Source organism: Neolamprologus brichardi, chromosome 15 (assembly GCF_056152115.1).
Source record: "Neolamprologus brichardi isolate AB-2024 chromosome 15, ASM5615211v1, whole genome shotgun sequence".
NCBI classification, from domain to species: Eukaryota; Metazoa; Chordata; class Actinopteri; order Cichliformes; family Cichlidae; genus Neolamprologus; species Neolamprologus brichardi.
The window spans coordinates 11,256,278-11,400,456 of record NC_142118.1 but is presented as its reverse complement, the minus strand read 5'-3'; the positions used below and the strand labels follow the sequence as shown (position 1 = coordinate 11,400,456).

General features: G+C 39.7%; 5 protein-coding genes across 11 annotated transcripts; 3 read left to right on the top strand and 2 right to left on the bottom strand.

Moving 5' to 3' along the window:
* Positions 1-6,541: 6,541 nt before the first annotated feature.
* LOC118453638 (hydroperoxide isomerase ALOXE3-like) lies at positions 6,542-15,378 on the bottom strand. The gene is made up of 15 exons (XM_087852466.1): positions 15,222-15,378; positions 14,855-15,009; positions 12,674-12,878; positions 12,467-12,548; positions 12,228-12,350; positions 12,001-12,104; positions 11,598-11,770; positions 11,378-11,521; positions 11,002-11,205; positions 10,765-10,851; positions 10,493-10,659; positions 10,125-10,246; positions 9,932-10,032; positions 7,858-8,028; positions 6,542-7,751 (listed from the first exon to the last, which is right to left on the bottom strand). The coding sequence occupies exons 2-15, from the start codon at positions 14,999-15,001 to the stop codon at positions 7,572-7,574; spliced, it is 2,010 nt and encodes a 669-aa protein (XP_087708592.1). The 5' UTR covers positions 15,002-15,009; positions 15,222-15,378; the 3' UTR covers positions 6,542-7,571.
* A 20,541-nt stretch (positions 15,379-35,919) lies between these two features.
* On the bottom strand, positions 35,920-41,404 carry fbxo30b (F-box protein 30b). 2 transcript variants are annotated; one of them, XM_006797040.3, is made up of 3 exons: positions 41,261-41,404; positions 36,930-39,059; positions 35,920-36,737 (listed from the first exon to the last, which is right to left on the bottom strand). In XM_006797040.3, exons 2-3 carry the CDS (start codon positions 39,006-39,008, stop codon positions 36,543-36,545), a joined length of 2,274 nt encoding a protein of 757 aa, XP_006797103.2. In that variant the 5' UTR covers positions 39,009-39,059; positions 41,261-41,404; the 3' UTR covers positions 35,920-36,542. The 2 variants fall into 2 exon arrangements, with proteins under 2 accessions (XP_006797103.2, XP_035766334.2); XM_035910441.2 differs by lacking the exon at positions 41,261-41,404 and adding an exon at positions 41,061-41,154.
* A 4,136-nt stretch (positions 41,405-45,540) lies between these two features.
* On the top strand, positions 45,541-79,241 carry grm1a (glutamate receptor, metabotropic 1a). 2 transcript variants are annotated; one of them, XM_035910490.2, is made up of 9 exons: positions 45,541-45,680; positions 46,518-47,358; positions 49,993-50,242; positions 67,185-67,420; positions 68,923-69,169; positions 69,712-69,880; positions 72,518-72,644; positions 74,751-75,687; positions 77,204-79,241. In XM_035910490.2, exons 2-9 carry the CDS (start codon positions 46,629-46,631, stop codon positions 78,015-78,017), a joined length of 3,510 nt encoding a protein of 1,169 aa, XP_035766383.1. In that variant the 5' UTR covers positions 45,541-45,680; positions 46,518-46,628; the 3' UTR covers positions 78,018-79,241. The 2 variants fall into 2 exon arrangements, with proteins under 2 accessions (XP_035766383.1, XP_006797104.1); XM_006797041.2 differs by having other exon boundaries at positions 46,515-47,358.
* Positions 79,242-81,588: 2,347 nt separating this feature from the next.
* On the top strand, positions 81,589-96,473 carry rab32a (RAB32a, member RAS oncogene family). Its single transcript, XM_006797043.3, has 3 exons — positions 81,589-82,017; positions 91,728-92,005; positions 95,208-96,473. The coding sequence occupies exons 1-3, from the start codon at positions 81,804-81,806 to the stop codon at positions 95,355-95,357; spliced, it is 642 nt and encodes a 213-aa protein (XP_006797106.1). The 5' UTR covers positions 81,589-81,803; the 3' UTR covers positions 95,358-96,473.
* A 945-nt stretch (positions 96,474-97,418) lies between these two features.
* adgb (androglobin) lies at positions 97,419-137,720 on the top strand. Of its 5 annotated transcripts, none has more exons than XM_087852340.1 (35): positions 97,419-97,602; positions 97,818-97,977; positions 98,168-98,260; positions 99,305-99,376; positions 99,621-99,797; positions 101,270-101,409; positions 102,915-102,998; positions 107,156-107,292; positions 110,893-110,966; positions 112,641-112,815; positions 113,238-113,331; positions 113,811-113,961; positions 116,336-116,378; positions 117,287-117,401; positions 117,509-117,572; positions 117,686-117,781; positions 118,187-118,298; positions 118,502-118,640; positions 120,360-120,474; positions 121,310-121,477; positions 122,399-122,528; positions 123,338-123,472; positions 125,634-125,727; positions 126,386-126,517; positions 126,811-126,964; positions 127,148-127,335; positions 127,440-127,606; positions 128,470-128,621; positions 129,922-130,033; positions 131,977-132,110; positions 133,548-133,703; positions 133,832-133,916; positions 134,003-134,105; positions 136,752-136,935; positions 137,073-137,720. In XM_087852340.1, exons 1-35 carry the CDS (start codon positions 97,532-97,534, stop codon positions 137,274-137,276), a joined length of 4,410 nt encoding a protein of 1,469 aa, XP_087708466.1. In that variant the 5' UTR covers positions 97,419-97,531; the 3' UTR covers positions 137,277-137,720. The 5 variants fall into 5 exon arrangements, with proteins under 5 accessions (XP_087708466.1, XP_087708468.1, XP_087708469.1 ...); XM_087852342.1 differs by having other exon boundaries at positions 110,890-110,966; positions 118,190-118,298; XM_087852343.1 differs by having other exon boundaries at positions 110,890-110,966; positions 128,470-128,597.
* Positions 137,721-144,179: the final 6,459 nt, after the last annotated feature.

Here is a 144,179-nt window from a genome sequence, read left to right as displayed (position 1 = left end):
CTGCCGGATACATGATGGACGGGTGGCAGACATGGAGGATCGTGTGCCTGGCGGGACTGTCGATCGAGGACGCTGAAGATATCTACCTATTCGGAACCACGATAACAGGGTTCTTGCTGATCGGAGCTGGCTAGGCCCTGGCTTATCGGAGAATTGAGAAAGCGGAACCGGCTGTTCAAATCCCCCCAAGGCTTCCCGCTGGGATTGAAAGGATGCGACGAGGCGCGACTTCTCAGAATGGGCTCACTGAATGCAGCATAGTTAAGATCTTGGAGAAGCTTACAGCTGCCGTGAATACTCAGAATAAGACCTCTGAGCGAAAGTTGGATCACATCTTGGAGCAGCTCACTGCGGTCGTGACGTCTCAGAATCTGCTCTTTGAGCACAAGAATGACAAGACCACGGAGCGTAAGTTTGATAACATCACGGAGAAGCTCGCTGCTCTCCAACGGAAGATTGAGAGTCCACTGTTCCACTTAGCTACTTAGCCTGGCAGGGCGAAGGACACTGTCTCAGCTGAACTATGGACACGCACACACATACATATACACTGATAAGCACTCACTTATCACCCCTCCACATGGACACACACGAAACACGTACACTGATACGCCCCCGCTATCACCCTCCCTACCCCGGATCCAACGCCTCCTCCCATGCTCACCTCCCATCCGATGTGGACACCGGATCAGCTGGAGGCGAAATCGAAGACTGCAGAGGTCCCGGATCAGCTGTACACACTGGAATACTCTCCCATGTTGCTTGTCTGTGTTTATTGTGCTATGGTGTGTTGATATCTGTGCATTCCTGTATTATCCTTTTGTGTTACACATTTAGATGTTTTTTTTTTCCCCTTGCTACTAGCCTGACCTGTCTCCCCAATGTGATGTTTGTGTATTGTATGTACGGTTGGCAAGGTCTGTCATCTCAGTTGTGGGCAACTGCAATTGACAAATAAAGGCTATCTTATCTCTCATCTCATCATCACAGAGACTCCCATATTAGCTTCTACTCATTGGCTTCCAGTTAAATCCAGAATTTATTTGTTTGCCAGAGTTTGCAAAAGAATAATGGCAGGCAGACCTTTTAGCTATTAGATCCCTCTCCTATGGAACCAGCTCTCACTTTGGGTTTGGATGTCTTTTAAGACCAAGCTTTCTTTTTTGATTAAACTTAATATATCAGTTATGCTTCTATGTGCTTGAGCACCTCCCATTTCTTTACTCCCCATGCATTTGTCACAAATTACCTTTTGTCTACTTTCTCTTGTAGCCCATCACCCTATACCACCCCATTTATGGTTCTCTTTATGATCCATTTATTTCTTTCCCTACCAAGTGACATCATATTATTGCCCTTTCTAAATTTAGTCTTTCATCAAGTTCATACTTCTCTACTATATATTCTATATATATATATATATATATATATATATATATATATATATATATATATATATATATATATGTGTGTGTGTGTGTGTGTATATGTATTTATATATGTGTATATGTATATATATATATAAGAAGGGGGCTCTGTTTATGTATGTCAAGTACACATATGGACAGCCATTCCTACAATTCCTAAAACAATATTAAACAAATGTATAATACAGTGTACAATAGATGAGCTCCTTCAACAGTGACTTATTCGACAAGAGTCCAGATGATTAAACTTGAAAGTGTTGTCAAAGTTTAAATGTAAGTTTGGTATTGGAACATCTGTTTCGCATTACTGGAAAACAGTACTAGTCAGGCAAGATGTTTGTTTCGGGTGTGTTTTTCTTCTCTTCCAAGATATCCACCAGGAAAATAATCTGATTCGTGATAAAAGTCAGATAATGATTAATATCTTAAAAAGCTACAGGCTTTAAAGTCACAGTCCTTATTTACACAGAATAACATTTACAGATTGTAGAGGAATTTCTTTTACCTAGATATTAATTACATTATGTTATTGTATTAACATGTCTGACACTCATACTTAAGACAAATGGTAGGGGGTGTAGTCAGGATGTTGGGGGGAAAACAGAAACTCCAGAGGACCAGTCTTTTGTCTCTTGAGGACTCTGGGAAGTAGCAAGGGAGTGTGAACTTTAAGGTGTGAAACAGCTGTGTACTGCCTTTTGTTCCTGGAGAAGGTATTTAACTGAGAGGTTGACTTTGGCTCAGTGAGACTCTGCTGACCGTCGGTCCCGCGGCCATGGGGCTCCACAAGCTTGTTTGTATGTTGTGTGCATGAATTAAAAGAATGCTAGCTACCGCTCACCGCTCGTCTGCAGGCTTTATTTAAGTGGAAAACTTCCACAACAGAATGGCGCTGCGAGCAGGGTGGTCCGTGTGGTCGCTGAACAACGGTTCCGTGGATGGGCTGATCACCCCTGAGGGAAAAGGTACCTTTGTCCTACCAGCTGTTGAAGCGAAGGAAATGGAGGAGTCACGGAGCCGTGTGTTTCAGTCACCACCGAGATCATCGATTTTGAGGGGACTTCTGCAGATGGGTGAGTTGTAGCTAACTTGTATACAGTCATGGAGAGATTTTTGTCTGGCCGAGGGGGGGAACGCTGGCCGACCCCGGAGTTCGAGTCTCCGGGAGGAAAACCTGGTGGTTTGAGGCCCCAGGCTTGTGTTGGGTACGGCTCATCACAAGGACAGTGGCTCGCGCACGTTGTTGGGGAGAAGCCGGCCCAGACCTGTGTTCGGTCCAAGTACGTCACAGGAACGGCGGTTCGGGTACACTGTCGGGATCCATTTCCGTGTACTATAGTGCACGGAGTGGCGGTGTTCGTTCCTTGGTCCGTAGAAGGCAAGGGCCTCACGGGGGACGCCTCGTGTAGTAAAATGGGATCTAGATCCAGTAGATCGGCAGACGTTCCACCAGGCGGCCAGAGACTAAACTCAATACATGACTGTATGGTAAGAATTGAGTAAATGTGTGGTGTGTAAGGTTGCAGAGAATGGTTGTGTGGGAAACGTTGATGTGTGTAAAAACAGTAAAAATTGGGGTACAAAATGTTGAAATGGGGAACAAAAACAAGAAAAAAAAAAAAAAAAAAAAAAAAGAGAGAGGAGTGTAGAAATGTGTGTAAAAGTTGTTTCCAACTAGTGGGAGAAGGTGGTACTGCAGGCCACCAGCTCCCCTAGGGTGGACACACACAAAATTAGCAGAATTGTTGATGAAAATGAGCAATAAAATTAGGGCGAGGGTTTTGTGTTTAATGATCAAAATGTCTCAGTGTGTCACTTGCAGGTGAAGAGCAGACCCGGATCAATTTTCCACATGCAGCAGTCGGAAGAAAATTATAGGTTAACACCATTAGAAACACTCAAGCCAAGTTTTGGCTGAATTGTTTTACAGCTTAACTTCCACGTGTTTGTCACCCTGAGAACACAAGCTCCAAAAATCTCTCCCTGAAGACAAGAAATGCAGTTTCAGAACAACGAGATGGATCTCGAGAGCTCACAGCAGTATCCTGAGCAGTGAAGAAAAGGTCCAGCAGCAACAGCTGTGCAAGACAGCGACAGCAAGGAGAAAAATGACATCATCATGACTGGATGGATGGATGTGCATTTCCAACGAGCTGCACCTTCACTGTGTGAATGGACTTTTGAAAAGACTGCTTGAGTTGGACATTTGCCACTTTCGGCGCAAAAATGGCAAAATGAGACCGTGGAAAACACAGGACAAAGCTGAAAGACAACTGACTCTCACTGGACTGCTGCAAGGGGGGAGATGAGATGAGACCACAGTGAAAGGAGCAGGGGACAACATGGAGGAAGGCTGGTTGTAGTGTGGGAATGAAATTTGGGTTTAGGAAACTGGGAAGAAAACGACTGCCTTGCGTGGAGAATTGAGAAGTGTCTGGAGCACCGCAAAGAGGAGAGGTACACAAAAAAAAAAATAACACAAACAGAAAAATGCATTAATCCTACTAACACATACACACATGCAATGAAGCTCATGAAGACCAAATAGCATTTTAAGCATTTCTGTTACCATCATCTTGTCCGGTTAGCTTAGTAGGTTAAGAAATGATACATAGACTAGTGAACTAGTATTATTTTTGGGGAAGGATGATTGAATCAGCGGCGAACAGAATGCTGCGGGAGGGTCAGATGAGTGGGGACTAATAGATTCTTGAGTTTCTGGTTTCTGATGTGTGAGGGAGGTCTTATCATGACACACATCTGGGTACATGGGGAAAACAAAAACTCATTTTCTAATAGAATATTGCTGTTGTGTGAGGTGTGTGACTGGTGGATGAAAGTTTTGGGGATTTACTTGGCTGATGCATTTTCTTTTGGTACCACTTTGAACCTGCCAATTAGTTGTTTTGATCTATCATTCTAAGGGAGTATGCTTAGACAACTTCTAAACTAGGCCTTCATATTTTTTTGATTTTTAACAGTGCACTGAGGTTTTGTTTGGCAATTTTCTCTTTTTCAAGCAGGCCTGCAAGATCAGAATCGAAAGCGCTACACAACAAGTTGATCAATCGCAAGTGAGCTTCTCCAAAATTAAAATGGGCTTGGGAGAAAGCCACTTATTTGGGACAATCAGAAAACAAGTCCCTGGCAAAAAGGATTCAGCGAGGTAATCCAGTCTAAATTATTTTTTTTTTTCCTTTTTTGAAATGACGTCATTGCTGGCAGTAGAAACTTATTGCGTCACGAGAGGTTCTACTGTCAGCAAATAAAAATGGGGACTGACTGGACTGACAAAAGCTTTGACTAAGTTGACACCAGTATGCAAGATTGCACCTCCACCCAGAGAGACAAAAGGGTGGATGTATATATGTATGTTTCTTTTTACAGGAGCAGAAAGGTGACAGCAACGGGTTGCATGGGCTTTTGAGCCGTGCTGACTTAACCTTTTAATTGCCACTTTCTGTGTCTTTGTGAATTTGCCAGCGGTGTGTTATTCATGACCTTGTATTGTTTACAGTGCAGAGGTCACTGTGAGAAAGTGTGCATACAGACGCGCTGCGCTAACATCTATATCACTTTTTCCACAGCAGAGGGCTAATCATATGATCTAATCACATGATTTACAGCAGGACACACCACTGGCTAATGTTTTTTTCTTACGACAGGGCCTGGAGTAAAGCTACTCTAGGGGAGAAGCCCTGAGAATTTTTAAGAGACAATGCACAATTTTATTGTGTATGTCTAATGGTGATAAGCTGACATAGGACAAAAGAGGGTTTTTTCCGGGGAAGTTTTCATTTTTAAATTGCAGGAACCGTGACATGAGGGATATGGAAGGATTGACTGAGGCGCAGATGCAAACTATGACTAGGAGACAACACTTCAAGTGGACCAGTGAGAAGCAGGGACCATCTGCAGGACAACAGACAAACGACAGTGGGCTTCCAAAGGATTGTCATGAGGAGATTTTGAACAGCAAAATCTTAAAAATAAAATGAAAGAGTTTCGACGTTGACGCTGAGGAAGACAACTAAGGTGTACGACGTGCTCTGCCTTAAATCTACAGCTGCGTTGGAACAGAAATCGAGGGATGGAGAGAGCGTGCTAAGCTCCAAAAGTGACAGCGCAAGGAAGATCAGCGTTGGAATTATGACTCTGTAAATGGCACAGACACCAGGAGCCATGACTGTGACAGAGAATGGACCACCTAATGCTGTTTCACTTTGCCATGCAAAGTACTTTGACACTCTGGAGAAGACCTTTCCTCTGTATCATTGGTGTTTCCATTTGCATGTGAGAGCTTAGATTGTGGGGAAGATTAAAGATGAACAAAGGGTGGTGAGAGAACAGTGAAGTGAGGATACACAGTGTGAAACTCCTTTAAGTGTACAATAATGTTGATGTGATATACAGAATGTCAGGAAAGAAATTCTGGTTTTAATGTGATTCTTGATTTTAGAATCAAAGGGTGGGATTGTAGAGGAATTTCTTTTACCTAGATATTAATTACATTATGTTATTGTATTAACATGTCTGACACTCATACTTAAGACAAATGGTAGGGGGTGTAGTCAGGATGTTGGGGGGAAAACAGAAACTCCAGAGGACCAGTCTTTTGTCTCTTGAGGACTCTGGGAAGTAGCAAGGGAGTGTGAACTTTAAGGTGTGAAACAGCTGTGTACTGTCTTTTGTTCCTGGAGAAGGTATTTAACTGAGAGGTTGACTTTGGCTCAGTGAGACTCTGCTGACTGTCGGTCCCGCGGCCATGGGGCTCCACAAGCTTGTTTGTATGTTGTGTGCATGAATTAAAAGAATGCTAGCTACCGCTCACCGCTCGTCTGCAGGCTTTATTTAAGTGGAAAACTTCCACAACAATATAAAAGTTTATTTTCCAAGATTTATTTTGAGAATCACTGTCTTAATGTTCGGCTAAAATTGTCCACTCCCCTTTCTGTTCCACATAAAGTGATGTACTGTATATGTGGTCTAGTGACAACAGCTCACATGCGTAATGCGTGCGAGCTGTTGTCACCTTTAGCTTTTATTTACCCATGATTGCATTGTGGAAACTACAGAAAAAGAAATCAGAGATGCAAAATGATTTTTAATGCTTGAATTTGCTGAGCCTCATTAGTATTTCTTTATTGGTATTTAATGTCACAGCAAGATGAAAATTAAAACATACAGCTTTACACAAAGAGTGATTGTTCCCACCGTTCTGTCATGAATAAATGTTTTTTTTATTTTTTTGGATAATCTGTTTCCCAGCATTTTTACATTGTTTGTCTGATCCCTTTAAATCAACTCTGAACCACATAAAAAAAGAAAGTGAAAAAATGTATATTGTACATTGCTTAACATATTTGTTAGGTCACCTGTCATGAAAACAAAAGAAATATTTTAGAAATTTGTCAAAAAGTTGTTTAAAATTAAGAATTATATTGTTATTAGCGAAATAAAGTGAGTTCACATTTTTATACCCAAATTTTAGCCAACACATTGGACTTGAACCATGCATAAATATATTTTTCTGTTCAGGAATACAAGTAAATAATAAAATTTGGTATCTTAATTAAAAAATAATGAGCTTTACTATTTCTTCTTCTTTTTTTCTAAAACAGTAAATTTGAAAATTAATGGATAACAATACTTACAATGTAGCTCATGCATACTGCTGCACTAACCATTACAAAAATGTAAAAATGATTTTGGTAATTACCAGTGCTTTTTATTTTAGACAACTGTGCTATAAACCTTACATTGGCTCACAGTCTAAATCTTCAGCATTGTAAAAGAAGAACTAACCTTTACATATCCTTGGTAACATTAGCTATGCGCACACTATGTGTCAATCATGTGCCTCCTACAACCAAAAAAAGGAGTGATAGTCTCAGATATGCATGTTACTTTCATTCGTATAGGAACAAACTATTTTAATTGTATGTATATTCTTTAAAAAGCATGAAATTATGACAAATTAAAAACCATTTATCATTTTATTGTAAAAAAAAAGTTCCCCGATGTCCCCAAACTAATCTCTTAATCTATGTAATACATAGTAGATACAAAAAATGTCCTAGGTGTGTGTGTATGTATATATACCAGAATTATAGACAAAGAAAACAGGATACCATGTATTGTTGACTAAATGGTTACACTGTTCTCTATTTCAGTTGGGTTCAGATATGTGTAGGGTACTTCAAGCCGAGAATTTCTTGCTGTAATTTCTTCACTGAGGTAGGACAGCTCTGCTTGAAACTCTTTAATCATTTGTTTCGGGGTAGTTTCATCGAATCGTTCTTCAGGGTACTGACCCAACAGAACCTGCAGAGGCAAAATTAGTTAGTCAGACTAACAATATTTTATTTGTGATACTCTTTTTTTTTTTTTTTTAAATAAATAAAGCATGAAAAGAAAAAAAGATACATACCACATCTGTATACTTTTGGGAAAGTACCCAAAGCATTGCTAAAAACTTTACTGTCTCCCCAATATTTGGAAGAGTCTCCAATAATGTCGTCATGCTTGACTGCCCCTTTGTGGTTGGAGCAGGTTTGTGAAGCAGGATTGAGCCACAGGGCACCCAGGAACTGTAGTCAAACTAGAATGAAACAGAAGTTTTTATAAATGACTTGCTTTATTTTTCAAACAAAGGACACAGCTATTGTATCTGTGTAAATAAGGGTAGATATCTGTTCTCATGTTAAACATTATCCACCAATATCTTCAGAGCTACAGCAAATTTTATTATTCTTCTATTATGTTTTTCTGATACATAAAGCAAAGGGAATTATAGTCGGAGAGAATAACAGATTTTACTAAATGTTTTATATAGTTATATAAATGATAAATGTGGTCCAAGATGTTGCGTGCCATAATGTGTGTTTTTTGATTTTTGCTTCACCTTATGATTAGGTGAAAGTTGAATATCTGGAAAATGTTGGTTTCAGAATGTCAGAATTTGACAACATTCACATGTTTGCATAAAATCTGATAACTCAGCTTATCCCAGCATGATGGGACAATGATCCAAAGAACTGGGTGCAGTAACTTGGAATGACTTGACTTTAGGGGTGGGCGATATAAACGATATACGATAGAAACTATATAAATTTGGCCAACGATAGAGATTTTGACTATACCGCTCTATCGCGATACCGCATGTTGATGATGTCATCAAGCTGCGCCTGGTTTGGTCGAAAGCGTCGCAGCGGCTACAATCATTATTATCTGCAAATTATGCCTGGCGACAGTCATAGCAAAGAGATGAAGCACTTTTGAAATATGGGGAAAGACAAAAACTGCGCTTCCTCCACGTCCGTAACATTGATTCATTAATGTTGAATTCTCTCGCAGCTGTTCTATTCCCATGTTGTTGCAGTATATTGATAACTAACCTTGTATTGTGGATGAATAATCTCAGTTGTTCTCCTGACTGAAGTTTGGCCCATGTATAGGATCCTGCTATGTGATTGCATTTGTCCCTAACCACCAGAATCCCTCACGTTAACTTTTATCGAGTGGAAAAAAAGTTAGCGTTCATCCTCCAGCTTCACTGTGCTAATGTTATGCTAACATAGCTGTGTCGCTAGCAATCAGGTAGCACAACATCATATACCAGGTAGTCCAACTTCAGTAGCCCTGCAAACGCCACTGCTGTTTAGTTTTCTGTCTTCGTTTATGTTGGAAGTGGTAGCAGAGCTGTACGTTTTAATTAGTTTCAAAAATCTCTCAGTCAGAACATGGTATGTCATGTTTAGGTGGAAAGTAGCGAGCTAACTTCCTGTTAACTTGTAACTCCGTTAAATTTAATAACTTCTATTTTCATGGATGTTAAACTTAATTGTTACACTTGGTAAAGCAGCAACGCTGATGATTTTATTAAAGATGAAAGAATTTAGACCGTCTTTAACTCTGTTCGTTTGACTTTGGGACCTGAAGGGGACGGAGTTTTGGACCCTGATTACTCAGCGAAGCACCTTACTACAGCAGCCGTAATGCTCTGACAATCCATCAACCAGTGCGGCTTACCAAAGTTGTACTAAAACATTTTTTAACAGATTTCTGCACGCCAAAATTGGTTCGAGGTCAGTAAGCACAACCAGAATTCATACATAAGGCACACTCTCGATTTTTGAGAAAATTAAAGGATTTTAAGTGTGCCTTATAGTGTGGAAAATACGTTATACACAAGAAAAGAATATATCGCGATATATACCCTTACTGCACGTGCTTCAAATTATACCGTGATATGGATTTTAGGCCATATCGCCCAGCCCTACTTTACTTACTCAGCCAAATGCTCCTAAATTTCTTGTAAAATTATGAGGTGTTTCTCTGGATCTGCTGCAGTATGTATCCTTTACAAAAATGCAAACCAGGGAAACATGGAATAGAATAGAGACACTTCTCTGTGGCCAAAAGGCAGCTGAATCAATTCCTTATTGGAGATGCAAAGACTCACTGTACTTGATCAAACATAATTACATAGCGTGCTGTCATACCTGTCCATTATTGAGTGCAGCATGTTGAACTGACACTGTGAAGATCACCATGGTGATAAACTTGATCACCTCCTCAACAGTATTAAAGGATGCAGGAAACCCTGTTAACAGAACGCTCGCTGTCAGTCACTATTTTTTTCATTATAACCTAGGCTTTATGTGACAAATATAATTAAGGGTATTTATTATTTACCAGAGAGTTTGTTTCCTAAGACGCCGTGTGTAAATATCTCATTGATCCATTCCTGCAGCTCGGTGTCCTTGCACACATTGCTGTCTGATGGATAATAGTGCTCCACTATATACTTAACAAAGCTGGTAAAAATATGTAATATATGCATGTAAATACAATTTTATATTAAATTTGCCTTGTAAAACCATATTAACACCAAGTTCCATCAATTAATCATTGTTGTAGTTGCAAAAATATAAATGCAATGTGTAGTGTACCAAACTAACAAAATCAGATTAATATTATCTAGTAATGAACATCTTGCAGCTGTATTGCAATGCTGTTGCTTAAAAACTGTATTATTCCCATACATTTAATTTAATCCTGACCTGTTGATGATGTTCCACAGCTTGAGGCCATCATCTCTGTAGTAGAAATTGGGGATTGACTGCAGTCCTCGTGCAGCGATGTTCTCTGGCAGGCAGAGGGAGCTGTAGGTCATTCTGGAGAGACCCCGTCTCATGAGCTCTTTTATCCCCTCATATCCAAGTGAACTCTATTGGTAATTAAATAGTTGTAGTTTGGTAGGTTTCTGGAATTTATAGTTATGGAAATATAAAATACAAGAACTATGAGAGCGTTGGGATGTACATATGCATACAATGGCAAAAGGCCCATCAGGTCCCAAAAGAGTGTTGCGACCCCTGCAGTTTATGTGCAGAGTGTAACGGAAGTGTGGGATCAGAAGCTGTGCAGACAGAGGATAAAATACCAAATACAAGTTAGAATACAAATCAAAGTGAAGTTCTGTTAACAGAAAAGAAATTATTTTTAATGTTGAAATAGGTTTTTCTATAGTATATATTACCACACCTGTTAATTTGTGGTGTCATTTTACCTTGTAGACAGGATGAATCTCAGGGAAGCAGCGGAAAGTAGCAATAGCAAAGGCCTCTGGCAGAAAGTGAGTGCTCATGAGGTGATAGACTGCTTGATGTTCCAGTAGATCTGCACTTTTAATAAACAGCTTGGCTAGCAGCCAGTCTGCCTCAGAGTCACTGGGCAGAAAGATGGGGTTCTGCTTAGAAGGCTTTTGATGCAGCTGGATTTATAAGAAAATAAAGATAATAAATATATTGAAAAAATACAAACAAAAAGAGAGAAAAACTACAACTTAAATGCATAATGATACCAGTGGCTCCACATGCACGTCATCACTGCGCAACACAAAATAACTCATAATATGAATGCCATCTGTTCTCTCAGTAAAATACCTGTATTGCAATTGGCATCAGTTTGTTCTCTGGGTTCATGTAGAACAAACACAAGCCAGCTGTCATATGCAGAGGGTGACCATCATGTATCCTGGTGGGTATTCCATCCACAATCTTCTGGTCACAGATGAAGATATTTCCTTTCTGAACATACAACAGAGAACAGAAGCTCAGAAGTTAACTGGAGACAGCAAATTTTAAAACTACATTTCATTCATACCCCCATTTCCTGCTTCAAGGAGGTCCCATCTCTCAGGAATGGCTTCACCATCTCCTCTGTGACAGCAAAGTTGGAGGGAAGTTCTGAGCACCTCTTGATCACATTTGGGTTTGTAGCATTCAGAAACTGGAATCCAAAAAACTCATCATCCTTCCAGTGTTGCATGACATACTCTGAAACACATTGGCAAAAAAATATTGTTTCCTATCTTGTCAGTAATCATTGAGCTTTTACAAATGAGTACCTGCTCATAATCACTGCTAACAAAGAAAAACAAGATTCAGACTGTCCTTTATAATACGGCCCTATAAAACAGTCTAATTTCTTCAGGTTTAGCTGCTGACAGTTATTGACGCCGTCAACCGTTGATGTAGATGTATTTCACCAAGATGGTGTTTTCTACCTGATATTGTAGTCTTTTTGAACCAAAAGGTCTTCTTTATATCATCTGTGTTTTTCCATTGTTTAGTAGATCCAGCGAGCCCCTTGAACATTAGTTCAGCACCACTAAGTGAGGAGAAGTAAAAAAAATTTTAAACAAGATACATGACCAGTAATTCACAATTCAAAAAAATATTTTGCCCTTTTTTTGGAGCTACTATTAAGATACAGATTGAATTCCTAACTTACATCATCCTTTTGGTATAAAGCAGCTCATCTAATTTGGCTGCAGAGAAACGTAGTTCAGCTGGAAACTCAGACTCATTTTTAAAATGGCTGTGGTGTGGTAGCTTTTCATCTGTGATCTCCCATCTAAAAACAACAACAAAAAAAAAGGAAAGTGTAAAGTCATGTGTATAGCTCAATGTTTAATGTTAAAAGACACAAAAGTAAGAGTACTAGCAGTATAAATATGCATGTAAACTTACTGGTACAATTTCTTTTTATCTAGTAGCTCATTTCTTCTGTGGTCAATCAGCAGAGGATGATCATCCTCAAAAACCTTCATAGCTGTGAGGTATAAAAACGGTTTCAAAAAAAAAAAAAAAAAGTCAAAAGCAAAATACAACAATGTTTGAAAAACATTATTAGCATCATTAACTTATAATGAATTGCCATTTCATTTTTTACAAGACCTCGCCCTCCTCTGAGCTCCACCAGCTCTCCCCTGGAGATCCATCTGTAACAGGGGAAGAGAACGACGTCTCCCTCTGGAGTGGTCACCACTATTTTGGAGCAGTACCACTCATCTTCTGAGATTAGAAAAAATGGATCTTTCTCAGCCTTGACAAGAAGAAGCTTTCCCAGTGACATACTGGTTTTTATGGTGTACGCTCCTGTCTGGAAGTCAGAATATAAAACAAACGTTAAAAAGCAAACTCATTGCATTATTCAACTTTATCATACATGCATGTTGAAAGCAAGCTAGAGACTCCTGCAGTAGTGCAGTCACTCAAGTTAAAGCTTTCAAGTGCTAGGGAAAAAAAAGACAGAATTTAGTGGACTTCAATATACATTCACAGGACACTATATTAGGTACACCTTTTCTGCTGCTCATTAATGCACAAATATGATCAATCAAATGGCAACAACTAGATTCATTTTGGGATATAGACATGGTAAACCCTGCTGAAATTTAAACTGAGCATCAAAAGCCTGGGTCGATATTGGAGTTGTCTTGATTTCTGCTGCAAGGGTCACAATTTGGCATAATGAAAGCATAATACAACATGAAAGCATGGACGTGTTGAAAGCATGGACCAGGCTGCTGGTGGTGTAATGGTGCGGGAATAATTTTCTTGGCACCTTCTAGGCCTCTTAGCACCACTTGAGCATCATTCAAATGATCTAAAACATGCTTCTTGAACATTACAATGAGCTCACTGTACTCAAATGGCCTCCACCGTTACCAGACATCAGAGCTCCTTTGGCATGTTTTGGAACAGAAGATGCACATCATGGATGCACAGCTGGAAAATCTGGTGCAACTGCAAGATGGCTCAAATTCTCGGAGGAATTTTTCTCTATTAAGGCAGTTCTGAAGGAAAATAGTGTTCCCTCCCCAATACTAGCAAGGTGTACTAAACCACTGGCTGGGGAGTATTTGTCATTGTTATACTCCATAAACAATTCAATCCAGTAGTTTTTATTATATTTATTAAAAATAATATTTTTTGCATCATTTCAATCAATCAATCAATCAAGGCTTTATTCGCCACGTGCAGGTTGCCCTGCAGTGAAATAGGACCCCCCAACCTTACACACACAACACAGACATCACATGGGGATACAGGTCGGAGAGCGTTACAGAAAAAAAACCCACTGAAATATGCACTACAATGGGAAAGTACAAGAGTCCTGGGAGGACAGCATGAGAACAGGAAACAAAAAAACTCCTCTGCAGAAAAAAGCACATAAATGTCCACAGCACAACATTATGGAACACGTGACAAGCCACAGGGTCGGATGGGGGGTGAGGAGTAATCCGAAGCAAACACAGCAGCCATCCTGCCCAGCGCTACCATTCCAGCGCGGGCTCAGACCCGCCGTGTTCCCAGGAGGGAACAAGCATCGAAGGATAATTTACAACATTATGAATGAAATGGGCTCTATTTGGAAGCAGCCGGCCCCCTCCCCTTTCGACGGGTTGTGTGTGAGACTTTAAATCATCAAATTGTAAATTATAAATTTTTAAATTGTTATTGATCCCTTTACCCCGAGTCCTAAAGCGTATATTTATTTTCTTACTGTTCTTATATTTATTGTTTGTTTACTTGCACTGCCGTAACTGGAGCCTCGTGGTCTCGTCTTTCTATATACTGGACTGTATATAGCGGAGATAACAATAAAGTTTACTTTGACTTCAGTAGCGAGCAGGCGCACCGAGGGCTCTCGCGCTCACTTTTCGCGTATAGAATTTCAAAAAAACATCGGTGCAAATTATAAGTCTGTATCATGATGTCTGGTGTTTTCGTGTTTGTTGTTTTATTTTTATTTTGTTTTATTTTGCGAGTTATTAGATGCTGCTCCAGGCAGCCAGAGAATCCACCGCCGCCCCGCCCTCTCCTCCCTGTGCCGCAAGCAGCAGGCGCTCCTCGCAAACGGAGGGCGCCCTTACTCCCAGCAAATGGATGATAGAAAACCGATCGGTGCCTGGGGCGCACTGACAGAGACGATATTATGTCATCGGATGCTGGTAGGTTCTCTCCCTAGTCCCTAATAGTGACTCAAAACATGGCTGGACTTTGCCTCTGGAAGAAGGAACAAGCCCCCCCCCCCACTATTTTATAAACATTGTTACTCTGAATATATCTTACCTTGCCGGATTTAAAGTCGATGCCCAAGTTGTCCAACTTAGTTCGGTCACTCTGCCCTTCTGTTCCAAACAGGGTGATGTATATATTGTCCATTGTCCCTGCGTGTTTCATGTCACCAGTTGTCACCTCTAGCTTGTACACCGCCATGGTTATGTCTTTGAAAAAGTGTAGGAGAAGAAAATAAATCTCAAAAATATGATAGCAAACAACAGAAAGACGTTAACTTTTGTAAACTTAAAAATATTCATCAAAGGAAATTCTTGTTTAAGCCCAGCTTCACTGCATCTCGTCCCGGGTACATTATTAAACCTAAAATGCAATGATAATCAGCTATCATAGCAAGCACAAGCGCAGTAAGTACACAAACCTTTGCTTTGGAGCCGTTCTTACTCTCCTCTTAGAGGCTGCACTAGTCGTCGGCTTTATTTGTTGTTTCAAGTAAAGTGGGAGTTTTTCCCTTTTAAAAATTAACTTAACAGGTAGGCCTGGTTAATCAGGTTTGCTTGAAAGCAGCCCCTTAGATGGATGTGTAGTCTATACACTGAAAAAAAGGGATTGGCCAGCTCTTGGATTTACGTAAGCATCTTGCGTGTATTTAACACAATTGCCTCATGCTTTAAAGTTAGGTGTAACTATACACTGAAAAAAAGGGATTGGCCAGCTCTTGGATTTACGTAAGCATCTTGCGTGTATTTAACACAATTGCCTCATGCTTTAAAGTTAGGTGTAACTATATAGTGTAGAAACTACATGATATGCAGAGAGGGTAGATTAAATTGTTCATATCATGTTCAAGTGAAGTAAGTCAATAATATAGCAATGTTAAATCCCGCGACACTGCATGGGTTTCAGTCTCGCACTCTTTTTTGGTATACCAAAAAAAGTAAATGGGGTGGTTGTTACATTAAAAAAGTCTACCTTGTAATTTGAACACAATAATTTCATGTTTCTATGAACGTAATTAAATCATGTAGGATTTGCATGGAATTCAAAAACTTAGTTTGTTCTTGTTGAGATGACAGGATACAATCTAGTAAGAGTGGTTAGTTGCTGAACTCATGAAATTCACAAGATCGCACAAGATTTCAAACTGCAGGAAAATCAGTGGAGTTATAAGAGGCAGAGAACTACACACACACCACATGCATGCTATTGCTATTTATTGTGGATTAACCTGTCAAGGATAAAAACAAAAAAATTCTGCATCAAATACAGGAAATCATAGCTTTCCTGTGTTTCCTAGATTGTTGGCATGGTGGTTAGTGCTGTTGCTTCACAGTAAGAAGGTCCTGGGTTCAAATCCACATTCTGGCTAGTTTGCGGTGGTTTCTCTCTGGGTATTCTGGTTTCCTCCCACAGTTAAAAGTCATGCAGCTATTAGAGCTAGGTTAATTGATGATTCTAAATTATCCGTGAATGTAAGTGTAAATGGTTGTTTGTTTCTATGTGATAGACTGGTGAGCTGTCCAGGGTGTACCCTGCCTCGTAACCTATCACTTCAGGGTTATTTCCCAGCTCTCCTGCAACCCAGAGGATGGTAGTCATTGTAAATCCATTCATTTTTTATGGTAACCAGGATCTAGACTTTGTTGAACATTATGTAATATGAAGACAACATGTAGTATTTAAGTGACCAAGTAGTATTGGGGTAAAAGTTATTGAATAGTGTTGAAATAAAATGACAAAATTGTGAAGGATTAAAATATTCCAAGAGCTCAACTTACTTCATCTGAACATGTTTCAATCGCGTTTTAGAAACACAAAATGCACAGGTTTATTGAATATGAAAAAGTTGTGTTGATTTAACTCAGTTGTTTAAGTTTCTGCCAAAGCAAAACATTTGTGTGCAACAAATGTCCACTATTGAATCAAGTAAATCCAACATGGCCTTTTTTTCAGTGTAATAGTATGTGATTTTATGTATACAAAATAAAGTTTGGAGCATTTACATCTTACCAAAGGAGTTTGTTTTCCAAGAAGCTATGCATGAATATCTTGTGGAGCCATTCCTGAAGCTCTGTGTCTTTTTTGCACACTGCCGTATTAATCCACTATATTCCTCATAAAGCTGGCAAAAACATGACAGTTTGACTTTCAATGAATCTGACATCATTGCAGCATTTTTAAATGAAGAATTAATCACCACAATTCCAACAGTGTGCAAGACTGTTTATTAATAAATTAATTTGTAGACATTTATGTAATGCTTGAATGGATTTCCTGAGTGACATGGCCTCTAGTATTACTGTGAATTGCCAAAATGAAGACATCCTGCCCTTTGAGTGACAAAGTAGTTTATTACTCCTTTGATACTCTATTATAATTCTTCAGACTCAGGCTGTCCTAAAAACGCTCTGAAAAACCTTTAGCTGATCCAAAACACTGCACTGTAAGTACTCACTGAGACTCCCATATTAGCTTCTACTCATTGGCTTCCAGTTAAATCCAGAATTTATTTGTTTGCCAGAGTTTGCAAAAGAATAATGGCAGGCAGACCTTTTAGCTATTAGATCCCTCTCCTATGGAACCAGCTCTCACTTTGGGTTTGGATGTCTTTTAAGACCAAGCTTTCTTTTTTGATTAAACTTAATATATCAGTTATGCTTCTATGTGGTTGAGCACCTCCCATTTCTTTACTCCTCATGCATTTGTCACAAATTACCTTTTGTCTACTTTCTCTTGTAGCCCATCACCCTATACCACCCCACCCCATTTATGGTTCTCTTTATGATCCATTTATTTCTTTCCCTACCAAGTGACACCATATTATTGCCCTTTCTAAATTTAGTCTTTCATCAAGTTCATACTTCTCTACTTCTTCCTCACTACTTTACAATATAAAAGTGCCTAGAGACAACTGTTGTTGTTAACTATATAATGATAGAAGAAAAAGTTCAGACTGTGGCAGTTTTACATACTCTTAACTTAATTCTGACCTGTTGATGATGCTCCACAGCGTAGTAGAAGTTGGGGATCAACAAGTGAATATATACATATATATATATATATATATACATACACACATATATATATATATATATATATATATATATATATATATATATATATATATATATATATATATATATATATATATACATACATACATATATACACATATACACACACACACACACATATATATATATATATATATATATATATATATATATATATATATATATATATATATATATATATATATGTGTGTGCGTTTATATATATATATATATATATATATATATATATATATATATATACATATATATATACAGCCACTCGCCTAGCTTGGGAGTCACCGCACCTAGTGCTCCGATTACCACGGGGACCACCGTTCACCCTCCACATCCTCTCGAGCTCTTCTCTGAGCCCTTGGTATTTCTCCAGCTTCTCGTGTTCCTTCAAGTGTGTGTTAGGGTAATAGGCATTATCCTTTGTGACGTTTGATATGCACACACTATGTGTCTATCATGTGCCTCCTTCAACCAAAAAAAGCAGTGACAGTCAAGTTAATTTAAGGGGGAAAAAATCAAAGTACACATGGTGACAGCCATTCTTACAATTCCTAAAATGATATTAAACAAATGTATGATGCAGTGTACAATAGATAACAATGACTTATTTAACACGAGTTCAGATGATTAAACTTGAAAGTGTTGTCAAAGTTTAAATGTAAGTTTGGTATTGGAACATAAAATCCGTTTCTCATTACTGGAAAACAGTACTAGTCAGGCAAGATGTTTGTTTCGGGTGTGTTTTTCTTCACCTTATAGCATTAGATGAAAGTTGAAAAATGTAGTTGGTTTCAGAATGTCAGAATTTGACAACATTCACATGTTTGCATATAAACTGATAACTCAATTCTGTTTAACTATTCGATTCTTTATCGATTCTCTTATCGATTCTTTTTAAAAAAGGAGAACACTAAGGTTGATTAGCTTAGAACTTTGTTTTATATCTTGTCTTTGAAGAAGATAGAAATTTAGGAGTAACATGGCTTTAGAAACCCAGCAGTGAGATCTTAAGAGATCCACAGCCTACGGCTCTTCAATGGGGTGTCACAGGGTCCCCAGGAAAAAAAAAATTGTAATGTAAAATAATAAAATAAATATTCTGCTGCTGCTGGGTTGAGATTCACGAGTCCGAAGCGCAAGGGCGTAGATTTGGTTTTGGCATTAGTGGGGACGAATGATTCAACCACCGAACCCTGTCCTGTTTCTTTTTTTTCCTTTTTGTTTTTGCTTCTTAATAAAAAAAGGAGATATATACTTGTCTACTTATGCTATTCTACATGCTTTTAAACCATTTAAAAATCTCAATTCATAGCTTTATATGTGAATTATATAATGTTAAATTACTATTAAACAAATGACTGACTAAGTATTTTAGACTTTAGTTTCCTTCAGCCATATTCCATATATATCAGGTATCATACAAAAATAAAAATAGCTTCAAATACAGTCATGACAATAAAAGAATATGACTTTAAGGACTTAACAACATTACTTCAGTTATAGTACACCAACATCTCTGATACATTAGCACTAAGGGAACACTGAATGACCTGGTGGTTTTTGTCCATAAAACTACTCATCTAAGATTAACACAAAGAAAAAGATCTCTCAGCAAAATTATGCAACATTTTAGGCACTATTGCCCCGATCAAATCAGTGAGCTGGGATCTTTATTCTAAATATGAACTACTGTTACAGCAACAGACATGGACTACTGGTGTCCCACACAACAACTCAATGTCCACTATGTGAAGGAGCCAAACACATGCCTTCTCTCGTTAACTGAGATAAACTGCTGGCATATTTGTTTTACATCTATACTGTCCAGTCTCTCCTGGTGGACATGGCAACACGTTATTCATGGTTACATACAATTTTAGACTGATGTGGGCCAAAGCCTAGCACATACTTGCCAACCTTGAGACCTCAGAATTAGGGAGACATTCAAACACGCACACACAAAACTTGAATTTTACAATGTTTATTTATCGGATAAAATAAGTTAAATGTCACCGTTATTATTGGCCGGGGCCAGAAACAGGCTGGGGGTGTCCAAATTCAGAGGCTGCGTCTACCTGAGAACCAGGTGTTGTGTTGTGATTGCCTGCCAAAAACTGATTGCTTCTATTTAAACTGCTATAAATAACTTGTTGGTCTATAATGTGGGAAACATATGTCAAATGTATACCTCGTGAATGTTATCAAGTCATCTTGAGCAACAAACAACATTCCTGTAACAAGATAGAACCTGCAGTCAGTTTTTGGCAGTGACTTTTATGTATACTTTATTTATGCAGTTAAAAATAAAAATCTTGTTTACTTTAAAAATGTCTCTCTTAAGAGTAATCTGGCCAAGAGGACAGCTGAAATTGCAACAAATGCAAAAATAGTGCTGTAAACATATTTTAAGTGGACAAAAGTAAGCTGATTGATTATAATGTAGGTACAATAACACAGTTACAAAGATACTTGAGGAACAGGTAATTTTTTAATTTTATATATAACCCCTTTGTAATACCTGTTCACGGAAGTCTATTTAACATCATATGATATCACACATAAAAAACACACGGCAACATTGGAAATCAGTTTTTGGCACAACACCGGCTCAGATATTTGAAGTTTACTCAGCTACATTCTCGCCTGAAAATATGTTAAAAGTTTATTTTGTGACCCAGAAAGAGTAATAAGAGTAATATTAAAGCTATGTAGCTGCAGTAGTAGTAGCCATTGTTGGAAACTGGAATTGGCTGGGCCAATCTGGGATATGGTTTTTCAATTTTGTTGTCCGGGTGGAAAATGGGGAAAAATTCGGGAGAATGGTGGCTCCGGGAGATTTTCGGGAGGGGCACTGAAATTCGGGATTCTCCCGAAAAAATCGGGAGGGTTGGCATGTATGGCCTAGCATAGCCTGTAACGTTATTATGATGGACACATTTTATGAGTGAACTTGGCTTTAAATGACTCACAGGTTATTTGAAAAATACTTTTTTATATCCAGGTTCTTCCTTTTTGCTGCCATCCTCCTCTCCCCCTTGCAGTGCAGGCTTGCCGCTGCTAAAACTAAACAGAGCTCCCTGAAAGGCACAGCCAATCACATTGGCCATATTTGTCACATGCGGCAGTAGAGAACGTAATTTAACTCTTTCTGCACCGCTGGATGAATGAGACGTTGACGGATCGTTTTTTTTTCTTTCTATCGGGTTTGTTTTTCTTTACTCGAAGAGATCAAATTACTGGTGGGGACAATTCAATAATTGCTGGATATTGGTGGGGACATGTCCCTTCCGTCCATGACAAATCTACGCCCTTGCCGGAGCGGAATTAAAAACACGATATTTTTTTTAAATCTCTGTGGTTCAGAATTGATTTAAAGGATCAGCCAAACAATGTAAAAACGCTCGGAAACAGAAAAATGATCTAAAAGATTATCCAAAAAATACCCAGTATGCAGGTACACCTGCAGGCAAACCTGACTCACCACACAAATTCTTCAAACTGGCTTTAAAAATAACAAACACAAAGAAGGAAATTTATTCACAACAGAACGGTGGGAACAATCACGCTTTCCTCTTGCTGTGACATTAAATACCAATAAAGAAATACTAATGAGGCTCAGCAAATTCAAGGATTAAAAATCTTTTTGCATCTCTGATTTCATTTTCTGTAGTTTCCACAATGCAATCATGGGTAGATAAAAGCTAAAGGTGACAACAGCTTGCACACATTAAGCATGTGAGCTGTTGTCACTAGACCACATATACAGTACATCACTTTATGTGGAACAGAAAGCGGAGTGGACAATTTCAGCCGAACATTAAGACAGTGATTCTCAAAATGAATCTTGGAAAATAAACTTTTATATGTAAATGTTATTCTTTGTAAATAAGGACTGTGACTTTAAAGCCTGTAGCTTTTTAAGATATTAATCATTATCTGACTTTTATCACGAATCAGATTATTTTCTTGGTGATGCCTGAGGGAGGTGGATATCTTGGAAGAGAAGAAAAACACACCCGAAACAAACATCTTGCCTGACCAGTACTGTTTTCCAGTAATGAGAAACAGATTCTATGTTCTAATACCAAACTTACATTTAAACTTTGACAACACTTTCAAGTTTAATCATCTGGACTCTTGTTGAATAAGTCACTGTTGAAGGAGCTCATCTATTGTACACTGTATTATCACTGTATTATACATTTGTATATATATATATATACATATATATATATATATATATATATATATATATATATATATATATATATATATATATATATATATATATATATACAAATATCTACAACAATCAAAGTACACATATGGACAGCCATTCCTACAATTCCTAAAGCAATATTAAACAAAGGTTATTGGTCTACATGGACCAATAACCTGAGGCAGGTACTACATGGAAGCTCCTGTCAGGCCAACACATTGGACTTCTCTGAGTGGTCAGAAATGAATCAATCATATATTTTTTTTTTCTGTTCAGGAATACAAGTAAATAATAAAATTTGGTATCTTAATAAAAAAAATCATTAGTTTACTATTTCTTCTTCTTTTTTTATAAAACAGTAAATTTGAAAATTAATGGATAACAATACTTACAATTCAGCTCGTGCATACTGCTGCACTAACCATTCCAGAAACATAAGAAATGATTTTGGTAATTACCAGTGCTTTTTATTTTATACAAAAATGTGCTATAAATTTGTGCGGTCGTGGCTCAAAGAGTTGGCAGTTCGTCTTGTTGCCGGTTCGAGCCCTGGCTCGGACAGTCTCGGTCGTTGTGACCTTGGGCAAGACACTTCACCTACTGCCTACTGATGATGGCCAGAGGGGTCGATGGCGCTATGTGGCAGCCTCGCTTCTGTCAGTCTGCCCCAGGGTAGCTGTGGCTACAACTGTAGCTTGCCTCCACCAGTGTGTGAATGTGAGAGTGAATGAATAGTGGAATTGTAAAGTGCTTTGAGGGCCCCGAAAAGTGCTATATAAATGCAATCCATTATTATTATTATTATTATAAACTTTAGCATTGCAAGCATTGTAAAAGAAGGACTAACCTTTACATATCTATAAGTAGTTAACAAGTGTGTGTTAGGGTAATAGGCATTATCCTTTGTGACGTTTGATATGCACACACTATGTGTCTATCATGTGCCTCCTTCAACCAAAAAAAGCAGTGACAGTCAAGTTAATTTAAGGGGGAAAAAATCAAAGTACACATGGTGACAGCCATTCTTACAATTCCTAAAATGATATTAAACAAATGTATGATGCAGTGTACAATAGATAACAATGACTTATTTAACACGAGTTCAGATGATTAAACTTGAAAGTGTTGTCAAAGTTTAAATGTAAGTTTGGTATTGGAACATAAAATCCGTTTCTCATTACTGGAAAACAGTACTAGTCAGGCAAGATGTTTGTTTCGGGTGTGTTTTTCCTCACCTTATAGCATTAGGTGAAAGTTGAAAAATGTAGTTGGTTTCAGAATGTCAGAATTTGACAACATTCACATGTTTGCATATAAACTGATAACTCAATTCTGTTTAACTATTCGATTCTTTATCGATTCTCTTATCGATTCTTTTTAAAAAAGGAGAACACTAAGGTTGATTAGCTTAGAACTTTGTTTTATATCTTGTCTTTGAAGAAGATAGAAATTTAGGAGTAACATGGCTTTACAAACCCAGCAGTGAGATCTTAAGAGATCCACAGCCTACGGCTCTTCAATGGGGTGTCACAGGGTCCTCAGGAAAAAAAAAATTGTAAATGTAAAATAATAAAATAAATATTCTGCTGCTGCTGGGTTGAGATTCACGAGTCCGAAGCGCAAGGGCGTAGATTTGGTTTTGGCATTAGTGGGGACGAATGGTTCAACCACCGAACCCTGTCCTGTTTCTTTTTTTTCCTTTTTGTTTTTGCTTCTTAATAAAAAAAGGAGATATATACTTGTCTACTTATGCTATTCTACATGCTTTTAAACCATTTAAAAATCTCAATTCATAGCTTTATATGTGAATTATATAATGTTAAATTACTATTAAACAAATGACTGACTAAGTATTTTAGACTTTAGTTTCCTTCAGCCATATTCCATATATATCAGGTATCATACAAAAATAAAAATAGCTTCAAATACAGTCATGACAATAAAAGAATATGACTTTAAGGACTTAACAACATTACTTCAGTTATAGTACACCAACATCTCTGATACATTAGCACTAAGGGAACACTGAATGACCTGGTGGTTTTTGTCCATAAAACTACTCATCTAAGATTAACACAAAGAAAAAGATCTCTCAGCAAAATTATGCAACATTTTAGGCACTATTGTCCCGATCAAATCAGTGAGCTGGGATCTTTTATTCTAAACATGAACTACTGTTACAGCAACAGACATGGACTACTGGTGTCCCACACAACAACTCAATGTCCACTATGTGAAAGAGCCAAACACATGCCTTCTCCTCTCGTTAACTGAGATAAACTGCTGGCATATTTGTTTTACATCTATACTGTCCAGTCTCTCCTGGTGGACATGGCAACACGTTATTCATGGTTACATACAATTTTAGACTGATGTGGGCCAAAGCCTAGCACATACTTGCCAACCTTGAGACCTCAGAATTAGGGAGACATTCAAACACGCACACACAAAACTTGAATCTTACAATGTTTATTTATCGGATAAAATAAGTTAAATGTCACCGTTATTATTGGCCGGGGCCAGAAACAGGCTGGGGGTGTCCAAATTCAGAGGCTGCGTCCACCTGAGAACCAGGTGTTGTGTTGTGATTGCCTGCCAAAAACGGATTGCTTGTATTTAAACTGCTATAAATAACTTGTTGGTCTATAATGTGGGAAACATATGTCAAATGTATACCTCGTGAATGTTATCAAGTCATCTTGAGCAACAAACAACATTCCTGTAACAAGATAGAACCTGCAGTCAGTTTTTGGCAGTGACTTTTATGTATACTTTATTTATGCAGTTAAAAAAAAAACTTGTTTACTTTAAAAATGTCTCTCTTAGGAGTAATCTGGCCAAGAGGACAGCTGAAATTGCAACAAATGCAAAAATAGTTGTGTAAACATATTTTAAGTGGACAAAAGTAAGCTGATTGATTATAATGTAGGTACAATAACACAGTTACAAAGATACTTGAGGAACAGGTAATTTTTTAATTTTATATATAACCCCTTTGTAATACCTGTTCACGGAAGTCTATTTAACATCATATGATATCACACATAAAAAACACACGGCAACATTGGAAATCAGTTTTTCAGTTATTCATTTAAGGTCGTCGTGTGTTTTGTGAGCAAATGCTTTTGCATATTCGTAGTGTTCCTCCCTTAAATGAAATATCTACTTTGCAAGTATTGCAAGTTGCCCTGTTGTCATCCATTCTCGTAAAGTATAACCAAAGTTTTGAGGGTTTGATCCGCTTAGGCGCTGTGTTTCCTGCCAGGTAAATGACGCTCCGCAACGTGGTGACGTAATTCGGGGCGACTGGAATCGATAAGGGAATCGTTTGCAAAAATGGCAAACAATTCCAAGGAATTGAAACAGTGGGAACCGGTTCTCAACAAGAACCGGTTTTTGATACCCATCCCTAGTCCTTGCACACATCGGATAATAGTGCTATATACTTAACAAAGCTGGTAAAAATATCTACTACTAGCCGAGGGGGATCTATAACAGCCAACAATGGTAATAAAATAGCCCTTGAAAAGTTGGAGCTTGAGGGCAAGAATTTCAAACTGTTTACAAACAGATGCCGATGAATCAACAGTAACATAGAATTTGCTTTTTACATAAATTGCAACACCGCCAACATTTCTGGGGCGGTCACAACGGAAAAGATTATAGCCTGTTATTGCAATGTCTTTGTCAGTAAATGATTTTGTAAGCCAGGTTTCTGATAATATAAGAATATTAGTATCTAACTCTTTCATCCAAATTTTCACAAAATCAAGCTTGGGAAGAAGACTTCTGACATTTCAATGTGTGATACCAAGACCTGTTCGAGTTTTAAAATCACAAGGAGTACTTAAGCATTTGCAATCTGGACCGGGATTAGGTTGCACATTTCCAGATAAAAGAAGCAGAAGAACAATAAAACATTTTCTTTTCACAGATTTTTTTTGTAGGATTACAGACTGATTTCTCTTAGTGTCCAATCTCTTTTGGGGGGGGAGGGAGGGAGAGAAATGGGAAATAAACCAGTGATTCACGAGTCCGGAGCGCAAGGGCGTAGATTTGGTTTTGGCATTAGTGGGGATGAATGATTCAACCACCGAACCCTGTCCTGTTTCTTTTTTTTCCTTTTTGTTTTTGCTTCTTAATAAAAAAAGGAGATATATACTTGTCTACTTATGCTATTCTACATGCTTTTAAACCATTTAAAAATCTCAATTCATAGCTTTATATGTGAATTATATAATGTTAAATTACTATTAAACAAATGACTGACTAACTATTTTAGACTTTAATTTAATTCAGCAATATTCCATATATATCAGGTATCATACAAAAATAAAAATAGCTTCAAATACAGTCATGACAATAAAAGAATATGACTTTAAGGACTTAACAACATTACTTCAGTTATAGTACACCAACATCTCTGATACATTAGCACTAAGGGAACACTGAATGACCTGGTGGTTTTTGTCCATAAAACTACTCATCTAAGATTAACACAAAGAAAAAGATCTCTCAGCAAAATTATGCAACATTTTAGGCACTATTGCCCCAATCAAATCAGTGAGCTGGGATCTTTTATTCTAAACATGAACTACTGTTACAGCAACAGACATGGACTACTGGTGTCCCACACAACAACTCAATGTCCACTATGTGAAGGAGCCAAACACATGCCTTCTCTCGTTAACTGAGATAAACTGCTGGCATATTTGTTTTACATCTATACTGTCCAGTCTCTCCTGGTGGACATGGCAACACGTTATTCATGGTTACATACAATTTTAGACTGATGTGGGCCAAAGCACATACTTGCCAACCTTGAGACCTCAGAATTAGGGAGACATTCAAACACGCACACACAAAACTTGAATCTTACAATGTTTATTTATCGGATAAAATAAGTTAAATGTCACCGTTATTATTGGCCGGGGCCAGAAACAGGCTGGGGGTGTCCAAATTCAGAGGCTGCGTCCACCTGAGAACCAGGTGTTGTGTTGTGATTGCCTGCCAAAAACTGATTGCTTGTATTTAAACTGCTATAAATAACTTGTTGGTCTATAATGTGGGAAACATATGTCAAATGTATACCTCGTGAATGTTATCAAGTCATCTTGAGCAACAAACAACATTCCTGTAACAAGATAGAACCTGCAGTCAGTTTTTGGCAGTGACTTTTATGTATACTTTATTTATGCAGTTAAAAAAACAAACTCTTGTTTACTTTAAAAATGTCTCTCTTAAGAGTAATCTGGCCAAGAGGACAGCTGAAATTGCAACAAATGCAAAAATAGTTGTGTAAACATATTTTAAGTGGACAAAAGTAAGCTGATTGATTATAATGTAGGTACAATAACACAGTTACAAAGATACTTGAGGAACAGGTAATTTTTTAGTTTTATATATAACCCCTTTGTAATACCTGTTCACGGAAGTCTATTTAACATCATATGATATCACACATAAAAAACACACGGCAACATTGGAAATCAGTTTTTGGCACAACACCGGCTCAGATATTTGAAGTTTACTCAGCTACATTCTCGCCTGAAAATATGTTAAAAGTTGATTTTGCGACCCAGAAAGAGTAATAAGAGTAATATTAAAGCTATGAAGCTGCAGTAGTAGTAGCCATTGTTGGAAACTGGAATTGGCTGGGCCAATCTGGGATATGGTTTTTCAATTTTGTTGTCCGGGTGGAAAATGGGGAAAAATTCGGGAGAATGGTGGCTCCGGGAGATTTTCGGGAGGGGCACTGAAATTCGGGATTCTCCCGAAAAAATCGGGAGGGTTGGCATGTATGGCCTAGCATAGCCTGTAACGTTATTATGATGGACACATTTTATGAGTGAACTTGGCTTTAAATGACTCACAGGTTTATTTGAAAAATACTTTTTTATATCCAGGTTCTTCCTTTTTGCTGCCATCCTCCTCTCCCCCTTGCAGTGCAGGCTTGCCGCTGCTAAAACTAAACAGAGCTCCCTGAAAGGCACAGCCAATCACATTGGCCATATTTGTCACATGCGGTAGGACTCCAGTAGAGAACGTAATTTAACTCTTTCTGCACCGCTGGATGAATGAGACGTTGACGGATCGTTTTTTTTTTCTTTCTATCGGGTTTGTTTTTCTTTACTCGAAGAGATCAAATTACTGGTGGGGACAATTCAATAATTGCTGGATATTGGTGGGGACATGTCCCTTCCGTCCATGACAAATCTACGCCCTTGCCGGAGCGGAATTAAAAACACGATATTTTTTTTTAAATCTCTGTGGTTCAGAATTGATTTAAAGGATCAGCCAAACAATGTAAAAACGCTCGGAAAAAGAAAGATTATCTAAAAGATTATCCAAAAAATACCCAGTATGCAGGTACACCTGCAGGCAAACCTGACTCACCACACAAATTCTTCAAACTGGCTTTAAAAATAACAAACACAAAGAAGGAAATTTATTCACAACAGAACGGTGGGAACAATCACGCTTTCCTCTTGCTGTGACATTAAATACCAATAAAGAAATACTAATGAGGCTCAGCAAATTCAAGGATTAAAAATCTTTTTGCATCTCTGATTTCATTTTCTGTAGTTTCCACAATGCAATCATGGGTAGATAAAAGCTAAAGGTGACAACAGCTTGCACGCATTACGCATGTGAGCTGTTGTCACTAGACCACATATACAGTACATCACTTTATGTGGAACAGAAAGCGGAGTGGACAATTTCAGCCGAACATTAAGACAGTGATTCTCAAAATGAATCTTGGAAAATAAACTTTTATATGTAAATGTTATTCTTTGTAAATAAGGACTGTGACTTTAAAGCCTGTAGCTTTTTAAGATATTAATCATTATCTGACTTTTATCACGAATCAGATTATTTTCTTGGTGATGCCTGAGGGAGGTGGATATCTTGGAAGAGAAGAAAAACACACCCGAAACAAACATCTTGCCTGACCAGTACTGTTTTCCAGTAATGAGAAACAGATTCTATGTTCTAATACCAAACTTATATTTAAACTTTGACAACACTTTCAAGTTTAATCAACTGGACTCTTGTTGAATAAGTCACTGTTGAAGGAGCTCATCTATTGTACACTGTATTATCACTGTATTATACATTTGTGTGTATATATATATATATATATATATATATATACATATATCTACAACAATCAAAGTACACATATGGACAGCCATTCCTACAATTCCTAAAACAATATTAAACAAAGGTTATTGGTCTACATGGACCAATAACCTGAGGCAGGTACTACATGGAAGCTCCTGTCAGGCCAACACATTGGACTTCTCTGAGTGGTCAGAAATGAATCAATTATATATATTTTTTTCTGTTCAGGAATACAAGTAAATAATAAAATTTGGTATCTTAATAAAAAAAATCATTAGTTTACTATTTCTTCTTCTTTTTTTATAAAACAGTAAATTTGAAAATTAATGGATAACAATACTTACAATTCAGCTCGTGCATACTGCTGCACTAACCATTCCAGAAACATAAGAAATGATTTTGGTAATTACCAGTGCTTTTTATTTTATACAAAAATGTGCTATAAATTTGTGCGGTCGTGGCTCAAAGAGTTGGCAGTTCGTCTTGTTGCCGGTTCGAGCCCTGGCTCGGACAGTCTCGGTCGTTGTGACCTTGGGCAAGACACTTCACCTACTGCCTACTGATGATGGCCAGAGGGGTCGATGGCGCAATGTGGTAGCCTCGCTTCTGTCAGTCTGCCCCAGGGTAGCTGTGCCTACAACTGTAGCTTGCCTCCACCAGTGTGTGAATGTGAGAGTGAATGAATAGTGGAATTGTAAAGTGCTTTGAGGGCCCCGAAAAGTGCTATATAAATGCAATCCATTATTATTATTATTATTATTATAAACTTTAGCATTGCAAGCATTGTAAAAGAAGGACTAACCTTTACATATCTATAAGTAGTTAACAAGTGTGTGTTAGGGTAATAGGCATTATCCTTTGTGACGTTTGATATGCACACACTATGTGTCTATCATGTGCCTCCTTCAACCAAAAAAAGCAGTGACAGTCAAGTTAATTTAAGGGGGAAAAAATCAAAGTACACATGGTGACAGCCATTCTTACAATTCCTAAAATGATATTAAACAAATGTATGATGCAGTGTACAATAGATAACAATGACTTATTTAACACGAGTTCAGATGATTAAACTTGAAAGTGTTGTCAAAGTTTAAATGTAAGTTTGGTATTGGAACATAAAATCCGTTTCTCATTACTGGAAAACAGTACTAGTCAGGCAAGATGTTTGTTTCGGGTGTGTTTTTCTTCACCTTATAGCATTAGGTGAAAGTTGAAAAATGTAGTTGGTTTCAGAATGTCAGAATTTGACAACATTCACATGTTTGCATATAAACTGATAACTCAATTCTGTTTAACTATTCGATTCTTTATCGATTCTCTTATCGATTCTTTTTAAAAAAGGAGAACACTAAGGTTGATTAGCTTAGAACTTTGTTTTATATCTTCTCTTTGAAGAAGATAGAAATTTAGGAGTAACATGGCTTTACAAACCCAGCAGTGAGATCTTAAGAGATCCACAGCCTACGGCTCTTCAATGGGGTGTCACAGGGTCCTCAGGAAAAAAAAAAATTGTAAATATAAAATAATAAAATAAATATTCTGCTGCTGCTGGGTTGAGATTCACGAGTCCGAAGCGCAAGGGCGTAGATTTGGTTTTGGCATTAGTGGGGACGAATGATTCAACCACCGAACCCTGTCCTGTTTCTTTTTTTTCCTTTTTGTTTTTGCTTCTTAATAAAAAAAGGAGATATATACTTGTCTACTTATGCTATTCTACATGCTTTTAAACCATTTAAAAAACTCAATTCATAGCTTTATATGTGAATTATATAATGTTAAATTACTATTAAACAAATGACTGACTAACTATTTTAGACTTTAGTTTCCTTCAGCCATATTCCATATATATCAGGTATCATACAAAAATAAAAATAGCTTCAAATACAGTCATGACAATAAAAGAATATGACTTTAAGGACTTAACAACATTACTTCAGTTATAGTACACCAACATCTCTGATACATTAGCACTAAGGGAACACTGAATGACCTGGTGGTTTTTGTCCATAAAACTACTCATCTAAGATTAACACAAAGAAAAAGATCTCTCAGCAAAATTATGCAACATTTTAGGCACTATTGCCCCGATCAAATCAGTGAGCTGGGATCTTTTATTCTAAACATGAACTACTGTTACAGCAACAGACATGGACTACTGGTGTCCCACACAACAACTCAATGTCCACTATGTGAAGGAGCCAAACACATGCCTTCTCTCGTTAACTGAGATAAACTGCTGGCATATTTGTTTTACATCTATACTGTCCAGTCTCTCCTGGTGGACATGGCAACACGTTATTCATGGTTACATACAATTTTAGACTGATGTGGGCCAAAGCCTAGCACATACTTGCCAACCTTGAGACCTCAGAATTAGGGAGACATTCAAACACGCACACACAAAACTTGAATTTCACAATGTTTATTTATCGGATAAAATAAGTTAAATGTCACCGTTATTATTGGCCGGGGCCAGAAACAGGCTGGGGGTGTCCAAATTCAGAGGCTGCGTCCACCTGAGAACCAGGTGTTGTGTTGTGATTGCCTGCCAAAAACTGATTGCTTCTATTTAAACTGCTATAAATAACTTGTTGGTCTATAATGTGGGAAACATATGTCAAATGTATACCTCGTGAATGTTATCAAGTCATCTTGAGCAACAAACAACATTCCTGTAACAAGATAGAACCTGCAGTCAGTTTTTGGCAGTGACTTTTATGTATACTTTATTTATGCAGTTAAAAAAAAAAAATCTTGTTTACTTTAAAAATGTCTCTCTTAAGAGTAATCTGGCCAAGAGGACAGCTGAAATTGCAACAAATGCAAAAATAGTTGTGTAAACATATTTTAAGTGGACAAAAGAAAGCTGACTGATTATAATGTAGGTACAATAACACAGTTACAAAGATACTTGAGGAACAGGTAATTTTTTAGTTTTATATATAACCCCTTTGTAATACCTGTTCACGGAAGTCTATTTAACATCATATGATATCACACATAAAAAACACACGGCAACATTGGAAATCAGTTTTTGGCACAACACCGGCTCAGATATTTAAAGTTTACTCAGCTACATTCTCGCCTGAAAATATGTTAAAAGTTGATTTTGCGACCCAGAAAGAGTAATAAGAGTAATATTAAAGCTATGTAGCTGCAGTAGTAGTAGCCATTGTTGGAAACTGGAATTGGCTGGGCCAATCTGGGATATGGTTTTTCAATTTTGTTGTCCGGGTGGAAAATGGGGAAAAATTCGGGAGAATGGTGGCTCCGGGAGATTTTCGGGAGGGGCACTGAAATTCGGGATTCTCCCGAAAAAATCGGGAGGGTTGGCATGTATGGCCTAGCATAGCCTGTAACGTTATTATGATGGACACATTTTATGAGTGAACTTGGCTTTAAATGACTCACAGGTTTATTTGAAAAATACTTTTTTATATCCAGGTTCTTCCTTTTTGCTGCCATCCTCCTCTCCTCCTTGCAGTGCAGGCTTGCCGCTGCTAAAACTAAACAGAGCTCCCTGAAAGGCACAGCCAATCACATTGGCCATATTTGTCACATGCGGCAGTAGAGAACGTAATTTAACTCTTTCTGCACCGCTGGATGAATGAGACGTTGACGGATCGGTTTTTTTTTCTTTCTATCGGGTTTGTTTTTCTTTACTCGAAGAGATCAAATTACTGGTGGGGACAATTCAATAATTGCTGGATATTGGTGGGGACATGTCCCTTCCGTCCATGACAAATCTACGCCCTTGCCGGAGCGGAATTAAAAACACGATATTCATTTAAGGTCATCGTGTGTTTTGTGAGCAAATGCTTTTGCATATTCGTAGTGTTCCTCCCTTAAATGAAATATCTACTTTGCAAGTATTGCAAGTTGCCCTGTTGTCATCCGTTCTCGTAAAGTATAACCAAAGTTTTGAGGGTTTGATCCGCTTAGGCGCTGTGTTTCCTGCCAGGTAAATGACGCTCCGCAACGTGGTGACGTAATTCGGGGCGACTGGAATCGATAAGGGAATCGTTTGCAAAAATGGCAAACAATTCCAAGGAATTGAAACAGTGGGAACCGGTTTTTGATACCCATCCCTAGTCCTTGCACACATCGGATAATAGTGCTATATAGTTAAAAAAGCTGGTAAAAAATATCTACTACTAGCCGAGGGGGATCTATAACAGCCAACAATGGTAATAAAATAGCCATTGAAAAGTTGGAGCTTGAGGGCAAGAATTTCAAACTGTTTACAAACAGATGCCGATGAATCAACAGTAACATGGAATTTGCTTTTTACATAAATTGCAACACCGCCAACCTTTCTGGGGCGGTCACAACGGAAAAGATTATAGCCTGTTATTGCAATGTCTTTGTCAGTAATTGATTTTGTAAGCCAGGTTTCTGATAATATAAGAATATTGGTATCTAACTCTTTCATCCAAATTTTCACAAAATCAAGTTTGGGAAGAGAATTGGGAAATAAACCAGTGATATGGAATAAATAAATCAGTTAAATCAGTTGAAATGAGATCTCTGATGATCACGTTAGAGAAGCTTTTAAAAGATGTAAAATCCCACCTTGTTCCCTTTGAGAGGAGTAAGAACTATGGTTTCTCTTGCTCCACAGACTGTTCCTGCACCTCATGTAGACAAGAAGTTGTCAATAAAAGCAATAAAGGAAAAAAGACTACTGAGGATAACATGCTGACTGACGGATAGACCTGGTAGACCTGCGGTAGAGCCTGGTTGTGGCCTGCTAGGTGATGGTGGAGCCTGGTTGTGGCCTGCTGGCTTGGACCAGCTAGCTGATGGTGGCACCTGGTTGTGGGCTGTTGGCTGATGGTAGAGCCTGGCTGTGTGGCCTGCTTGCTGATGGTGGAGCCTGGTTGTGGACTGCTGGCTTGGACCAGCTAGCTGATGGTGGCACCTGGTTGTGGGCTGTTGGCTGATGGTAGAGCCTGGCTGTGTGGCCTGCTGGCTGATGGTGGAGCCTAGTTGTGGCCTGCTGGCTGATGGTAGAGCCTGGTTGTGGCCTGCTGGCTGGACCAGCTAGCTGATGGTGGAGCCTGGCTGTGGGCTGATGGTGGAGCCTGGTTGTGGGGTGCTGGCTGGACCAGCTAGATGATTGGTTGGCTTGTTCTGCTTATTCTGTTAATTTAATCTTCACTTGCTAATAATGTTTCACTATATGATCCCGGGAGGAGAAACAAATCCTTTTGGGGTTGCATTAGGAAGTATATCCGGCAAAAAAAAAAAAAAACCCTGCTAAGTTAAACATGTAAAGCTACTCACTGTGACAACCTCTTGTGAATAAGGAAGCAGCATTTAGTATATTACATCTCTGTAGTAGAAGTTGGGGATTGAGTCCAGACTTTGCAATGATGTTATCTGGCCAACAGATGGAGCTGTAGCTCATCTTAGTCAGACTTTTTTCCCATACCTGCAAGTAGGTAGGATGAGCAGCTGTATAGACACTGAGGAAACATGTTTTTCATGAACCGTTTGATCCTGTCAGATCCAAAAGACAATAATCATTAGTTAAATATAATTAATAATCAAACACATTAGTGGTAGATGTGCTTTTTGAATTAAGAATAATCTAAATGCAAATGTAAAATATAACGCTGATGCTAAATCTAGTACTAGACGCAATAGAAATATTTTCACACAATTATAAAATGTAGATGATTTTTATCACTGAGTAAATACCACAGTTTTCTTGTATTTTCACCAGGAGAATATAAATACTGTTGTATTTATTTATGAATATTTTAATGCTGATATTTGACTAGAAAAAGAAGTGATGAAAATGTTTTATAATTAATTTAGCTGAGGTTAATCTAAATTATACCGTAAATGTTATTCTGGAGTTGATGACAATAATAGATGTAGCTGTAGTTTTTAAATGCACTGTTTTTTCATAGATTGCAATAATGGCCAAAAAATCTGCAAACTGCTGCAGATTTATTGGCAGCACAGCCAGGATGAAACCTCCTGTTCCACCACATGCCAAAGGTGCTCTACTGGGTTGAGGTCTGGTGACTGTGAAGGACATTTGAGTACAACGACTTCATTTTCACGTTCAAGACACCAGTTTGGGACGAAATCGGCTTTGCGACATTAGTGTTATCCTGCCGGAAGCAGCCATCGGAAAATGAGTACACTATTTAAATAATGCTCAATCAGTACCAAGAGGCCCAAAGTGTCCCAAGAAACTGTCCCACACACTATCACACCACTAGCAATGGTCTGAGTTGTTGATACAAGTCAGGATAAATCATGCTTTCATGTTTACAGACATGTATTGCAGCAGAAATGGAGACTCATGAGACGTTTTTCAAATATTATAATGTCCAATTTTGGTGAGCCTCTGCAAATTGTAGCCTCAGTTTTCAGTTTGTACCTGACTGGAGTAACACCCGGTGGCGTCATCTGATACTATAGTTCATCTGTTTCAAAATTTGCCATGTGTTTAGGGAACACATGGCAAACACATGTCCAGGGAACTGATGCTCACTTGATATTTTGAAGACCATTCTCTTTAAACTCAAGAGATGGTTCTGCAGGAAATCCCAGTAGATCAACAGTTTCTGAAATACTAGTTTTAGAAAGACAGCTATGCAATTTTAATTAATAATTTAACTGTGATTTAACTATACTAGCCTAGTTACAGTAGTAGAAATAAATAAATAAATGAAACAAACCCTCCAAAATAAGAAATAACTTTACAAAAATTGTAAAGACTTTATTAAACTGTATTAAAGCACATGCATTTCTGTGTTATCCATCTGTTTACACTCACATCCGGACATCCTACACACCCAGACAACAAGCTTGCACTTGGCTGACACTTGAAGAGATCAGAGCTATATCATTTAGGGTCACTGAAGAGGTAATAGCAAATATTATATAAAGTGCTGGCATACCTTCTGACAGACAGAAGTTATGCAAACAAACAAAAACAACAATCTGCTTTTCCCCATGGCTACTACTGAAAGGCAAGAGTGTGAAAACATTAAAATTCCTGTTAATATAGATATCATATCACATAGAATAATATAAATCCACTATGCATATCTGTACTCAAGAAAATATAGTTCATCTTATCAGAATAAGTGCGCATTTTCAGATCATATCCACGAAGTGAAATGTTTGTTTTATTTCTCTCTCTCCACAGGGACCTAAAACACACACACAACAAACCTGGCAAGTGAAGTGTTTTCATTAAGGCTTCTTCATAATCTAGTGTGATGCAGGAAGAGATTTTTTTTAGTTGCAGCATTCACAGATTACGGCAGTGAATCTCATGCAGCTTTGACTGGTCGGTTGTGTTTGGTCAGATGTTAACATGGCGTAGGACGCGACGGAGTGAGTGTCCATCCCGTGCGGTGCACATGGCGGGAAGGGGTACAGGCTCGGTCTTGTGCTCCACAGTGTTGAAGTGGCACTTCTTAAGGTGGTTCGACATGCTGGGGACATCAGTGAAGCCCCACGATAACACCGGGCTGAAGGCAGTGCTGAATCGCCAAACCTGGGGTAGTAAATAAAAGAAGTAGTTTTTGATTTATTATCTTTAAAATCTGGCCTTTTATAATATTACTTTGCATTTAATATAGGTAGTACGATAGCTATATACATTGGTGCTAACAAGAAATTTTAATAACTATTTTAGAGAAATAGTTAAACACCAGTATACAGTACAGTACACTGGATTTCTGCTTACTTTATTTTTCGTCTGCCATGACACAGTGCCATGAGGACCAGGGCTTTGTCTTCGCTCCCACTGCAGGTCCACTACACCCCTGGTCTGAAGGAGGCTGGCACACACTTCCCTCATAGTCCTTGATACCAATGACAGCTGGCACAAGCTGAAACTGTCCAGGAATCCAGCTATGTGCCACAGTATCTCAATAGGAAGCCCACTAAACTGGTCTGACTGGGAGTCACCTGGAAGTTTTGCTTTAGGGCAAGGCTGGACTCCAAAGGATTTGAGGTGCCTGTCATGAATCACCTTTGCCCCCTGGACAGATGGGTAAAATCTTCTTTGGGAAAACGTGCAGCCATAATATGCCAGGGGGCAGCGTTGCTCCATCCAACCATTGAGACCAGCGTGAATGTCACCGTGGACATTTGTGAAATGGGATGAAAACTGGTCCCGGCGGAATGACTGACCACAGACAAAGGGGAACATATGCTGGTAGCGGGGGTTAGGAGGGAGGTAACGGTTATGGGGGACTGCCTCGACCTCCAGAGCTTCCAGGACGAGACCTAAGCGGAGGGTACGGAAAGGGCTGGGGTAGGAGATCTGTGGGGCAGCATGGTCGCAGGCAGAAGCAGAGGCCATGTCACCCACTCTGGTGTTAGTTACTAAGATTGCAGCAGGAAAGGTGAAAGTCTGTGTGCCAAAGTTAACATGGTAACCATCAATATAGACTGTATCAGAGATCCTTCTGCACTCTCTAGACTCCTCTAAACAGAAGAGCAGGGCTGCTGTGATCAGATCGATCTCTCCTAGACCCATGGGGTCGTCATCCTGCTCTAGCTCTGAAGTATCCACTGCCTTGTCCTCCATTACAGGTTGGAACCTAGACAATGACCTGCCTGGAGTGATACCCATCTGACCATTAGAAAATGAAGATTTGCTTGGGCCCCTAAAGGTCTGGTAGTTCCTCTTGACCCCATGGTTTTCTGAAAGAAAGAGCCCTCTATCTTCTAGAACGATATGACCAGCCCTCTGTGCCACAGGCTTTCTGACATGGAGTGGAGGTGCCATTTGATGGGCAAGTAATTCTTGAGAGTCATCAGCATGCAAGTTATCTTGAACCTCAATGGGACAGGCCGTCTCAAGACAAGCCTCAGGTGCCCCTAAAAATGGCCCATTGGCTGTATTCACAATCATTACGTCTGTTTCGTTTAGAGACCCATTTCCACTCAAACAGCTTGAACAAACACTTTCCTCCTTAATGCCGCTTTTATGCAAACTATCTGAAGCTGCAGGTGTTTCGTCTTCCAGTCCATTCTGAAAGTCTCCATTGTTGCTCAATCTACTTTTCTGTACAGCAGCTTCTTTGTTCACACGCTCTGCGCTGGTTTCACCAGAGCTGGCACTGCTAACAAAGTCTAAAGCAGCAGCTAAGCTTCTTGCAGTCTCAACTGTGGCCTCATACAGTTTACCAAAGTGCTCCTCATTCAAGCCATTAATTCCACTGAAAATTTTCTCCTTTGCTGAGCCTGGTGGGTGTGGCTGTGCTTGATGAGTGGCTGGCAGCGGGGAAGGTGACTGAATAAATGAGGAGGCCTTAGGAGCACATGTTTGTAAAGTGGAGTGTGTCGCTCTGTTCTCTTTACTAACACTGACAAGTGGCTCTCCTTGTGCAGTAGGTGCCATGGCAATCACCTTGAGGGACTCCAGCAGTGTACGCTGGTCCTGAAGGGCAAGTGCCATGTCCAGCTGCTCCACCTCTTCCACACCACGGCTCAGGCTTTCATAGGAAGTATAATCCAGGCAGCTAACAGGCCATCTGTTCCACTCCATAGTACAGCACACAAGTCCAGCTGGACACACTTCCAGGTGAGCATACATCTGGTTGCGCACCAGGGTGGCAGGGCAACCATATCCACTGTTTAGGCAAGGAATCCTCATCAGTGGGCACATAAGTTGATGTTCATCCACTTTGCAGGAGTGAAAAACAGCCCCACAAACCAAAGGACACGTTATGAGCTCGCAAGAAACTCCTGTTTCAGCTTTGACCGTGCACCTCTGGTTAAAACAGGACATACAGTGAACATGGTCCTCTTCCATCTTCAGACCAGAGTGATGGGGAGTGACTCTGGAAGAAGACAGTCCACAGTCCTGCCAAAAGATCAAATGCAGTAAGTGTAGGGCGACGACACATAAGCAACAAAGTCTGCTCTACATCTGTGGAGCAAACTGCTTTAATACAGTATCGGAGCTCGAGTCAAAAAGCAACAGAATGCAGTGTGATATTATTACAATACAGTAAATGACGAAACCAAGATTTTTTTATTTTTTTTTTTGCTATATTTTGCATTTTACAATTAGAATAAATAACATCATGTTGAAAAGACAGTTCACAATGGTCACTGGGAATATACCTGCAAGGTAATTCTTCATGCTAACAACAAAAACTGACATGTAGGCCATCTCGGCACCACATGAAGTATGTTGCACATTGCATATCTGCATTTACTCCAGCTGTTCTTTCTAAATGAGAAATATTAAAGATAAAAGAATTTTTAAAAAAAAGAAAAAAAAAGAAGTAGCCATTGGAGCCTTTCCTTGTACACATAAAATAAAGGAAACTATAAAATTAGTATTATGCTGTCCTAGAGTTTTGGTCAAGTCTTGAAAGGTTGTTACAACTACAACAAACCAGTAGATGTCACACATGAGAGCCACGCCTCAGTAACTAAAGATCTTTATTTCAACCAAATAGTGTGCAAGCAAAGCATCAAAGCTTCTTAAAAGTGCAACAAGAAAAGTAGGTAATACAACAGAAATTATATTTCTAGGTAGCAGAAGCTGCATTTAAAAGAGACTTTTACTGTAGTTCATTGCAGTGTATTTCAAAAGAAGTGTACGAACCTTTTTAATTTATTGTCACAAATTATTTCATGAAAGAGTGGCGCATTATACTTGCCCCCTCTGCATACAACATAACATGCCTCATATGAATGCACTGGGAAAAAAATCAGTAGTGACAAAGCAAACCTAAATATTCTGCAGTTTTCTTCTTTCCATGAATGAAGCCTGCGTGGTAACTGTGAAACAGTGCCCTCTCTCCCAAAGAATAACAAACTCAGCTGCAGTCACGTGACACACCTAAAAGGCTGTCTCATACAGTACCTTATTAGGAAAATTCCCTGGTCAGTGCAGGACACTGAAACGTTTTCTTTTTCACATTTTGGACAGGAGAATAACATATCTCCCTAATTTTGAGCATGATTCGAGTCGGCAGTGTGTTCTGTTTATAAATGTTACAAATTAACTTATACTAAAAAACAGCATACTGGTTTTGAGTATAATAAACACATTACTGTATCTATTATGTCATTCCCTGGCAAGGCTCCAAAAAATCTTACAAAACAAATAAATTGTCTTAAATCAAATTTAGGAGCAAAATAAATCTTCATCTTTAAGAATCTACATAGCCAGTGTAATTCCACTGTTGCACTAGCATTTGATGGTGCACTTAAAGTTTAACTTCCTACGGGCATAAAATGCAAAAGTGTGTTGGCTCATAATGAATGATTCTAGATTATATTAAAGACTTTAACAGAAGTTGTGAACAGAACACATTAAATAAAGGTATTTTGTAGCCAGGACTTGGAGATCAGCTAGTGACATCTTTAAGAGTTGAAAACACGTCTAAAATGTATCCAACGAAGCTGGACATGTAGAAAGGACACTTACGGTGCAGCCATTTTTAAATCTCACGTGTAAAAAGATTAAAAGCAAAACAAAACAAAAAAACCCTGATGCCAGTGGCGAGTTACTCAGAGCATCTGTTTCTCTAACCACTTCAGGCAAACGAATGAATACAAACAAATCCATCTGAAAGTTAAACGCTACCCCGTCACTTCTAAACCTTGCAGCATGTATAAATAAATAACCAAACACGTGACTAACATCCACAATATTTTAGCAAAACAATACTAGTTACTTTTTTTCCCTTTTTTTTTTTTTAACCAGCATCTCTTTTCAGATGTGTGACCCAAATAAAGCTCATTCACTGACAACAAACGTAACACAAAAACACAGCGTGGCTAGATTAATGTTCCTCGCTAAGTTTACTTAAAACAAGAGCAAAAAAAGACGAGAAGCTTTCACTACCGTGTACAGTGGTATATTACGAGTCCAGTGCTGCAAGCTTGTTTGTTGTCATCGGCTCCTTCACCATCAAATCAACTTGTTTTTGTAACAATGGCAGGCAGCCTCATACTGTTAGCTAACAACAGCTAGCTAGCTCGGAAGTTGAACGGTTCAAAACAACAGCGGTATAAACCCGGGCTAGCATGCAGGGCACTTCTTACCTGATCGTAATGTTGGCAGCAAAAAGTCCGATCAAAAGTATTTAAAAAAATTACAACAAACCCAGCTGTTAACTGCAGTTATAGCTATAGAGAAAGTGCTAATGATAGCCACTAGCTAGCTACATATCCTCTCAGCCTCTCTCTTTTTTTGTGTTCAAAACTTTATTGACCAAAGCGCACATCTGTTTACACGGGGTAAAAAAAAAAGAAAAAAAAGCTGAGAATAATCACAGGAGTTGGCTACATAGGCGAAGACTTGGAGTTTTGCAACGATGTAAAAACAAACAATACTGAAAAACTGGTGTTTTTAACTGAAAAATTAATCTAAACTTTTTAAAAAAGGACACATTATGGTCATTGTTTAGTTCCACTTATACATCATGACATCTATAATAACTATGACAGGATAAAACTGTACTGTTATGTCATGGGTTATTTTGACATTGTAGCATTAAAATTTGTAAAACCTATAAAAATATATTTGGAAGCCCAAACATATATCAATTGTATTATATTAATTATCATTATATCAACATATACAGTTGTTTGGAGTACAATATTTACAACAATTGTAAATAGAAGGAGAAAGTAACAACATACAATTACACTGAAACAACACTTTAGTAAAGTTCCTGATGAAATGTAATGAGTTACATCCCACTGCTGATTCTATACGTGCTCCCATCCAATGGTGTTGGGTTCTGTAAGATTAACAGGACTTTCGTCCAACACCAGTGGATAAGGATGGACAAGAGGGTCCAATAATTAAGTTAAGTTCAGCTTCAATTCATTATAAACCGCAAGTCTAACTAGCAAAACTGGCATATTACATCATACAAACCTGATTATTTTATATACAATAAACCATTAGTAAAAAATATTTTTTCCATTAATAACTTGTATTCCTTGTTTGCTTCTGTTCAGCAATTTCTGGATACCTTACAATGTACTGTGTATGAACTGATGACGGAAGCTCCTTAATGTATACTGTATATTTATTTTATTTGTTCGTTTTATTATGTCTGCATGCAAAAAAATAACTTACAAATAAAATTGCTGGCCTTAAGTCCACAAAACATTACAAATATGACTTAAACGATCATTTGAAAGAAGATTACTGATTTTCCCATGTGCTGGTGATTCTAACTTTTTCGAAAAAGTAAGACAATGAATAACCTGCTAAACTGAAAATTGCTCCTCTTTAAAAACAGAAGTAATATAAACTTTTGGGTCTGATATGTCCAAGAGAATGCAGCTTTACAAACATTTTTCAACTAACATGCAGTAATTGCTAAAAAACAGGAGAGGTCACTGTTGCACTGTTGTTTTTGTTAAGCCTCCTCCCAGGTGGAAAAAGATGGACTGTGCCTCACTTTATTGCTGTTAACAGAAGGACGTGCCACGTTTAGAGGTCGAGGCCACCTACATAACAGCACCACAGGACCTGGGGGAGCTGACTTACGGACACATCAAAGCTGAGCAGAACTGAATACACCTGTCACGAGGTGCTGAAACAAACCCATGCAGTGGGAAAATTGCTGTTTTACATCATATCAACATCATATCAACCGAAGTCTCACTGTCATTTAATTTAAAGAACTAAATAAAACAAACAAAATGCATTCAAGTCCACTCAGGTTGAGGTCTGGACTTTGACTGGGTTATTGCAACATCTTGTTTCTTTTTTAACTATTCTGTTGCAGATTTACTGCTGTATTTGGGATCATTGTCCTGTTGCATAATCCAGTTTAGGCCAAGATCTAGCTGTTGGACAGATGGCCTTGCATCTGACTCTAGAGGAGTTTATGGTTGACTCAGTGACTGCAAGGTGCACAAGCCCTTTGACTGCAAAACAAGCCCAAATCGTTGCCAGTCTGCCACCGTGCTTAAGGGATGAGTTGAGGTGTTTGTGCTGATATAGCTTGTCTGATTTTCTCCAAATGTGGTTCTGTGCATTAAAGCCAAACATCTTTCTTGTCCTTTTCTGTCCAAAGGATTTTATTCCAGAAGTCTTGTGGGTTGTTCAGATGCAACTTGGCAAACCTAAGCTGTACTGCGATCTTCTTTTCACTTCCAAACAAGCGACACTTGTCCCGTCTTTTTCTAATTGTGACATTTAACATTAAACATACTAACTGACGCTTGTAGATTCTGAGATGTAGCACATGGGTTTTTGCACCTTAATGCTCTAGACCAGCAAACTGCCAAAACGTTGGCTTTTATAAAAGTGCTCACACTTATTGATGATCAATTGAGTCCATTTAATTTTAATTTTATAGAGGGTTGTAGTCTATACTACTTAGTTTTTCACAGAACTGTGAAAACTTTCTTGCTCTGTGTAGATTATTTTTAATTCTCACTTCACCCACCCCCACCAACCTGAAAACCATGTCTATCCGTGCACATTCGCGAGGGGGTTAATGTAAAATATTTCAACAAGAAAACAGATATTCATGTACGACTCTTTTCACTGTTGCTTATTAAGCAGTTCTTATTTTCTGTCTTTAAGAGACGCTATCAATCGTCTGCTGTGGATGAGAAGGGCAGACATTGCTGCAAGCGGAACAAAATAAGGACTAGTAACATAAGACTTTTCAAAACGTTGATTGATGACAGTAAGGTTTTGAAGACGTAAAATAGCTAGGTAAGAGTGTTTTGTGGGTGATTTATCTATTTTTTTGTAACGTCTCTTTTTGCAAGCACAAGCAACCACTGTATTAATAGCAGAAGGTGGAAACAATGCAAACTCTAAATCAGGAATGTCAAACTCATTTTGCATCATAGGTGACTTTAATCTTAAGTGGGCCGGACCCATAAAAAACATGATAAATGTGTAAAATTACAGAAAAGGTTCAAGCAAATATTTTTCCTAGACTGTCTTATAATTATAAAATATAAAGTTTTCATTTTCACAGAAAATGTCCTTTTTTTGGACTCAGTGTAAGAAGCGAAGTATATATGTGGTATGAATACAACTAAAGGGAAAGGGTATAATTTGAAAAGCTGTAAAACTTATGAAAATACAATGAAAAGTTCACATTTTCTTAAGCTGTCCTGTCTTGGCCTTGCCGATTTTGGCCTCATGTATGACACCCCTGCTCTAAATGGACATCAAACATACAATACCCAGTTTATAAAATAAATTTAAGGGTTTTTTTTCTTATCTGTTTTCACTAATATTGCATAATCTAAATAATATCACTCTTAAGTGGTTGCTACAAAGCCTTGCGGTCCACCCACTCAGGCTGAAGTCCCCGCCCACAGCTGGCCGCAGTATCCAGCAGTGTCTCCTTCTTAAACATGTCACTTCTATTCAGGTTCAATATCAGATGCTCGCTCCCGGAGCCCCGGGCACCAGGAATGGCAGTAGTGACGCCTTTGTATAAGTTTATTTTTGATTCATACCGCCTGGCGTGAGTCACGACAAGGGCCCACTAGTTGAGAATACATGCCTCTCGGGAGGAAAACCTTTGCTTATGATAATGGATGGGTAAAGATGAAACAATTACTAAATTCACTCGCAATTTCGCCAGATTTAAGCGAAATTATTTCAGATTCCTCTCTGTAATCATAACTCACAGAGAATAATTATTTTAAAATACATAAAAAAATTGATCTTACGTCCTAATGGCAGCTCTTTGAATCTGCTTAAGGGTCGAAAAGCTGAGATCCGTGGCCGGTTTTGTTGACCTAATGACTGATAAGTCATCGAGCTCCTTCAACCGAACGCTAGGTGGCGCAACAGACTCTACTCCGTGCTAAAAACATCCAGGGCTTATTTTTCGTGCTGGAGCCAGAGGCCTCAAGTAAACTCAAGTGAGTGGAGATATGAGAAGCAGGCTCCTCTCTGTTTGTTGTTTGCACTTCTCAGCTCAACGTCCTAAAACTCTCTTCAGCTGTCAAATGACTCAAAATGGTGTGTAACGCCAGACTTCACACTAATCTGATGTTCTTTCTCCCTTTCAAAATAAAACAAGTGACAAAATACAAGTTAATTGAAATAACGACATAGAAAAGCCTGTATCCAACATAAACATCCACGCACACATGAACAGCTACAGAATAGATTTTTTCAGTGCCCTGCTCACCTGACGTCACAAAATGCTCAGAAGATGCATTTTTTGTGCGTTATGTTTAAATACAGATTTTGCTCATATGCTTGTATTCTTATCTCTCATAAAACATTGCAAGATTTATGGGCTTAGACACGGGGAGGGGGGGGAGGGGGAAGGGGTGACACTTGCAGAGGGGATGTTCATTTTCATGTTTGGAGTCGAGAGAGCAAGCAAGAAATACGAGAGAGAGAGAGAGACGGAGAGAAAGAGAGAGAGGGGGAAGAGAGAGACTCAAGTCTAATACCGCGGAAGACCACGCGCTACAGAAGACGGATGAAGGCACGCGACATGTCTCAAGGATTCAGGTAAGTTTTAACACACCAGGAAAAAAACATGTTTGAATGTACATGGTGTTTGTAGCAGAATGGGAAACATGGACTGATTAAAGGTGACAATAAGAACATGTCATGTCTTGCTTCCTATTATAAATGTAACAGCTTAGTTTGTTTATTATTATTATTATTATTATTATTATTATTATTATTATTATTATTCATTTAAACCTAGAGGTACCTTAGGCTGCACGATAGCATAATAATATGTTTATATGTATATCGTCTATCTTGTAGGCTTCCTCGTATTAAACTCACATAGATGCCGATTCGTATAATAGTTTCTATTGATGAGTCAAATCGTGAAGAATGCGTCTGTGAGGGGATGACGAGTGCAGCCAGTAGTCCCAAAGACGTCCTTGTACCGTGTTTGGGCGCGCGCTGTCCACGGTCCTGAAATCGGCAGCCTGCCTGATCTTGTGGATGGCTGAGCCAGCATCCGCACAAAATAGCAAGCGATCATTTGCAATGAAAACACCGTATTGTCTGAGAGGTTTTGAAGTAACGGACTGTCTCCGCACGTGTTAAATAGACGTAGAGGCTTGGCAGACCAGACAGTAGTACTGTTGAACCACTGTTGGCCATAGACCAGCTGGGTGTCCGTTTTGAATGCCTTGCTCAATGGCATCTCGCGTCTGGTGGTTGATAATAGCGGGATAAGGAGGGCTGCCAGCTGTAGGAATGTGAAGCAGGGCGTTGATGTAAAGGAGCATGCGTGCTTAGTCAACTCTTTATACATAAACGTTTGGCACATCTGTCCTCGTTTCTCCTAGCTTGCACGTCACAGCGGTTTGTCTTGTTTCTTAGCAGGTGTGCGTGGATGCCTCCCAGGTGTCGTGCTCGCAGGTCATGGATGGGATAAGCGTGGACGTACTGGCAGACAGCAGATGATATGCCTGCACAGTTGGCACGGCTCACGCGATGTGGCGCAACATGGCATGCGTAAAGATGGGTCTCTTAGCTCTCCTGTGTCTCCCCGCGTGTCTCTTTCGGGTTCTCGTGCTCTCCCACAGCAGCAGCATCTATGAGCGGTCGGTGGTCCCACGTGCTGTTTCCCGCTCCGTGGCTCGCATGGACGGAGACGTGATCATCGGCGCGCTCTTCTCTGTCCACCACCAGCCGTCTGCTGAGAAGGTGGCCGAGCGGAAGTGCGGGGACGTGCGCGAGCAGTACGGCATACAGAGGGTCGAGGCCATGTTCCACACTTTGGACCGAATTAACGCCGATCCCAACCTGCTCCCCAACATCAGTCTTGGCTGTGAGATCCGGGACTCCTGCTGGCACTCGTCTGTCGCCCTGGAGCAGAGCATCGAGTTCATCCGGGACTCCCTCATCTCCATCCGGGATGATAAGGACGGGTCCAAATGGTGCATTGACGGTACCCCATCCAACCAGCCACCACCTTCCAAGAAACCTATCGCTGGTGTGATCGGACCTGGATCCAGCTCTGTAGCTATTCAGGTGCAAAACCTGTTGCAGCTTTTCAACATCCCCCAGATTGCCTACTCTGCCACCAGCATCGACCTGAGTGACAAGACTTTGTTCAAGTACTTCCTGAGGGTCGTTCCTTCAGACACCCTTCAGGCTCGGGCCATGCTGGACATTGTCAAGCATTACAACTGGACCTATGTGTCTGCAGTGCACACTGAGGGTGAGAGCCCATTACTGCTTGTCTCTAACACCACCACAACAGTAGAATAATTCACCCATAGTCTTGCAGTCTATTAGTGGACAACATAGTGAAGCATCACAGCAATGCTGTAATTGATCACAGAGTTTGGAGCTTGACAGTGACACATGTCCAGCTTTTATATAAGATGTTGTGCCAATCCTGGGTGTTTGATTGTCCAAGTGTGAAGGGCTACTACATATATTTTTATATTTATATATAAAAATAGCTTCACGTGTATGTTTTTTAAATTCAAGGTAGCTGGTCTAAGACATTTGATTACTATTTTACTTCTCTTTGAATATCACGTTGCACCTTCCTGTCAGTCTCTAGCTTTTTTGGCAAATGCATCCACATCTCTGTATTAAGTGTAGACCCTCATTAGTTTGGAGGGTTGTATTGGCCTCATGTACAGCAAAACATCTTATATACACTAAAACACAGTTATGGGTGCCTTGCTGGCAAAAAATAAACAAACAAACATGCGCAACTGTGTAAGGTGACTACACATCGGGTCATCTGAGGTTCTTTTTTCTTCATATTGGCATGATGTTACAGTATTGGGATCCAAAGCTGGACTTTCTCATCAGTGTTATTAAAGTCATCATTACAAGTTAGAAATCTAGCAGGCCCTTTATTAACATTAAAAATGTAGGTGTTCTTGTGGAAATTTTTAAACTGTTAAGTGTGAAGGGTGAGACTGGACTGAAAAATGACGTTAGTTCTTAAAATTCCTCTCAGTGCATATAAATGAAAATGAATATCATGTCTCACACAGCGGGGCTCACTTTTGTCTCAAGAAGTCTTGCCAGTGCATTATGGCGGAGACGGGAGGTAAAAAGGAGAGACAGGTTGGGAAGACAAAGTAATTACTGTGACATGAATTATGTCCATGGGTTTTCATTAAAGTCTTGGTGAACACACAGTCATCGACTGTGTGCCCAAATTATGAGTGACAGGCTACATTACCCAGGATCCCCCCCTGAGGAACTGCATACTCATGGGGAGTGTAAAACATCTTTGGAAAGTCCTATTATAGTCAGGTGTTGCAGATGGGCTTTGACACAGGTTGCTATCAGATAGATGAAGATAGGGAGCTAGGGAGGTGTAGTACCTGGAGGCACATCTAGGTGGCGTCAGCTGTCTGACCTTCAATATACCTACAGCAGGATCCTGTGGGACTGAAGTCATAATTTAAGAGTGATGAGAGCACAGTCAGGGGAGGGTGAATTTCATTGCGTACAGTTATTATTACAGAAATATACTTTTGAACAATATAAACTTTTAAGATTTAATTAACTGTAGGCATTCTATTTTTTTAGTCTATTCAGACTTAATATATTTTGCCATATGCCGACCTTACTCGACCTTTGAGAAGTCCAGTGTAAATCCACTAATTTGTTTTGAGCTATCTTTATTTATCTCTGAAACTGTGGTCACGACTGTCTTAAGCCCACGAGTTCCTACTCCCTGCCACCTTATTCAAGTTATAATTGCAGCCTGTTGCCAGTAGCAACAGCTAGGGTTGTGAAATTGCATAAATTACCTGTCCCGATTATCATCCGTCTGGTTGCAATGCTCCGAGTGGGTTTTTGGTGGTCATTGTCAAAAGGCCTGTCAACTAATGCACCACCACCCACCTGTCTCACGGCTGAGATGGAAAGAGTAAAAATAATTGGATATCATTATTTCCATTTACCAGTGGAAGAATGAAACGAGGCAATTGAAAATATCATCAAAGGGCTATCGGAAAACCCACACATGGCCACATTGTGTCAGAATAAATGCTTTAGTGTGATGCCTGTGTCAGCTGCTGTCTTCCTCGCTCTGTAAAGCCATGCCATGCACAGAGAGAATACTTTTTCTCCATCACCCATGTTTGGGAGGGAGGGGGGCGGGGGCAGTGAAGCCAATCACACGGCCCAATGTTTACACATTTTTATTTAAAGGTGCTTTTAATTCCCTTTTGATAACAAGCACAATCAAATGCAAGTTCGTGTTCCTGCATGCACAGCTGATTGACTTGTCTGTACAATCCAGGTATCTTGCTAAAGATCCGTTGGCTTCATCCGAAATCCAGCTCTTGACACATTAGTCAAGAAAAGTAGTTCACATGAAAATAGAAGATTTAGGCTCAACAGCTTTGCCGGGCTCTTGATTGGGATAGCATGCTGTTAAGCAAGGACAACGATCTTCACCCCTCTTGGCTTTGATTGCAATCACTAGCCGGCCAACTCTCACACTCATTATCAGTGGATCAGAGCTTCAACTCGGTCATGGCTTGTTACAGTGAACAACTGGTGGGAGGGGTGGGGGGTGGGGTGCTTTAAACATTTGTTGTCCATCAGCACAATAATTAGAGATGTGTGGTTAAAAGCAATTACTCATATTTAATGATGCCAGTGTGTTATTGCATATAAAAAGGCATGTAATGCAAAACACCAAGATGTGGATGGCATCCCAATCACAGATGAAAGCTTCATCTTTTAAGCTCTCAATGACTGAAAATGGACCCATCATTAAGAAATGGGATTACAAGACACTGAAGATACATTTTATGGGACGCCATTTAAAATTTCGCTATTCTCACTGTCTCTTTTGTTGCGTCACCTGCAGGAAACTATGGGGAGAGTGGCATGGAGGCTTTCAAGGAGCTGGCCTCTCAAGAAGGCTTGTGCATTGCTCACTCGGACAAGATCTACAGTAACGCAGGGGAGAAACATTACGACCGCCTTTTGAGGAAATTACGGGAGCGACTACCCAAAGCTCGTGTGGTGGTGTGTTTCTGCGAGGGCATGACTGTCCGAGGTCTGCTGATGGCCATGAGGCGGCTCGGGGTTTATGGAGAGTTCCTCCTTGTTGGCAGGTGTGTGGGTATTTTAAATTTCTTTTGCCTTTTATTGAACAATTTAGAGCCTGCCTTTGGAAGGCTGCGAGATGCTGCGTTGTTCTCCTGATGTGCATGTCGCCAAGGCAACTGAGAAGAATTAGACCACATACCAATAGCACTGAATAGAAATGTTCTCCAACAATGAATAATTGGCATTTCTGTTGCCAAAAAAGCTGCAAACAATGCCTCAAGTCCATACTCTCCGTGTCCATGCTCCGTCATATTTGTCTTTATTTTAAGGCAGTAGCAGTCATTTCTTATATTCAAATATGATTATACATGAAGATCATACTGAATCCACCTTCTTTATAACAATCAATCCCTTTTATTATTACACATCCTCCTCGGATATTCACCCAGTCCTTTCTTTCCATATTTCTTCTCTTCCTTACTGTCCCTGTCATTTCTGGTGGTGGCTTAGTCACTGGAAAAGGGCAAGTAGAGTTGTCTCACACACTTATAGTGTCACATTACACCATGAAATCATCCTCAAGGAACATTCACAGTTGTCAATAAAAGTCACAGCGTATTTAATGCTAATTTTCAGTTCATTCCTGCAGCATCTTTCACTCTTCATTTCAAAGAAGGAAGAGGTTTTTGGCACTTCTCTATTTTAGACTATATCAGCCATATGCACAGTACTGTTAATATGTATTTTGATACATATGGCAAAACATATCCACATTAAATGTAATATTTTACATATACTGTTAAGTTACTTAAATGGCTAAATGGCTGGCTAAGGAAGCCTGCAGCGTCCTTACTGATGATGATGATGATTAGGCTGCTGAGGATGACTTTGTAGCTGAATCCTGAATGAATGCAAATCGAACTCATAAGCCTAGAAAAAACAATACAGTACAGTGACTTCCTTCATTTTTGTATGTTCACTCATATCAAAAGGTAGTTCTCACAGAATAAAACCGTCATTGTTCCACACTTACAAAAATGTACGAACCAATTCAACACTGGATGTTAAATGGGTTAATTGCACGTGAAAATCCTTTTGCAGTTAACAGCCATTGGCTCTTTGTGTGTTGCACGCTCTTGTCACAAACTCCGCAATGCACATTTAATCTGGAATCAAAGCTCTGTGCACGAAACATGTTTTAAAGGAGGACTGAAGGTGCATTTCAGTGCTTACCTCACACGTGTCAGTCAGCAGCTGAAGTTTAAAAATGGTCTTGTGTGTTTGTTGACATCAGTAAACTGTTCCTCTTAACTAGATTGTGGTTTTCATTACAGAGTAGTGTGTTTAGACAGAATCACTTCCTCTTTATTACCATTGATGTTCAAGTGTTGCATCAGTCTCAACTGAAGCCGATAAGGTGCAATAGCATACTTTTTTTTTCTGTCGGCAAATATAATTATAATAATGCTGTTTATCGTACACATATCAATCTAATATAACTTTTATTTGTGTAGCCAAAGCCTCACCTATCATTGCTTTAGACCCCAGCTGCTTCAACATGGTGAATTGAAACACTGTGTTAGTGGATTTCCATAGACACTGTTTGTTCTGGTGCTGAGAACCACTTTACAAGGGAGGGAAGTTAAAAATATTTAAGACACATTCTATACTTCTGTTGGTCTTGTCATGAGATTTGGACATTTTCCCTTCATAACTTAGCAGTATGTAGAAACCTAAAGAAAAAGGTGACAAGTAGCAGGAGAATGATATGAAGTAAAGCTCTGATTGACTTGCAAATGAATTTGGGACAAAGTGTTGATGGCATTTGAACTCATGTGGTATGATCACTAACCATCAGGTGCCCTCTATTACAAGTTGTCACCAAGAAAAATGCTTAAACTTTAAACTTTAAGTTGTCTTTAAGTTGTGATTAAAACACTGCTGTTGCATTAGATAAAATCTGTCAGTGACTGTTTGCCGAATCCAATTCTCTTGCACACACTTTAAGATTTGCTGGTGTGATTAGAGCATTTGTTTCCTGTCATTGCCCTTAGACGCCTTTCTGACTTCCTGTTCCATGTTTTGCGTCGGTATATGAAGAGAAGACAAGTGGTGCTCTCATCACGAGCATCTCTTTTGATTGAATATGCCATGTTCAATGCACACATGCATATTTAGGTTCATAGCAGAGGAAGGCACTCTTTCTTTTTTCACAAGGCTTTTAAATTATCTATTATAATGACACTCTGGGCCGGCTGCATTGCTTCCCATATCTTTACTTTTCTCTTTCCTCCATAGGAGATGGGAAAAGTGTGTCTTTTTTTAGCTTCTGTGAAAGTCTCGATGGGCAGAAGAAATGCTTCTGGGTCAAAGAGAGACAGAGAGAGATGGAGAGAGTGAGGGCCAACACATGCAAAGCCATGTGTGTGAATGAATGAAGCTGGCACACAGGTATTAGCTTATCAAAGAGAAGCTTGTTTTCGTAGTTTATGCTTTCACCTCTGAGGAAGCTTTTACAATTTGCGTGTGCGTCTGTTTATGTTCGTGCTTTATTTGTGTGTGCATGTGTGCGAGTTCTAATAAAAGTGGTAATCTACCACAGAAAGCAAAAAAAGGGCCAGTAAAAAGAAAAGAAATAAAGAAGTCCTCTGCACATTTTTAGATGACTTTGCATGCCATGATCAATTTTTTTGGCACTATGCAATATTTGGGAAAGTAGGTCACTTGTAATGAAGAGCTGACAATAACTCAGCGCACTGTTTTAGTCTTACAGCCCCGCATTGTTTGTAGTGGCAGCAGGTAGCTGATTTCAGTGGAAAGAGCCACAAAAAAACCCAGTACCAGCACCAAATGGTAGGCAGACAAAGTTAACAAGTGGCTTTTGAACATAACTGAGCACAAAAACATGACAAATGTTGCTCCATGCCTGCTGGGTGTGTATATAAACATCTCATAATATCAAGTTAAACCTGGTAATATGGTAATAATCTTCTTTCTGCCTTATATACTGAGACACCAGTTCAAGAAGAACCGAACACGATTATTGAGATACAGAATTCAATTAATCTATTTGGCAATTACACACTTTACATCCACTCCACACAGCAGAACATAATCCTGGAGATAGAAATTAGGGCAGATCTGAGTGACCACGGTGGGAGGAAGTGGGCTGAGCGGACGAGAGCGTGAAAATTGTTGAGCTGTGAGATTTAAAGCACGTGGAGTGGTGGCTGATTGGTTCGAAGAAGGTGGATAAAAAGATGATTCGACTAGTGTCAGCATTGGTGTCAACACTGAGTTTGACAGCATGGGAAAGTGGAAGTGGTGTAAATAATAGACCAACGACCGAACACCCAGGAAAGCAGGCAGATTGTAATTCTTCCTTATTGAACTTCCTCATTAACTTCAGTAACCAGTCAAAAAAGCTTCTCTGTATTACCGCAAAAATGTCCATCCAATGGTCTACACCAGGGAAGTTCATTCAAGGTCAACTATATAGATGGTAAATGGCCTGTATTTGTATAGCGCTTTTACTAGTCCCCCCTAGGGACCCCAAAGCGCTTTACACACCCAGTCATCCACCTATTCACACACTGGTGGAGGCTGGGGCAGACTGACAGAAGCGAGGCTGCCATATCGCGCCATCGGCCCTTCTGGCCAACACCAGTAGGCGGTAGGTGAAGTGTCTTGCCCAAGGACACAACGACCGAGACTGTCCGAGCCGGGGCTCAAACCGGCAACCTTCCGATTACAAGGCGAACTCCCAACTCCTGAGCCACGATCGCCCCAAAAATCACCACAAAATGCTTAATATCATAAAAGTTAAAACAGGCCATAGCCAGGAATAATATCAGGATGGAATAGGAGCATAATGATCTTTAAAAATCACACAGGCACGCTTTCACTGCTTTTTTTCACCAAAATAATAAAACTTCCAAATACTGTCCTCATCAGGCCAATCAGTGTACTAATTAAAATGTAAGTGCGAGTAAAAAGCATTGCACTTCATCACAATTATGCCATTGTTTTTTTGGTAAGGGTACAACTGAGAATATTTGAGTTTAAAATATGACACCAATTTAACATAGTTGGTGTATTTCTTTTAAGGATAATGAAGCAAAACCAGTGAGGCAGATACTGCGGCCAATTTCTTTTGAAGCTTTATGCACGTCCTCATTTCATTTTACTTGGCATTAAAAACAATAAAGGAGCGTAAGTGGTGCACCAGACCTAAATGTTTGCGGTGTTCAAAAGCAGGGAACGCTGCGGTTTTCTTTTCCTTGTCTCGTATTTTACAGTGATCACACAGCGCCACAGAAGCAGACACAAACACAATACCGCAGTGGCTGTATAAACTACAAGTGGGCATTCGGGGATGTTTGAATCTGAGAACCTTTGTTGTTCTGTGCAGCTAACCTGCTCTTCAGACAAGGGCCAGGTGTGGCGACGTGCTCGACCCACTTCATCCCTTATCTGCGGTCGCTGCTCTGCATTACTTCCACACTTTACATCCACTCCACTCTCGTATTGTCAGTCAGAGGGCCTCTTGTTTTTCTCTCTCTGTTGTCAATCATGATTTTGCCAATCATTTGCTTCCATTACTTTGTTGCTGCAGGCATATGGTACACACACACATTGCATAAAGAGACAATATTTATTCCATCCATATATTCTGCCAGGGAGCTGCCGAGGCACAGTGGCAACATAGATTATCTACTTCATTCCAATCAAGAAAACACCGATGTCCATCTTCTTGTTGTGTTTCAAGTACATTTCAATTTTTTTCTCTTCTATTAGGTAATAATATGTTCCGCAGAAGAAGAGACAGAGTGAAACGTAAAAGCATAAGAGTAAGTGCAGCTTAGTCAGACATTTATGGAGACACATAGGGGAGGAGAAGAAGAAGAGGTAACAAACTTAAATGTAAGAAGGAACAGGCTTCGTTAGTTTATTATCATAATACTGCAACTGGTCCAGTTTTTTGTTGCTTCTCAATAGTTTGAGTAATTCCTCTCATTTTTGATCTCACAGGGAAAACAGCAGCATCATTTACTCAAATCTATGTTAAACAAAGGACTCCTTGGAGGATGGCAAGTAAATTAACAAAAATGACAAATGAATTAATCTAATTTGGACGTATCATTGTACACTGAACCTTTCTATCCAGTCCCATATATTTAAAAGCTCCGGGAAATTCTGATGGAACTGCAAGTCTGCAGCTGAGTCGCTTACGCCTCTTGTCTTACTCGAGAACAGGCTCTCTTAACTTTTAATGTGCACAGTGCCCGCTTTCAAAAACACGGAAAACGTGAAGCATCATGTAATGGAAACTCTCATCAGTACATCTGAAAATGTAGACTTTTATGTAAGCTGTAGTGGTATCTTCCACAATCAAAAACATGATTCTGCCCCCTCAATAAACATGAAGTCAGAACTTTTATTAAACGCGCCTGAAAAACATCAAATCAAAGTTTAATTTATTTAAAAACTCATTAAGGAAAATGTGCTTGGTATAGTTGGATTGGATATCAAAGCAAGTAAATTTGATTTGACCAGGTTGTATTATGTAACGTTTTACATTGTCCATACATAACAAAATTACATGGAAAATATACATTTAATTAAATTAGTTAGTCAGGAATTTGCTGTAAAAATACTAGAAATTGCTTTTTGACAATAGAGCTGAATTAAGTAGGATTACAAAGGCATAATAGGGGAAAACGTGGGAAATATTAGAAGTAAAATAATTGAATAAGGGATTAAAGTTAATATATTCAAAATAAAGTTGAAGTACCAATTTCAGAGTAATAAAGATGACATTCCTTTATAAAAAGCCTTGTGCTGGTGGGTTCATCATATTTTATACTTTAAAACTGCTTTTATTAACAAGCAAACTGCTCCTTTTCCAGGACATTAGTGGCCTGAGTGGCCTCATTGATGTTTAAATCTTTGTGTAGTACAGGGAGGCTAGGTTGCATCATAATGCACAATAGGACACTTGTTCAAGTTGTTTAGCCGTGAAGTTGTAGAGTTTAGGTAGGTGAGGCATCTGGGATGAAGGCGTTGCCACAACACATAGATTAGTCCAATAAACCGCAGCCACGTAACACTGACTTCACTGGTTTTAGCGTCTGCATTTTGCAAACTGAAGCTGACTTCACTTTATTCTTTAGAAAGCATAAAGGTGGATTTTACTCTCACAAGTACAACGTTTTTCCTCAAATTTCAACTTTATTCTCAAAATGTGACGAGTTGAAAAAGACATCCTCGTCTTTTTCAGATACTGCTACAGTTTACACAGAGCGATATATAATATATTGAGTTATATTTTAAAGTCGGATCAGCATAATGGCAGCCAAACAGCTGACAGTATTCTACTGTAAAGCTTGTATTCTGTATAACACAGCAGCATGTTTCGCAGTATTTGTTGCAGATTGCAGATGTGACAGAAATGCATCATTAACGAATCTGAAAGTGTAGTGAGCGTGTGTGTGTTTGTGTGCCGTGTGTGTTTAACTGAGGGCTCCTCGGGGCCAACACCATTAGACTCTCTCACAGTCTCAGGAAACCTCTGAATCTGGAATGTTAATTTCAGTTCAGCTCTGTCTGCTGAGCTGTAGTTCCTGAAACGTTCGAAAGCTGGATGCACATTTACTGTACGGTGTCATTATCATTGCCTCTAAAGTCTCATCCCCAGTAGGCCTACCGTGCTTGGTTTGTGAATGGCAGCATGCAGCGCATCCACCTACTCATTTGCCTGCCTGCTTGCTCTCTTGCAATTAGCATCATTCGTTTTCTCTCTCCCGCTAATGCTGCTTGAATGCTGTTATTACTAAACATCATTTGCATAAGCTGCTTTTCCACATGTAACGCTCATTTCTGTCCCTGTCTTACAAACACAGTTTCGGTCCGGGTCCCATTTTGACTGCTCAGTTCTTGTTTGTGTTTTATTCTTGACAAAATGGACACTGACACAGGAATGCGGATGTTCTGCCTCTGTAATAGCTCGGCACCGGTCATTAACGCAGTATGACTGCATCTTTTGAGACGGCACTGAGGTGCGAAGAAAGCTGCAAGCCCGTATTGTGTGCGTCACATGCATTTCTGCATTTGCCTGTCCTGTTCCGTTTTAAGGGGACGCTGAGCTGGAATAAATGAAATGTTTAAGGCAGGAATGAGAGACAGAGAGACTGAGAGAGAGGGGTTGTGGTGGGACACATTTAAAGTTTTTTTTTCCATCATCTCTAAGGCTCTCATCTCCTTCACATCTCAGGAAGGAAAGCGTGGAGGATGTGGAATTTTGCCTATTGACTTCTTCTTGCGAGTAATTTGGCAAATTGCAGGGTTTCAGCGAAGAGCGATGTTATCTCTGGCAATATAGCACTGAAAACACCGCCAAAATAAACGGGTATATTTGCCATGCAGAACTGTAGATCCAGAAAGGGTTAGGGCTAAATTTCTGATTTATTCTGCTTGGGTGTAACCCATAGCAGCTCTCACTGAGTCAAATCTTTAAAAAAAATATATGTTTAAGGTAAAGGAAACTCTTTGGATATCATGTTTAAGGAGTTAAAATCTTTTTTTCCAATTTGGTGATGGTTTCAAACTGAAATCCAACACTTCAGAAGAGTGCTTTTCATGCGCTGCGTTCGTGTTTTCACCATCTTAGATTCTCCTCTTTATTGGTGATGTGCTTCGCGTTTGCTTTCAAGCAACAGCTTCTTTTTGTTAGACTTCCAGTTTCCAGCAAAGTCGTGACTGATGAATCAGTTCTGAATGCAAAGATTCGAGATCGAGAGAGAAGGTGTGGAAGGCAACACGAGGCCTGGGAGAGAAACCTCCTTCTCACATTATCCTCAGTCTGTGACGTGACCCTCTATTTTCTGACCCCCCTGCTCCAAGGAAAGTTTAGAGTTTCATGTATTAAGGGCAGTATGTTTGTTTGTTAGGAGAACGGGGCTTACAGTACCGCTGGAACAAAAGGCTCGTGTGCTGCTTGTGCTGCAGTCGCCATGGAGATTTTGTTTGGCCTCGAGATGGAGTTGGTATGATCGTCTCGCTGCAGATCTGTCACTCAGTCTGTCAGCGGGGGCTCCACAGAATACAGCACAATAGTCCCTTCTCAGAAAATATGGCTGACATCTGAAAAATTCCTCCCAGCAACAACAGTAACAAAGATGGTAATTATAAGATAAGAAAACATTGGCGATGATCATTCAGTAATGGAGCCTGGCTCGCGAACACTTGTGGCTCCGAAAGTATATTCAAGTTGAGTCAGAATTCACGATTACATCTGTTTGTGTTCCACTGTGCAAGGGAGCACAATGAGCTCCATTTGAATATTTATAACACGCCTCTGATGTTAATTGAAAGCAGACACACTTTGTCAAGGACATCTCCCTCTCTGCAATTGAAGCCCGGTGCTCCCAAAGTGCACAGCGACGGGTGAATGACATTGGAGCGATCAAAAATAGCACTCGGGCTTTGCATCTGGACACAGTTGTCAGATCCAGATTAGTGGAAGCTGAGAAGCTTTCTGCTGCAGACAGCTAACAGTGGACCAACAGAGGAGCGAAAGATGCTGCAGAAAATCTGAACCTCCGCTCAAAACATCACAGAAAAAAGAAAAGCAATCAATAGCAATGTTTTTTACAACTGTTTGCAATTTAAATAGCAAACATTGTTTTTCCAGCCTTTTAGAATCGCTGCCAGTTGGACTGCCTCAAGTGTTGAACGGTTTCTCAGATGAAATAAGCAGCTGGAATTCATCATCCCGGGCTCTGAGTTATTCTCACGTAACGCCGGATAGTGCTCGCTGGGTAAAGCAGCGGGCTGAGTAAAAGGAGAGGCAATCGGCAGTGAATTGAAAAAAGAGAAGAAGAAAAAAAAGTCAATGATGTAATGTTTTTACCTAAAAGGCCTTCGTGAAGCAAATGGATCCAGACCTACCTCGCTGGCTTAGTTTCCCATAACTTATAAATATTTATTACTTTTACAGTATTTCTTTACTCATGGGCAGTTAATATGGTACAAAACCATCCCCATAAAATAGTGTATTATGTAAATAAATATTAAGTAAGGCTATAGTTTGTCTTTAGGAGAGTTTTTTGCCCTTTCTGTTAACATTTAAAGCAAAAATATTGCATTATTAGATTTTTGGGGTACATGTGGCATCATGATAGTCATGATAGTTTTCTAACATGTTACTTGTACAGTTGTACAAGAAAAATATCAAACTTACACCATCCATCATCCATCCATTCGCTTCCGCTTATCCTTTTCAGGGTCGCGGGGGGCGCTGGAGCCTATCCCAGCTGTCATAGGGCGAGAGGTGGGGTACACCCTGGACAGGTCGCCAGTCTGTCGCAGGGCTAACACACAGGGACAGACAACCATTTGCGCTCACATTCACTCCTGCATTCACACCTATGGGCAATTTGGATTAATCAATTAAACTGCATGTCTTTGGACGGTGGGAGGAAGCCCAAGTAAGTCAAACATACACCTTAATCAAAACGATACTGGTTAATAAGTCCTATAGTTATATAGTAATAATGTAACAAAATATGCTGAGAATGGAAAGAAAAACATCTAAAAGAGCATTCTCCTCGCACTTTAATAGAAATTCTGCATTAACTTTATCAAGTATTCATAAAATATCATTGAGATTTTTGTGATGAGATTTTTTATTGAACTGACATCTCTTGGCAGTAAAAAGCAAACGCTATTTTTTCCCAGCAGTGTTTCCTGTCATTGTGGAGGACAGTGATCTCCCAACTCAAACTGGAGCATGATGAATAAATAAAAGCAGCCTGGATAGGCTTTAAAGGCTTCCCAGCAAACCCAGGGCCTCTGCATCTCGCTGTTATAGCGCCAAGTAGCTAACAAGCCACCACTTCTGTTTTAACTCAGAAGAACGCAGATTGAGAGAAATAAGAGAAAAGGAGGAGAACGGAAGAGTGGGGAGACAGAATTTGGTAGACAGAGGATTAGTGCTTAGCTGAGAAGACCAGCGTTGGTGTGACGAAATCTTCTAATTAAGAGTGTTGTGGGATCGGGATGAAGATGGAGAGCTGAGACCTGGAAAAAAAAGCAAAGATTTGTTTGTTTTGACTCAGTGTGTTCACTACTTTCCTGCAAGTCACATGTTCACCTTATAATATGTGATGCTTGTGTTTTTATTCAGGTGAGGTTTGTAATAGAAATGCTGCATTATGCTATCAGGCACCATAACAAAAGTGGTCCTTGTAAGGATAATAAGCTGCTGGGTTATTTGTAACGTCTCTGCATGCGTTTTTATGGTATGGTGCGGTAGTATGTTACTAGCCTGTATGTCCATCGGCTTGGTTGTCCTTGAGTTTAGAAATTGTAAAGAGTTTCATGAATAGCTGTTATTTACAGGCTGAGACGCTTGGGTGCAGTTCATTTCATCAGTTTTCATTTCATTTAGTGGTCTTGAGGTTTTTGGTTGCAGTAGTAGTATACTACAGTATATGCTAGTTCTCCAGCACTCCTGAAGGGCTTTTAAAGTTCATCTAAAGACTTCTTTATGACTTCAAAAGGACTTTGAATGTCCTTCAAGAAGCCTGAAGTACAAATCCTGAAAACTATTCAAAGAAATGACAAGAACGTTTAGGAGAGTTCAGGCTGTGCTGAAGAACAAAGGTGGTCATACCAACTACTTACTCACAAGCTCGTTAAAATTAGACAAACATGAAAAAGTATATTTTTGCCTTTCCGTGTTTGTCTGATTCAATACACCTTTGTACCCATTTCCCATTTTCAAACCAAAAGAAACGAGGCGTCGTAAATAATTACACTATTTCCAATGCTAAGCACAAAAACTGCATTCACTTGCATGTAGATCACTAAATTTAACTGGAGAATGTGCAAAAAGATAAATGACACCAAAATAAGATATAAAAGAGAAACAGTATGAGGTTTAAGCCTTGAAAGTGAGAACATTTGTCCATCATCCTCCGCTACACCTTAAAGTGGCTATTAGGGTGGAGAAATTAGGGTTAGTGTAAGGCAAGCATTTAGATTAGCTTGGAAATGCAATATGCCCATAAACACAAATGTTCAAACATGTGGGTTTAACATGATGATGAAACATTAAAAAGACAATTTTATTTACTTTTATTACTTTTAGAACAAATAAACGTTGGCATTTTAAATTTCTGTGAATGACAAGGAGACAGATTAAAAGTTTTTTTTTCTATTAACTAACTGAACTTTTTGTACAGAGCAATTAGGAAACTCTTGACTCCCCTATCCCCCCTTCTTCTTTTTAAAGTAACTCTTCTCATTCATCCTCCAGGGGAAACAGCGCATGTGATTAAATCTCTGCCCTGCCAATTAATTCATGGCTTCATAAATATACAAATGTGCTATCAAACTGGAACTAGATCATCCGGCAGAGCGAACGGAGCTCTCGGTCTGCTCTCTGTTGTGTACACTTCTATTAATTATACAGCTGTCGACACACTGTGCTCCTCTAAACAATACCACGCATCATGGAGCCTTAGTATGTTATCAAAATGCGCTCGTCTTAATGCTAAGCATATGCCGTTGAAGGGATAGCAGCTTGCTGACTTTACTCGCCGAGATAAATACCGACCTAGATTTATTCGATTTCAGTAGATTTTTGGGGGGAAAGTATGGAATAAAGGGGAAGTGAAACTTTATTATTTTATTCTAAAAGCTTTTATTGATCTGTGAATGTAGACATACACTCATGGACCACACGATAGAGCGGTGTTTATCAAGTCCTGCCTATAAGATGAGCATCAGTGTAATCTTATATCACTATAACACTGTGAAACCTCTAATCTTAGATCCTACAGCTTTTTTCAAATCATTATCTCGATTTGTTTCGAGTTTGGCTTCCTGTCAGATTTGCAATTTAGTTCCAAATTCTTTTAATTACTTTTACATAACATCATAACTGTTCCAATATAGAAAATTCACAGCTTATTTTACCATAATCACTGACTTTGAACTCAAATATTAAGCCCAGTGCCTTCCCAGTTTGTTCTAATTCTTTAACAAATCATGGATGTGGATTAATATTTCTTGGACAGGTTTCCGGTGGCTGCTTTGTAAAGAGACAAAAAGAGATACATAAATAAAGACCCACATCATAACTGCTTAATATCACCATAATGCTATTTACAATGTTGTCCATGGTTCATCTTCAGTTCTTTTCTTACCTTGCACACGCCTCAGCCATGAAGGTAGGAGATCAGAATTCGCCCATACGATCACCTCTGAAAGAGTCACATAGATCATTTATGGATGGTGAAATAGACGGTATTTTTCAGGTATTATTATTAATATTATTTCATCAGCCAATAAATTTTTTTTGCAATATTTTATAAACGCGTTAGTCTGTGTTCGTTCTTACTGGCGCTTAGTGGGAAAACTGCAAAACTAACGCTCTTGAACAGCAGCGACTCCTTAATCTGCTTAAACAGGTGTTCCTGTAGTATATCTAACCCAGGTTATGTAATAATGGGCCTTCCGATATGCGGTGTGAACATTGAGGTGACATTAAATCAGATTTGATCCCATTAGGCATCCCTCTGGTGGCCCGAGAGTTTTGATGAGCTGTTTGGAGCCCTGCCAGACGACGCCATCCTGAGAGAGGCGAGCGAGAAAAGAGAATGTCATTTTACCTCATCACAAACTCCACTGTGAGAAACAGTCGAGCACGTCTTCTGCGCGTTGTGCATTATTCATGTGGCGTGTTGAACAGCACTTCTGTCTCTCCGTCTATCTCTTCTTCTACGCCCCTCCTGTCTTTTTATCCGCGAACAGTCGGCTTTTCTCTCGCATAAAACCTGAAGTGTACTGACCACATTAGGAGGCGTTAAATGCAGTTAGCCTGCAACGTATGTGTGACTCGGAACATCGAAATGGAAATATGCAGGCTAATGTATGAGTCTTTGTGCCTCTCCCTGTACTACACGTACTGAAATGGAGGGTAAAGGACAAGGACTGTATTCACTTAGACTAAATGAAGTAAATGTGACCAGGACTAATGCAGTTCACGTTTCTCCAACTCTTGACTTAATTACAAGGAAGAAAAGGATGAGTCAGCTGAATTACGATCTCCAAACATACGACAGAAAATACTGTAAACATGTTGAAACATATTAGGCAAATATATACTGCAGTAGTTACCCACATAAAACAAATGTTATGTTGTGCTATTTTGCCCACTCACAATTACCTAACACTGTTGCTGTCTTTTAATGAATTTTGCAGCCTTGGAGAACAACATTCATTACAAGCTATCAAAAAAATGCTACATAAAGCATACCTTTGTCAACCTATCATGCATTGCAATATGTCAATACAATTGATATCAAATTGATTAATTAATTACGCAAATATGCAAACCTGTTCTTCCTAGATACACCACTCTGACTAAAGCATATTTGAATGGCACTGACTGAGCTGTTCTTAAGCAAAAATAAAAATGACCAGCGAATAAAGTCAGGGAGCCAAACAAGATGAGAAAAACTATTCTAACTTTTTTTCTTTTTACATTTACATTTTCCAAAGCTGCTGAATTGGAATCCATCCATCCATCTTCTTATGTTCATCCGTTTCAGGGTCGTGGTGCTGGAGACTAGCCAAGCTGTCTTGGGGTGAGAGGTGGGAGTACACCTTGGACAGGTTGTCAGTCTATCACGGGGCTCACACATGGAGACAGCCAACCATTCACGCTCATATTCACACCTACAGCCAATTTAGAATTGACAGTTAACCTGACATGCATGTCAGGTTAACCTGACATGCATGTCAGGTTAACTGTGGGAGGACTGTGGGAGGAAGCCGGAGTAAAAGGAGGGAACGCACGCAGTCACAGGGAGAAAAGTCCACAAAGACCTCTTGTTGTGTTTCAACATCAGGCTTTGGAGTGGAGTGCTGTAATGTACAGTACTTCTGGAGGTTTCTTGCCTAAAAATAAAGACTTAAAGTAACCTACAAACCTACACCATGCACATTATTGCAAAGATGGTACTGAGGAATATTAGCATAATATTAAATTATTAACTATCATTTGAAAGTATTGAATATAGCTTATTTATCTTCTCATTTCACCTCTTATATAGACTGGCGCTATTATGCCCTTTTCTTATTTGAGCCTTCTTGCCCAAGACTGGGCAGGTTTTTGGACGGGACCATTTATCCAACCCAGAACTCTCAGAACTGTAAGAAAAGAAAACCCCGAAGCCTCTGTAGCAGGTGATTAAAGCAGAACATCGCCAGTACTCATCGACTGAGCATCAGCGACATCGTCAAGGTGCAGGGCCCAAATTATATTAAAAGACAATATCCAGCCCAGTCACAGCCTGTTCACCCTTCTGCTGTTTGGCAAGCAGTACAAAAGAATTAGTATCAGACTTCAACACGCTATTTTCCCTTAGGCTGTGAAACTTGGGAACTTATCTTGCGCAAGCAACAACAACAGTTAGTTATTTATTCATTAAGTTTTACTTGTTTTTTTTATCCCCTGGACTATGAATTTTGTAATTCAAGAGCATACACCCATTGCACAATGCTTCATCATACTGTGCATATAAAATGCCTTTTCTATTTATCAGTATGGTTACACATCACCTGGTGCTGAATGTGCCAGTTGAGTATTCATAGGATTGATTAATTAATTGATTATCATTCCATCATAATTCTTTGAGTTTCCAGCTCCTGGTCAGTAAGTTGATCATGGTGTGGTTTTCTTTCAGGACACAAAGCCTGTAGAGAGGTGATGGGATCAAAAGGTTGGACATTAGGGTCAGCTGGAGCTACTTTAACAACGTCTGGATTACACAGGGTTTATTTTTAGGATGTTTTTTTAGTTTCCTGCAGGCTGAAGGAACCCACGTGGATTTTACCACGAGAAGGGTGGAATAGCTCAACCATAAATTCTCACAAATTAGTTTCAATATCTCCTTTTTCTTGACTGGCAGTAATTGTTGAGGAAAAGGTCAGAGACTTCGACCTGCACCTACATGAACATGCACACGTCCTTATCCATCACCCGGCGCATCCTGTGTGTGAGGTGCCTAATTGGTTCCGCGGTGAATCATATCTAATTGGCGTGTAGCTGTCTATAGCGAAGGTACATTGAGGCAGTAGACTGAATCCCACATAAAAGTGTAGAAGAGTGTAAAAGAGAGTAAAAGCTGAAGAGCAGTGCTGCTGGAAGCTTTCAATGGGACAGAGAGAAAGAGCAAGTTCATTGTGGTGTTATTTATCTGTTAATTTGTTTTTTCAGTGTCCCCATCACTGGTGTTTTCCATCTCTCTTAGAGCCCAAATCAAATTAGCTCAATAGGCTAGAAATTCTCACGCACAGGGTTACAAAAGTAAACAAACAGGCAAGCTGACTTGATCGTGTAAAGTCTGCATTTATTGTTGAGGCACTATTGCTGAGATGATTACGGTCTTCTTAAATTGAGGCTTGCTGCAGGGGACGTGAGATAAGTCCCCAAGCCGCCATGCTAATTTAGCGCTGCACAAGAGCCGAGGCTGCAGTCTACCTACTTGTGATGGAATATTATTTAAATAAAAGCAACGCCTGACTTAAAGTTTTGACTTGTGCTATGATACTCTTCTGTCATCGTTTTTGCTTTGTTAAAGGATACTCATTCTACAGCCCAAGCAGAGAAATCCATAAGATTTGGACCACTGCTGAAGTTTAACACTGCTTTGTTGCTAGTTAGGCCTCCAGTATTAATAGCATACCAGCCACCATGAGCCTCATTATTTTTCTGTGTCTTTAAAAACACTTTTATTAAGGTAATAAAAATGTACTTTGGCTCTGAGAGAAGTTTCATTGTTAAAAGTTAATGATGTGGACAGGGATAACAGTGATTTAGCACAGTGCTTCAGTTTAAAGATTTGGTGTAACTAATATCTTTGTGCTTGTGCTAAACACCTATCCTCTCCTGAGTAATGTGATTATGATTAAAGCGAACAATCTGTCCTCTCGTACAGTGATACTCAATTTACAGCCGGTAAGACAAACGAGTCCCACCACAGGATGACAGCTGGCCTGTCAACCACTTTCTAACTCATTTTAAAACACAGTCAGACACATCTGCAACTAAAATGCATGTACAGCCTTTGATCACAGTCAAATATTTCCTCACTATATTTGGAGTTAAGGCTCTGTTTTGGGACCCCTCCACCTTCGCAGACGCATACATGTAAAGCTTGAGCAGCAACACAGCTTTTCATAAAAAACATAGCAAGTACCAAAAGATACAGCGCTCATTGCATCACATGTGATCGGAGAAGAAGAAGCTGGAGTGAAGGTTGCAAGATATCCAGCAACTGTAGGCAGGTTAAAGCAATTTAAATGCTTTTATGAGATTTCCTAGCTGGGTATTCATGGAGCACGTGCAAAGGAATCAGCTGAGCCATCAGCTGATAGGGGCTGAAATTAAGATCAGCTGATCTGCTATGCCCTTTGACCTTGTGGCCTACCTGAACTGTATGAGTTTGATGACTTATTTTATAGCCTTAATGTGAAACCTTCTACTAAGTTCATGAAGTTCATGTCAGTTGAAAGAAACAGGACACTAAAGTTTACCTCATGATAATATTATTAATAATAGTTTATTTTTTTTAATTAAATCAAATGAAATGTAACTTTTTGTTACTACTTGGTCTCTGACATCCATCCATTCAGCAAGTGTCTCAAACCCTCGTTGTTTACATCGTGTTGAATGAATGAACAAAGCAGCTTTTGTTAACAGCTTTTTGGGTTTTTCAGTCTGAATTAATAGTTGAGTACTAATTACAATATTCAACAATCCTTTATAAAACAACTACGACAGTAACAAGCACAGAACATCATCAGTGTCTAACAGTACCTCTTATTATTATGACGTTTTGTCCTTCCTCGAATCTTCTTTACCTTCTAGTCTTTTATTGTCCACCCTTTGACCATAAGATCATAGTCTCCTCTTTTTCTTCTGTCTGTCTGTAGCGATGGATGGGCAGACCGTTACGAAGTTGTGGAGGGTTATGAGCAGGAAGCAGAGGGAGGCATCACAATGAAGCTCCAATCAGAGGTGGTCAAGTCCTTTGACGACTATTACCTAAAGCTGCGTCTGGACAGCAATACCAGGAACCCCTGGTTCCCAGAGTTCTGGCAGTATCGTTTTCAGTGCCGCCTCCCAGGCCATCCCCAGGAAAAGAAGAACTACAAAAAAGTCTGCTCCGGTAGGACATAACAAAATATTCACATTTTTGACGTTCATAAGTAGGAGTGGATATTTTTCAAACAAATGACTAGTCACAGAGTTTAGTTTTTCAGGCACCGTCTTCTTTTCTTCTGACCAGAGGGTTAAATATGATCATGAATATGAGAACAGAACTCATGAATATTAATAAAACCTGTGATTTGTTTTTCCCCCTGTGTTTTCCTCCATGAATATTCTCTCCATTTGCTCGCAAAAGGTGATCACGGTAAATTGTGTTCTTGACTTGTTAAAAGCTTTTCAACCACAATTCAAAAACTGCTCCAAACAAATCCACCCTGCAGAATGGCATTAAGACGAATTAGTCAGCATGCTTCTAAATTCAAACGATCACTAAAAATCAACCAGTGGTTTGTGATGACTTCTCAGAGCTGTAAGGTTATGGACGCTTTTCTACTTTGTATCACACGTTCACAAACCTCTTATGTTCCATAGATCTTCGAGGTGGTAAGTGTATCTTTCTAGACACGATTATTACAACGGTATCTGTCTGAATTTCACCTGCACTTTGTTTGCATTTGACTCCTCCAAGACAGGATGAGTTTGACTGATGCTTTTTTTAAACCCAGCGCTCTCTGTAATATCTGCGATTTAGTCAAATAAAGTAGATGGGTAGATGTCTTCATCCTGGCAGGCTTAGAGTGCGAAATTCATCAGTCAAACTCTGATGCAAAGCACTTGCTTGTTTGGTCTGTACGAGGAAAAGGAAAGAAAACAAAAGTTGACATATACGTTGGAAAGCTGCACAAAGGAATGGCTCACTCAGCACACGCGGCAGACACAAACACCTGAAAAATATGTTGTATGGTGAGAAGTTGCATCCCTTTTCCCCCCACTGTGTGTGCATGTTGATATCACGAGCAAAACATATCAGTATTTTAAATGCACTGTCAAAGGAGGCAACAATAAATGTAGTTTTGAAGAGATCTATTTCCCCCTCCTTCTGCCAAACACTGTGACTGTGGGACAGTGCCTTTAGATGACTGAAGTACAGCTTGCACAAACAGTGAGGATTTTCCCAGGCACTGGCTGTTCTCCTCATCTGTTTCCTATTGAGCTTTTGGGCATCAATGCTAATATATTTTGTTGCTGCACAAAAAAAAGAGTTGTCTTTGTTTCTATATTCTTCATGTCTTCTCCGAATTTCATCATACTTCTAATGCTGTCATTCACACAGAGTAATAAATCTTTTAATACAGCAGCACAAACAATAGTTTAAGGAATAGTTGCATTTAAAAGTCTTCCTTATTAATGTTTTTTTTTAATCTTGTGCCCTTTGTGATCAAGGTTAAGAAGAGGGGAAGAGATTGACAGAACTAAAAAAAAATGAATTGAGGTTAACACGGTGATTTGAGTTGTAGAGTTCATTTCTCTATCTCTCTTTCTGCCTTGAAGCAGATTTTCTACACGTGCAGTTCAGAATTCTTTCGACTGTGTGACGACCTCTCCTTTCATCTCTAACAGGAAATGAAAGTCTGCAAGAGAACTATGTGCAGGATAGTAAGATGGGCTTTGTCATCAATGCCATCTATGCCATGGCTCATGGCCTTCATGATATGCACAAGGAGCTATGTCCGGGACAGACAGGGCTCTGTGAGGCGATGGATCCCATTGATGGCAGCAAGCTTCTGGACTACCTGCTCAAAACATCCTTCAGAGGAGTCTCGGGAGAGGAGATTTACTTTGACGAAAATGGAGACACCCCAGGAAGGTAAGAGGAAGAAGAAGCTAATAAAAAAATTAAGAAAAGCCAAGAAATGAAAATAGAGATTTGATTTCACCATCTGGGTCACAAAGTGCATTTCCCCTTCTCCCACTCTCCAACTCATTAGCGCACGTGTGTGTCCCAGTCTTGAGCATGAGAGGATGTAATTAGTCTGGACTGGAACAGATTTAGTGGATTGTCCACTGCGGCAGTCACTTTCATGTCTTTACAGTCCAACGGACAACATTTGACAGTCAGAAAACACAGCCGTGTCATTCCTCTGTCAGCTGGAGGTTAGGTGCAGCGCATCCTGGTTCAGTATAAAAATGAGGGCAGGCTGTGCACTGGTATGAGCGCTTGATGTCACATAACAGAGTTGTAAGCAGTTTGCGGCTTCAGATAAGACGAAAGGCTTAAGCTGTGAAGTTGTTATCATTAAATTACCTTTCACTCTGATTCTCTCCTTTCCCACTCCCTCTCAAATCATTCCCTTTCTCACTTAATAAGTGTGTTAATACGCAGTCCTCCGTCTCTCCTCAAACATCCAGGTATGACATCATGAATTTACAGAGCGTGGGTGATGATCGCTATGACTACATAAACGTGGGGTCGTGGAGCGAGGGCATCTTGAGCATCGATGACTACAAACTGTGGATGAACAGCAGCGACATGGTTCGCTCAGTCTGTAGTGAGCCCTGTTCCAAAGGACAGATAAAGGTAGGGATTCAGATCCTCCTTAAAGTAAATTCCCATACGAACTCATCCGTATCCTTCTCTGAGATATCATCTCGGCACATTTCACACTCTTCCAGAGCGACACAATAATCATTTAATGTTTGAGAGAAATGCAAAATTTTTCACGTTTTAGAAGACAAAGAACAATTAAGAAGCCTTTATAGAATTTAGCCGAGGTTTAGTTGACAACCAGAGCTTTACGCGATGACGTAAAGGGCTGTCCTATGGATTTCTCAATCTTGTTTTTAGCTCGCCTTAATAAAAATAGACTTAGCAGGATAACTGACCTGGAAAATACTTTGATCCAGCTTCAGGCACAACAAGAAGTCGGATTCTCTGAGGCTTTACAGGAAAGAATAACTTAAATCTTTGTTGAGATGCATAAAGCCGGAAGAACGTAAATCTTTAAAAGACCCAGACACAGTCATCTATCAGCTTGAAGGCTGAAAAACTGTAAAGAATACTCCAGTATCATTGCTTTTTAAACACTTCTTAGTTTTATAGACTCTTGTGATACACAGTGCAGCATTCAAAATTCTTTATTCTACTTTCTATGTTTGCATTTACTTACTTGATTGCTACTTTATTAGAGGTACACCGAATGAAGGTGATCCACACTGATTAAATCAATTTTATTAAAACATGTTAATCTATCACACATCATTTTGTGGCAGAGGGTGAATATTCCTGTTTGTTAGACTGGGACAATATTGGTACAGATAGTACAGACTGGCTGGAGAATACGATTCATCATTATGATAAAGCACTTATAGACAAATTGTCAGTGTTCAGCACAGGAAATAGTTATTCTCTGTGTATAGGGATCAACTAGAGTTGGCCCCTTTTAACAATACTATTCTTTCTCTTCCTCAAAACACTGGATCAGAAAATCAGAGATTATCATTGTATGCTGATAATACCCTTCTTTGTGTAGGTAGTGCAGCTTCCTCTATACCACATGTTTCCACTTTTGAGTTGTTCTGCTTATTATGTGGATATAAAATCAAATGGACAACAATTAAAAGCATTCTGCCCTCCCGTATACCAGAATCTTCACGTTGACGTGTCCTCTTGTACGTCATCCACTGTAACACAAAATTGTCAAGGTAAATACAGACACATTTAAAACCTAATGTAATTTCCCACACTAACTCAACGCTTTTATATCAATATTTAAAATGGACATGCTCACTTGGGTCGATATTTATTCTTTTATGATCCCTTTTGCTTCTTCTGGCTATTTCCAAATTTTAGTATGCACTTCTAGTTCTCTCTCTTGGTTTGATTATGCTCCTTCCATCTCTTGGAGATGAATAATATGGAATATTTTGCTGCCTCACAGATTGCAGGACCTAGTAATTAAATTTGGAAGCTGTAATTAAATTTCTTTTGCTACTTGCTATACTGATAACCAAAAAAAAGTGCATGCAGATCTTAAAGGGCACAACCGTTTGCCATTTTCTAAATTCCAAACGCAGTATGTTTTCTTTGTTGTTTCTGCAGTACAGGTCTCTGTGTTTAATGGAATTTTACAAGCAGAATGTAATCTACCGTGATAATCTTTTTTTTCTATCGCAAATTAGGATTAATCATGTGGGCATGCAATGTCCCATCGGAATCAGCACTCCCTACAACCCATCTTAAAAAATGATTTGCCTCAATCAGATCAATCAATAGGACAAAGTGTGAAAAACTTTGCGTGGACTTCAGCACTCCACCTACTTTGTATGTGTTCATGTGCATGAAGGTTGCGGATGGAAATGGGGGAGGTCAAGTAAAGACATCAATATAATCATTAGGATTAAGCATTGGGAGAACCACAAATGTCTAACTTTCCAATTAATCTCTACTGTAATTAAAAAGAGAAATGTTTTAAGAGCTGAACCGGTGCCCTTACTGTACATCTGTTCCCAGTAAATATGTCATTGATTTTTCTTGCAGTGAATCTTAATCCGTTATTTGCTTATATCACATGGTGGCAAGAAGACTGCTGATGCTACACTGTCCTACATTTTTAAATCCTCCTCCCATTACAAATGATTTAAAGTAGGGAAAATGAAGGAAAAGAGAAGTCTATGTAAATATGACAAACACAGATAAGTTCTGATGTCATATAAAAAGTTTAGGTTTGCACCATAAACTCACGGGACTTGCGCTCTACCTGAGCGAGGAGATGGACAGTAAGCAATAAAACTGGTTTTGAGCACAGGCTGAATAAATGCCCTCCTTTCCTTCATTTGGGGACAATTGTTTTCAGACTGGCTATGCACCGAGTTGCCTCGAGGGAGGGTGCATCCTCTCTCCTAGCTGCTCATGCTTCCCCCCTCTATCTGCTTTGTTTCGTGCCCCACTTATCACCCTGCTTTACATATCACAGTGCTGGTAACAGCTTCTTTGGGAGAAGAATGTAAAAGCAGCCGGCCTTGTTTTCTAAACACTCTGTCTGGGGCTCAAAAAAACACACAAACAAATCCTCATTTTGATATCCCCTCTGTGCTGATTAATTATTTAGGTTGCTTAAGGTGAGATGTGCTTTTTTTGTCCACGGCTCACTGTAGTGACTTGCTACCGAGCTTTCTTTGGCATGTTGTTGACTGTGTGTTGTTTCTCTGCGTGCAGGTGATTAGGAAGGGTGAGGTGAGCTGCTGCTGGATTTGCACCACATGCAAGGATAACGAATATGTCCAGGATGAATTTACCTGCAAGGCGTGTGAGCTGGGATGGTGGCCGGATGATGACCTGGCAGGTAGGAGAAACAAAAACAGAAACTGTGTTTGTTTTTATTACATCGTTCATCCACACTCCTTGTCCATTACCCCTGAAACAATTCACACTTATTATTTTGCCCATTTCATGCATTTACCCTTAGCTCAACCACAGTACTTTTAGTGGGGCTGACTCCCTTGTTCTCTCAATAGTCATCTTCCCCCACCGTAAGGCTATTCACACAGCACCTCAGTGGTCTAACAACACCTTTTTCACCATGCAGGTCCTATGCCCTTGCTTTCTTCATTTCCTCAAACCTTAACACCACTCCCTCAAAAAAATGCTGCTGCTCATTTCCTTCCTCTCTGCTCTTGTTGTGACCCGGTGCTTGTTCTGACAGCGATTTATAAAGTTGAGAGGAGCCCTCAATTCCCAGGTGTAAAATCCTATTACTGCCATGAGAGGCTTGAGGATACATTTCAGCAGTCTGTCAAGAAAGAAAAGTTTCCTTCAGTCTCGTTACATTTGGAAAATACTAATAGAGAGAGGTAATATGCTATTCACTGAACAAGGGTCTACAATTGTGAATGTGTATTTTTGAAAATATGCAGCAGAAGAGTAAATTTCAAGGGTTTTCCCAGAGCTTAGAAACACAAATAAGCGATTTGAGGATTGTGTTAGATAAGTGAATGCAGATACATTTCATCTTTGCCACCCGTGTCTGTTTGCATGCATAAGGGCAAATTCATCTGCAAGCTGAGCTGGGTGTGTGGCCAAAAGAAAACAAGCAACAGTTCTCTGTCCCCACTGCATTTAAATGAAACCCTGCTATAAGAGCTGGTTTACACCTTAATATGCTTATTACTACCTTTCTGATTAGAATCCCCAGAGGACGACAATTTTGTTTATTTTAAAATTTCATATGTCTTATGATTTGGCATATTAAGAATTAGCATGCAGACCAGAACTGGGTTCCTCCGTGAAGTCACTGTAATGCTATTAGCAGAAGCATGTAATTTATGAAGTGTTAAGCTGGGGAAGTCTAGGGATGTCATTTTTCTCCAATTAAGCTCTCCAGACTTCTTCTCTGTGTTGGATGACGAGTATGCAGGGCATCATGACAGAAGAGAAATAGAGCTTTGGGGTGTGTAGGATGAAAAATGCAAATGAGTTCCTGTCAGTGCCATAGCGCAAATGTTGGGGGCACTTGTATGGGCAGCTATAGGTGTACAAGGAACTACATAAATAAGAAAAAACACATCTATTAATATGGTCAACAGCAATTAAATATTGTCAAATACATTTAGGACAGTCTAAGAAATCCAGAATCTAAAAATTTCAAACCTTTTTTTCCAGCATGTTGTTATTGCTGTGTGAGGCTTTGCCTCCGAGGTTATACAACATTATTTCCAACACCGATTTTTCGTTCTCTTTATACCTTGAACATAACACAAAGACTTACCATAAGAAGCATTTAACATATATCAAGGTTATTAAACTTTTCTGATGCTTCTGAAAGTTAATTTTTATTATCATATAGAAAATGATGTCATCATGTCAAATTATTCACTGAGTGTAGTTTAATACTGTAAGTGTTAAAGTAATCTATTTTCAGTGTACAACCATTAACCGCTACCCAAAAAGACTGAATGCAACAATTAAAATACTGTAAAATGTATATCTATCTATCTATCTATCTATCTATCTATCTATCTATCTATCTATCTATATATATATATATATATATATAAACACTTTATGCTATTTTTAAATTAAAAAAACAGGTTTTAATTGATTTGCAAATCTTTGAATTGTTGAAAATTACAGGAAGTTTAAGCCTCAGAAGACACATGCGTTAACCTTGACTTATTATTATACTTTTTTCTGTTGCATTTTTGTGTTACTTCCTAGTTCTTTTATTTATTGTATTCTATTAACACTTCAAGGCAAAGACCCTACAATAATATGTGCATGTGAAAGGCACTAAAATCAGGCCATTGTCAACACTCTGATTTGCTTTGCCCACTCTTTCATTCTCCTTGACTAACTGCTTCCCACCATCTTTTAATGCCCCTTTCATTCAGTAAAACTAACCGCAGGATGAATTAAAAAATTGACCGAACACTGTTTCCTCTACTATTTCCAGGTTGCCAGCCCCTGCCGTTGAAGTATCTTGACTGGGCAGATGTGGAATCTATAGTTGCTGTGGTTTTCTCCTGCGTGGGCATCCTGATCACCTCCTTTGTTACCTTTGTGTTCATCCAGTACCGTGATACACCTGTGGTTAAATCCTCCAGCAGAGAACTCTGTTACATCATCTTGGCAGGCATTTTCCTAGGCTACATCTGTCCATTCACATTAATCGCCCGTCCCACAGTGGCCTCCTGCTATTTGCAGCGGCTCCTAGTGGGCCTTTCATCTGCCATGTGCTACTCTGCCCTGGTGACCAAAACTAACCGCATTGCACGCATTCTGGCTGGCAGCAAGAAAAAGATCTGCACCAGGAAACCCCGTTTCATGAGCGCCTGGGCCCAAGTGATCATTGCCTTTATGCTTATTAGTGTGCAGCTAACTCTGGAGATTACACTCATCATTCTAGAGCCCCCCGAGCCCATCAAGTCATACCCCAGCATACGTGAGGTCTACCTCATCTGTAACACCAGCAACGTAGGCATGGTAGCGCCGCTGGGCTACAATGGCCTCCTAATCATGAGCTGCACATACTATGCCTTCAAGACGCGGAACGTGCCCGCCAATTTTAATGAGGCTAAATACATTGCCTTTACAATGTACACTACCTGCATCATCTGGTTGGCCTTTGTGCCAATCTACTTTGGCTCTAATTACAAGATCATAACCACATCCTTCTCCGTCAGCCTGAGTGTAACAGTGGCACTGGGCTGCATGTTCACACCCAAGATGTACATAATCATCGCCAAACCAGAGAGGAACGTCCGAAGCGCCTTCACCACATCTGACGTGGTGCGAATGCACGTCGGAGATGGGAAGTCTGCGGCTCAGTCAACAAGCAACAGCTTCCTGAATATGTTCCGCCGGAAGAAGGCCGTAACAGGCAATGCCAAGTGAGTAACCTTTTGTGCTTTTTCATCTATCTGTTTGGATTTCTTTTCTGGGGTCACTGGTTAGAGACCAAAAAGGTGACTAAACTCTCAAATTGGAAAAAAAAAAATCATATCAAGCTATCACTTTTTTATGATGTATTTGCATGTCAGTGGTCTATTTTCATCTTTCCAGTACCCCAATGAGTGTTTTTGTATTTATGTAGTAAAAACTGGTTTTTAGGCACATCCCCCTCCCCCTGAGAATGAAATTTAACAGGAAAGTCAGGATGGGACATTTTGACATTTTGTTATTGATTTAAAGCTGAAAGGCCATTCAAACGTGTCAGGGATAATGAAAGTAGAGATTTCATGTGGCGATTCTAGATGTAAGACTTGCATATAACTTTTTTGAGATCCACAGCAGTGGCACATGGACAAGTGACTAAAGTAAGGAGCGGGGCAGAGAAGGAGAGTGATCCCAATATGTTTAAGTGTTGTCTCTTACCCTTGCTATGCAGCCTATCTAATCTTCTAACCCTTCGACCTTCTATACTGAGGAGCGCACTGTCAAGTGTCAAGGCTGGCAAATGTTTTGGAGTCATTCAACCTCTTTCTTGGAGAGCTGCACTGCCAGTTTGTCTATTTTATAATACAGCCTGGGGAATAATTAAAAAGTGTCCACCATTCAGATAATCACAGCAACAAGACAGCTGAAAAGTGTTAAAGCTGAAATCAATTTTTTCTACAAGCTTTTCCCCCAATACACTATGACAAGTTGGTTGTTAAAAAAAATCTTTAGGTCAAAAAGATGTGCTGAAAGTAATTGTTTTTTTATTGATTGGTTCTCATCTTTTGGATCATTTGTTGCCAACCTGCCTGGATTCTAGATTCTTCTCATTTAAAGACATCATTTGATAGTGTGATCCTGGCACTCCTGAGCTGGCAGTGGCAAAAATATTTTTGACCATGCAGCCCTCCAAGAGGGTGATCTGCCACCCTGCTGCTTTCGGTTTATCCTGAATTAACCTCACATTTAACTTTTCTCAGCATGAACACCCTCCCCTCACCACCTCCCCGACTAATCACATTAGAGCCAGTCCTAGCTCATTCTCCGCTAAACACTGTGTCGTCATCAGGCCAGTCCGGGCAAAACCCGAAATACTTTTCAAATGCATGCACCCCTCTTTAACAATAAAATTAGACAGTCAGGAAGAAGACAAAAATAAATGAGATGGATGGCTCTTAAATCTGTTATTTCAATGTCTGACAAAAATGTATGATCATAATGCTGTCTGCAGCACATTATGAATCACTGTTTGTGAGGCTGATAAATGTGACGCTCTTCAGAGGTCATGAGTGAACACTTTAGCCAAGCTCTTAATGTCAAGTCACGTACTTCAAAAGTATTTTAACATGCAATGAAATGTTGAAATGCTGCTGCTCTGTTGTCTTACGTTGCTGCTATGTTGATGTTGTTTTTCTGCCTTCACCTCCTGGTTTCCTGTGATAGTAACTTGGGTTTTTATCTCGTTCATAGTTCTAATGGCAAGTCTGTGTCATGGTCTGAATCAGGTCCAAGACACCCTCCGAGGGGGGGGAATGTGTGGCACAGACTGTCTGTGCATGTGAGGAAACAGGAAGCCGGCTTGAATCAGACGGCGGTCATCAGGCCCCTAACTAACACCCCCGACCCCCACAGCTGTGAGCCCTCCACCTGCAACACTGGCACCGGCTCCCAAGATCCCCCCCCAGAACCACCTGGCACTAAACCTCTGTACAACCTGACGGAGGAAGACGACGAGGGCGACGCGCAGCGCCCCCTTTGGACTCCAACTAGCACTGATCGGCTGCGAGGGCGGGAGTCTGATTTGGATGAGCCGGCTTCTCTTTTGCCCTCCCACTTGACAGGCCACACCACAGATCGCTTGCACAGGGATGTGGTGGACACGCACAGCTCTCATGCACCTGCACTGAATGACCGCACTGCCAAGGAGGCAATGCCTGCCAACGAGCCTTTGAGCTTGACACCCTCTCACCTTCCTTCAGCTCCACAACATGGGGCATTTGCAGAAGAGGGGCTTGAGGATGAGGAACTGGACCTCTTACACGGCTACATTTATGACGCCAAGGAGGAAGGGGAGAGGGAGGATGGGGAAGGTGAGGATTTAATTCAAAACAAGGCAACACTGGAGGATTCCCTAGCTCTGTCTCCCCCCTCCCCTTTCAGAGACTCTGTGTATTCAGGGGACTCTGTCACCGGCTCCCCCATCATCGATTCGATGCTCGGTAGCCCCTCGGTCTACACCGCCGACATCCTCCGAGACTACGCACACAGCTCCTCAACACTGTGAGAGCAAAAACCAACGCTGGCACAGCGGCTGTCAGCAGACTTGAGCATCACACAGAGTGCATTACACCGACACACACCGACACACAACACGTGCGACGATACGATTTAACATTTCAAGTTTTTAACATTTGTTTATTTGCTCTGACATTTGCTTGCTTAACTGTATTTATTACTCTGCTGTTATCAGTAAGTGGTTAATCCAAAATACAGGTAGACCACAAATTATCTACGAGTGCTTACGTTTCTGAGTGGCCGTGAGTGCACAAAGCCTTCCTGAAAAATGTAAAACTGGGACGCGTGCCAAAACTAGTCAGCTCTCACGCCAAATTTTTTAATGAATGAAGTAACACGGAGAGTCATAATAGAAGATGAAGCTGTGGTTTTTTTTTGTTGTTTTTGCTTTAATAGAGACAGTGCAATTGTAGAGTCTGCAAAAACGAAAACACGGCAAGAGAAACACAGTAGTGTTTGCGCAGCGTGCTTACACATCAAAGACCAAACTTTCTCTAAAGACTGCAATAGCTTAAGTGCATTTCATGCCAGTTTTGATTAGCTCTGCTCTTCTGCTGCAGCACATGCACAGGTCTGTTCATGTGTATAGCAGTCAAAGCTTCATTCAAGAAAATCAACTTTTCATTGAGTATTCATTAAGTAACTGCACCCTTTCTCTAATCAAACCTCATTGCAGTTTATATATTACAAATTAACAAGAAAAGTGAAGTATGTTGTTTGAGTATTGCATTTATGTGCCGCAAGGTGTGCTCATCACAAAAGTAGTATCAACGAACTCAGATCCTGCTGAAGACTCGCGCTGTATGATATGTGACTATGGTTACAATGTGCCAAGCAAAGTTGTTATCAGCCTACAGCCCCCGCTTTCTGTTTTATTTATTTATTTATTTTTATGACGTAGCTGGTAAACAGGTAAATAGGGTGATTGTAGATGATGGCAATGCTGTTTATTTCGTTTACACTAAAACCATAACCCTGAGAATTTTTACGCGCGTGGGAAATGACAACAGAAAAAGATTTTTGCTTTCCACGCTGTGTGGATAGTTCCCACATTTTCTGAGTTTGCTGTGTCATTGTAATGGAAAAACACAGTAAGTTGTACAAGTTATCAAAGTTTGTAATACTGTTAAGCCATCTCTTGTTTTTCACGCAGGTGGTATGTTTGTAATACTAATAAATGTTTCTATATTTAGAATGTCGACAGAAAAACAAAGTTTATACATTTTGCAACTGTCCTCGGATACTCGTCAAAAAGCAGTGTGTTTGTTTTTTTGGTGTAAATTTTAAGTTGAGCCAGTTGTATCCTCTTGAACACATTTGGTTGTAAAAGTAACCAATGATTGATTGCTTCTTGTAACGAGATGATACATGTTTCAATTTTTGTTTAAATCTTGCATTATAAAGTTAAGTAATTTAATTGAGGTTAAGTTTCTTAGTTCTTTTATCTATAAGAATGCAAATAATTTCAAAGTACGAGACTACACAGTACGTAGTGCAATTGTATTGTATTTCCAAATGTTTTTAGTCTATTATAGTGTAAGTTGTTAAATGATCTTAACCAGTGTAAAATATATCAGGTGCCACCTGAAAAACACTGTCAAATCTAGAACGAAATAGGCCTTTATGTTTTGGGTGAGCTGAACATGAAAGATGCTGTAAAATAAAAACAAAACTTATATTAAAAAGACTGATTACTGCCTATATTAGCTGAAAAAACCAAACAAACTAAAACGAAAGTTATATTAGTGAGTCAAACATATATCCTGACCTCCCCCCCCAAACTGATTCTTTAAAATGTTCCAATCTGGCCGACCTGCAAAATGTGAAAACTGTAGGGAAAGAGGGCATGCATTTTGGACCTCATAATTGAACCACATAATGCACTGTGGTGTAAGATGTTAATAATTGCATGAAGATGGTTGTTCAAATTGGCCAAAGATTTCAATTGTCATCACCTTTACAAACCTCGTATTGACTGCCCTTTCATATCACACAAATAAGATGTTTGAGCCAGTGTGTCATAAGTTATATTACATAGTAAGTTACATGATATATTAGCCATGCAGTCTGCTTTTACAAACACTTGTCATTCTAAAGAGCTCTCTTGTTTGACTTTGGTACTGTAATAGGATGCTATCAATGCAACAAGTCTGTTAAATTTCGTTCTCCCTAGATGCCAGGGGCATGTCTAGATGGGGGTCATGGGGTGGCACCATACCCCCATTGATATTTTCTTGAATACTTTACTGAACTTCAGGTTTAATATACTTGTACTTAATGTAAGTATTTCTGTGTTATCCTTTTTCCTGCTTATATGCCACTATATTTTAGATGCAAATGTTATATCTTTAGTTTTTTATTTTCTGAAGATAATTTCTATTATTAAGCCTATAGGTCAGGGGTGTCAAACTCCAGGCCTCGAGGGCCGGTGTCCTGCAGGTTTTAGATCTCACCCTGGATCTCACCCACACCTGAATCAAATGATTAGTTCATTCCCAGGCCTCTGGAGAACTTCAAGACATATTGAGGAGGTCATTTAGCCATTTAATCAGCTGTGATGAATCAAGGACACATCTAAAACCTGCAAGACACCGGCCCTCGAGGCCTGGAGTTTGACACCTGTGCTATAGGTCAAGCAAACAAAAAATATGGAAGAAATTAAATACATCAACAGCTGGAACATACATCAATGGACCAGTAATTGTAATATATAGTTATTGTAGTAGTTTGGGCTAAACACATTCAGAAATTCTAATTCGATTCTATATAATGTGTACCCTTACTTTAGGTTTTTTTTTTTCCAAAACATATTTTGATTAGGAAAGGAGTGCACTATTAAGTTGCTTGAATAGGATGATAACTTTCCCTTGTGTAAAAATCCTACATGCTTTTTTTCCACTTTGCAAAACCTTTATCCAACACAATTTCCTGACCTGTACCACCACATTTAAAAATCCTGGGACCATGCCAGCTCCTCTGGCATTAACATCAGCACAAACCTGTGCACTGGGATCTTCATGGTATGGGTTTCTACAGCCTAGTATCTCCTGTAGGTGTAAACTGTACGTTTTTTCCATGTAGTTAAAGTGGAAAAACCAAGATCTTTTTTTTTTTTTTTTTTTTTTTTAAGATTTCTATGTCTATTAACTTGATTTGAAATGGAATATCCTTGAACTTCTTTACATCACAAGAAAACAAGAATTTTGAGGTGTTTTATAAGCTATTGTGCAATGGTTTTATTATTTTGGCTCAACTGAGATAGTATGGGATGTGCAGAGCACCTTTACTAGAGAGCCATGTTTTTCAAATTAGAGGTTTGGTTCCATTGAGGATTCCTGAGGATTTTTTTTCACTGTTTGTTTTGTTCTTTCACTTAGATGTGCTAAAATGACCCCGCCCCGGCAATTTCCTGAATTTAGCACGCAAAATATTTTGTTTTATTTTTTTTAAAAGGTGCCTTCGAATACGAAACCAGAAACCACGATTTTCGCATGAAAAGCTTTATGTACTCGCACTAGAGGGAGAAGCATACTGTATCAAGATTTGCATTTCCGCCTGAGTCCTGTGACTTATCAGGTGGTTGTAGAGCGTCAGGAGGAGGAGGGGGAGGAGGAGTAAAAAGGAGAATTAGAAAGTTGGGGGGAAACTCGAGTACTTTCTATTGCATCTGGTCTTCAGCTGTAACCGGCCTAGTCCTCCGTCGCTCCTCGCAGGACATCTCTATGAGCGAGAAAGCAGAGGTTGCCTGAGTTTAAGAACAGCTGTCAGTCTCAGCATGGCCGGGGGCTCGGTGTCCGAGTGCAAGGAGTACTTGTTTAAAGTGCTGGTGATCGGAGAACTAGGTGTGGGCAAGACCAGCATCATCAAACGCTACGTTCACCAACTTTTCTCGCAACACTACAGGGCGACGATCGGGGTCGACTTTGCACTCAAAGTTATCAACTGGGACAGCAAAACGCTGGTCAGGTTACAGCTGTGGGACATCGCAGGTAAGGACACGCTCGCTGACGTCATTATAATGGATAATGGATCCGGTGATTTTGGAGCCACGAGATACCAAATCTAACTTTTCTGTGCGTCACGTGTCACATTGGGGAAGTTTCACTTGAGCACGCCACATCGAGACTTCAGAGATATTTTTTTTTTTTTTTATCAGAAAATGATTTAAGATTATAATAATAATCAACCAGAAATGCAGATTTTGTAGATTTTATTTATCTATTTTGCAAAGAGTAAAGTTTTAAACCCGCAGATGGCCACGGATTCAACGGCGCACGGTGGGAATTTCCAGCACAAAAGACCAGTTGATCACGTCTGCTATTCTCTTGCCCACTTTATGATCACAGCAGCTCATAATTGTCAGTGGAATGTAGGTCACGTTGTTATTATCGACTAAGCCCCGCCTCGCTAAACTCGCCGTCATATTGTGGTGTAATTCTCACCACAGCTTACAAGTATCTTTTGTTAAACTGGTCACGATATCCTATCACTGTTACCGTCCTGTGATTCAAACGGCCTGATTTCAGTAAACTTAAGTAACTTGGCACACAGGCCAACGTGTGCATTCCAGCAGCTTGAGTAAGCAAGCTGAGAGGAATCAGAGCAGTGTAAATACAAGTTTCCTGCATGCAGGCGGCACTGCTCAGACTCCCAGTGTTTGTCATCTCCAGGCCCAGAAATATCACACTGTAAACACAAGAGTCTGAGAATGACGCGCTTGAGAGGACAGGTGAGAGAGAGGAAGTGAGCAAAGATGAGAAGTGAGCAAAAAAGACCGACCTTCAAAACGCAAGCAGGAGCCAGGCTGCCAGACACGGTCTACGCGGCTCTTCAGTCAGAGGGAATGAGGGTGTGGTGTGACGTGGGTGAGGGGGTCTCTGCACTGTCCCATTAGCCTCTATCTTTTCATGTTTGATCCCAGTGCCAAAAATCCATCTGACACTGGGGCCTTTGAAATTCAGAACTGTGCTGACTGCGTTGCAACTCCCAGCTCTAATTTGTGATGGTTATCTTTGTGTTGAACATAATGAGATCATGTGACTTAAGGGCCATTAGGAGTGTGACCTCGTGGAAGTCGTTGTGGAAGTGTCAAATTTTAGGGCATATTTTAGAAATTTTACAGTATCAATAACAGGCAAAGTATAAACTGAGGCAGTTTACAAAATGGAAAAATAATAATTTGTCTCTTTTTTTTTAATCAGTAGTGAAACAATCATGATCATGAACATATATTACACTTTTTAAAAATGGCAAGGTGAATAAGACTGCAGTTATTTTGTGTGTTTTCTTTTCTTTATTCAAATGAATTGACTATTTATTGGGAAAAATAGATACTTGATTAAAAAACTGTCCAAAGAATGCAACAAAATTAGGTTTTATTAGATTTTAAGCCCAAATCATCACCAGAAAGGTTTAAAAAAGTAAACAAGTACTTAACAGCCTGAGCCGCTGCTGCCTGAGAAATTATTTCAGTATCCATCAAAGTGGCAAATTGTGTTCCTGACATTTTTAAGCTAGATAAGATTGCAGCTTTTGGCATTTCTGACAGTCTTGTTGCTAAAATGCCGTTTCAAAGTTGTTGTTTTCTTAAGGCTAATAACAGAGCTTTTAAAGACTACAATAAGGTGACCTCTATAAAGTAGTCTAAAGAGACAAAAATTCCATGTGCTGTGGGTAAAGCAGAGGATTTTCAATGAGAAAAGTCTATATGCCAGGAGGTTTGAAGTGGGACAAATTCTGGGCGTAAGTGTTTCTACTACTATTCTGATAGTCTTGGATAAAAAAGGTTGTTGGCTTCTCATCTAACTGTGTTTTTACTGTTGTTGTCAGTCTGAAGTTAGATGCAATGGGTTAAAGCCATTGTGGTTTGATTACAGATGTTTAAAGAAGTGAAAAACAGGATTTATATAACCTATACCTCAAAGGAATTTTTGGTCACTGTGTTTGTTCCTCATCTTGGTTCTTGGTTCACAGCCTGTCGTACCGCTTTGGTGAGCTTAAGTGCTAGATTAGTATCACATTGTTGGATTAGTCAAGTTATAGTGAACAATAAGACAAAACTATAATCATAATTTTAGAGACCAAACAGGGTTTCAAGGGTTTTAAAAATCTCTGTCTGGCTATTATATAAATTTTTCATGATTTAAAAAAAACCCAACAAAAACAATCCCTGCCTCTAGATATCTTCTATTCTTACTTTTTGGCGGGGTTGAGCAGGTCCTTCCTCTCCCTCAATCAAACAAAGCTCATATGCTGAGACAGATCAGGACAGATGGTTAGAAGACTGCTGTTTTTCTTTTATTTATTCCATCGCTTACAGCAGTGACAGAAAGGGGGCGAACATTTGGGTGTCGGGGGGGAGTCATCACAACAACTTGCATGTCTGTCACAGAGTGAGTGGCAGTGTGGGCTCAAGTTCCCCACCATCACTTTGGCCCTGGCAGCACAAGCCCAGTGTGCAGGAGCATCTGTGACTGAGCGCCAGGAAGTGCTGTCTGCCTGTCACACAGCACTTGATTAGAGGATCTGCGAGGGTAAATAAAAGCCTGACACACACACACACACACACACACTTTGATAGGCTGATATCATTAATTAAGACAGGGGAACATGCTAGCATAGATTAGGGAAGGTGTGTGGACCTGGATGTTCTCACCAGGTAGGACGACTCGGTTATTAAACTGCATTATTCACACCTACATCAAGGCCTGCCTTGAGGACACTTTGAGGATAAAATAAGTGACGACACGTGGGTGTAAAAGCTAAAAGCTCGAGGTGTAGTTGCCAAGTCATTAGGACCATTAATGAATGGCCATTAAGCCATTTAATGTACAGAAAAGGAGGAGGAATAATCATCTTGGCAACACTGAAAGCAACTTCAGAGCTTCTTTGTCTTTTACCGACCTCACTAGTGATTACAGTCTAGGAGGAATAACAGTAATCAGAGGACTGTACAACATCGGGGAAGTCAGTGTGAAGCATGCAGGTTTCCCACCCCTTTTCCACTCACAATTGCTACTCTCTCCTGGATTTACTCAAGCCAGTGGACACAATGATTACCGCTATGGCATAGAGTGAAAAGGCCTGCACCTTTTGGGCTCAAACATTGAAGTGATGAACGGTTTCACATTAATGGGATGTGTGCAGTGACTCCTATTGCAGTCCAAACCTTTTGTCCCATTAGGATCCCTCATTTCACCTGAACTTTTTATACCTCAATGATAAACTTCTCTTTATCTCATAGCGCTGCCGCTTTCTAACAGGGTTTGAAAAAGTAGACGCTACCCAGGACGAGGTTTCCAACACAGGTAAACTAAGGAAGAATGAGAATGAGAAGTCTAATTACTAATTTAATTAATAATTAATTAATTACTTTTAATTAATTTAATTACTTTTGCAAAAAATACCCCAAAACTGAAGTGTTCTGTACAAAGCAACTACTCTGTGATAAGAGGCTCTTATCTATTTGAGCTATTTGAGCCAAAAAGGCTGGCAAGGAGCTGTAACTGATTTGATGATTTGATGTTTATGTTATCAGTAATCTGAAGAAACAGTCACTCATTTCGATTACAAATAACAAGAAAACAGGGAAAATAAATCAGTTTTCCGTTACTCGAAGGGATTTTTTTCAGTCGCCCATTGTGTTTGATTTGACACTCTAAAAACGTAATGGTATGACATTAAGCATATTGAGAAAAACACAAACCCGTGATCAAAATATGTAATGTTCTCAAACATTTACACAACTGATTCATTTGCTATCAAAACAGTTGCTGATTAATTTTCTGTCAGTGGTCTGAAAGATTCATCTTCTTGCTGTTTGTGCTCTACTCGTAAACGACCGAATGAAGCCAAATCACTGCCAAGCAATTTAGCTCCTTTTGCCAAGTATGACAGTGCATACTAAATGTGACACTGAGACGTTTTCAAGCACACAGTGTGGCAAGCAGCGCAGCCATCGACGGAAATGGAAGCGAAGGCAGAAAACACAATGTACTGGTCGGTGCGAAATGAAAGGAAATACCAAATGTAAGTGTCTTTGTAAGGTGTTGGACAACCTCAAGGTGCCAGAACAGCTTTGGTGGTTTTCGGCATATATTCACACATCTGAAGTCTAAACTCTCTTGGACAAGCTGAGCACCGTTCTTCCAATTCTCTCATTTGGTGATGATGAAGAGCAGTGCCTCACACCTAAAGCTTTTCGTTTCCAATTGGGCGTCCAGATGCAAATCCTGTAATGTGTGATTCACCTTTATTTTCACACTCTTTGCCGCTCTGCTTTCGGACATCTGGATTTGTTGTTGTTTGCCCAGGTTTTCCTTTAATATGCCACTTATCTGTTTGTATATAACGGGAATAAATCTGATGCTTGTCATCAAATGTATATCTTAAGTAGATCATCAGTCCTTAGATTGATTAAGGATTCAGTCACCTGGGCCTAGAGGCCAGTCATTGACACCCAGGCAACCGCTGGTTGATAGGGAACAGTGCGTGCTCCGGGATCAGAGAAAGACTTCCTAACCACTTGCCAAGTGGAAATGACTTAATTTGTGACGTACAACCCAAACGGAAACAAAGACCATTAACCTTCAAAGTATAAAATGAGCCTTTTGAAGTATTTGGTTGCAGCAGTAGGGCACAACTTTTACCTAAAAGGTGAAAGTTCTCTGTTTCCAGCACTTTTTCAAGTTTCAGGAAAACTCGTAGACTAAACTCAGGCAAGTCAGTGTCTTTTATTCAAACTACAGGGAACTGTGCTAATGTGCTAACAACCAAAGGAATCACAAGGAGATTTTTAATACAGCACCCTCTTTGTAACCAGTCCCCTTTGGCGTTGTGTCAGGAAGGTCATCCGGCACAAGACCGACGTAACTCCCCAACTAGTCAGGAATTACACATTTTTCCTCAGTGACCAGAGGTTGCCGTATTACCTCATAAGTTACCTGATTTAACTCTATACACCGTCTGCTCTCTTAACACTCTAGTGGTAGAGTGGTTGTGTTCTTTTGGCTGTTATCAGCAGTTGTAGTATTACTAATAGTAGTAGCAGTAGTAGTTACTGACATTTTGGTCACTTTTTGGTGTATTCTTACCACCAACAATAGAGGTTAAGACCAAGAAACCTCTCCCTACCCGTTCTAGAAAGTTGCACAGATTCCCACAGGGCTGTCAGCGGCAGTAGCACTGTAATTATGAATTAAATTTCTAAATTAAGGTGCTCACAAAAACCTCTTAGCACAAAGTGAGGAGGGAAAAAAGGCTGTGGATTCAGTTCAGACTGTTCAGCGGTAAAGGCTGTAGTAAGCTGTAGTAAGTCATGTCTCACATGCTGCTCTGAGGAATTTGAACGTGCCAGTCATGTGTTACGCTCTTTTGAAACTCGTGCTGACGACTACCTTCGTGACTGGGCCCGATGTTGCTACTTTAGTGTTGATGGGGGGAGTGTGCGGGGAAGTTTTGCAGCCAGTTGCTTCCTAACAGCAGACGGTGACTGCTGCTGTTGTTACTGCCATGTCTGGCTTGGACAGTTTCTATGGTAACCCACCCACAGGATAGCAATATCTACGAACGTAGAGGAAACTAGGGTTGCTAGGGCTTTGGATAATGATGAGACTTCGCTTTATTTCAGTCTCTCCCACACAGCAAACAGAGATGATACAGTGAATCTAACTAAACCATTTCAATTTCATCAAGTACTTCTGTAACTGAAAATTTATGAAGATTTCATAAGCGGAGTGTCTAACTGCACTTAAAGGTCATGCACCCGTGTTTATCAGTGTGGTCGACTGAATTAGACCAACCCTGTTTAAAGCCCTTGACATTCAACAAAGTTTGTTTTCTCTCTGGGTAGATTTAGTTTTCCACTTCTTTAGTTTTCGATGCTGTTGCCTAATATTGTGCTTTTAATGCAGAAGCACACACCTTTGTACTTTCCTGATATCTCATGCTCCTCTGTGGCATGCTCTGAGTAAATACACAATTCTTGCTCAGTCCATTCCCATGTTTTTCTGCTGATTGGGTTAGGAGCATATGACACTCATTACTGCTTTTGATGTAATTAAATTTGTTCTTCTTTTTTTTTTAAATAGTAAAATGTCCTTGAAAATTGCTTTTACAGGAAAGTAAAGCAGCTTGATAGATGGATCTCAGATAGAAAATCTGTAGTCTGTATCCATTTAGAATTTTATTTCCTATGAAAATCCATACAGTAAAAACTTTTTTTAAGCTGTAAATGCGCTTTGAAGCAGAATAATTTAAAAGAACTGCAACACAACAAAGGCCAGGCATTGCAGGATTTGCATTTAACTTTTGTGACTTTTAGTGGTTCCACAGTGTAGTGGTTTACACATTTGCCAGACAAGTGGAAAGAAAAGATGGGAAAGATCCTGGAAGGAGACACAAACCTCTTGAATTGTGAAGGCCATCTGATGTAGAAATCTGCCAAATCAAATATGTGGAGCAGCTGAAACTACCTAAGGAAACCTAAGGTCAGTGACTCACATGGGAAAAACCACAGCAACTTGGGAATGCTCTGAAAAGCAAACAAAAAAACCCAAACAAACCCCTAGACAATCGTATAGCAGCCAGGTATGTGGAGCAACCAGACAGCAGTCGGAGTATCTGAAAGGTTAGTGAGTGATATATGGAAACCTTGCGAATACCCGAAAAACTTCTAATCCAGTTTTTGACAGTTCAGCAACTTATTGCTTATTGTGCAACGTTTCCCCCCACCCAAATTCAAGATAGAATCATAAAACATAAATTCTTCAGGACAGTGGTTTTGGACTTTTTGGAGAAGATTGGATTTATTTTAAATATGCTGTTGTTATACTGTTCCCTAATCCAAAAAATCTTCTTTTTTTTTTACTAATCTGAATAAAACATGCTCTACTATATTTAAAATCAACTAATACAAGTGAAAATATTTGTAAATATCAAAATTATTCAGTGGTCAGCATTGTTCTGTCACTCCATTTGGGCAAAATCATATGTCGTCCTATAATACCTTGCAATGAATAAAAAGAAAAGAAGCCTTAAAAATGATTAAGACAGTACTTCCATCTATATTCTGCCCTTGCCTTCGCTATCCTGGATGTATGAGCTTTACAAGGCTTGGAAATGAAAGCCTTATTTCAGTCTATCGGCTCTTTATCCCACTGTGTCGTGTCTCTGGTGAATTCACCTGGGGTTATATCCGCTAAAATTAGACTCTCAATTATGAGCAATTACCGTCAGGCCTGTGGGCCCCACAGTGTATTCACTCTCTTGCTCACACCCGCACTGCGCCACGCCACTCCAGTTTATTGCGTGACTGGGTAAGTACAGTAAAGTGAAAGTGCGCTGGGTAAAGCTTTGCTCGCACTTCCTCAGTCTCATTTTTGCTTCATTATTTGTTTGCGACTCAATAATAGTAAAGACTGCAAATGATCTAACACGCTGAATACTTGGAACTTTCCCTGCAGCAGTGTGGCATAAATATGTGCTAGATCCATCACATGTTACCTCAAGCTTATCGTGCCCTGCTGTAATTGCAGACACTCGCTCTAAATATGATAAACAAGCAGGTGCTTTAAAGGCTTCATTTGTGGTAATATGCTAAGTAACTATACCTCTCGGGGTGACCCAATATTTGAATAGTTAGTTAAGCATAGCATATGGACTAAAATGTCCTCAGCAGTAGTCCTAATCATGTGATTACAAAGGCAAGTTCAAACTGGGTGCTGTTGTAAATTTGTCCCCATTAGAAAATTAAAAGACCCGTGGTTTTATTACATGCAATGGCATTTAAGAGCCAGGACCTCTTAGTGGAGCTGATGTTGTCTTACAACTAGGAACCATATGCAAGAGAGCATATGTCCGAGAAACTGTTCCCATAGAGATAAGATGGATATGATTTAAAAAGTAGAAAAGCAAGCATCCTTATCTAAGTTTTGACGCTAAAGTGCTTTTGTTATATCTGGTAAATTTAAACCACTGGCTCTTGACAGGAAAAAGATTAAATCTGTGGAGGAATCTCCAAAGCTGTATGTCTAAAAAGGGAGCTCATGCTTGTGCTCAGTCCTACTAGCTACTAGTGGTTTTAGGTTAGGGCAGTACTGACACACTGCACTGAAATATTTAGACTGGCCCATTTAATGAGTGCGAGCTAAAGCCTTGTAACATGATAAAAAAGTGTAATCAAGTAACCTAATAAGTCAAATATATGCATATATAAATTGACAGAGTAAGTTTTATTTTGAATGCGATGTAGTGATGCTGGTATTTAACTCATCTCTGCTCTATTGCTCTGCTGAACAAGGATACTTGCCTGCTGAAACATCAGTGGCTTCCATGCATAAACAATTCAAATAGAGCTGTGTCCTACTTTCATTTCTTTTATTGTTGCCAACAATTGTCTGAGCCTACTAACAACCCAGCACCTGATGCAGTTCACTGCAATTGGTATATTCCTGGCCTATCGGGACTGTCCAGAGATATGAAGTATCACAAGTTCCAAAGCTGTTGCTACTGCTACCTTCTGGAGGTTGCTTTGCTTACAAGCTTGCAGTATTAAAAAAAACTGGGTGCCCTTCATCCATCACTTGCATCAAAGTATCAACTGCTTGACTTCCCACCAAAGACCATAAAGATGAACCATTAATGATATGGCAACCCCTTAATTCTTACAGAGACATTTTGGTAAAGTAATTAAGACCTAAGGTTATGTAGTTCCTAAGACAGTTTTGGTATTTCAGCTGCCTGATAAATCTGCACACTATGGATGTGTAACACTTGTATGTTCCCTGGAAAAAGCCTTTTCCTTTGTACACCTTTGGAGATGTGGTTTAAAAACATTTCAGAGTGTACAAGTGCATTGCATGTGCTGAACTCCCTGCACACCTGAACTAAAGTGAAATAAGACAGGAAGGTTAAAGCATGTAATTCAGTTCCTAGTAATATTTACTTCCCCCCAGGGAGTATTTCCTCTTTAAAGTTTCATTTTAAAAGTGCAAATAAGAAAATGGAAGTGCTCAAGTACTGAGGTTTCAGTAATAATTACAGTTATTCTATGAAACTGTAAGCATTCCCATCATGTTTTGACATTTAAAAAGCATCTACTGCACTCAGTATAAAATCTGTATTCTTAATAGTTGGTTGATTTAAGTATCCATATGTAACAAAACCAAAGGAAGCAGTTGGTCTTCACTGGTTGTAAAACTCTTAATGAACTGGGATGAAAAACGTGATCCAGATTGAAAGTGACACACCTTATACTGCTGGTAATTTCCCTTGCTTTGGCTTGGTGAAATATCACCTCAGATTTTCTTAGAGAATGACTTCAGAGAGTAGGCTTATTATAGTGGCAGATTACTCCTGTCATTCATAGTGTGTGTGGATTAAACCCGTGGCAAATGAGAAAAATAGGTCAACTAGTAACCATCTTTTTGGCCACATTTAGAGGGGAAATTATTTCATTTCTCACCATGTTGTTACAAATTGGAGTAAGAAATGACAAGTCCGAGTACTAAATATTTATTTATTCAGATACTGTTTGCCGTTCATTTCAGGTGAATTATCACATGTCTTTGCAGGGTCCACACGTCCACGATTTTTTATTTTATTTTATTTTTTTCCGAACCGTATTATTTATCTTTTAGTTGCTTTTAGCTGTTTTGTAAAAACTGTGCATTTACCGCTGCTTCCTTTTCCCACCCCTCAGGTCAAGAGCGATTTGGGAACATGACGCGGGTGTACTACAAAGAAGCCGTGGGGGCATTTGTGGTGTTCGATGTAACAAGGGGCTCCACATTTGACGCCGTGTCTAAGTGGAAGCATGACCTAGACAGTAAGGTGAAGCTGGCTAACGGCAACCCCATCCCCTCAGTGCTGCTCGCCAATAAATGTGACCAGAAGAAAGAGAACTCCAACAACACAGCTCTAATGGACAATTTCTGCAAAGAAACTGGCTTTCTGGGCTGGTTTGAAACCTCGGCTAAGGTGAGAAAGTGCCAGTGGACAAAAGCCGTTTAATTTTATATACATTCCTCTCTAGAGCTGGGTGACGCTCTTCTTTTTAAACTTGTGTCCTCTCATATTTATTCTGCACTTTAAAACATCCTACAGCAGCATGAAATGAAAAGTTAAGGCAGGCTGAAGTATTTCCTTTAAAGTCAGCTGAGTCATTGTTAAACATGATTAGTGCTGGATTCAAATCACGTTTTACACGTGAATGTGACTTGTGTTCAATAACAGCTTTGTGCTCAGTGCTCATGTAGCAAAGTCAGAATAAAAGGAGATACTTGATACTTTTGCTGAACAGATTTTTAAAGACAGGAAATCCTCAAAAGTTAATCCAAAGAGAAGTGAGACATCTTCTGTGTGGCGTAATCAAGTTAGGTTGACTGTAGTTATTGTGAAATTGTTACACGTTCTTGTTTTTTTTTAGTCAGAAGCCCATTCAGCAGTTGTTCATGTTAGCATTTTTGATTCAGAATTCAGTGTTACATATTGTCCTGAATTCGTGATTTGAGGTGAAGACAAACGACTGCCAAGTCCCAGTAAGGTGTGTCAAAACGATTATTTTATTAACATATGATGTACATATGGGAAGCCGAGCACGATCCCTCACACAGCATCGATCTTCCCAGAACAACACATGGGGTGTCATATATATACGAAAATAGTGCGTCACAAGCAGATAATCAACAAGCATAAGTTCCAGTAAGTTTCCAGAGATCCTAGGACATATTCTAAAAAAGAGCATTTCCTTCCTATGTTCCTCCACTATCGCCAGATGCTTCCTGTTATTTCACTTCACTTATCTGTGGAATTAAACTGTCACGTATGCAGGTACAACTTGCAGTTTTGAGCAAACCAGTATCTATCTAAATACTATATATGTGTGTGTGCAGGCACCCTGTGTGTGTCTTGACCTCAGTGCATGACCTTACTCGACAAACAAAGACATTTCAGAAGCATACTCCCTGACTCCGTTTGAGTCGTGTGTTACCAGGCAGACTCCAGTGCAACATGAGGGCACACAGGCCTTTATTATATTCCTATATAATATGTGGTAAATTGTAAGCATGTATGCAGTCTTTCATTAGCCCAACAGGTACGCCAATTGATCGATCAAACTCACGCTGACCGAAGCTTCCGACCATTATCAACTGAGCTTCAACTCTTTAATTAGCACAAAAATGCAATATGTGTATAACATGATTACAGCTGCACCTGCAATGAAAGATTATTATGTAATTCAGCTAACACCTGAAATACAGACTTCAATGTAACATCAACAGTTTCAATAAATGCGTTTCAAACAATAATGATAACTCATAAGTGATAATAAATCATAAGTGATGCAACCGTAATAATAATGATTACGAATAGTAACAGTAAAATAATTTTCCATCTCCACAATATGGAGGCCTGTAAGTAATTTGCATTAGAAAGGGCTGCAATCTGTTTAATGACTTAAAAATTACCGAATACATTGGAACAATTAAATTTCTTTTCAAAGAAGACAATCATCAATCCAGCTGTCTTTGGCATGCATGCATGCACGCACAATATCTGGTAAAAAAGTTGTTGGACAGCTGGTGTGATAAGGTATCACATGACAGTGATGAATGTTACAGCCCAGAGCTGCAAGGATTAGAGGGATAAAGGTTTGAATGATAATGTTTTGTAGTGTTTCTTTTCAACTTGCGCCATGATGTCACTGGTTTGCTATTACTATCTTGAGATTGCTGCCCTCTTGCATTTGCTTTGTAAGCTAATTCTCATCTCTCTCTTCCACACACTTTAATTTAAAGGTCCCACATCCTACTGCTTGGAGATATATTAATGTTAATGGTGTTTGTTCTCTACGCCCTTTTAAAGGACCGTTATCCACGTAGAAAGAAGGGAAATTTAGATACGCTCATACTTTACAAAGTTTAGAAAAATCTTATAACTCTTTGAGAGTGGATTGGAAATAGGGCCTTTTAAAAGATAAATTAATCATTAATCAACCGAATCATTACTGGTAATTAATTAACTCATAAAATGTTCCGATAGGTATAATATTTCCATCTGAAATAAAGTGTAGTGCTAAACTTAGTTGTGCTGAAAGTTCTGTGCCTCAGTTGTTAGTACATGTTGTAGAACTTTGTTTTGTGATCATGAATATTCTATATTTTAAGACTCCAAGGAGACCTCTTTTTTTTTCTCCCTCAGTGAGCCTCTTCCTTCTTGGAAGCTTCAAAATGACAAGCCGATAAACCGGGAAATGCCTACAGTCACGCACATGTACATTTCAAATAACAAACATCCATTATGTTTCCATGTTGTGGAATGCTTTGATGACTCTGGAATCAGCTGTTTCCATTTAGCTCATTCTAAATAACTGTTGTTCCTGGAGCTGTGCTACATACCGAGTCATGTGACGTGTCTATGTGGGCGTGTGATGAGTGCAGAGCCAGTTCCTTTCTGTGGGTTAATGTTTTGTGTGCCTGTCACACTTGCACTAAACTCAACCCACAACAGCCTGCGACTGGGATTCTGTTAATAAGTGCCAAACATTCATGCTGATTCAAATGACGAAGAGCATATTTTCCCTAAGACAGTACAAGGGGAAAATGCAAAGTCACGGTGAACTATGAGCTATAATGTCGTCAACAACCACATGCCATTACAATTTATTAAAAGAAATTACTTTAAGACTAGCTTGATTGAGCTAGCATACCAGTAAGTACTGTTTTAGCTCAGTAGTCTTTAATAGAGTAAATACTACAAACCAGTTTATTTCATTATATTTTAAATCTTTATTTTATTTCTGTTCGCCTTTACTTGAGGTGCCCAGGCCTTTTTTGAAAACATCTTTGCTACTGTAGAGTCTGAACAAAACCCATAAATATTCATTACCTCTTCAACCCATGCTATGACAGCTTTTGGGCCACAGTGTGAAGGACAAAGGCAAACAGTGATTTTCAGCCTGTCTCTGCTGGTCTCACTTTTGCCTTCTGTTACCCAGCTAAACAGGCTGGTTCACATAAAGGGCTTTCGTGAACTTCTGAAACTGCTCTGAGGACCATAGTGCAGGCCAAGGCAGAGGAAATTTCCAGTCTCCATACATACTGTGCTGCAAATGACTTTTTGTTTTAATTATGATTTTTTTTTTATCACCTCTCTAATATATGCTTTGACCTTTCTATAGGACAACATCAATGTGGATGAAGCTGCTCGATTCCTGGTAGAGAACATCTTGGCTAACGACAAAGGTTTGCCATATGAGGAGAGCAATGGAGACAGGATCAAACTGGACCAGGAGACTGTGGCTGCTGAGAGCAAGTCAGGCTGCTGCTAACACTCAATCCATTCACATTAGCCTCCCTTTGGCACCCATCCAGCCTGTGGCTCCTGCTCTCTATTGCAGCCTTGGAGAGGAATATATTTTTTGGGGTTGTTTTTATTTTTTGTGAGTCTTCAAAGCTCCAGGAACTTCTCTTTTCACTGATGCCCATTTTGACCTCTGTATCCGTAGTTTTTACACAGATACATTTTTTTTTTAGATTTGCCTTAACCGCTCCCCTTCTTGTATCTACACAACTCTTTCAGGATCTTCGGTGCTGTCTTCATGTTAGGGTGCATTTCACCACCACCAGCAAACCTCACCTCACTCACTCACCCCTTGTTGTTCTGACAGCCTCTGAAGGTTCGAGACTGTATCGCACTGAAGAAGGGTTCAATCTAAGCAAAAGGCTGAGAAACCCAAGCTCTAAAATAACCTGTAGCATTTCAAAGTCTGTGTGTTTTCTTTGCTGTACTTTCTCTCAGCCTCCTTCTGTTTATTTTTGTCACCCAGCAACAAAAAAGTGTCTCAGAACCAACGTATGTGGACTTTAATGGCCCTTAATTTTTCATCTTACAACAGCAAATCATGTTTGTGTCTGTAGCTTTTCTCTTTTTTAGAGTACCGTGTAAAAAAGCAAGTAAATGGGCATCTTAGTTAAGTATTATCTTATTAGAAATGTGTTGTCTTAATGCCATATTTTCTCTATAAGTGCCTTAGTTGATTCATATTTTAGTGAGGCAATGGATCGCGCATTTACTTTACACAGAAGTATACAGCTGGACAATGAAGTATTTCAGTAATAAGAGTAACAATAAAAACTTTAATGATGATACTAAATGAGACAATAGGAAACCTTTCTTTGATTGTCTCTCCACTGGTACGATAGTATGTTCATGTATGTTTCAGTATGCATTTTTAAATTGTGTTGGATTATGTATTGTATACCTTTGGAATTTGTGAAAAGCAGAAACAGACTACTGGGACTACGCTCAGTCGTCTTTTTGGATGCTAATCTGTTAAACTGTTCAGATGAAATGCAAAGGATTTTTTAAAAACACGTTTACATGTAGAAATACTTAAAAAAACAAAAAAAAAAAACCTCAAGACCAAAACTAGAATAAACATTCGAACAGGTTTGTGCTGTCCACTTGTGATTAACTTGTCTGCTCAACTGTATGAATTGATTAAATGTGTTTATCGGAACTCTATACATATGTAACAAGAAAACACTGTGACAGTGTACATTACCAATCTTTTATTACCAATCAATCAATCATGTTGCATAATCTGCTCGTAGATTGTATGAATTAGTAAACGTATTCCGATCCGTATACCTAAAAGATCATAGCAGTATAACTATTCCTTATTATATTAATACCCTGCTTTTATTGGCATGTAGAAATTCAAGCATGGCTGAGCTGGGAATATTCTCCTAGTAACAAATTTCTTATTAGCATTATGAGCACAAGCACTAATGCTTGTGAGGACTTGGATCTCTTCATAGGAAATACACACTGCAATTGTTGATCAGAAGTGCTTTATTAACACTAATTTTGAAAACTATATATACCACATTTTAGAAAACACTATACCCATTGTGTTAAACTTACCTTTAAGTAATTCAAAGCACTGACGACAGCTGTATTTGTGAAAACTACAGTGTGTGTGTGTATGTGTGTGCAGGGTGCTCCATGTGACTCCTCTCACGAAACAGTGTGTGATAGTCATCAGACAGGGTTCTCTCACTACTAGAGCTTGTGCTCTTCCACACACCTAGCACAGAGATCTGCCAGCTGTTAAGCCTACAAGCACTAGTGTAACATTTTTCATTGTTGGTACTCCAGTCTGCTTCAGCTTATGAAACTCTGCAGCATATTCTGTAGTTTTTGGTAGTAATGCTTTTAATTTCATTTTATGTTAAGGAATTCTTCTAATATATCAAATATACACCGCTTTCTTGTGGTAGATGGGAAGATGCTTAAAATTTAAATATGTCCATCCTTCACTATAGCAACAAGAGACGCAACTGTTCAAGGCCTCTCCCTCCCGCGTTACAGCTCGGTTGCGTAGCAACGCATAAACTTTCAAGAGCAGTTTGACAAAGACAGAGAGACGATGATAAACAAAGGCCGCCTCTAGAGTCTCCTTCTCTTACTATGTGAGTTGCCCGCGTCTTTGCCACAATAATGTCCAAGGCACATCCAAAGAAAAAGGAGTCATCTTCCAGCAAAGTGTCTTTATCCGACCGGCAGACGGAGTGAGTTCAGTGTAATGAAAGGAGAGACATAGTTAGCTTTAGCGTTAGCTACCATTAAGCCACTTAAGAAGAGATGTACTTTAGTATTTACAGTATTTCTTTCGTTGTCTGAGGGTAAAAGGGAACTGGTTGGGTTTATGTAATAAATCGGTGAGCTGGTTAACTGTGTTGTTTAAAAACTCGCACAGAACAAATGAAGTATGTCATAATTTCAGAGCAGCGTCTCTAGCAGCCACTTCCTCTGAGAGCCTAGGAGGTGTGGGGAAATACAGGGTCCCCATTTGGCCCGAGTGGAATGATGCAGACGTCAACAGGGAGAAATGGGACTCAAACAGAGGTCCTGAGGATGGCAAGCCAACCAAGAGTCCTAGTGCTGTAAATATGAAGAGGACAATATTTACTTTTTTTTTTTAAATAATCAGTTAATTTATCATTACCCAAACTACCCTGTAAAGAATATATGTAAATGTATGTAATATGTGTAGCTAGGGTTACGTAAATTGTAAAGTTGTGTTAATTTATGGTTTCTGTACTTCACATTCACTTTGTTCCCTTTTGTATGCAGCCATTTTTTGAGGATCCCGAAGGAAAGCTTCTTCTGCCTCCGTGTTTAAAAGTTCACACCTGGAAGCGCCCAGCAGAGTTTATTGTTGACAAGGTAACCTTCATGCTTCTGTTACCTGCCCGCCTCGATTTTGCACTGATGACTGTTGTTATACAAAAGGGCTTTCCACCTAGACATCGGCAGTTCATTTCATGTTTATATACCTTGCAAGGTTAACAATGATATACAGGGTCCAGAATATGTGTGCAATAGGTTTACACATGAAATTTTAAGACAATTCCTACTTCCTTTAGCCTTTTCTGCCATTTGTCATTATTGGATACTTTCTAGACTACAGGATAGATCTACTAATAAAAAAGGCAGGCTAAACCTGTTTTAACTTTCTGTGTTTCTTTGCCACACAGTGTGAAATATAGTTATGGAAACATGCTCTCTAGTCACCTCCAATGAAGTTTTAATTGCATCACTCCACTTTTCTGTTACCCCCTTCTTAGTGCAGTATTGAGCAATTACTGCAGGCTTCCTGTTTTTTGTATTAGTCCTTGCCAGGTCACATGCTGCCTTTTCACTCAAGATGTCAAAATCATTTAATTAATTTCATAAAAGAGGAGCAGAGGCGAATCACAAAAGCCATCAGCCATGCAGATGGAGGCAGCAGCTCTTCTACAGCATTCTGTCTTCAGTCTGTTTCCACAGAAAGTATTACTAGATTAGTCACGTTGTTTTTGGATATGGTTTAAATTTGGCTCTTCCTTAGAGTAGCTTGCAATTGTACAAAACGTTTTTGTTTTTTTTTATCTTGCAGCCTGCCTTATAGTCAGCTGACCCATTTATCCATTTTTAATTAGTAACATGGTAGAAGCTATGAACTTGGTTGTCAAATATTCAGTGCAGACACAGTTCTGGGAGTGTCATGGTAAGGTTACACCAGTTTAGGCCCTGGGTTGAGCTGACTATGTAGGTCCCTCATTCTTGTGTACTTTAAATTGGTGACCTTTGACAGCAGTATTGTAATGCTGATATGTTATTACAATGAATGCTATGCACACATGCTACTATACACTTTATCCTGATTCTCAAGCGAATAAATGTCTTTTATAATTTACCTACAGTGAAAACTCTTTTGCTTTATTTCAGACTCCCACTGTCGTTGACAATCAAATGACATTTGACCTAGTCTCCCCTAATTGTCATCTGCTTTGTAGTGAGGTTAGTATTCAATATTTGTTTTTCTACTTTACACTGACTTGTTGTTAGCTGTCATCCATCAGTGCTCAGATAGTCTAATTCCAATGTCAGCAGAGTGATGTCTGACTGACAGAAACAAATTATATGGGGGAAGATGTAATGCCCTTTGTGAATTAAAAATCAGATGATTGAGGGTTTCGCTAACTGATACAGACCGTTTTTCCTCTCTCTTTTCTATCCTGTCTCTGCTCCATGTTCCATGAAGCTGATGAGGTGGATTGTCAGCGAGATCCACATTCTTTGGATGCAGTTTAACTGCCCATCTACAGAGGACGAGGGATGGAGACCTTGGGGGCACATCTACTCTATGTGTAAGGTGGTGAATGGTCATGTGCCACTTTTCAACAGCTATGGCAAATACATCATCAGACTTTACTGGATGGTAAGGATCCAGACACATACTCAGACGTAGCTATGGTTCGGAAGAAGCCCTTTTTACTAGTGAGAATTGCTTTGGTTTGACATTTATGCAGAACTAGAAAATTCTCTTAGCGCTGCTTAGGAAGTCGCAGCTTTACAGCAACTGTTTATTAATGAATCTTTTAAAAATAGGCATAGCTGGATTGCAAAACATTGTCATACATTCTTCAACAGACTGCAGGATGTAGCATATGAGTAGGGAGTGGTAACGGACTGATGGGGGATGTAGGGGGGGAAGGGATGAGAAAGCCTTATCCTCTCAGAGCTCAAATCAATCAGTCTCGCTGCTGTACCAAAAGTGGCTGGGCTTCATACATTGCCTGATGAATAGATAAGGCTTAACAGGAGTCAGCTGCTTCTCACAGAGCAAAGCTCAAGTTTGATAACTACACTTAGTAAAACCCTGAGAGCAGGCACAGCCTATGAGGATTTTTTGCACGATAGCGTCGTTCAGTTTGATTATGTGTAAGTGTAAAGACTTCACAGGTTTAAAAACATCATCGCACAGGAACACAGTCTGAGGGCTTGCCATAGAATCTCTGTATGGCAGACTTTGCATCTTTGTGTCTTTTCAGAGGGAGAGACAATTTGGGTCAACAAGAGAGTGAAAAAGACAGAGTGATATTGTTCTGTGACTGTGACACTGTGACTCTTGCCTTGACAAACAAGACTGACATGGTTGTAGGCAGCCGTCCTCGTGCCAACCTTAGCACGCTAGCAGATGGTTGTTGAGATGGCATTAAGCACCCAGCCCCCATCACCCTCTTCCCATTTCCTTCTCTGTTTTTCCTTAAAGGCTGCTCCTTTTCTCTCAGTCACGTGATTCTTTGTGGTTCCATGCCTATATTTTTCCGTATGGATCCTGTCAACACTGCGTTCCCATTCCTGCTTTTCTTGATCTGTCCTATAATTTCCCCAATTGCACTGTATTTTCATCCACCGGTCCTTATCTGGGCAGTGGTTTGACAAGAAAAGGGTAGAGCAAGTGAGAAATGGTATATTAGTTCGACCTCTGTGTGGGTTTGCATTACTTGGGTACACTGTTCTGATAGATAAGGAGAACTGCGGATGTGATTATTACCTGCTTTGCTGCGTTTCCTTAAAAGCAGTGTGAAACTCCCTCAGATGGCCTCCAGATAGACCACAACACAGATAATGGCTTAAGACACAAGCATAATCATGGCAAATGCTAAGGAGAAATGTGGGACAGCAATACCAAAAGGCTGTCCTATCCTGAAGATGCAACCCCAGTTCCAAAAAAGTTGGAACTCCAAAAAAGTTGTTTATTGTATAAAATAACAAAATAATCTTCCAGATAATCATCTAAACAACACAAATCAATGGTTTAGCCCTCTTATTTGAGGAGCACTCTTTTTTTTTTTTATGTCGTTTTATTTTTCACTGTCTTTTCTTTCCTTCCTTTCTTTTTTTCAGGGTTGTTGGAGGAAGATATTAGTGGATGATTTTATGCCATTTGATGAGGACAATAACCTGCTTCTCCCTGCCTCTACCTGTCAGTCAGAGTTATGGCCAATGCTGCTGGCTAAAGCTCTAATTAAAGTGGCAAACACAAAGTGAGTTAACATATGTTCAGACAGAAACTTTATAAGTAGTACTACCCCAAGGAGCTGGGGAAATAATTTATAATCCTAATGTAATGCTGCTTTAGAATAGACCTCGAGTTTTTTGTAAGTAGCAGCGAATAAGGCCACAGTAAAAATACATCACACAGTATGCACCCCAAGACTGTACACTAAACCTAATTTCAGCAGGGTTACTGTACAGTGTCAAATTTTAATTTATTTCAATAAATATATATGGGGATAAACTATATATGCGTGAAAAATGGAGCAAGTCATTAAATCTGCTCACTTTGTTTTTTGTTATTTCCTCCCCATCTAAGTACATTGTAGATGTTTTCATGTTTCCAATTTTCACTGTGAAACTTAGTTTCAGGACGTTAATCCGTAAGCTGGCAAACATATGTGTGTTGCCCACATTTGCTGAAAAAATTTGAAGCTTACACACATGCACAAGAACCCCCGCGGAGTGCCATTTGCTGACTTGGCTGTACCTTCCCAGGACTTATCCTGTGTATTTGCCATGGGTGTAATTTGACAGTGTCATTTGGTGGCAGATAGACAATGTTCATGCCTCTGATGGGGCTGTTCTGTTGTCGCTTGAAGGTTGAGACATAGATGTTTCCGCTAGGGCAGAAAATAAAGAGTCTTCCTCACAATAATAATAATAATAATTTATAAGACATAGGTTTTAACATAATAAATGTCTAATTTACCTGCTCAGGTGTTCGCTACTGCTTTTCAGAAAAACTTTTTGTCATTTTTTTGTGAAAAGCTGAATATGAGGTCTCATTCACTTTGGTGCTGAGCAGGATTTTTGGCAGGATTAAAGACTGTGGCATTACCATTTAAGTTTTATGAATTTCACTTACTCAAACATAGTAGGAACGTGGACTGGATGTGGACGTCATAAAATCCCAAAAGGACCAATTAAAGCAAGGGCAGCTGTCTGTTTCAAGCGAAAATTGTGTGAGAAGGATACCTAATATAGACATTCTTGCACACACACTCCTCAGAATTATTTGAGCAGTTACAAGGTTTACCAACTAATGCAAATTCAACAATGCTGAATGTAGCCTGAACCTAAATTTTCGGTGTTCTTGATATGTATTAAAAAAAAACTATACTATAAAAATGCCCAAGTCAGGATAATGTGACTCTTAGAATACTACTAGGTATCAATGACCTTTGTTGTCCTATTAGCTGTAATTCAAAAGCATGATCGGAAATTAATGACACAATCTGAACACACAGTTCTTTACTATGTTTGAAAACAGAAAGACACATTCAATATTTCTTCTCAGTTAACAGCATTCTCATGATTTAACCACCCTGTCACCAATCACATTAAACACTTATTTCCCGCATTGAAACCGTCACCTCACATGATCTGTTTGAGAACAGTGCCAGTACTAAAAATGGTAGTTTGAGTGCTGTATCTGGTATGTTGCATATTTTGAACTAAAGAAAAAAAAGGTTCTTATGTGTTTGTTTCTCAGTTTGTCAGATGTCTGCGGGGGGATGGACCAGTTCACTTTTATCCACACCCTCACCAGCTGGATTCCAGAAACTCGTCCTATAAAGTAAGGACTTAAATGGTTGACGTTACTTTTTGATCTATTGTATGATATGTGCTTTGTATGTTCTATATCACTTTCTGTTCAATAAATTATACACTGATGGGATGCTTCATTAGTACCGTAATTCCCGGACTACAGAGCGCACCTGATTAAACGCCGCATGCTCTAATTTCAGAAAGAAAATCAATTTTGTACTTGTACAGGCCGCACCGGATTTTAAGCCGTATGCGTTTCACTCGTAATATGAGATATTTACACAGAAATATTACACGTGAGGATTTTTAACGTTTAATTTAATCCAGTGGTTCTTAACCTGGGTTCGATCGAACCCTAGGGGTTCGGTGAGTCGGTCTCAGGGGTTCGGCAGAGCCTCCGCCATGACATTTGTGCACAAGTAAAAAACATATCTATGTCTTGAATTTGAAAAAAATCACATTTTATTTTTCACTAAAGAGGGGTTCAGTGAATGCGCATATGAAACTGGTGGGGTTCGGTACCTCCAACAAGGTTAAGAACCACTGATTTAATCCGTAAGGTAACATAAACATGGTAACATAAACGTTATGGTAACATACAAAAATACATACTGCAAATGCTTCTTTTCCTCGAACAGCGCCTGTAACACGGCTACCTTTAAGTATATGTACGTATCAGTAACACACAAATTACGTTGCTTATGTTTTTTTTACGGAACAGTGCACAAACAACATTACAACATCTCTTAACAACCGGTAAAAATATATACCGTATATATACTACTTATCAATTTTATTGGTCTGCTGTTACCAGGCAAAATGTTTTTGGCCGCATGAAAAAAAAATGCATTAGCCGCATGTCAGTATAAGCCGCAGTGTTCACAGTGTGGGAAAAAGTAGCGGCTTATGACCCGAAAACTACGGTACATCTGTTCAACTGCTCATTAACACAGGTATGTCAGCCAATCACATGGCAGCCACTCAGCGCATTTTGTGATGTTGATATGGTCATGATGACCTGATTGAGCTCAAAATGAGCATCAGAATGAGGAAGAAAGGTTATTTAAATGATTTTGAATGTGGCATATTTGTTGGTGCCAAATGTGCTGGTCTAAGCATTTCAAAAACTGCTGATCTACTGGAATTTTCCCACACAACCACGTGCACCAAATGTTCAAAAAAAGAGAAACTATCCAGTGTGGAGGATATTGTCTTGGCAAACTTTAAGTCCCCCAGACATTCAAACACAACAGCCACCTGAGTATTGCTGCTGACTACATCGATGACTTTATGTAATGTGCCATGACTGAAACCTCAAATCATCTCAAACTGGTTTTGTGAACATGACAGTTAGTTCACTTCACTCAAATGGCCTCCACAGTCACCAGATGTCAATAGATCCAATAGAGCACCTTTGGGAGTGTGGTGGAACTGGAGATTCAGATCATGGATGAGCAGCCAGTACATCTGTAGCAACTGTGTGATGCTGTGATGTAAATACCAAAATCTCAGAGGAATGTTTGAAGGCAATCAGGGAATCCAGTACTGGCAAAGTGTACTAATAAGGTATCCAGTGGATGTACATGGAATATATGTTCCGTTTACTGTGTGTCTTTGTTAACAGGGCTGATATTTTTTATTTATTTTTTCTATAGTTTAAGGGCTGTTGCAAAAATAATACAGAAAATTGCATCTGTCCTCAGAGATGGAAGGGGATATGTTGTATACTGGAGGGAGAGTAATTTCAGTGTAGAACTGCAGCTCATCAGTGATAGAGCTTTAATGGGGCAACGGTATTTGTTGGTGGAGCCAGGGAGTGTTATTCTCTGTAGCTCAGCAGGTTAGCTGTTGTTAGTGGGCACGTGCAATAAATGAGCTTGACATTTGTTTGTGTTTCAGACTGATTAATGAAACATGAAGTTGTAGTTACTTATGCACTTGCCCACACAGAATACACAGGATTTGATATACCTCAGTTACTGCAAGATAGAAGTTCTGACAATATAAACATAGTAAATAAATATATCATTATGTTAAATGTTATGTGACACTGTAAAGTACCCTTAGGATGCTTCTTTCTTTTGCTTATAATATTCAATTAGACTGCTAAACACAAAGACGGTCAAAAACGCTAAAATAAATAACACATTTACATCCTCTCTGCCTGTACTAATAACAAGTAACTGTGTATTAGTGCAGCTAATACTGCCACTTAGCAATATTAGCTCAAGTTGTTTTTATTCATGCACTGCAGCCCTAACCTTTCTAGACATTACCATACTGAGTTATGCATGAGAACTTCAGAATCGTTCGAATGGACTTGGCTTTCCCTTTAAGCTCCACAGTACAAAGTCCATGTAATAACCGATTGAGCTCATGCAAGAATAGAGAAATTGATTGCACGGAGAAGTCAAATGAAATGAGTTGGTGACACATGTTCATCTCCTTCATGCTCTGTCCAGTCATCACCTGTTTCCAAACCTTTGAAAGTGCAGACTGGTGAAGCTGGTATACCTGAACGACACTACAGACTTTTATTTTTGCTCATTCATTTCTTTGTGAGATGTTCAGGGGGGTTTCTTGCATGTACTGGCTGTAGTATCAAGTCCACCTCCCCCACTCGTCCACCTCCTCCCCCAAATCAGTGAAAAAGTCAATAATTTCCTTTGGATGCATGCTTGCTTTTTCACATGACTGTGTATACGACAGCCTATTGTATTGCAAACAAAGGGACAGTATAGGAAGAGGAACTGAAATTGCAGTAGTCAAAAGTGTACTTCATTTGACATCAGACACACTTAAAGTTGGCATGAGTTACAAAAAAAAAGGATTTAACTCACAACTACTAGGGTTAAGCCTTGTTTCACTTTTCTGAGCTGAGCAGTTTCAGACATATTTCAGGCCTGCTTTCAGAACAAAATGACTGGGTGTGCATCAGAAATTAGTGAAAATGATCTATACCTATAGACCTTACAAAGGATAACCTTGGAAAAACGCAGGAGCATGGTATAATGGTTGTCAAACAACATCTTTATTGATATATACTCTGGTGTCAAAACTCATCATCAAGGGTACTGGTGACTAGGGATGGGTATCGTTTAGGCTTTATCCGATACCGGTGCCAAACCGGTACTTTTGAAACGGTGCAGGTGCTTAAACGGTGCTCAAACTGGTGCTTAAAGAATGGAGAACACAAAATTGGTCCAAAAACCTCTCATGTTCAGCTGTTTTTTTGTAAAAAGATAACAATGTTAGCCTTTTCTGCAGCTATAGGGGATTTATGGTATCACTCTTGGCTGGAAGCAGTGCTTAAACAATGGAAAAAAACACAAACTTTATCCAAAAACCTCTCATGTTTAACTGTTTTCCACTTTTTCTTTGGTCATTTTAGCGTGTGAAGGGCGTATCTGCCATCAAACAAGAAGACAGCCGCATGTAGCTATGATAATGTTTGCTAGTTCACCTTACATGCATTAATTTAATAACGTGGTGAGCCTACTCAACGTAAATTACACATGAACAACATTAAGCTACTCACGCAGAGAAGAACGGCTGCTGCTGTCATCATCATCCGTCATCATTTCTGCTACACTGGCAGGGCTACGGGCCAGGACTCTCCTCTTCGGGTTTTTGGGGGATGTTGCTAACTCCGGGTCTGATAACAGGCACCACACCCGCAGTAGATGTGCTCGGTGTGAGGTCTCGCAGCAAGCTATCAAATACGGCGCATTTCCCAGCTTTTAAAAAAACGCTATGCGTCGCCAGGTGTTTCATCGGATTTGAGGTGTTACCTTCTTTGACAGTATCACAGTATCAGCTTAAAGCACTTGTTGCAGGCTGCTGAGTTTGCATATTTTGCTGTGAAGTACAGCCATACTTTTGACCGCTTCGCCTTGGGCATTTTTAATCTGTAGCTCTGCTCTAAAAGAACGTACGTACCTGGACCCGCCTACTATCCTCGGAAACGTAAAATGATTGGCTAGAATCTAAAGTGTATCACAGCTCAGGAAAAAAAAGCACCGAAATAAAGTATCCGGTGCCATCATGGCACCGGATACCGGTACCCATCCCTACTGGTGACATTGTGAAATGTTTTCTATTTGGGGCAGCTAGTTAACAAGTGATTACAGTGAAACTAATATAACCTGCTGTAGCCTGATAATGTTGTCTTTACCTCTCTTTCAGGTCAGTGTACTTGAGAGAAATTTGGGATTTCTTACAACACTCCACTCCTACATTTAAACACCTGGATGACAGTTTGCCAGTGACAAAGCCTGAGCCCACAGATGCAGCTCAAGTCAAGGATTCCACCCTAAGTAACAGCAAGAATCAGCTACTGGAGTCAGAGCAATGTAAAGGTAGATATTGTGCCTCAGTTAGCCACAACAAGTAAGACACAAAGTCACAAAGAGGCAAATAATTATGCAATTATACATACTTGCAAACTTTTGTCTCAATTACACACTCTGCTTGCACGTTTAATTGAGTGAGTAAGTCAATGCAGTCAGCCATTACTGTCATAATTTGTATGCACAGAATTGCTTTGCTGCTCAGTTAATTAATTTATCAGCAGATGGTTTTAGAGTCATTTCTGTGTCCTGTGTCTTTGTAACTGTGCTGTATTAATGGATTTATATGGCATGTCTATATTTCCTTTGCTGAATTAACAGCAATATGCAATATATATTTCCTTTCCCAAGGCACACCAGAAGCCAGTCTGTTTCTCACCACAATGACATAAAAAGGACAAAACTGAATTTCGTGAAACTTGGTAGAGAGGTAGAGGAAGGTCTGCTTAATTTAAATACGGAGGTCCTGCTTAAAAGTTCACAAGTACAGAGTTAATGCTTATAGAGCTAAAGAAATCCAACTTGTAGCAATCACAGTTTTGGTCTAGGGATTTACTTTAGGACAGGACAGGCTTAAGACCTAAAGTCACTACTTTGCTGTACTTCGAAATGCCAAACTTTCTGAACTCCGTTGTCAGCCCTGGGGCCTCTTTCATGTTACATCAAGAATAACTTCCTGTCTTTTGTGAGGTCTGCCGCCCATATATTATGGAGTGCAGAGGGTTAATGTGTGTATGGTGGACCATAAATAAACCAGCAGAGGGAGCTTTAGAAGGGTAAATTATTTGGTGCTCCCGCAGGGCAGGAGAGCTTCCCCGGTCAACTGTGGGAAGATAAAAGTGAAACGTCCTCACAAATGTATTTGTTGCTTGGAGTCGTTTCAGGCCATAGCAGAAATACAATGCTTTTTAAGGCTGTACAGTTCATTTAAATGCTTTGCTCAAAATGCTAATTGCGTGGGTAAATTAGCTAAGGTCTTGGTGTTGCATATTAAAGGTGAAGGGGCAAAACAGGTAATTATGAGGTAATTATGTGGAAGAAAAGCTTCCTCTTGTATTAAAACCTGCATATGTAATATTTAGAGTATTGAATTCAGAAATCCTTGTGTGATGTTTTGCTATTTTCAACTTCTATATAAATTATGTTCTATATAATTATGTTTTGCTCTCACATTCACCCACCTGCTCTTTCTGACAGTAAACTGTTCCCTGTGTTCTGCTACAGTCTCACTTGTTTGGAATAACTCAAGTGTTGCATATTAACATAATGTGATGTCATGTATGTGAAGGTGGTATTACTTCACAAAACATTTTCTACTTGAGGGAAATCTGCTGCACCTTTTCTACGTGTGCAAACACTAAAAGACCCTACACATTTCTTCTATTTCGCTGTTTTGGTGCTTACTGTGAAATTCCAGTGAAATGCAGAAATTAGTAGCCAATGTGAGAACAACTTCTCTTTTCAATTTTTAATGTGTAGCCTTTATATTAGCCTGGCGGTGTTCCCATCACTCTTCACCATGGTCTGCCAAATTGATTTTCCATGTCTCCTGGCCCATGTGCTCTTATATGATATACTTTTAAGATGCACTAAAGGGGGAAGAACTCCCTAAAGAACCTAAATATAGCCTCATTGTTTATACCCGTGGAGGACAATAGTGTTTTTTAATCTAATCTTTCTAGTCTGGGAAAATAGGGGTAAATGTAATAAAAGGATAGAGTGCAAATAGAAATACACAATCGCCAACTGCTGCACCTCTAAGAAAAAACAAACATACAGCACGTGGAACACAAAAATTTGAAAATACACAAATATATAGGTCAACAATCTTCTTATAGTGTGAATGTGAGAGAGAGAGGGTGGGAGTATCTGTGTCTTTGTCTCAAATGTACTTGATAATGAAGGTGTAAAGCCGCAATAACGCCCCCAGGAGCCAGAGGCAGACTGAGATGGAACCAGGACAACCGTGCAATCCACAGCTCCCAAGAGTACCGTAGACTTGAGGTCACACTTCTCGGCGACATCCCCGGAGGAAGGCCACACGACCAAAGGGTGAGAGTCCCAGAGGACCAGAGGCAACGGGAAGTTGACCCTGCTAGAGGCGGGCCACCCTTTTACGAGTTGAGATCCAGGTCCTAAGGAGAAGGTCCAAGCCAGGCAGTGGGCCAACGACCACACCAGAACATCCAGCCATGCACCGTGGAACCAACAAACAGAGAAGCCTCCAGTGGGGAGCGTTGACCATGTCCCACAGTGGCAAAGGCTCAGCGAGCTCCAGCCATGCACACACACACTCATACAGGCCGTTCGCTCACTCACTCTCACCTAGCAGTAGGTTTAAAAAATCGATTTTCCGATTCAAATCGATTTTAGCTTGAATACCGTGATATTGCTTCATTAAATCCTGAATCGATTTTTAAATATAAATCTATTTTGCCAGAAACGCCAGAATCTCAGGTTAAAGCTCACAAAACTATTTGAGAGCAGGTAAACACATTCGGCACAAAGATGTAAACACAAAGCCCGGATCGTTCACCCAACAGCACATAAACAGACACGCCATCGGGTGGTGAAAGCTGACATCTCACAGATTCTGATGCCGACAGGTTTCTTCACTCTCTGACCAAAATTCACTTCACCAGCAGCAAAAGAAGATCAAAGCTACACTTCACATTTGATAAACATTGTCATTAATTCCCTCTTACTTTTGCTGTTTTGTTTCCAACACGATAAAATCACACTTCCTGCACAGCTCTTTCTCTCTCTCATTGTACTTCAAGAACAGTTTGCCATCTCAAATCTCTGTTTTCTTCATTATTCACTTGCTTATTAAACACCAGTCTAGTGTTGTGTACAGTGCTATCGGCCTGTGTTTTTTTTTTCTTTTTCCAACAAGAAAGCCTAATTTTGACTGTTTAATACCAAAGAAATTTAAACTTTTTAAAACTTTTCTGTGTTTTATCCTCAATTACTTTGACACAGAGGCATCTGCTGTGATGCTCTGATGAAGTCTCACAAGTGTCAGCTTTGTTTTTATACATACATATAAAAATATGGATATGTACTGATAAATGATCAGAATTATAATATTTCTGACTGTCTGAATCAAAATTGAATCGAATCGGGACCTTGTGAATCGGAATCGAATCGATTATAGAAATCAGTGACGATAACCAGCCCTACACTCACCTACCCACTATTGACACACAGAAAGACATAAAGACACATGTACACATATTGACCCCCTCCCCTTAGAGGTGTTGGCGAGCAGGTGCTGCCGCGAACCAGCAGCAAACTGGGACAAAGCCAAAGCGTACCACAAACTGCCTGTAGGACCCCCGTTCCAGGCAGGGGGTGTGAAACAGGTTGTAGGAAGCTATTTTGTGTATGTTTTGTCAGCTATGCTTTCTCTTTTGTTGGATTTCATTTAATTGTCGTGTGGCGCTTTCACTATATTGATGTTACTATTTAGAATCAATCACATTTAGACTCTAAAATTAGTTGTATATTAACACTTATGACAATGCAGTTTATCTGTACCTGTTATTGTTCATTGCGTGTGTTTCTCAGCAGACCCTGACATAGTGGTTTGTGCTGCCTGCTACCCTTTTCAACTACATAACGGTTCCTTTGGGTTTCGCCAAATGGTATGTCTTTTTATTTTTCCTCCTAAAATGTTGACCACGTATATATGTTGACTCATAATGTGCAATTTTTAGTCTTCAGACTTTTGGAACTATGAAATTTCGATTTCACTTGCTAGAGATTGTAGTTAGGTATTTAGTGCAAATTTGCGAGGATACAAATTCACATTATGATGTAACTGTAACATGCACATCGTGACAGGTTTAAAGTATATATACACACAAATTTTATGTAATGATTTCATATACCGTACTGTGTCTTGAGTCAAGTTATTTATTTAACTGTAATTTTCTAAAGGTTCCTGAGCAATAGTTCTGCAGGCTCTCCAAAGGTTTTTTGTATGTTAACCCACTTAACATGTAACTATGAATCATTCAAGCGTTAATAAAATCACCTAATTCACAGAATGAACCAGTGTTGTATCCACACAACTTAGCAAAGAACCAGTTTCAAATGGTATCTTTAGGCACTTTGTTACAAAAACACATAATTTGTTCCCATTTCCTGAGCTTAATCTTTGAAAAATGTGAATGATAACAGAGTTTGACAGGCATAAAACAAATAAATAAAAAGAATTGACATATTTCAGCATAATTAGCAGTTTATCCTTAAAAAAATCTGAGGCCTGAAAAATATTTATAGCAAATGAACAGTATCTGAAAGTCTTGTGCTTAAGTAATATCCAGCAAAGATCTGGCACAGGACCTGAGAGACACACTAGACCCTTTACTTGAGCCATCTACTGTTCGTTGAAAGCTCATCAGAAATGGTCTCGGTGGAAAGCTGGCTGTCAAGAAGCCATTCTCTAGAAAGGGGAACAGCACAAAAGGCTGAGGTATGCCAAATTACACAATTCAGTAGCAACAGGTCTGATGGAAAATTTCCACATTTTACATTTTTGATTTAAAATGCCATCAGTATGTATGGTGGGGTTCATGAGAGTGAGTGTCTACAGTCATCTGTAAAACATACTGACACACTGGAGTCTCTGTCATGGTTTGGGCCAGTTCTGTCGGAGATCTTTTCAAAATTGATGGTAAATGGACTGGTGCTTATATAGCTCATTGGCAGGGGTTCCAATTGTCAACAGGACAGTAATCACAAGCACACTGCCACTGCAGTAATTATACCTGGGTAGAAAAACACACAATGAAACTCAGTCAGGGATTGGCCTCCCCAGAGCCTGTATCTCCACATTATTGAAGCAGTGTGGGATCATCTTGACAGAGAAAGGAGCAAAACACATGCTTTAAACGTCCTTCAAGAAGCCTGGAGAACTATTCCTGAAAAGAAATTTTTCCCAAGAGAGTTCAGGCTATGATGTTTAAAAAAGTGATCATACCAAATATTGACTTTAAAGCTCATTAGAATTGTGCAATTGCTGTTTTTGCCTTACATACTGTATTTTCATGTATTTTGGCAGATGTGTCTGAACTTATTGCCTGAATGATTCTGTCTTCCATGCTAATATGTCGCTATGTTTTTAAACTAACACCTTAGATACTCACACAATATTGTTAAAATGCAGTGGGTGATAAAGATTAAAACAATGTTTACTATATACACAGCTAAACCTGATTGGAGAACAGTTTCTAATTATCTGCCAGAGTATTTTTTAAATATTCATGGTTGACTCCTGCATGCATGATTTCTGTGTATGTGTGTCGGTTATGCAGGCTAATTCCTCTGAATTTCTACGTCGTTATGGCCTCTCCTTGCTACACAGCCATGCTGTCCTGTTGACTCGTACCCGCACATGCCCGCTAGAGTCACCACCCAAACCTCCACCTGTGCCCAGTTGGAAACTCATCCGTCAGCCCAAGGAGATCTTGGTCACTGCTGAACCAAAGAGTAAGTTAGAGGAAGATTGAAACAGGAAATGAAAGATGTTAAGATTAAGTTTGGAATAAAGGCGGTGAAGGGGAATCAGGAGGAGTATGCAGGGGAGGATATCAAACAAAGAGAAAAGCACAAATTATGCGATAGCGTGTAGGTGAATGGCATAAATAAATATGACTCCAACGAAAAGTGAGTGTTAATGCAGGAGATTTAGAACCTGCACTAGAGAGGGCATGCGGCACCGCATGCTGAAATGAAAATAGGAGTAGGGCAGCTACATTATTTCAGTTTTGAAAATAGCTGCTGGCTCAGGCATATCTGACATCAGCTGATCTCTGAGTGAAAAACAGAAAATGAAGTAAAAAGAGTCAGAGTGTGAAAAATCGGTGCTGGCATGATATGTAAAAAAAAATTTTCTCTCCCTTTTTTTGTAGAGATCCCTTTGTCAAAACCAGAGCAGTTCATTGAGGTTGCCAGCCCTTTTCTCTCCTACCGTACCAGGAGCAGCGGGGGCTCAGTTCCAGAGCCGTGCGTACACTGAAACTGATAAATTTATAAATAACATTTTCTTCTCTCCTTTCTGATGTTTTTCAGTAGTCTATAGGTAACCTGAGCCTGACCTCTTTATAGAAAAAAGAAAGCATGATAACAGCTTCCATATGGAGGTCAACAAAGTACATCACCATTATCATAATACACCATTATCACCTGTTTTTTTTACGATCTTACTTAACCACCATCTCGACTCTCTGTTATGAATGCATTCATAGTAATTGAGAAATGTGAACTATGGGAATTTTGCTTTTGTGTTTTACAACCCACAGTGGAGTAAAGATTAGAGATTTGCTCCTATTTGCTACCGTAATACTATATATTTTTGTATCTACTTAGGATCAACAAAGAAAAATGGCAGATTATAGAATGCAATGAGATCTGTGTATGGTATGATTATGATATGTTACATTTGCACACAACTTGGTGCTTGAATATGTGTCTTTATGTGTCAGAGAGACCAAGCAAAACACTCCCAGGAAGTGTTCCCACAGATCCCCTCTGGTCTCCATTACTGAGGAAGAGGAGACTGAATGTCAAGAAGGCCTTGAGCTTGACGCGGCTGAATGCACCACTAACTCACCAAACTGCACTGACAAAATGGAGGTATATAGCATTATGGTCCACGAGGGCGAAATATTTTCAGATTTCACAAATATTTGCAAACAAAGCATCGTTGTAGAACCGCTGTTATCCCTCAAATAGAATTTAAGCATCTGTGACCTGTTGGAATGCCAAAAAAGGAATGAATGAAGACCTTATTTTATTTCTGAAAAAAAATTTGTTGCCCTTTGTCATGTCTTCATTTCATTGCTTTCCTGTTGCCTCACTCCTCTCTCTGCCCTGCATGTATGCGGTCAAAGGCTATTCAGAGTAGTTCTGTGTGTCAGTGACAACACGGCTGCCATCCCCCAGTCTCAAAGTCACTTCTGTTGTCTCCCAGCCAGGCCACTACTGACCAGGGGCACATCTGCACTAAAGAGAGAACCAGCTAGGAAAGGGAAATAACAGGGGGTGGGGATTCATTGTAGCAGACACATGCAGACAAAGAGAAGAGGGCAGAAACAAAGATAACAAAGACTAAAAGAAAAAAGGGTGGACAACTGTATTGTTCAATTAAAAAAAATTTAGGGGAACTAAAAAAAATAAGAAAATATAAACAGAGTCACATTTGCACTAAAATTCTTGCGGGGCAAGAAACTGGGAAGCGGGGAAGAGAGAATCTCTGGTGTGTGGTGGTGGTGTGCTGAATGCGTGGGTTTCATGCAGGGAGAGGTCATGTACTGTGCTGATGAAAAAAGCAGCGCAATTAGATGATGAGCCATCAGTGTCTGCGTCTCCTGGGGGCTTCATTATTACACTTCACTCCTAGCATAGGGGAAAAAATAGAGTTCATATTAATCGCCCTCTTGTGTAACTGTGACCAGTTATAGAGCGGTTAGGTTAGGGCAGTGTGGACATGCTAATTTGATGTGTCGTTTGATGTGTGTGCAGGCGTGTGTGTGTGTGTGTGTCACATGGGCCACATTTATCTAAAGTGTGTGTTCCTGCTCTTGACAAGCACATGGCAGGGTCACGTGTTGACAGACTATAAATGACATGGGAGGGTTTTTTTTCTTTTTGTTTTTTTTGATCCAGCTCTATATTTCTATGAGAGAAGAAGGTGCCTTCACATGATGTGCGTAATACCCTAAATGCCCCACTCTCTCAACTGTAGTGTGGGTTAGAGCATTATGTTTCAACTTCTAATATGAGTATGGTAGTCATTAAACAACCAAGCACCTGCATAGTTTCAGTTTGCATCACTAATTACAGTTTATCTCAGGGGGAGAATGTTAAATATGTTAAGAGTACACTGGAAATGCTTTAATTTGTCTGTGCAAAAATAAAACGGTGGGGTGGCTTTTGATAATGCCATCTTTCTCCCATCATGACTGTGATTTTTTTTTTTTGGTGGAAAATTGCTAAAAAGCCAAAAGCAGCAGCTAAACTCCTAGGAGCCCTGTGTGTAAATTGTGTCTGTCTCAATATCTCCTTAGTCTACACAGGTAAAACAAGCAGCGCACCAAAGTGCCGTGCTGTCAGTGAACAGGACCTACCGCAGACTGGAGCTCGAAAGCTTAAAGTTTTATGCACACAAGACATGTTGACATACGCGCTGACATTTTTGCAGCAGGAAAGTGTTGCTATACAGTGATGAAGAGGAGGTCAAGTGTGCCTCCCAATCACAATGCCTCTTTCCGTCTGTCTGGGTCTCTGGGTACTTATTCAAATATGCGGTGACTCACATACAGAGACACACACACACTCACTCTGACTCATCAGAGAGTCTTGGCAGGGGTTGCTTTGAAGTTACACGACACGAAGATATATAATTCTTCTTCGGAGCTGAGTAAACTGTTGGACGTTCAGCAGAATTTTCCCGGAGGGGAGCATTGTTTGAAATACATTAAAAAAATAAAAATTTTTTAAGGAGGTGGGGAGGCTGGAGGAAAGTTGGAGCCAGCTGATATTGGTGTACTAATTCTTGCACTTCTCTTTGATAGCTCTAATGCTCTTTTAAAGACCACAGCATCTTCCTTCTTGCTCACACCAAACATAATGCTACTTGAAGCATATGATAATAACTCATTAGCTATGTTTCTTTATTGTGCTGGCCAGATGAGCATGAAATCAGAACTGTTTAGTAAATCCCCTCTCAGAGAAGCAACACACTAAACAACATTATAACTCCTCATCTGTCACTGACAGTCGGGGTAAATTAGAGCTGGTATTCCCTGTTGGTGTTTTTAGCAGGGGGAGGGGCAGACCCTGTCACATTAAACCGTGTCTCAGCGTTGGGTGAGAATGGCCCAACACCACAGCTGGCATGGAATCACTAGAGGGTGGAGGCGTATCTCTGCCAGTGCTACTCTGTCAGCAACACACAGTTCATGTCTCTCTCACTTTCTCTTTTTTCACTCTCTCGTTGTCCCTTTAGGTTACTGCAGAGGACAAGAAGAACAGTGATGACATCTCCAATGGTAAAACCTGTTCCTTTGCAACACCAGGCCCCTAATGCGAGCTGTCTTTGAATCCCAACATAAGATGGCTTTACCCGAGGTCAAATATTAGACTGCCACAAATAACAAATGCCCCTTATTTTCAGCTTTTTCTGGGGTTTTTTATGCAGTTGACATATGTTATGGAGGTCTTCATTACTGTTTGACTCGAACGGCATCCGTGCATCATAGTCCCAATTAATGTAATTAGACATATTTTTATCTCTTGCCTCCAATCCAACCATCGTCCTCTCCGTGCTCGTAGCGGTTGGCCGAGACGTTTTGAAAAAGATAGGACTGAAATTATGCTTTGCGACAACCGGCCAATTCCCTGCCTCCTCTCTGCCCCCGTTTAGTTGCTTAGTAACACCTGCAGTTTGAGTTAACGGACCACCATTGCTCAACAGCAGAGACGGTGGCCCTCGCCACCTCAGCTTTCTGATCAGACTCTCGCTTTAAGTAGAGCTCGGGGGCAGACTGTTTGTATGTGTATGGGTGTGCATGTGTGTGTTTTTTTGGGGATGTGTGCATATGTCTATGAGATGCATTGAGATAGTGGGAGTCGGTGAGTGGGAGTGAGGATGTGCATGTGCGCTTACACTGTGCCATTATGTGGGAGTTTGGCCAATTCGGCTCGGCTGTGTTTAAGATAATGATTTGAGTCTAGGATAACTTGCTATGAGTCACAAAAGGAAAAGCGTTTAGTTACTGAATTTTGACAAAGAGGATATCAAGAATTTTACCCAGTGGCTCCACTTTCAGCTAGGTGTCTATATTCTACATGCATACTACGTTATACCAAATGACTAATACAAGAAAATGCATGTATATAAATGTATTATTACTCAGGAACGGTGTCACCTTATGTTCAATTTAAACTTTATTTGCAGATAGGCCCCAAACTGAAATCAAAAAGCCTGTAACTGAGGAATCCTACTATGCTAATAACAAGCCGGTCCTACAGAAGACCTGGGTTGACCTGGAGGACTTTGATAAATGCTTTCAGTGAGACACATATACATACATGCAGAAATAGGTTCTGATTAATATCATAATCGCTCATGCTAAAAAATAAAATAAAATGAGCGGGGTTATTTGTATTCTAATTTCAGGACTCTCTTGGTGTTTCATAAACCACAGACTTACCAGCATCATATTCAGAAATCACATTTTAAGGTACAGACTGTGCAAGTTCTATCTACGGGACTAAACTTGTGTGTTGTGCTTTGACATACAATTAGTAATTGTACGGGACATATTGTGATTAACTAAGCTGGTTTTATCTGCAGAATACTGTCCTCTCCAAAACAACAGTAGCCGTCAAATGCAGTGGATCATCCACACAGACACTTAGCTCTGGATCCCTTGCTGTAGCAAGCCCTGAAGTAAGCATGTAAACAACAGCAACACTCCAATATGCACACTAAGAATTGTCTCGACTTGTTATTCTGAAATCCATACTTTCTGACCCTTTTGGTCTCTGTCAGTCTTCCCCTCTCTTTGTCTCCTGCTTTGCCTTTCTCAGCAGCTGCTTTTTCTGACATTACTTAATTCTTTGTCTCTCTATCTCTTATTTAGGTGCCAACTATGAAGCCTCCACCTGTTTTTTGTTTTTACTTCTGTTTATTTGAATCCCCCACTGCAACCATGCTCCCTTCTCTTCTCTGAATTTTCCTTCAACTTCTCCTCCACTAAGCCACCGTTCTATTAGTTTATCTTCCATGTCTCCCGACGGCTTTCTGCTCTTTCTCTCTTCTACTTATCCTTCTCCGTGTTTGTGTTTCTTCCAGCAGTGTCCAGAGGTGAGAGGCACTTATTACCTGTGTGTGGACAGCCTGCAACCTTCCCAGATCCTCATCAGCTTCTCTTCTCTTCTTCTCTGGGGACATGCAGCTGAGGAGAGTAAGGGCTTATCAGTGCACAGACACAGACACACATACATGGAAACACAAACACTAACTTTCCTTGCAGGTACAAACCGTGCATCAAAGACATATTTAATCTACGTTTTGGGTTATTTTTATTTTTATTTTGTAAATCCACTGTAATTTTGTTCCCTACAGAGTGCCACCAGTGCATTTATTTTTTTTACTCCACTTTCACAGAACAGGAAATGTCAGCAGCACGTAGGTCTGCAGTTCTCATCGCCGTGCCACACTCCTGGATAAGTCTGCAGTCTCAGCTGCCAGTTCTCTCCATCAAGACCACCTCCACAAAGGCAGCTGTGTTAAACTTGCCCTCGGGGTAGGACAGCACTGAATTATATTGAGAACTGTAGAGTATTTTGATCAAAATGATAGTCTTAGATTAAATTTGCAGTAATGCCTTTGTAGTATCATCGTACTGTACTTATTATGCTCCATTGTTTCTTTTGCCTAGGATTTTGGTGATGCTATGATTTCCTAATAAAACATTACACTCAACACACAATACTAAGTAAAAGCATTACAATTGTATCCATTCTAATCTCATCCGTATGCAGCTTTAAACCTTATCTTCTGACTTCATTGTCAAGTTATGTATTGAAACCAAAAATCAGCTGTTTTAGCATTTCTTAACACTTTAATTCTCCTCCTTCACATTTACTCTCATAATCCTAAATTACCCTAAGCGGTATGTAATTGTCATCACGGGAACTTGTTCTAATAATGGTGAATTTTTCTTTTTTTTGTACAGCACCTGTGAGATCTTTTGACAAAGAAAAGAAAATGTTCATGTTTCACACTTGTTGGGATTTATACAGCTGAGCAAAGATCTGTTCTGCATAGCTGTAGAGTATCCTGCAGAGGGTAACCTGCAGAGGATATCTTGCCTACCTCAGATGCTCTGAAAAGCAGTAAAAAGCATCTGTCCTAGTCTCTATTATTGGGTGTGACTTGGCCTAGAAGCAGAGGGCCTAGTTTCTGGGGTCAGGTGCAGGTATGGAGGAGTGCAATTACCACTGAGCCATAATCACACACATAGCACTCAACTAACCATGCCCATAAACCTCATAGTATTAGCTCTCCAAGACATAATATCTGATCTTGCTTCTGGGCAGCAATCATTTTAAATCTCTCTTTGTATGCCCATTTTCATATGTTAAACTTTATGGTCTCACCACTCACATGATGATCTGTGCTAATCTGTTAATGTTAAAGAGGTTTTTTTCCATTATAATCTTGTTTTTAAGTCTCTTTTGTCTCATTTTCTGTTTTAGTTTCTTCTCACTGTCTTCTCTCCCATACGCCTTATCTTCTTTTGTCTCGCTCGCATTTATTTCCCTTTTGAATGTTTCCACAGTACTAGCCCAGCTCCGCCTCAGTGCTCATCCATCTAGTTAGGGCTGTAATGGCTAAATTATGTAAAGCTAATGGGGCCAAGAAAGTGGAGCTCCACTCTCTCATGCCTGACCAGGCCTTGTGAACTCAGTTTGGTACTTGGTGGAGAGGACATTAGGCTACTGCACATCTGACTGTCTGACCTAGTCAGTATTATTTGACAGGAACATAGCTCCTCTAATGTGAAAAAAAGGGATTTCTCTTTGATTTTGTAGCTTCTGTTAACAACTACATGAATTACAGGACCCACGTTTTTGCACCAAACCATCACATTGTAACTAGTTAATCAGTGCTATTCACGTTCTCTGTCAGTTGCTTTAATTGTTAAATACAGCAAAATGTAAATAAAAATAGAATGCAGAAGCACATTTTTTTGGAAATGTGGTTGTAGGACAAAAAGAGCTGGTGATTCTACACAAATAGTTTGATTTTCTTTTGATTTCTTTATCCTAGATAGTTTTATAGTATAGAATCTAAGAAGGAAACGTCACTCTGTGGTTGAACTAATGGCAACACGTCAGGCTCGGTGTGGACAGACTGAAGGTCACAAGCCAAATAGGCTGGAAACCACAGGTTTTAGGAAAGTGCAATGAATGAGTGATTGCTTTCAGAATGCAATTTTTTTTTGTGCTCTCCCCATCAGGCGGCATGTGCTGTGCATCCACATAAATGCAGCATTGGGTTACCATGTCCACCTCTGCAGCGAGACGCCATTTATCTTTGGAGAAGAAGAAACCATCATGCCACACCTTACAAAGGTGCCTTTATTTATGACAATGATGGCAATTCCATTATAGTAAATGGGTGGCTTTCTGAGCAGTGGCACTCCTTTCAGAATATTATCCTGCAGCCGTTTTCTGCCACATGCTGCTACTAAATAGATACACATTCACATTTCTGATATAAGATTTGAAATGTAAATGGCTTTCTTTCTTTCTTTTCTTTTTATCTCCAGGAAAATTTTCACAAAAATAGAAGTGATCGCTTTGATGATACAGTATATGTAAATAGAAAGGGTCAAAGAGGCACATACTGACTAAGAATTATAAGGGGTGGTTAAACACATGAAGAAACTAGCCCTCATGGTGTTCAATTTAAGCACATCTGTCATGATATTTTGTGGTGAAATCACTGGAACAGAATAAAATAAAGGGAAACTAAAGAGAATATGTGCTTTTTATCCTACTTCATGACATTATTTTTTTTAAAAGCAGAGCTTTTTGAAACATAGTGACAAAGAGGATAACATTGCCCTTGTTGCAATCTCCTCACTGTGGCATTTTGAAACTGGGCTTACTCCAGCTTCAATTTAAAAAAATCACATCATGTTAGTGACTCTGCTCTCACACATTTTCTCTTACCTTTGTATAGCTGAATGTGTATTTTTCATCTTTCTTTTGTCGATTGTGTAGCCTTAGCCCATCACTGTTTATGTGCATATAGCAAATGTTCTATAAGCAATTCTGATTTGATCACCATGGAAGTGCACCAGATTGTAGCATGATACACTGTCCCTGTTTACTTTCTGTCTGTGTAAACTCCCAACACTAAATAAAACTGAGATGCCTCCCAACTGTTCTTCTCTTTTAATAGGAAAGTGCCCATTTCACTGAGCAGGCCTCTTCCATCTTTAGGGCCCTGTCCAGATTGGTGGCTTCTTTTAGTGATAAGCAGCAGCAGCCAGCACTAAGAAAGGATCTGGAAGAAACTCACTGTCCCAGAAACATCAGCACCACCCAGGAAAAATGGGAGCACTGCAAGGTAGTTTGCTCATAGGTGCACACAGATTCTATATAGAGTGCATAGCTCAGCATCCTTTATACCTTTGGCAAGTCATTGACAGTTGACAGCTGCTAAATCTACATGTTGAAAAATTTGTTTTACAGTTGTTAGTCTTTAATTTAGATTAGATAAATTACATTGATTTATGACTTTGAATTACCAGAAACTTAATTTATTATTGAACAAATATGTTTGGCTGTTATAGAAAATTAGTGTTGCTTAATTGACATTGATTTACAATAGCTCTGAGGAATAATCATTTCTGACTGGTCAGAATTTCTGAATTGCCTCAATGGAGTCCATGTTTATGCGACTGTGGTGTCTTTTACTTGGAACCGAATGCATTTTTCACAAGCCTTACAAAGATACCAATGGAAGAAAAGGTTTTCATTTAAAGAATTTAGGTAGTGGTAATGACTGATGTGGGGCCTAACAACCCTCCTACACATGAAAGGCTATTGGTCATAGGGGTTATGGATTCACATAGTTACAATTTTGCAAAATGTACAACCACAGCAAAATGACTGTACATCCTCTTTAATTTGGTCATTGCTGCTGTCTTTCCTCCTTGGCCTTGTGTTACACACACCCACATGGTCACATTTGCTGATGATCAATTAATTAAGTCTATTTGATTAGCAGGTCCTGGCTGCTACCTAGCCTCCTAATTCAAATGGAAGCAGTAAAGGTGTACTTGGTTTTTCACACACTCCTTCTATATTTTAAATAAATGACACAATGTAATATGCCATATATTGGTGTTCATCTCAGGTTGTATTTAGGTGATTTTAAAACCTGCTCAGGCTCGCTTGCTTGTTATGTCCTGGTATGTAAAACCTTAGAATTGACAGAAGGTGTGTTTTCTTTTTACCATGACTGCATGTGTTCTGATGTTTGTAGGTGTTTAACTTGGCAGTTTACCACATGCTGCGTGAGGCTCTGGGGAGGAAGCTGAAAGCAGACGAGCAGTTTGCTGTACAAGCTCTCACTGCTGACCCTTCACTGTTCCCTGAAGAATACCCCCCTATATGTAGGTGCCACTTATTTGTTTGCAGATATTGTATGCTATCATGTTATATACATAACATTAGAAGCACATGGATGTAATTGTAAAAGACCTCTTCTGTCAGTTGTGCTAAGCTTATAAAAGTCTGTATACCTATATATATATATATATATATATATATGTGTGTGTGTGTGTGTGTGTGTGTATATATATATATACATATATATGTATATATGTGTGTGTGTGTGTGTGTGTGTATATACATATATATGTATACATATATATATACATATATATGTATACATATATATGTATATATATATGTATATATATATATATATATATATATATATATGTATACATATATATGTATATATATATGTATATATACATATATATATACATATATATGTATACATATATATGTATATATATATGTATACATATATATGTATATACACACACACACACACACACATATATACATATATATGTATATATATATATACATATATATGTATATATACATATACATATATATGTATATATATATGTATATATATATATATACATATATATATATGTATACATATATATGTATATATATATACATATATATATATATATATATATATATATATGTATATATGTATACTAAACTCAGTAGCTTTAAACACTGTAAGGCACTGACTCATCCTAAGTAATTGTTTACATTAGAAATATCATAAGATTGCAACTACACATGTGTCTTTGTTTACATGCAGTGTCGCTCTTTTCATTAATTTATATTCACCCAAGATTTGCTGTTTTGTGCCCTCATTCTGCTTGTTAAGTAAATGCAGATTTGGAGCCCCCAGAAATGTGGAGAGACAGGGAGCCAACAGACAGAGAGGTCAAGGCAGTGACTGTTCTGCAGGCTGGATTCAGAGGGCACTTGGTGCGCAAGATCCTTGATGCCTCAAAACCTGGTAAACAACTGAATGTACACGTGCACACACAGAGAACATAATATTTCAAGGAAAGTGGTGTGATTCAAAGCTCATCTTTCAAATCAATGATAAAAAATACTGGCTTTTGAGTAGACAGCACCATTGAATACTTTATTTTCTGTGCTCTGTGAAGGAGAAGAGAGACACGGCAACTACAGCAATTTAAGAAAACAAAATGCGCAAAAAGACCCACAAAAACACAGGATGGCCTGTTTTTCATTCCTAGATTGTCATTTATTATCCAAAAAACCCCTCACACACAAAACACCTGTTAGTTCTGCATTCACTGTATAATCTAGCCTGCTGGCGTACATCGAGCTCCTGAGCAGCAACGCAAATATGTATTGATGAGACTGCCACTCTTACTAATAAATCCTGACCGATGGAGGCTAACCACATCGGGGATACACAGACGAGAGGAAACATGCGCATCATATACATGTGCAAACAGCGTTCCTGCATCACTGACTGATGTTCATTAGTGACATCAACAGAAAGATAGGGAAGAGAAGACGGGGAAGCAGTGGACACTTTCTAGGAAAAATGAGAGATTACATAGAGACAGTGTTGTGCAGCTATTCCAGTCTGGCTTTGGAATAATATACTGTTTTAGGTTTTGAACAGTTTTCTGGTAAATTAGAAATTTCCCTCAGTTTTAGTGAAAATATTTGGATGTGTTTTTAGAGATAATGTAACAGTAATCGTCTTAATGTGAAGGTCCATCACTGTTTGTTGATTCCCAAGGAATTGCTGAAGGCGATGTACTGCACAGCCATCCTCTGTTTATTGCCGTGCCTTCTCCAGGCAACAACACATGACACTGTGACCCCTCTGAGTAACTTGTACATATGGGGGTATGGACAGTTTCATTAGTGCGGGGTTCGCCTAAAGCAGCACTGTAATACACAATAAATGAGAGAGTGCCTAATTTCCCATGGCTTGAAAATGTAGCTTGAGCATCTCAGACATCTAAAATACCCACATCATTAGAGTCAGTCTGCCAGCATCTCGAAATTATTATGCCGGTGGTCGTGTGACATTAGTATGAGCACATGTACATGCACACACTGAACAGCTTGACTTTTTTATGAAATTGGCCTAACATAGTTAGGTTCTTTCAAATCAAAGCACAAAGTGCAGCCTTTAGAGTTCCACTCAGAGTGATACTGACTGTCTAACAGCACTTCACTCAAAACATCACTCAAAACATGCCACAATGTCCACATTGCCCAGGATAGTACTTGTTAATGACATGGTCCCCTTCAAGCACCTTAGTAGTTCCCTGGTATTTACGCACACTGTTTTTGCTTTATTTTCTTCCACTCTATCAGCTCCATTTGTAAATCTCATTTGCCAGTCTTACATTATGCTGGTCAGTTTGAAGTGCTGGATTCAGAGGGCACTTAGTGCCCGAGATCCTTGATGCCTCAAAACCTGGTAAACAACTGAATGTACACGTGCACACACAGAGAACATAATATTTCAAGGAAAGTGGTGTGATTCAAAGCTCATCTTTCAAATCAATGATAAAAAATACTGGCTTTTGAGTAGACAGCACCATTGAATACTTTATTTTCTGTGCTCTGTGAAGGAGAAGAGAGACACGGCAACTACAGCAATTTAAGAAAACAAAATGCGCAGGAACGCTGTTTGCACATGTATATGATGCGCATGTTTCCTCTCGTCTGTCAGTTTGAAGTCAGTTTGAAGTGCCACTTAGAAAAGAGAGCTGAGGGCAAGGATGTGTGGCGGGAAAAACTGGGGATACCTTTTGCCACATGTGAACATGTGGAAAAAAAATACAGCATTAAACAATCTCTTCTGAGCATTTCTGTGCACGCGCACACATTTACTGATACATGCATACTTGCAAGTATGCAGGATTTCTTGTCAAAAATTGCGTTCTGTCAGAGGGCTTACCTCTCAGGTGAGATGAGTGTGAAAATTAAGTGTCAAGGTGAGAATAATCTTCTCCTATCAGCCTATCGCTGAATGAAGTAAAAATGCACTTTGCAATATCTGCTTCCCACTCTGAACTAGGTCAACTTCAATGATTTTTTCATGCGTTTGACAGCAACATGGGTTTTTCTTTCATCTTTAATGGAGGCTACTTTTCTGTGCGTGTGCTCATGTCGTTCAGGAACGAAGGAGAACCTCAATGCCTCCAAGATCCTTTCATCCGTGTGGTCGACAATTGAATCTGACGCACACGAACATGCAGCTTTCTTGCTGAGGTAAATAAACAACTGAGGTCTATCAAAGTGTATGACAGAGGTGACTAATAAAAATGTACTGACTGTGTGCGCTTACATGGTGAGTCTAGCAATCGTAGTGGGGTTTTTTGTCAACACAAATATTTGAAAGTATATGAAAGCGCTGCAAATGCGTTCCAGTGCCAATGCTGTGTATATTGCATGGCATGCGTTTAGCCTCTCTGTTGCACTGCATGTCCAGAATCTGCTCCCTCTCCTGGTTGTGGCAGCCTGTGGGGGACATGCAGGGAGCATTTTCCACATTGTGTTCCATCTTTTCCCAGTGGTACCATCTGCTGTTTATACTCTCCCCGTTCCAATCAGCTACCAGCGTCTGCCGAATGACCCGCTGCCTGGGGATGCATGTGTGTGTGCATGAGCAATAAAAGCTCGGTCAATGTGTGTACGGCGGATGAAGAGGTGGTTTTCTTAACTGACATAAATAATCACTTAAGTCAAAGATCACACTGAAAAGCAAAGTGCATCTTGGTTCTTTCTTATGAAAGAGGCATAGATTGTTTTCTGGGAATTTGTAATGAATACTTAGTCTTATTTTAAATTAAAACTGTATTCACAACATGGTTTTTGCTTAAGCTGAAATTTCTAAATGTGCTCTGAACTTTCTGTGTTTCTTGCACAGGCATATCATCAACAATTCTAAGAGGAAAGCGGACCTCTACCCATGTCTACGAGATGAATCGACTAAAATCGCCTTTGCTGATTACACTGTCTCTCTTCCAGACACAGCCAACTCATGGGTCTTGGTCTTTAGGTCAGAGAACATTGTAAACTCATTGAAAGAGAATTCCTAGGCTGTCTTTGAAAACCCTGGTGGAAATGCATGATGTCCTCTTATAACCTTGCTACCTAGCCGTGCTATCTTTGGTGTTGCTCATAAATTTCTCTTTAGAATTGACATGTCTCTTCCTTTGATAATGTCTCTGCTTAAAGCCGATTTATGCTAATAAAGCTAAACAAAGTTTAGAAAAATATTTCTCATTACTAACAGTACCAAGTAGCAGAATTTGATATATTATCGGCTTAATTTTTTTTACTGGTTCACAGAGAGATTTTCCTGGTTTCTGAAGAGATGCTGGTGATACCAAAGGTCTACTCTCCAATCCCTAATTGTCTCCTGCACGTCATAAATAATGACACAGGAGAGGAGGTAAACATGGTCTTCAACAGAGTAGCACCCCATGTCTATCAACCCAATAAGGTGTGTGGATATAACATGAATTTTTTGCGTGGTTCTTTTTTTGAACTTTTTTAGTATTATATATAGAAAAATCATTTTAAAACTCTTTATTATAGTATTTGGTATTGATATTTTCTTTCCAATATACCTCCCTTCTAAAATAAAATTAGAATTTTATGATGAACTTTCTATCCCTTGGCCCAGCTTGGTTATACCTTTGTAGCGGAAGCTATCACACCTGAATTACCCCCTTCTGGTGCAAAGTGGAGGATGTGCTTGATCAGCTCAAAGGAACCACTTCCAAAGCTGTCCCGTGACACCCCAGTTAGTGAATTCTCAGTAGAGGAATTCCGGGATTATTACATTCCAAATAACAAAGATCTCATTTGTTGGTAAGAGAATTATATGGCATACAGTGTTGTTTTTTAATGTTAATAAAATGGAAAAAGCAGGGATGCTCTGAGAATTTAATGCTATAATGTGAAATGTTTTATAGTTACAGAGTACATGTAACAACAGACACTGTAGCAACCGTTCAGCTTCAGACTTCCCACCCAGATGTATTGATACGTCTATCCATTCTGGACCATGAGAAACAAGTAGCTGACAAAACCGGGAAGGGCCATGTGGTGATTCCTGTTTTTTTCTTCCTGGCGAACAAAGGTGAGGTGTCATTAGGTGCAGTAAGCAAAGCTTGTGATGATCTGTGTATCATAATTTAACACTCGACATATGAAACCAATTTAACTGTCTCACAGTTTTACTGATTCTTTCAGTAACTTTTTGTGACCGTAGTTGTTCAGTAGTTCTTGAAATTCCACCTTGCAGTTTTAGTTGGTGAGAGCTACTGCAGCCTGCCAACAGCAAACCTGAATCTTTATTCTACTTACAGTAACATTTGTAGTGTTTCACGAATATACAAGACAATCACACACAAGACACGTCAAATTTATGAGGAAGGTGGTATGCTACTAATGTTAAAATGGATTCAGCAGTCAACACTGCTAATATTAATAGGGTTTGGGGGTTTTTAAACATATGCTGTACTTAAAAAAAAAGAGGATTATCTTTCCTCCTACTCTTTTATTTCGTTTTTCTTTTCATCTTTTAGCTGTCCAACAATCCACAGCTGGCCAGCAATTTCTACAAAATCCTTCGTAAAAGAGTTCCATGTTCCTCCCGACCTTTTGAGTATGATTTTCGTTTTGCAGAAAACATTTTAAATGTGGCACTTTTTGTTCTCTCATATGCTGAGAGAAAGCTCTGCTGTTGTATGCTCATTTTAAAACCAAATTGTACACAAAAACCGCCCTTAAACCACTTCGGAAAGCACGAGCGAGCGTTCTTAATATGCTGGAACTCTACCTGTTATTCAGAGTCAATTTTAAATGTTAAAATAATAGGAGAAGAGCTTTAGAATTGTGCACTTATTTGGACCAGATGCTAGAGTGTTTATAAAATGTTTCCTAGTATATTCATTATTCTTGTCTTTTATCAGCGTTAATAGATTTCTCTTTCTGTTACAGACACCGAAGAAAATAAACAGGAGCAGTCTCCTTCGGAGAACACTCTCCAGCAAAACGAAGGGGAAGACAGCGCAGTTAAAAAATCTATCTCCTCATCTGACCAGTACCAGCCTCCCACAGAGACTATGGTATCACTGACAACTGTCTGCGTGGTATCTGCTATTGCTCAAACACTTAACTATTCTCACTTTCATGGGCATCTCACTTTCCCTCTCTGTCTCTCTCACCCACGTGCTTGCTGCCTGTTGATATCATTTTTTTCTGCCAGATTGTGCCTGTAAGCACACACACACACACACACAAATTTAGTCTCACCCACACTCACATTCTCAGAGACACAATTTGACAAGAAGAGGAGAGCAGCAGAAACTGGGGGGTTGTTTTTTTTTACTGTCTGACTTATCAGTGCTTGTCAGGGAGCCATGATTTGTGCATGATTTATGACTCACTGTAATGTCTGAAGACCCCCCATCTAACACACCTGTTGTCTTAGTTTAAGGGTTGCAAAAGCATATGTTATGCTCTGTAGGTGTGTATCATCACATATTCACATGCACACGCATACAGTGGAAAATGAAAAATAGTTATTGTCATTCATTATTATTATTATTATTCATTCTTTTCTGTGGTGATTTTTTTTTACAGTGATGCATCTGGTGAATAATAATCGCATTTCCTCAGCAAATACTCACAAATACACACAGCAAATTTTCACAAATACACACAGTTAATGCCGCAGTTAAAGCAGTGAATTAAGGCTACAAAAACATGTATTTTTGACCTGTTAAGACGTTCGCTTCGGATACGCCATGTGTGTTTTTAAATCTTTTTTTGGGAACACAGTGAGTCAGTAGCACTAAGACAGATAATGTCAGATGACACTGATAGCAGCTATTGATTAGAGCTTAGAGCAGTTAAAGACTTAAAGCAGAGGGTGAGTGAATAGGGTGGCGTTGTTTGCCACAGGGACTCACAACACACACAATGATGCATCGTAATGGTGGAATAATTGTAAAGACTTGTGTAGGGTGAGTTGGGGAGGGGGGGGGACTCAAAGATATATGTAAGCGAATGGGAAAAAAATTAAATATATGCCACTTTTTTTTTTTGTAGTGCTTTTTCTGTTTCTTTATACGCTTGATTTAATTCTTGGAATTTTGTCTGAATTCTGTCCTTTCCGTTCAGTGTGATGGACGTGGGTGTTACATGAGATAACCTTGGCTAACCAGCCCTCTGCCTTCACTCACTTTTTGTGGTGAACATGCACTTTAATTGTTTACCACAGCAGCACTGATGCAGATGTTTATAGTATATCGTCAGGTTGTGTTGGCTTTAGTTCATCGTTTTGATTCCTGCATAAATCATATCGTATATGCCTTTTTTTGTATGTGTGTAATGCGTTACATTGTACTCTGATGCAGGTGTTATACATTGTTCATCCATGTTTCACAGGTTCACAAGTACGTGGTGCAGGCAGAGGTGCTTTATAAGACTTGGAATCTGAGTGAATCCCATTTGGCTTTTGCTTGTTCAGTCAAAGACTTGGAGAACAATGAGACAAGAGGTACATACTCAAGGCATTTACTATTACCACATCGGTTTCCAAGGGGGCAGCCAGGAAAGAAACCCTGTTTGCATCTTTTTCCTGGAAAACATACACATATGATTGGATTGTTCACTATAGTGCCATGAATCTTCTCACAGATAGGACTGTAATGGGCCATAAAGCAGTTCATTTTTATTATTCCATCAAAACTTTGTCAGCATTTAAGCACTTGGTTCTGAATGGATTTTCTACTAAGCCCTTAATGTTTGTTTTCGCACAGTTTATTTTGTGTTCAGTCTGAAATGTGAGTGATACTCAGTAGGCAGTGTCAGGGGCCAAGACAGGCACAGTTTATTCTGTGCTTCCACTTGCCATGGGCCTGTAATCACAACTGTAATGAAAGCCAAATGAATGCAGCTGCTTTTGCAGATCACAGAGTGTGATTTCTTGTGCCCAGTGGTCGCTGGCTGTGGCAGTAATCCCGTCCTCTGCCACCAGCTCTTGGTTCTCTGCCTTTAATCATGCTATACAAATTGGATCAATTGAAAAATCACGTCTTTGAAATTGGTTGAAGCTTCTTAAAAAAAATAAAAAAATTGAAGGGGATGAAATAATCGCAGCATCTGTCGATGCTGATTTGAACGGATTGCTGCATGGGGAGAGCGTGCATGAATGCCTGGAGAGGAAAGGAAGCTTGCTATCACCGGATTTCTGTTGTTTTCACCAGATCTGATGCCAATGTTCCCCGTACTTAACCATTCAGTTATTCCATTTGCATGATATGAAATCTACAGGTGACATGTGTGTTTGGGTGTGTGTGTGTGTGCGTGTCAGCGTGTAAAATGAACACTGTCATTTGAGACTGCCATAAATAGACAGTGTTTTTCTGTCTTTTTAAATGTTGTTTTTCCTGCATGTTAAGAGTTTTTTTTGCCAGTTTATGCTCACATTAGCCCACATATCTATCTATATGCCAGTGTCCATACAAAACCGTCTATGTTTTCCCTAAGCTTATGAAAATGGGTCAGTGGGATGTCAAATGAAGCAGGCTCTTGCCCCCTGGTGTCCTGGGAAATATCTCAGCAGGAAAGTGAATTAATTTCATCCAGTTTAACTCTGTCTCAGTGGTGAGCCTCTGCCCTTGATCATGCTCCCTGCATGCTACATGGATACGCACGCACTACATGGCACGCCAAGCCTTGAAACCTCTTTAACAAGCTGTTTAACAATCTGTAGTTAACGCAAAAACTGCACTGCTTATATTTTTTGAATGCATGCACATTTTCACATATTTGCCTAAAGTCCTACTGTTCGAGGAGTCAGCCTCAGTTCTTTGCAGCGTTACCATGAGAACACACAACAGTCTTTTCTTACAATTTCTTCAAGCATGTCCAACTTAAGTCAGTTTTCAGGATCCTTTTGGGATAAATTACAGCAGCACAGATTGATATTTACATCCAGTTTTAGCATTGATTTTTTTTTTTATGTCTTGAGATAGGAGTAAGTCATTGAGTATTCACCAAAGCTCTTCAGGCAGAATGGCAGGGTGTCAGCTAAATGATGGATTATTACGCCTTTATATCAGAGAAGTGAGACTCATAGTTAATACTTCATCTAAGCTGGGGATTGAATCTGACTCAGTTTTTAAAGTGCAACAGTGCCATCTAGCATACGTTCAGCCGCACAGCACCTTCACTGTTTGTGTGGCAGTCCCCATCTTTAATTGTTTAAGTAGAATGTGAATATCTGATACTGTTGAATGTCTATAGACATGGCATGCATTCAAAACTGAAGCATTCTAACATTTCACATTAGAAACAATTTTTTAAAAATCTAACTTAAACCTAGATCTAATGTAAAGTGAACACCGTAGTTAAAGTATTTATGAAACTAAATACACAGCAGATTTTTAGAAGACAACAGAAAATGTTAATGTTCTTAACCTCTGCTTCATAATGCAGAAAATAAGCTTGAGGATGTAAAGCGTTCATCTACCACTAGCACACCAAATCGTGACGGCCTCAAGTCTGATGCAACCAAAACCCAGCGCAAAACCAAAGGAGACAAGGGGAAGCCAGCTGCCGCTAACGAAACGGTAATGTATTACCACAGTATGGTACAGGAAAGACAAAACGCCACTCTGCAAGTCTGTCAACTGCACATAAGGAGTAGAAATATAAAAGCACTTATAGAAAGGTATGCGTTCACATGTATATGCCCATGTTTATACAGTCACCCACTCAGATTGAAGGCCATGTTTACCTAAATCTATTTTTCACAGCGACTTTTAAGTTAAGAGAAGGTGCTAAGATATGTCACAGAGGTCTTGTTGTAGTTTGAGGAGTACAGGATGGAGGCATTTGTTTTGACAGTGTAGTTCACGTCTCTCCAAAGATGTTCATCCAGCTATGAAATGCTAGGCAATGCATATCAGGGTGAACCAAATCTCTGGCCTGCCTGTATACAGGATGTCTGAAACACATTCACCATGCATGATAACATAATCTGCATGGTGAGTGTGAATAATAGTCTCAGATAAGAACTTGATTCGTCAGTCAGAACCACTCAATAAGATAAGATAAGATAAGATAAGACTTTATTGATCCCACAACGGGGAAATTTTTGCGCCACCTCAGCTCAGGTACAGATATCAAAAGGAAATACAAATAAGTACAATCAATGAAAAAAAAAGTAAGATAATACACTATATACAATGGTAGCATACACAGTATGTGATTATGGATATAGTTGGAAATATGGAAGACATAAACTATATAGCTTGGAAGGTCATGGAAGGTCCATTATGCATGAAGTGGTGACCGTGGATGTTCACAGTGTCCAGTGACTTATGACTTTGTGATTGAGGAGTTATAGAGTCTAACTGCTGTTGGGATGAATGATCTGCGAAAGCGCTCCTTCCTGCAGCGAGGGTGTCTAGGTCTCTGACTAAAGGAGCTGCTCAGCCCACTCACATACTCATGCAGTGGGTGATGTGGGTTGTTCATGATGGATGTCAGCTTTACTAACATCCTCCCCTCACCAACCACCTCCACAGACTCCAGGGGACATCCCAGCACGGAGCTAGACCTCCGCACCAGTTTGTCAATCCTGCTCCTGTCCCTGTCCGTGCATCCACTCCCCCAGCAGGCCACTGCATAGAAAAGGGCAGATGCTACCACAGTGTCATAGAATGAATAAACCTATGATCCACATAATAGCAGCATTTTAATAGCAGCCACACATTAAATTCCCCCATTAAGCACGGTGACATTTAAAAGTTTTTCTAATACTGACCTCCTTCGTTTTTCATTAAAATTTGATGGTAAGCGCATCTTTAATGGAGAAAAGACACTAAGCGATCTCCAAATAAACTAAAAGTTATCTTTTGTGTAAAACAAAGGCAAAAAAACTAAGTTTGAAGTAGACATGCGTACTTTAGCAAACCGACCTTCCGCTCTAGTGTTTGTGTGTCTCAGCATTTGTTATTTTTTTCTGTGGGTTCTTTGCACTCTGTGTGCAAATGTCTGTGCAGAGCCTTGACCTAACTAAACCACACTGGATGCTACGTGTTGTCACGGACAACAGCAAAGCAAAAGGCATCGACGTTAAGAGAGACACAGAAAGAATAGACCAGATTAAAGCCATTAAAAAAGCATGGGAAATGGCCGAGCCGGGACGCTCTGCCAAGGTAACCCTTTTAATTCAATATATTCTGTCTTCTTTTGGAATATATAATGTACTCTAATTTATTTATTTTTTTAAGTGGGCTACACTGAAACATACACTTCAGACAGATTTACTTTGTCTTGCTTTTAGGCTTTTCAGTCTCGTCTCCATTTTCTTAAACAAGTGCAGCAAAAAGAGTGTGGTGATGCTGCTACAGAGGAAAACAAAGATCCTGGTATGAATCTTTAAAAATGGAAACATATTTATGTGAACTCATATGGTTTATGGTAATGTGAGCTTGTCCTATTGGTACTTCTATAGATGCTTCAAGACCTGGTCAAGACATCTCTCAGAGTGCATCCAATCAGAAGTTGACTGACACCCCCTGCTCCTTTCCTCACATGGACTACAGTCACTTTACCAGGTTCTCCATTGCTATACTTTTCCGTCTCTGTCCCTTTTCACTCTTTCACTATCTATTTGATTGTTCAGCTTGTCCCAGCATGCAAGCTTAGAAGATATAGATGGAAAATGACACACAGCCAACAAAGAAAGTTAAATCATCTCACTGTATTTTAAAACAGATGCTTGCATTTTCCTCCCCCTGTTGAGGTCCTGTGGCTAATATGCAGGATGCAGTCTAGTTAACTAATGTAGATTTGTGGACCTGAAATTAAGAGCTGGAAGGCTTTATGGCATTAGAACATATTTGTGTGTGTTTGCATGTGTGTGTTTGTGTGTGTGTTGGTGAATATGTCAGTTCTTGTTCTCAGGAACAGATTGGTTCATACAATATCTGCAGAACATTGTTAGTAATTTCCTGTCTTTATGACCTTTGCTCTCATTGGTCCAGTGTGAACAGCAGTGTTACATTGTATACTTAACAGGGCCTGAAAGGGCAATGCAAGGACTCCAAGCTACAGCAGTGTGTGTAATGTATGGAGATAAGGTGGATGCTATTTAGTATGGCTACTGGCATAATGTTTTTTAAGCTGTACCTTTCATTTTTACGAATGTAATGAAATTATTTACATAATAAGCATTATATTATTTTGCTGTTTATTTCTTCTTTATCCTTTTAAACTCTGCCTTCTCTGTCTGGGTTTATTCTGGGTACTTGGACTTCCCCCCATAGACCAAAGACATGCATCTCAGGTTAACTGGTGATTCTAAATTCTATCCCACAGCCCTAAATAGGATAAATGGTTAGGAATATGGATGAATTGATAGATAGATAATGACTTGACACAGCAAAAACAGTAAGTAGTTTATTGTTTTGAAATCTCTAAACATTTGGATTTACAGGCTGATGTTCATGCATTAAAAATATACACAAATGTAACATTTGTGAGCCTGCCATTCCTCCTCTTATATAGCTGACTTCAGTTTCTAACAGCACAGCTAAATGTGCCTCAGAATGACAATACAGCAGCTCCACTACTGACATCAGTTACTGAAGGACTGACAGTAACAGTCACAGAGAGTTTTTACTGCAGCTACATTTTTGTTGTTGTTTATATTTTAGGTTCTGATTTCTATATTTTGAGGCTGGGATTATTGTGTGGGTTAATCTTTGGTTCTGATTTCTACTTTAATGTTACTCTGGTTTCCTTTAAAGGCTAGTTAACATATTTTTCCTCCTTATATTCTGTGTTATTTAACTTTCCCTGTGTCCTTAACTTAGAATTTCAAGTTCTTCGTCATCTTCAGGGGTTTTATGTTTGGTTGATTTGTGCTTTTTGTGCCTTGTTCTTGTTCTTGTTGCATTTGAGTTCTAGTTACTGTTAATGGAGTCTGTTTGTGATTAGTGACTCTTAGTTATTTCCCGTTTTACTTTTCCCCCAACCTCATTGTCTTGATTATGTACAACTGTGTCTAGTTTTCCCCAGCTGTCTTTCCTTGCCTGCTCTCCCCATGTGTATAAATAATTCTGTCTTCCTGTTAACTTCCCCTTGTGTTTTCTTTCTGTGATCTGCTGGGCTAATTTAGAGTTTGGGTTTCTAGTTTTTATTGTTAGTTTGAACTGTGAAACAAAGGCTCACCTTCTGTTTTATCCCTCTGCCTCCAGAGTATACATTTGGGTCCTTTGACCTGCAATTCATGACGATTACCAAGAGATTAATTTTTAAATATCTTTGATATCAATACACATCTAGGATTACAAGCAACTATGAGTTTGCTGCCCATCTATGTGTACCCATCGTAAACAACTATTTGCACTTAATTTTGAGCATCAATAGGGAAAGGGCTTTTTGGTTTTTGTATAAGTCGCTTAGCAATTGACCAATCCCATTTCACTTAAGCTTGGTTGCATATAGATACATACTGTACAGTGTAAACTGATCGAGTATAGTTAGGAAACAGTTTCACCATAATCCCCCCAAATTCCACGTTGAGCACCAAAGGCTAAGCCAACAGACTAGCCAATGGCTTTCCAAATTGGTCTATATCCTGTGTGTGACTGTATTGTCAGAGTAAGAGTTTTAAAGGGAAGAATCTCCCTCCACAGTCCCCCCTGGGTTTCCCATTACTCTCCCTGACACCATCTCTTGTTCCCTCCCTCCATCTCTCCCTCTGTCCATCCCTCTCCAGGATAAATGAGATGATATTTGGGTCTTTTAATTAGAGAGCTATTTCAGGGACACTATGAGCTCGTTACTCCAATGAGATGTGCCCCTCTCCCATCACCTCTCCATCCTCTCCTGCTGTGAGCGTGCGCATGTGCGTGCTAACATGTGTGTCCAGCTAATGGTGGCTGTCGACACTGGCCTGCAATATGAGCAGAGAAAGAGATGTGTTAAGTTTATTAAAGCGTGTCAGGCACATCAAGATTCACACTTGTGTACACACAGGCATGTCTATATCCTCAGTTTCCCTCTCCAAAAATTTGTTTAACACCTGATCCTGACACAGTAGCTACAGTGCATGTAATGACACTGTGCTATAGTACAAAGTACTTGAACATATCTTCAGATTTCTATTCATTCTCATTAGATGGGTATACATACGTTCATGTGACAGAAAAATGCTGTGCACACCGTATACATTTAGTTCTTGTGCATACATGTAGACACCAAAAGGATTCTCCAGTGGTGATGGACTCGCACATAGAAGAGGCCCAGCAGAGGGAGCGCACTGAAAAGATCCAGACTTACCGGTTGGTCCGAGAGCATGTGTTGGAGTGCAGAAAACAGGAGGCGTTCAACAGGAAGGTGCTAATGAAACGTCAGCTGGAGATGTATCAAAACATGCAGGTAAATGACAGAGAGGGAGAAGAATATAATGAAACAGAAAGAAATGAGCCACTGTGGCTATCAAAGTGAAAAGGAGTCAGCTGCCTTTCCCTCAAGTTCTTTAACTACTTTCTCGCTGCCATTTCTCTTGTCTCCAGGCAGCCTTTGAGCAGCGCTGTAAGAACTTTCACAATACGTGCGAAGCATTTAATAGCCGTCATCGAGCAAGCATCAAAAAGGAACAAGAAGAGAAGGAGGCTCTGGAGGACGCCCAGTCGACAGCTCTGGAAAAAGCAGCCTTCACCTCTGCTTCTGCACAGCCACCCAACAAGCAAGACAAGAATACTGGCAAGGAGAAATGATAGTCTTTAGCACCAACATCCAGTTTCAATTCTCCTCAGTAGACATCTCAGAAGTAGTCACACTGAATTATCGTCATTGTGTCCCAGCATAGTTTACGTGCACCTTACAAAACAACATCAGATGGGACGTTTATTTGTTCACCATTCAGTGCGTTCGCCTTTTCACTACACCTTTAACTTTGAACTTAACTTTGAAACGACTAGTTGCTCTAACTATAGTGTTTATTAAATGTTCTAGTTTGATAGTAGTTGAACAAAGATGTCCACACAATTATAATATTTAGATCATATCCCGTAAGATATTTAATGTGTTCTTTACCTATACTGTTCATTAATAGCTATGAAAGCAGGATTTGTAGTTTTTATTCATTTGAATCTAAAGTGAATGTTCACTGTCCATGTTTTCTCTGTGCTCTACACAAGAATAAAACATGTTTCAAATTCTCTTGCTGAAACTGTAAAAATATTGCTGAGCTAACCTTAAAACTGAATTGGAGGTCTGAAGGATTTCTTTATTGTCATTGCACAGTCATACATAGTACAATAGTACAATGAAATTGGAAAACTGTCCTACGTCGGCACTACATACAACGACACGATACGACACATCACAATGCAACACAAACAACACAACACAGTAACTTAACTTAGTAACAAAAAATGAAGAATAAGGCTTGTAAAAGCTGTCCTTGAGTCTGTTTGTCCGGGACCTCAGCAGCCTGAACCTCCTGCCAGACGGCAGCAGCTTAAACACCTGGTGTCCTGGGTGTGTACAGTCCTGTAGGATGCTGCGTGCCCTCTTGAGACAGCGAGTGCTGTACAGGTCCTTCAGGTCCATTTTTCTAAGGATTCTCAGAAAGTGGAGACGCTGTTGGGCCCTTTTTTTTTAAAACCGCAGAGGTGTTAAAGCTCCATTGGAGGTCTGTGTCTATGTGCACACCCAGAAACTTGAAACTGAACACCCTTTCCACACCCTCCCCGTTGATGCTGACAGGCTGCAGCTCAGACTTCCTCCTTCTGAAGTCGACTACCAGTTCTTTTGTCTTGGTGGTATTGAGGTCCAGGTTGTTGTCCACACACCAATCTGACAGCCTGTGAACTTCAGCTCTGTACGCCGTCCCATCTCCCCCAGAGATGAGCCCCACCACGGTGGTATCATCTGCAAACTTAATGACTGCGTTGTCTGGGTGGGTTCTAACACAGTCATGTGTGTACAGTGTGTACAGTAGGGGAGAGCTGATGATGAGGCCCCACTCTAACTCTCTGTACACGGTCTGAGAGGAAGTCTCTGATCCAGGCGGCAGGTGGTAGAAGGAAGTCCGAATTCCAGCAGTTTAACTAGTCTAACCGGGAGTATCGTATTGATATTGTATAAATTAAAAATAAAGAAAACTTGAAGGTCACATTGAGGATTCTTTTTGAGTGATAGTTTCTGTACTGAGTAATTAAACTTAATTTTGAATTTAAATAAAAAACTATTTAACCACTTAATATGTCAAACATGGCTTACAAGGATCTTCATTTTGCCTCCTTTGGCTTCACGGAGAAGCCAGTCTCACTTGCAATGTATGGCTGGGACCTCCTGGTGCCCAATATCTCTGATTATATTCCCCCAATCTTTAGTTTTCTTGAAGGTCACTATATTGACCGTGCGACTCGATGCATAGTGGGTACAGTCAACCTCCCACAAGCTGAGTGGTACTGATTGATCGCTTGATTGATATATTCTTGCTGATACAGTCACATTGTGCAAGACAAAGCCAAGCATATAACAAAATGTAACACAGGTAGGTGGCAGATCTTTACTGCCACATGGCAACGATTGATTAACATCAAAGCTAAGTGAATGCACAGACTCAGGATGCTGCTGGTGTTTTGTTTTGCTTTTCTGTGGTCAAATAAATCTAATATGGTAAAGTGCCCTTTATCTTAGTTTAGTATTTAGCATGCATGTAGTTCTGTGTACCTCAGAGTCGGCTGATCAGTTGAAAAATGAGAAGTTAAATTGGAAATGAAAAGGAAGAGGGTGCCATCTAGTGGACATTAATAAATTCTCATTACCATCCCTGCACTGTGCTGTCTCAAGATTGACAATAATAAATAGTTCAATTTTTTAGCTGCTGCATGGAGGAAATTATCATTATGCTGCGCGTGTATATGTGCACATTCTAGACAGCGTGCATGTTTGTGCGTGGACCAGATAGCAGGAGGAGAATAATTATATGTGCCTGCTTGTGTAGTATGTGTGTCCTGCAGCAATTTGCTCCTCTTCTGAGGCTTTTGTACAGTGCTGCTGAAAACTTATGGCATAAAATTCCTCTTTGCAAAAAACGAGTCCGTGTAATGGAGCTAAATTAGGAAGATTCAGCATACGCATAACACTTTAGTTGAATTCATTTGTGTGTGTAGTCAAACATGCATACAGACTACAAATCTATCTAATATTCCACAAATGTGTCTTGAGCACAGTGTTATTGCCATGCTATTTTATGTGTACAACTCATGCCGTGTTTTGTGTGTCTGTTCACTCTGTCAGGGTTCATTTAACCAATGACTGTTTCTACTCTCGCAACAGCATGACAAAGCTAATCCTGAAAGCCTCAATACTGGAACAGAACATTCCCTCTTGCACTGTTGCACCATTCTCACTTGCCCGATTCATTTTTTCACTTCTAAAGCATTAGCTGTTATTTGACAGTTTCCATACATCTAAAGCCGACCTCGCTCTCCCTGCAGGGTGCTTGTTATACAGTGGTTGTCTGTCAGTGTATGTGTGTTGTGTTATTCTGTTGTTAGAGAGATCAGCCATGACTCTAATTGACAGTGACGTGTGTGTATTAACAGAGAGGTGGTTTGTTAATTGGCAGCTGGTGGTTTGATGCAAATGTGTTGTGAGCAACAGGGGAACTCTAAAGTAACCTTGAAACCAAGGGGACAGACAGCCATTGTATATGAGTCTGTGTGTGTGTGTATGAGAGAGGGAGAGAGAGAATGGGTGTGTGACTTCCACAAGTAATAAGAAAATATTTGATTTTTAAATGGACCCATATTGAGCGGTGATGAAATGAACTAAATACACATTCCCGAGTGATGTGGAGGTGGTGGTATTTTAATTCACTTTACATTTCAGAGGTAATAATTCAAGAATACCTTAATCAATTTCTTTGCCGTTGTTTTATGAATGACAAAAAGGGCATTTTGCACTTGCAGGATATCCTGTCTTTACTTGGTTGCCCTCTCGCTCTCTTTTTTTTCCTTTAGAAGAAAAATCTTTACCAAACGTATTATTTCCAGTGACCATAGCCCACAATGGAAAAACTACTAATCTGTTTTTATCAGCATCTTGTAGAGCAGTAAATACAATTCACTTCAAATGACAAAATATGGCCTACCTAAAGTTAATGTAGACTCATCATGGGCATGAATGTCATAATAATAAGTGGTACTGAAGGTTCTACGTGGTCTATTGCTTTGGGTTTTTTTGTTTGTTTGTTTGTTTTTTGCCTGTCCCGTTTGGTTCTTCAGCAATCAGAATTTTTGTCTGAAGGCCAAGTAAGATACCCAACGGATTTACTTTACCATGGTAAATGGCCTGTATTTGTATAGTGCTTTACTAGTCCCTAAGGACCCCAAAGCGCTTTACACAACCAGTCATCCACCCATTCACACACACATTCACACACTGGTGATGGCAAGCTACATTGTAGCCACAGCCACCCTGGGGTGCACTGACAGAGGCGAGGATGCCGGACACTGGCGCCACCGGGCCCTCTCACCACCACCAGTAGGCAACGGGTGAAGTGTCTTGCCCAAGGACACAACGAGCGAGACTGTCCAAGCCGGGGCTCGATCCGGCAACCTTCCAATTACAAGGCGAACTCCCAACTCTTGAGCCACGATCGCCCTTTTATTGACCTTTTTTAATTTTTTTTATTTTATTTATTACTGACAGGACAGACATAACTGGGGGATAGGAAAGGGAGGAAAAGAAAAACAGAGGGGAAGAGGGACAGTGAGAGAAGACATAACCCCGCCCCCAGGGCATGAAGCATGCATGGAGGAGATCCAGGCCCCAGACATCCAGAGGCCCCCAGATCGCAAGAGCCCAAGGAGAACCATTGGAGGGGCAACCGTGCCACAGTCCTGGAACGAGCTGAAGAGAGCCCCAGACGTGGGATCACCCAGGAGCCACAGTGCAGAAGCCAGAGGGGGCTGCAGTTACGAGCCTGCGGGCTCCACTGGCAGCCACCCGCGCCAGAGTGGACCAAGCCCTGGGCCCAGAGGCCCGAGGGCCCCTGACACCCGGAAGGGGCCCGACTGAGCCACGGGCGCCTGGATCTGCCAAGCAGCCACTGAGAATGAGCCAGTGCATACCTGAGCGTTCAGCCCAGGACACCAACGCACCGGCGGCTGAGGGCATCAGCCACCAGCAGGGAGTGTGGTGGGGGGAGATAGGTGATTTACTACGACTGGTAGTTTCTCTTTAACAGAATAAAAAGGATTTGTTTGAGAGGAGAAGTTATAGGGGAGAATTAAAGATTTACACAAGTTGGGAAGGTCTTATGAAGGCATTTCTACGAGCGTCACTGTCCACAGTGTAGAGACTTTTAGATCACCATTGACCAGAGGCTGCAGAACAATAAAGAAGACCCTGCTCCAAAATCAGCACCTTCAAGCTCAACTGAAAGTTAGAGCTACCCACATGGACAAGCCAAGTGCCTTCTGGGGAAAAGCTTTATGGTGATACAAGACAAAGATTGAGCTTTTTGTTCACAACGACAAAATGTGTTGGGAGGAGTAAAGGTACCCAGACACAAATATATACACTTCCAGCTTACACAGGGGTGCACACAGGGTCCTTTTAGCTTATTGACCCAGCTTGCTGGATTATTGTTTAGTTGTTGTTGCCCTCCTCCTGTGGGATTGAACATCTCTAGAGTTTCACACTCAGAGCCTGCCTTGCTGATAAAAGACAGAGGAGCAAGGCTTCACAAGGAGAAGCCTGTGCTGTTATGGCTAAGCCACATTTCAGATGACAAAGAGCATCGGGCCAAGCCTTATGTTGACAGAAAGATATCACTGAAGGGCAAAAGGTTAGGGCTCACAGATTAGTGCCAATGTATTACTGCAGTAGCCTCACTCCCCCCCTTGTAATTCTCGCTAATGCACACACAAGGGCAGCTCTGAATCCTTGACATTAGATCATGACAGTCATTTACTCTTCACTTACTCCAAGATCATCAATAACTTCCACCTTTTTAAACCTTAAATAACATAAAAATTTGACAATTTATAGTAACAGAATTTGCTGTTTTGGACTCCATTGGGGATATACATCTATAATGTGAGTGTGTAAACAGATTTAGGTCCCCACAGCAGGAATAAAACCTGCACTCCACACACACACTGTTCACAATCTATAGCCAGTGCTGGAGGCTGGATGGAACCACAGACTGCTGACCTGTTTGCAGCCTCATTCTTCTCACCTTGCTTTGGCTTCACTCTCTTTTCACTCTTCTGTGGCCAACTCGCCAACAATGATGTCTCTCTTTTCTGCCGAGGGGGAATGTGAAAATCAAATAACTGGTTGCTAGAATTTCTTAGAAAAAAAAAAAAGAAACTGCAACACTTCACTTCAATATTCTTTGTTAGGTGTAGGGGACACAAGGTCATCATCACTGGAGAAAAACAGTAGCCGTCATCAGATTTAGGTAACAAGAGACCTGTGGAGGGAAATCCTAGGTAATAATGTGTTCTATTGTAAACGACACAGATTAGCTTTCTAATTGTATCCTCGTTATTTCCCCGTGGTCCTCACTTATCAATGTCTGGAAGGTCCTCCCTGCACTCCCAGCAGTTAATACTTTGTAAAGATTAGTCTATTGTTTTTTGAAGGTCACACCAAGTCAATATTTAATCAAGGCTGTGGAACTGCAGGTTGAGGCAGATTGGATAAACTGGCGATGGTCCACCTGTGTATACTTGAAGATTTGACAGTGACAGCAGAGATAGACTAGTCACCATTCAAAGCAATGCCTTGTGTTGACAGGTTACAGTAGAGCGAATGAAAGGATTAGGTGTGTAGGTGTACATGCGAATGTCCACACCTACTTTTCGTCAAGGTTTGCATTTGGTGTCTTAGCTGCCCTCTGCGATTTAGGTCCCAACTATATTTCCTGACAGTTATACTAACTACTGCTGATATGTGGGAACTCCTTTGGGCACTGTTGTGTTTCAAAGTTGTACATGTCTATAGTTATTATAGAGAGGTCGGTGTGATTGTGAGAGTGCAGCTGATCTGTTTACCTAGCGTTTATTTCAAACATTCGGCCAAGACGCGGTTCTTTGTTTGCGTACCACATACACGCACGGCCTGGAGCTACACGTCTGCGTAGAGCAGCACTGATCATGTTCGACATTTCAAAGCGCTGCCTTAGTTAAAGTGTCGATGAGACATAATCTATAGACAGTCTGATGAAAGGATACACACAATTTCCTTAAATAGCATCGCAGTGACTGCTTGAATCGCCACCTAATTGCCTCGTGTCTGAGAAGTTTTCATTAATTCTGCAAGGCGCACGCAGTTTACACAGCAAAGCCGAGAGGTGTCAGGTTGCCAATAAAACAGGAGTCTGAGTTTCATCCCACTTTATTGGATTGTGCAATACCCTTTGCCAATCACGGGGGATAATTGCGCAGCTTAATTTACCATCGGAGGCTACAAGATGAGAGGACTCCCCCCCGTTAAGACGGCTCACCGCCACATAACTGTACTCCTCAAGGAAAGGAAATGTAACTTTCTTCAGAATCCGCTTTTGGCACTTATTAGCTCTTCTGAGCTTTGGATTTTTTTAATTTATTTGAACACGTCAGGTTATAATTCCCTCCTGACATACACTCTCT

Coding starts and splice junctions, on each gene's coding strand:
- LOC118453638 (XM_087852466.1), bottom strand. CDS start 15,001: ATGGCGGTGTACAAGCTAGAGGTGACAACTGGTGACATGAAACACGCA. Junction 10,852..11,001: donor AGATTCATCCTGTCTACAAG/GTAAAATGACAC, acceptor CTGTCTGCACAG/CTTCTGATCCCACACTTCCG. Junction 10,660..10,764: donor CTGATGGGCCTTTTGCCATT/GTATGCATATGT, acceptor AATTACCAATAG/AGTTCACTTGGATATGAGGG.
- fbxo30b (XM_006797040.3), bottom strand. CDS start 39,008: ATGGAAGAGGACCATGTTCACTGTATGTCCTGTTTTAACCAGAGGTGC. Junction 36,738..36,929: donor CATGGCAGACGAAAAATAAA/GTAAGCAGAAAT, acceptor TTACTACCCCAG/GTTTGGCGATTCAGCACTGC.
- grm1a (XM_035910490.2), top strand. CDS start 46,629: ATGTGGCGCAACATGGCATGCGTAAAGATGGGTCTCTTAGCTCTCCTG. Junction 69,170..69,711: donor AATGGAGACACCCCAGGAAG/GTAAGAGGAAGA, acceptor TCAAACATCCAG/GTATGACATCATGAATTTAC. Junction 75,688..77,203: donor GCCGTAACAGGCAATGCCAA/GTGAGTAACCTT, acceptor TCTCGTTCATAG/TTCTAATGGCAAGTCTGTGT.
- rab32a (XM_006797043.3), top strand. CDS start 81,804: ATGGCCGGGGGCTCGGTGTCCGAGTGCAAGGAGTACTTGTTTAAAGTG. Junction 82,018..91,727: donor ACAGCTGTGGGACATCGCAG/GTAAGGACACGC, acceptor CCCACCCCTCAG/GTCAAGAGCGATTTGGGAAC. Junction 92,006..95,207: donor GGTTTGAAACCTCGGCTAAG/GTGAGAAAGTGC, acceptor ACCTTTCTATAG/GACAACATCAATGTGGATGA.
- adgb (XM_087852339.1), top strand. CDS start 97,532: ATGTCCAAGGCACATCCAAAGAAAAAGGAGTCATCTTCCAGCAAAGTG. Junction 130,034..131,976: donor GGAGAACAATGAGACAAGAG/GTACATACTCAA, acceptor TTCATAATGCAG/AAAATAAGCTTGAGGATGTA. Junction 132,111..133,547: donor CAGCTGCCGCTAACGAAACG/GTAATGTATTAC, acceptor ATGTCTGTGCAG/AGCCTTGACCTAACTAAACC.